General features: G+C 34.7%; 3 protein-coding genes across 6 annotated transcripts in view; 2 read left to right on the plus strand and 1 right to left on the minus strand.

Moving 5' to 3' along the window:
* nudcd2 (NudC domain containing 2) overlaps positions 1 to 1,382 on the minus strand; it is a 7,383-nt gene extending 6,001 nt beyond the window's left edge. The window contains exon 1 of the mRNA XM_073821237.1: positions 1,053 to 1,382. Coding sequence (XP_073677338.1) covers positions 1,053 to 1,241 — 189 coding nt within the window. The 5' untranslated portion in view covers positions 1,242 to 1,382. The remainder of the gene's footprint in view (positions 1 to 1,052) is intronic.
* Positions 1,383 to 3,736: 2,354 nt separating this feature from the next.
* On the plus strand, positions 3,737 to 26,924 carry gabra6a (gamma-aminobutyric acid type A receptor subunit alpha6a). Of its 2 annotated transcripts, XM_073821235.1 has the most exons (10): positions 3,737 to 3,880; positions 3,992 to 4,098; positions 5,436 to 5,503; positions 5,950 to 6,170; positions 7,769 to 7,851; positions 7,924 to 8,067; positions 10,232 to 10,384; positions 15,492 to 15,739; positions 20,728 to 20,963; positions 22,886 to 26,924. In XM_073821235.1, exons 1-10 carry the CDS (start codon positions 3,846 to 3,848, stop codon positions 22,896 to 22,898), a joined length of 1,308 nt encoding a protein of 435 aa, XP_073677336.1. In that variant the 5' UTR covers positions 3,737 to 3,845; the 3' UTR covers positions 22,899 to 26,924. The 2 variants fall into 2 exon arrangements, with proteins under 2 accessions (XP_073677336.1, XP_073677335.1); XM_073821234.1 differs by having other exon boundaries at positions 7,769 to 8,067.
* Positions 26,925 to 28,719: 1,795 nt separating this feature from the next.
* LOC141289043 (gamma-aminobutyric acid receptor subunit beta-2-like) lies at positions 28,720 to 115,961 on the plus strand. 3 transcript variants are annotated; one of them, XR_012339793.1, is made up of 11 exons: positions 28,725 to 28,962; positions 29,055 to 29,146; positions 29,673 to 29,740; positions 68,945 to 69,165; positions 92,391 to 92,473; positions 97,414 to 97,551; positions 100,658 to 100,810; positions 110,574 to 110,818; positions 111,205 to 111,345; positions 114,139 to 115,081; positions 115,171 to 115,961. XR_012339793.1 is itself a non-coding variant. In XM_073821230.1 (10 exons), exons 1-10 carry the CDS (start codon positions 28,889 to 28,891, stop codon positions 114,481 to 114,483), a joined length of 1,560 nt encoding a protein of 519 aa, XP_073677331.1. In that variant the 5' UTR covers positions 28,725 to 28,888; the 3' UTR covers positions 114,484 to 115,961. The 3 variants fall into 3 exon arrangements, 2 of the variants coding, with proteins under 2 accessions (XP_073677332.1, XP_073677331.1); XM_073821230.1 differs by having other exon boundaries at positions 114,139 to 115,961; XM_073821231.1 differs by lacking the exon at positions 111,205 to 111,345 and having other exon boundaries at positions 28,720 to 28,962; positions 114,139 to 115,961.
* Positions 115,962 to 122,739: the final 6,778 nt, after the last annotated feature.

The following is a 122,739-nucleotide window of genomic DNA, read 5'->3' on the forward strand; positions in this document are numbered from 1 at the left end:
AGAGCTTAAACAGTATTTATACAGTAAAAAGTATTTACAGGATATACAAGGGTAATTTTATTTAGAGGAGATACTGCTTATTTTCTACTTTTAATATGAAAAACATTGAAAATTATTTATTTTGTTTCCAATAGTGCAAGTTATTTATTTTCACTAATTTAAGAAAAATGTGACTTTTCGTTTTAAGCAATGCTTGCTTTAATTTCAGTTGTTCAACACTGATGTTCAATTAATAATCATAGATAGTAGATAGTGTGTGTTTCCTTCAATTATTTTAAAATCAAGTAATGCACCCTTCATCCAAAAATCTCTCGCTTGTAATATGTGAACATATTTACTGTACAAAACTTGTCAGTGAACTATGAGGGCAAAAAAAAAAAATATTATATAAATATAATTAAATATAATTTTATTAATAAATAAAATAATCGTTCATTAATCGTAATCGGGTTAAAATGTTCAATTAATCGAGATTTTGATTCTAAGCCAAATTGCCCAGCCCTACATAACACACATATATTTTATGTAAACAAACTTTTATTTTGCATGCAATTAATCGCGATTAATCGTTTGACAGTCCTACAGCCATTTAAAAGTGATTTGGTGAATGAAAAACTGCATTTCATAGAATGTCAAATTGTTTGTGTTTTTTTTATATTCTAAGAAACGCATATTTTCATCCAACAAATCATTTTTAGATGGACGTAGGACGGTCAAACGATTAATCATGATTAATCGCACACAAAATAAAAGTTTGTATAAATATAATATAAATTACACGCGTGTATGTGTGGGTGTGTGTGTGTGTTTATACATACATAACACACACATATATTTTATGTAAACAAACTTTAATTTTGCATGCGATTAATCGTTTGACAGTTTGATAGTTATAAGACCATAAGTATTATAGACATTATATGTAACCCAAAACATTACAAGAATCTCTCCACAAGTAGTTATAATAATCTAATCCCTCAGAATAATCCTGTGTGGATCTTATATAAACACTCATATTAACTGAGGTCCTCAGTCTCGATGCTCATCCATACCTTGAAGACCAGCTGGTCTTTTACCCGCAGCTCAATCTGTTTGCTCCCGATGTTGCACTTGATCTCTTTGGCCGAAGTACCAGGAGGAACATTGACTTCGATGAAAACCTCTTCCATAGTCTGGTACCATGAGCCCCATGCTGTTTTACACGGGATCACGCCGCTCCTCTCCTCAAAATTCACCGACATACTGCTCGCCTCAGCGGCCTCTCATGAAAACGGCTGCTCGACACCGTCCAAACGCACATCAGATTCAATAACAGCTATATCTACAGTCAGTCCAGTGCAGAAACTGGACATATGTCCCAAAACATTCTGGTAATATCGAAATGTCTTCTTCTGTGGCCGAATAATGTGGCTCCACAGATAAAGTGCGCCATCTAGTGTGTCGGAGCGCGGGTAAACAAAAGCTAATTTATAGCTTTTTGTCAAATATGTGAGGAATAACGTACATTCAGCGTCCCAGTGTTATATAATATTGTTTATTTTTAGGAAAAACACATTGACTGACTTTAGCTAATAGTTATTTCACTCCTAAAGCTTCTACTAAAAACACACGATCACCCCATAAACAACAACAAACAGGCTAGCAGCAAGAAAAATGCTCTAAAAACATTATAATGCAACACTTAACTAACATGTATATAAAATGAGTCAAATATATATATGTAGATGTTAGCACTGGTTAATTTTAGTTTATTTATCAGAGAGCGGGTAAACAAGAGCTAATTTGTAAAGTTTTGTCAAATATGTGAGGAATAACACACAGCTAGTGTCTCATTGTTGTATAATATTGTTTATTTTAAGATAAACACATCGACTGACTTTATCTAATAGTTATTTTACTCCTAAAGCTTCTACTAAAAATAAACGTGATTACACCATAAACAACAACAAACAGGCTAGCAACAAGAAAAAAGCTGTAAAAACATAATAAGATATAAATGTATTCCTATGCAATGCTATACTTAACTAACATATATATGAGTCAAAATATGTTACATATATGTAGATGTTAGCCCTGGTTTATTTTATTTTTACCCTAGTGTATCAGAGAGCGGGTAAACAAAAGCTAATTTGTAAAGTTTTGTCAAATATGTGAGAAATAACATACAGCCAGTGTCTCATTGTTGTATAATATTGTTTATTTTAAGTAAAAACACATCTACTGACTTTAGCTAATAGTTATTACACTCCTAAAGCTTCTACTAAAAATAAACAATTAGATCATAAACAACAACAAAGAGGCTAGCAGCAAGAAAATGCTGTAAAAACATTATAATAAGCTATAAATGTATTAATGTGTAATGCTATACTTATCTAACATGTATATTATGATATATGTGTGTTAAAATATAGATGTTAGCCCTGGTTTATTTTATTTTAACCCTAGTGTATCAGAGAGTGGGTAAACAAGAGCTAATTTGTAAAGTTTTGTCAAATAAGTGAGGAATAACATACAGCCAGTGTCTCATTGTTGTATAATATTGTCTATTTTTAGTAAAAACACATCTACTGACTTAAGCTAATAGTTATTTCACTCCTAGAGCTTCTACTAAAAATAAACGATTACAGGCTAGCAACAAGAAACATGCTGCAAAAACATTATAATAAGCAATAAATGTATTCATGTGTAATACTTAACTAACATATTATAATATATATGAGTCAAAAGATGTGTAGATGTTAGCCTTGGTTTATTTGAGTTTATTTTAGTTTATTTTAAGGCGAGACACTAGGGAAAAAAAAAAATAACTAGTTATTACCTTACTTACCCAGTTAATTGGTTACATTGATAATTGCAAACATTTTTTTTTCTTTTACAAGGTTTCTAAAATGTTAGGTTTGAATATGCAAATGAGACATTATTTAGTGAAATATGTGCTAATTTGCATACATTTCTTGAACAAACATCTAAAAACTGGATGAAGTCGGATTCATTTAAAAAATCTTGTTTATTTTTTTTTTGACATATTAGAGTCAAATGCTTTTACAGAGAGGATTTTGGGTATCTCGTCACTCCATAATTCAGAAAATACTTGGAACAGACAGAAAACAATGTGTTTTTACCATTTTGGGGGAAATAAAATGTTGTATAAAAGTCAAGCAAATTATATATGAACAAATCCCTGTGTAAAAACCTTCAGAATATAGACTTATAGAAATAAAAATGTAAAGTTTGGTGTGTGTAAGTGCTACTGGAGTGGAGATTTATGGCTCAGCGTAGGAGAAAAAACTCAGTTTGAGAAAACGGCCTTTAAAATATGCATTGTAGTTGAAATCTATTGCCACAAATAGATAAAGTGCTATACAAGAAAGACTTAACAGTGTCTTTTGGGTGTTTTCTTTTCACTAGTCTGAAGAAACACTTTATGAAACACCAAAAAGCCAAAAATCTCAAAGTTGACAGGAGCATGAAAAACCAGTGTTTTTGCCTGCAGTGTCTCCTCTTAACCCTAGCTATGGAAAATCAAACAAGACAACAACACTGGCTATGTTTATAAAAGCTGAGAAACTCTAGCAAGGTCTTGTTTGCTAGCTCAAGGCTAGTTCGCTAGATGAACTACTCTTTAACCTGTTGCTAAAGAAGCAAGTGGATTTTTCCAATCCTTTAATTTGATTATCCTGAAAGCATTTTATGTCACATCCAGCCCTCCATTTACTGTCAGCCGTACATTAGACAGAGCTTCAATGCATCTAGAGCGCATTATACATCACATTACGAGCGCTAACCATTGACAGCTTAATTAAATTGATCTTATTTTGTATATATTTACTTTTTTTGCCACATAAATGGCTCTTCTTTTGGCCTTGTTATGCCTCACAAGGTGAGTTAATAGACTAAGCAAGGTTGAAATGACTTTTTTTACGTCAATGCTTAATTTAACCTGACTTAGGTCTAAATTCACTGAAAGTGCTAATGATTTCTCTCCATGTAGTGTTGCAGATGTATTAGGAAAGCAAAGGATAAATTCTGAAAATATAACTCGGATTCTAGACCGACTTCTTGAGGGTTATGACAATCGACTACGCCCGGGATCCGGAGGTAAGCATAGGCCTCATATTATATATATTTGAATGAGAAATTATTTTATTATGTGTTTCAAAGGTGACTGTCTTGTTTTGTGTTCACATCAAATCAAATTGACCAAAAGCGATTTTATCATAAGCAGAAAGCTTTTGAATGCAAGTAACAGTGTTGGGAAAAGTTACTTTTAAAATTAATGCATTACAATATTGAGTTACTCCCTAAAAAAGTAACATTAGGTTACTTTTGCATAACTTTATAAATCTGGGCAGGGCTTGCTTGTTTGTTTTTAATATAAAAAGTTCTATTTTTGTCAAATGTAAAAGCATTTTCACACCAAAAGCCTCAGGCTTAGAGAAAAGTAAATTGGCGTCTGTACAGTAGACTGCAGAAGAAAAAATGTCAACTCTTCAGTAATAAAAAAGGAAAACAAATGTTAGATTATCTTAAGTAATTTTTGCTTATTAGTATGGATGAATTGGATCATCGAAGGTCAGCAGCAAAGACATCGGTTAATAAAATGGGATTAAATACATAAAGGATATTTGTATTATTTAACATATTTAATTATTGCAGGCTTGTGTTGAATTTCACTGTTTTTATTCATTTTGAGGAATACTGTATCTTTTTTTTAGTGAGTGAGATATTTTTTTTTGCATGTTCACATTTATTCTAGAACTATAGTAACATCTTACTCACAATTTCTCAATCAATGGAGGAAAAAGTAACTCAGATATATTTTTGTCAATTAAAAAGTAATGCGTTACTTCACTAGTTACTTGGAAAAAATAATATTATTGCATAACTTGTAATGTGTTACCCCAAACACTGGGAAGCAAAGGGTCTATTTTAATGATTTAAATAACTTTTGTGAAAATAAAATGTCAAAATATGGTCCATCATCATTCAGCATAACATATATTTATGTAAAAATGAAACAACATACTCTGATCTATACTGCAAAATATATAAAAGAATAAGTGACCATAGTACCTTTATATTATATTTTAAAGATTAAATACTTATTGCTGACAAATGGGTAAAATAGTGCTTTGAAGGATAGTGGGGAAGACTGGTAAAGAATTAAAATGACAAATTATTCGTGTTTTTAATGTCATCCAATGATTCTTGTTCAAAATATGCCTGACAGGAGTTTTATGTTAAAAACTATTCTTAAACTAAATTACATTTTTTTTGTAAATCATGGTAAAAATGTACAATAGTCATTTTTTTTTTTTTTTTTAGAATTTTTGATGCATTCTGATGCATATGGAAAACATGTAAAGCTGTATTAATTTTGCTGTAACAATATAATGGATAATGCATGTAAATGTAATCTGTGATTAACTTTGCAGTCTCTATAACTGAGGTGAAAACAGACATATTTGTCACAAGTTTTGGACCAGTATCTGATGTTAAGATGGTAAGAAAAGCATCCAAATGTTTTATTTTTGTATTATATTAAAGTACAAATTCAATTTAGCTACATCCTTAAAAATAAAGGCGCTTTAAAAGGTTCTTCCCAGCGATGCCATAGCATCAAAGAACCATTGTTGGTCCCACAAAGAAGTCAACCTTTTTATAATCTGAAGAACCATGTTTGCCACCAAGAACCTTTTGTGAAACAGAAAGGTTCTTCAGATGTTAAAGGTTCTTTATGGAACCATTTAGACAAAAAAAGGTTCTTCTGTGGCATCGTGATTCGTGATAATAAGTTTTATTTCCGTCTCACATGCTGTTCAAACTAATATCAGTAAGCAGGTCTCACCCACACAATGCCTAAAAAAGATCTCAGATTATAAATTCATATCAGTTGTAAGCATAAAAATAAGAAGGATTCACAAAAATAAATAGTTGTTTCTCTCTCAGGAGTTCACCATGGATATGTTTTTCCGCCAAATGTGGGTTGACGAGAGGTTAGCCTTCGAGGGGCCCATTGAAATCTTGCCTTTGAACAACCGCATGGTGGACAAGATCTGGACGCCCGACACGTTTTTCCGCAACGCGAGGACGTCGCTCTTACACAACATGACGTCTCCAAACAAGCTGTTTCGAATTATGCAAAACGGAACTGTTTTTTACACCATGAGGTAAAACAATCAGATAAGGTGAGTTTTTAAGTCAGAATTGTGAGATATAAAATCGCAATTCTGTGAACATTAGTCTTTTTCTCAGAACTGTGAGATATAAATGCACAATTGTGAGTTATAAAGTCAGAATTACTAGATATAAAGTCAGAATAGTGCATTTATATCTCACAGTTCTGAGGAAAAAGTCAAAGTCGCAATTGTGAGAAAAAAAAGTAAAAAAAAAGTAAAAAAAGACTGTTTCTCACAATTGTGAGTTTATATCCTGCAATTCTGACTTTTTCTCAGAATTGCGTGATATAAATGCACAATTATACGTTTTAAAGTCAGAATAGTGCATTTATATCTCGCAGTTCTGAGAAAAAAAGTCAGAACTGCGAGATACAAAGTCGCAATTGTGAGAAAAAAAGTAAAAAAAAGTAAAAAAGACTATTTCTCACAATTGTGAGCTTATATCCTGCAGTTCTGACTTTTTCTTGCAATTGCGACTTTGTATCTCGCAATTCTGACTTTTTTTCTCAGAACTGCGAGATATAAATGCACTATTCTGACTTTAAAACTTATAATTGTGCATTTATATCACGCAATTCTGAGAAAAAGTTAGAATTGCGAGATACAAAGTCAGAATTGCAGGATATAAACTCACAATTGTGAGAAATAGTCTTTTTTTTACTTTTTTCTCACAATTGCGACCTTATATTTTGCAATTCTGACTTTTTTTGTCAGAAACTGCGAGATATAAATGCACTATTCTGACTTTATATCTAGCAATTCTGACTTTTTTCGTGCAATTGCGACTTTGTGTCTCGCAATTCAGATTTTTTCTCAGAACTGTGAGATATAAATGCACAATTGTGAGTTATAAAGTCAGAAATGCTAGATATAAAGTCAGAATAGTGCATTTATATCTTTCAGTTTCTGACAAAAAAAGTCAGAATTGCAATTCAAAGTTGCAATTGCAAGAAAATAGTAAAAAAAGAAAAGACTATTTTTTGCAATTTTGAGTTTATATCCTGCAATTCTGACTTTATATCTAGCAAATCTGAGTTTTTTCTTGCACAATTGCAAGAAAAAAGTTCTGACTTTATATCTAGCAATTCTGACTTTTTTTCTCAGAACTGCGAGATATAAACTCGCAATTCTGACTTTTTTTTCTTGCAATTGCGACTTTGTATCTTGCAATTCTGACTTTTGATAAATGCTCAATTGTGAGTTAAGTCATGAATTGTTGTTGAGTTCTGAGAAAAAGTCAGAATTGAGGGATACAAAGTCGCAAAAAAAGTCAGAACTGTGAGACACAAAGTCGCAATTGCAAGAAAAAAGTTCTGACTTTATATCTAGCAATTCTGACTTTTTTCTCAGAACTACATGATATAAACTCGCAATTCTGACTTTTTTTCTCAAAACTTTGAGATATAAATGCACTTTTGTAAGTTTTAAAGTCAGAATGGCTAGATATAAAGTCAGAATTACACTCCCAATTTTTTTTTTTTTTTTTACTATTTTTCTCTTAGTTGCAACTTTGAAACCCTCGAAAGTCTGTTTTAAATCCTGTTGCAAATAATTTGGCTCACTGAATGTCTGTTTTCTCTATATTTTAGGCTGACTGTAAGTGCTGAATGTCCAATGGTGTTGATGGACTTCCCTATGGATGGACACACATGTCCTCTTCTGTTTGGAAGCTGTAAGATCTGTCTGTCTGTTTTTACATCCATCTGTCCCTCCACCATTTTTCAGCTGCATACTGTGTTTTCAGATGCTTACACCAATCGTGAAATTGTCTACACATGGAGGAAGGGTCTTCAGGCATCGGTAGATTTTCCTCCAGAATCGTCAAGCTTACTTCAGTACGACCTTCTGGGCCAGACTTTGTTCAGCAAAACATATAAATTTAGTACAGGTATTAATTATTTTTCTTAAATACTACAGATGTAGCATGACAGATGTCTTGTACTATTACTAATAGGGGTGTGCGATATTTGTGGTTTGTGGCAAATTATAAAAGCGAAAAATATTCCTGAATGGGTTTTTGTTTTTTTGATATGTGTAAGTCCACTACTGAATAAAAAAAAAGGTTATTACGACTTATCTCGCAATTCTGATTTCTCAGAATTGTGAGATATAAATTTGCAATTTTTAAAAATAAAATCTGAATTGCGTGATATACACTCGCAATTCTGATTTTTTTTGCAATTGCAACTTTGTATCTTGCAGTTCTGACTTTTTGTCTCAGAACTGGGAGATATAAATGCACAATTGTGAGTTATAAACAGTTCAAAAAGTCAAAAAAAATTTTGTATATTTTTCTCTCAATTGCGACTCGTAATTCTGGCTTTTTTATATATTGTGAGATACAAACTTGGTTATAAAGTCTAAAGAGAAAAAAAGACAGATTGCGAGTTTATATCTCACAATTCTGACTTAATAACTAGCTTTTGCGAGTTTATATCACGCAATCGTGATTTTATTTCTCAGAATTGCAACATTATCTGAGTTTCACTCAAAATTGTGCATTTATTTACCACAGTTTTGAGAAAAGAACTGTAAGAATTTTGAGATGTATAATGAAATTACCAGTTATAACGCCAAAATAGATATGAACTCGCAATTCTGTGAACATATACGTTTTTTTTTGTTTTTTTTACCTCAGAACTGGACTTTATAACTCTTTTATACAGAAAAAACTTCAGACTTCATTGCGAGATACAAAGTCGCAATTGCAAGAAAAAAAGTCAGAATTGAGAGTTTATATCACGCATTTCTGAGAAAAACAACAGAATTACGAGATACAAAGTTGCAATTGCGTGAAAAAAGTACACAAAAAAAGAAAAAAATACTTAATTGTGAATTTATTAAATATTTTTTGTGAGTTTATCTTCTGCAATTCTGACTTTATATCACGCAATTCTGATTTATTACTCACAATTGTGCATTTATATCTCAGTTTTGAGAAAAAAAAGTCAGAATTGCAAGATATAAACTTGCAATTGTGAACATATCAGTCTTTTTTGACTCAAAACTGGACTTTTTTTACAAGTGTTACAGTGGCTCGCAATTCTGAGAAAAAGTCAGAATTGCGAGATACAAAGTCGCAATTGTGAGAAATTTTTTTTTTTGTGAGTTAGTTTTTTAGTGAAAAAAAGAATTGCAAGATATAAACTTGCAATTGTGAGTTATTAAGTCAGACTTTTGAGAAATAAACTAGTAATTCTGTGAACATATCAGTCTTTTTTTTGCAATTGTGACTGTGTCTCACAATTCTGACATTTTCTACAAAGTCGCAATTGCAAGAGAAAAAGCAAAAAAAAAAAAAAAAAGGACTATTTTGTATCACGCAATTCTGACTTTATAACTCACAATTGTGCAATTACATCTCACAGTTCTGAGAAAAAAATTCTGAATTGTGAGATGTAAAATTGCAAGACAAAAAGTCAGCAGTTACCTTTTTTTATTTTTTATCCAGTGGTGGAAATGGGCTTCCATATAAACTAGCCAAGTAAAAGAACATTACACAAAATATTGTTTAATTACCACTATCACAAGAAATCACATATTGCACTCCCATATTACCATAGTAAATGACTTATCTAATTGTGTGTGTTAAGAACTACAAGTCAGGCTGATTCCAGCCAGCTTCCCCTCTGAGAGGCAATCTAAGATGCTTAACTGATCAGGCCTAATTCATGCTGCCTGTCTTTAAAAATAGCCGCGTTACAATAAGCCTGCTCAGCCTCTGATCGTGTCCCGAGGATGACCGGGGGCTCAGTAATGAGGCAGGCAAAAAAGCAGGGACCACTTGCTGGGCAGCCATCAGATCTGTGGGAAATGGATCAGGGTCACATCCAGAAGAAAGATCTGTGTTTACTTTTGCTTGTGTGACTTTGCCTTTTCTTGGAATCAAGGACAAAAGTTAAGAGTTGGGAGCCAAAATTCCGTCTAAATGTTTTGGAGCTGTGTTCGGCCAAATGGGCTTGATCGGAGCATCATATGCATGTGTGCGAGCTGCCGAATTTGCACGATTTGTCTTCATCAGTGTCCTCCACTAATGTCTTGGCACCCTTTAGGTCTGTATTCCGTCCAGGTTGTCCATTTCTATCTTCAGAGGAAGCTTGGCTACCATCTTATCCAAACGTACATCCCATTGATTATGGTGGTTGTGCTGTCACAAGTCGCATTCTGGATCAACAAGGAGTCTGTTCCGGCTCGAACAGTGGCTGGTATGAGTGGGTCTTATTTTTCTTTGAGTATAAAGATTACATTGAACATCCACACTATCATTCGCTTTGAGAAATTATTGCTATGTAAACTTAGCTGTTAAAAAAACTGAATTAAATGATTTGCGAAGTTCTAATCTGAAACTAATGATTTGTAAACCTGCTCAGAAGTCCTGATATGAATCAAATGATTCTCGATTTGTGCTCCAAAGTCCCAATCTGAATCAAATGGTTGGCTAACCTGCAGCAAAGTCCTGATATGAATTAAATAATTTGCAATTCACGCTCTGAAGTCCCAATCTGAATCAAATGATTCGCCATGCGTTTTCCGAATTCCGACCTGAATCAAAAGATTTGTGAACCCGCTACGAAGTCCATCTAAATCAAATTTGCGAACCTGCAGCAAAGTTCTGAAATGAATTAAATGATTTGCAAACCATGCTCCGAAGTCCCAAACTGAAATAAGTGATTCACAGTTCGAGCACCGAAGTTTCAATCTAAATTAAGATTTTTTTACCTGCTTCGAAGTCCTGATCCGAATCAAATGATTCACGATCCGCTCCCTGAAGTTCATATCTGAAGTAAAACATTTGCAAACTCGCTCCGAGGTTCCAATCTGTATCAAATGATTCACGCTCTGTAGTCCCGATTTTAATAATGGTTCGTGATCGGATTTTTGATTTTTATGATCGGAAATTTAGTCATCATTTGCTCACTGATGAGTTTCTTTCTTCTATTGAACACAAAAGAATATTTTGAAGAATGCTGGTAACCGGATGTTGCTTTTGGCCACTTCAAACCACGCTTCAAAGTCTTGATCTGAATCAAATAATTTGTGAACTATGCTCCAAAGTCCTGATCTTAATCAAATGATTCACGAACCACGCTCTGAAGTCCCGATCTGAATCAAATGATTCACGAACCACGCTCTGAAGTCCCGATCTGAATCAAATGATTCACGAACCACGCTCTGAAGTCCCGATCTGAATCAAATGATTCACGAACCACGCTCTGAAGTCCCGATCTGAATCAAATGATTCACGAACCACGCTCTGAAGTCCCGATCTGAATCAAATGATTCACGAACCACGCTCTGAAGTCCCGATCTGAATCAAATGATTCACGAACCACGCTCTGAAGTCCCGATCTGAATCAAATGATTCACGAACCACGCTCTGAAGTCCCGATCTGAATCAAATGATTCGCGAACCACGCTCTGAAGTCCCGATCTGAATCAAATGATTCGCGAACCACGCTCTGAAGTCCCGATCTGAATCAAATGATTCGCGAACCACGCTCTGAAGTCCCGATCTGAATCAAATGATTCGCGAACCACGCTCTGAAGTCCCGATCTGAATCAAATGATTCGCGAACCACGCTCTGAAGTCCCGATCTGAATCAAATGATTCGCGAACCACGCTCTGAAGTCCCGATCTGAATCAAATGATTCGCGAACCACGCTCTGAAGTCCCGATCTGAATCAAATGATTCGCGAACCACGCTCTGAAGTCCCGATCTGAATCAAATGATTCGCGAACCACGCTCTGAAGTCCCGATCTGAATCAAATGATTCGCGAACCACGCTCTGAAGTCCCGATCTGAATCAAATGATTCGCGAACCACGCTCTGAAGTCCCGATCTGAATCAAATGATTCGCGAACCACGCTCTGAAGTCCCGATCTGAATCAAATGATTCGCGAACCACGCTCTGAAGTCCCGATCTGAATCAAATGATTCGCGAACCACGCTCTGAAGTCCCGATCTGAATCAAATGATTCGCGAACCACGCTCTGAAGTCCCGATCTGAATCAAATGATTCGCGAACCACGCTCTGAAGTCCCGATCTGAATCAAATGATTCGCGAACCACGCTCTGAAGTCCCGATCTGAATCAAATGATTCGCGAACCACGCTCTGAAGTCCCGATCTGAATCAAATGATTCGCGAACCACGCTCTGAAGTCCCGATCTGAATCAAATGATTCGCGAACCACGCTCTGAAGTCCCGATCTGAATCAAATGATTCGCGAACCACGCTCTGAAGTCCCGATCTGAATCAAATGATTCGCGAACCACGCTCTGAAGTCCCGATCTGAATCAAATGATTCACGAACCACGCTCTGAAGTCCCGATCTTAATCAAATGATTCGCGAACCACGCTCTGAAGTCCCGATCTTAATCAAATGATTCACGAACCACGCTCTGAAGTCCCGATCTGAATCAAATGATTCACGAACCACGCTCTGAAGTCCCGATCTGAATCAAATGATTCGCGAACCACGCTCTGAAGTCCCGATCTGAATCAAATGATTCACGAACCACGCTCCGAAGTCCCGATCTTAATCAAATGATTCGCGAACCACGCTCCGAAGTCCCGATCTGAATCAAATGATTCGCGAACCACGCTCCGAAGTCCCGATCTGAATCAAATGATTCACGAACCACACTCTGAAGTCCCGATCTGAATCAAATGATTCACGAACCACACTCTGAAGTCCCGATCTGAATCAAATGATTCACGAACCACACTCTGAAGTCCCGATCTGAATCAAATGATTCACGAACCACACTCTGAAGTCCCGATCTGAATCAAATGATTCACGAACCACGCTCTGAAGTCCCGATCTGAATCAAATGATTCACGAACCACGCTCTGTAGTCCCGATCTGAATCAAATGATTCACGAACCACGCTCTGAAGTCCCGATCTGAATCAAATGGTTCACGAACCACACTCTGTAGTCCCGATCTGAATCAAATGATTTGCGAACCACGCTCCGAAGTCCCGATCTGAATCAAATGATTCACGAACCACACTCTGAAGTCTCGATCTGAATCAAATGATTCACGAACCACACTCTGAAGTCCCGATCTGAATCAAATGATTCACGAACCACACTCTGAAGTCCCGATCTGAATCAAATGATTCACAAACCACACTCTGAAGTCCCGATCTGAATCAAATGATTCACGAACCACACTCTGAAGTCCCGATCTGAATCAAATGATTCACGAACCACGCTCTGAAGTCCCGATCTGAATCAAATGATTCACGAACCACGCTCTAAAGTCCCGATCTGAATCAAATGATTCACGAACCACGCTCTAAAGTCCTGATCTGAATTAAATGGTTCACGATCCACTCCCTGAAGTTCATATCTCAATTAAAACTAGTGGTGGGCAAAGATAATTTTTTTTAATCTAGATTAATCTCACTGTAATCTTGGAATTAATCTAGATTAAAATGGCTAATTTGAATTCTGCTGAAGGCATTCAGAATTAGGGATGCACCGATCCGTATCGGCCGATCACTTGCGCGTTTTGTCAGTAAAGCCGGTTCTGTAATCAGCGGTAAATGCCATCAGGTGCGTGATTTCACGTTGAGCTGTATATACTACACACAGCCATTGTTTACCGACGAGCTGCGCACTTTCACACTGATAATGAACATTGATTTGCGCAGCTCGTCGGTAAACAACGGCTGTGTGTAGTATATACGGCTCAACGTGAAATCACGCACCTGATGGCATTTACCGCTGATTACAGAACCGGCTTTACTGACAAAACGCGCAAGCATGATCGGCCGATTCGGATCGGTGCATCCCTATTCAGAATATGTGTGCTACCCAAATAATGACTAAAAGTAAGTCTTTGAGAACGGGTTTCTCAAGCCAGGTGGTGCATTAGATCAGGCGGTCATCTCCTGTTTCCAAAATGCAACCCAAACTGCTCGACAATTGCATTTACAACACAATTAACTAAATACACAGACGCGCACGAGCATGGAAATCTGCGTGCATAGTCTTCGGTTAAACTGCGTTGCTTTTAGAAGCGTCAATTCAGTGGTTGCATATAGTTTAATGTCTTTATTTCGGGATTATCAAAGTAAATTATAACTCAAATTTGAGATTTTACTGGGGCACAGCTGATTTTCGCTGGGGTGCGTGCCCCAGTAAAAAGGGTCTAGCAACGCACCTGCCCTGAAGCAAACCTGGCGGCTTCATAACTGCATCCATGTCAGCACATCACATTTGATGTGGTAATTTCACAGTAGGCATACACACAGGTTGAAGACTCGTTCTCGCCCCCTACAGTGCAATTCGGCTAGGTATACATCTGCGCTAAAATATCAAGGTGAAAGTCATCATAGTTTGCGTTGTATAGACCCAGCTTCCAAGTCCCAACCCAACTTTGAGAATAGATTAACGGCTGTATTTTTTTTATTGCCCGATAAGAGTCTCATGTTAACGCAGCACGTTAACGCTGATAACGGCCCACCACTAATCAAAACATTTGCAAACTCGCTCCGAGGTTGCAATCTGTATCAAATGATTTGTGCTCTGTAGTCCCGATTTTAATAATGATTCACAATCCTATTGGAGCGCTTCAAAATGTAAATCATTTTATGATGCGATGGTTTAACTGATTCAGAGTTTGAAAAAAAAAAACTAAAAAATGAATGGCTCTTTTGATCTGGTTTTTGCTAGTGAATCGCTTGAGTTGCAAGTTTGAATCAATCAGAGCGATTCCAGCACAAATGGCTCACTCAATTGAATTGAAGGACAGCTCCCCTGCTGAAAAAAGAGCATATGCTGGTTAACTAGGTTTTGGTGCTGGGATGCTGGTTTTAGCTGGTTAATGCTGGTCCTCAAGGGCCAGCATAAACCAGCAAAGGACCAGCATAAACCAGCAAATGGCCAGCATAAACCAACAAAGGACCAGCATAAACCAGCTAAAACCAGCATCCCAGCACCAAAACCTACCTAACCAGCATATGCTGATTTTTTCAGCAGGGTCACCCAAAAATGTATTCCAAACTTACCTGAGTTTCTGTCTTCTGTTGAACACAAAAGAATATTTTGAAGAATCTTGGTAACTGGATATTGCTGGTAGCCATTGACTTCCATACTATGGAAAAAAGAATATTCAGCAGACATTTGGTTACCAACATTAATACAGGTTTGGTGCAACATGAGGGTGAATAAATGTGGCAAAACATTAATTTTAGCTAGTTCCTGTTCAGGGTTCGTTTTTCATGTTTTCAATGTTTCTGGGATAATGTCTTCATGTAAATCTGTACTTGCATCTTCACATAATCTCCTGTGACCTTCAGGAATCACCACTGTGCTCACCATGACCACTCTGAGCATCAGTGCCCGCTCCTCACTGCCTAAAGTCTCCTATGCCACTGCCATGGACTGGTTCATTGCCGTCTGCTTTGCCTTCGTGGCTTCGGCCCTCGTTGAGTTTGCTGCGGTCAACTACTTTGCCACGCTCGAGGCCAACAGGGAAAAACGCCGGCTCTCAAGGGCCTCCGTTCTTGAGTCCATAGCTCAGGGCAGCGACGACGAGCCAGAGACGGTAACTATCTCCTGTGAGCCTTGTTTAATTAACACCACACTCTGGTCAAAAAGCACAGCCGACGGAGCTCCCAGTTATAGGATATGCACAACACGAGCGCTGCTCTTCACAAACCAGTGAGCTGTGTCACCGTTATTGTGATGCTAAATGAGTGTCGCTGAAGCTGCATATATGTGCCTCCCACAGGGATGCTTAAATACCTCTAAAGACATATTTAGCACGCATAACTAATCATAGCACATGGCTTAACCTTTAATGTGTCCACTGTTGTGTTCAAAAGCGAATTGTTCAGGTGTTCAGTGAGGGGTCATTTATCTGCTCTCTTGCAGCCACGTGTGAATAGTGGTTCTTATCTGTTGTGCTGAGTTGGATATGGTAATTCTACAGGCGAGTGGCATCTCTCGGGACCGCTGTCACGCGGGGAGCTCATGGTTGGTGTTTTAAAAATAGCCGCCCGTATTAAAACTGCGAGCCATGACTCTTATAATCTCTCACCTGTGCTGCGGATCCACTTGCTCCAGTTCTCTCTGGCTTACAGATGGATGGGAAGGTAGTATATGGGCATGAGGGGTGTAGTTTAACCTCTTATTTTTATAAAGTGCAGTAAAGTGTTTTTGAATATATTGGAATATATTGGATAGGCCAATGGCTATTTTAAGAATATTTTGGCTTCTGTTCAGCAAATGATTCCTGGTGAAATCCAGTCATTTTATGAGTTCATGCAATGTAGAATTTCTAGTTAGGGCCAATGATTACCATACACAGAATAAACCAATTTTTGGTGCAAATATGAACACGCAGGAAGCCGTTGTGAATTTTGTGGAAATATTATATGGAATTGAGTGGAAATATATTGCTGTAACAAAATTCTTGGTTGTATGGATTCTTAATGGTGTGAACAAATGTGTTGGCTCCTTTAAGTAAATTTTGATCTTTAATAACTGTCCATTCTCTCCTTAAATATGAAGAGGTCAAACAACAGATTAGTAAGTTCATCCAAATTTCAGAGAAAGCTTTTGGACGTAATTAAAATATAAGTCAGACATGGAAGTGAGTTGCTGTTTTTGTCACTCTTCTGAGGAAGATGTCATTCACTTGTTTCGGCAATGAACCAAATAGACACATTTTGGCCAGATAAGAAAAAGTAACTTACACAATTGTGACTGTAGTTATGGCAACCATAAATTAACCATGGTTTTGCTACACTAACCATTGTTTCACAATAGTATTTGTAGTAAAACTGGGGTTTTTAAACAAAAAAACAAAACAAAACATGGTTACCACACGTTTACTATATTTAAGCTTAATTTAATTAAGATTTTTAATAGTTTAATGTTTCGTAGTGTATCATAAAAAAATAAAGCAGATAAAAAGAATCACGGACCCTCAATGAAGTCCCGAACTGAATCAAATGAGTCGCGAACCCGCACCGAAGTCATAATATGAATCAAATAATTTGTGAATCCCGAATCAGTTCCGATATCAATCAAATGATTCACAATTTGCCCTCCAAAGTACTGATCTGAATCAAATGATTCGCGATTTGCAAAGTCAAATCAAGTAAAGTGCCCTTGCGGTCCGCTCTACATCCAAAATTTCTATCTGAATCAAATTATGAATCAAATGATTCGCGAACCCGCATATGAATCAAATGATTTGCGAACCGCGCTCGGTTCCTATATAAATCAAACAATTCACAATTTGTGCTCCAAAGTTCTGTTCCGAATCAAATGATTCACGAACCACGCTTGGTTCCTATATAAATCAAGCGATTCAAAATTCGTGCTCCAAAGTTCCGATCTGAATCAAATGATTCGCCATTCGCACTCTGAAGTCTCGATCTGCATCAAATGATTCACAAACCCGCATATGAATAAATTCATTCATGAACCGCAATCAGTTCCTATATAAATCAAACGATTCGCAATTCGTGCTCCAAAGTTCAAATCTGAATCAAATGATTCGCGAACCACGCTCGGTTCCTAAATAAATCAAACGATTCGCACTCCAAAGTTCCGATCTGAATCAAACGATTCGCACGCCAAAGTTCCGATTTGAATCAAATGATTCACGAACCGCGCTCGGTTCCTATATAAATCAAATGATTCGCACTCCAAAGTTCCGATCTGAATCAAACGATTCGCAATTCGTGTTCCAAAGTTCCGATCTGAATCAAATGATTCACGAACCGCGCTCGGTTCCTATATAAATCAAATGATTCGCACTCAAGTTCCGATCTGAATCAAATGATTCGCGAACCACGCTCGGTTCCTAAATAAATCAAACAATCCGCACTCCAAAGTTCCGATCTGAATCAAATGATTCACGAACCGCGCTCGGTTCCTATATAAATCAAATGATGAAATTTTATTTTATATGAATAAAATCATTCGCGAACCGCGCTCGGTTTCTATATAAATCAAACGATTCGCAATTCGTGCTCCAAAATTCCGATCTGAATCAAATGATTCACGAACCACGCTCGGTTCCTAAATAAATCAAACAATCCGCACTCCAAAGTTCCAATCTGCATCAAAATGATTCACAAACCCGCATATGAATAAAATCATTCGCGAACCGCGCTCGGTTCCTATATAAATCAAACGATTCGCAATTCGTGCTCCAAAATTCCGATCTGAATCAAATGATTCACGAACCGCGCTCGGTTCCTATATAAATCAAATGATTCGCACTCCAAAGTTCCAATCTGCATCAAATGATTCACAAACCCGCATATGAATAAAATCATTCGCGAATCGCGCTCGGTTCCTATATAAATCAAACGATGGTTACCACACGTTTACTATATTTAAGCTTAATTTAATTAAGATTTTTAATAGTTTAATGTTTCGTACTGTATCATAAAAAAGAAAGCAGATAAAAAGAATCACGGACCCTCAATGATGTCCCGAACTGAATCAAATGAGTCTCGAACCCGCACCGAAGTCCTAATATGAATCAAATAATTTGTGAATCCCGAATCAGTTCCAATATCAATCAAATGATTCACAATTTGCACTCCAAAGTACTGATCTGAATCAAATGATTCGCGATTTGCAAAGTCAAATCAAGTAAAGTGCCCTTGCGGTCCGCTCTACGTCCAAAATTTCGATCTGAATCAAATTATGAATCAAATGATTCGTGAACCCGCATATGAATCAAATGATTCGCGAACCCGCATATGAATCAAATGATTTGCGAACCACGCTTGGTTCCTATATAAATTAAGCGATTCGCAATTTGTGCTCCAAAGTTCTGATCTGAATCAAATGATTCGCCATTCGCACTCTGAAGTCTCGATCTGCATCAAATGATTCACAAACCTGCATATGAATAAAATAATTTGCGAACCGCGCTCGGTTCCTATATAAATCAAACGATTCGCACTCCAAAGTTCCGATCTGAATCAAATGATTCGCGAACCGCGCTCGTTTCCTAAATAAATCAAACGATTCGCACTCCAAAGTTCCGATCTGAATCAAATGATTCACCATTCACGCTCCAAAGTTCCCATCTGCATCAAATGATTCACAAACCCGCATTTGAATAAAATCATTTGCGAACTGCGCTCGGTTCATATATAAATCAAACGATTCGCAATTCGTGTTCCAAAGTTCCGATCTGAATCAAATGATTCGCAATTCGTGCTCCAAAGTTCCAATCTGCATCAAATGATTCACAAATCCGCATATGAATAAAATAATTTGTGAACCACGCTCGGTTCCTATATAAATCAAACGATTCGCAATTCGTGCTCCAAAGTTCCGATCTGAATCAAATGATTCGCCATTCGCATTCTGAATGGTCGATCTGAATCAAATGATTCGCAATTCGCGCTCCAAAGTTCCAATCTGCATCAAATGATTCACAAACCCGCATATGAATAAAATCATTCGCGAACTGCGCTCGGTTCCTATATAAATCAAACGATTCGCAATTCGTGCTCCAAAGTTCCGATCTGAATCAAATGATTCGCCATTCGCATTCTGAATGGTCGATCTGAATCAAATGATTCGCAATTCGCGCTCCAAAGTTCCAATCTGCATCAAATGACTCACAAACCCGCTTATGAATAAAATCATTTGCGAATCAAATTCATGATCCAATCGGAGTGCTTCGAAACTTGAATAATTTTGTGATGCAAAGGTTTAACTGATTAAGAGTTTCAAAAAGCTCTGTTTCCATCATTATATGTGCTTAAAACCATTTAAAACCATTACAAGCGATGTCGAAATTCAAAAAGGAATGGCTCTTTTGATCTGTTTTTTGCGAATCGCTTGAACTGAATGATCAGAGTCACGAGTTTGAGTCATTCGGAGAAGTTCCAGTGCAAATGACTCACTCAGTTTATTCAGTTTGTTCTTCCGCTTTTCGCGTCTTCAGCCATGTTTGCACGACACTGCCAGTACTACTATTGGTTTAGCTCCCTAATTTTACGAGATTAGCTGAAATAAACGAAAAGATTATGATGTTTAGAGAGAAAATATCCATTTTTTCCTACCAAATTTAACTGCTTTCCATGTTGAAGACGTCACACAAATCTAACAGGATAAAACACACAAAATTCAAAGTATCTGTGCATTTTCACAATAACTTAAAAGACTGTACTTCTCTAAAATAACATTTTTCAAAATATCTAAATAAGCTACTTACACTGTAAAAAGTGAACAGTTGGATCAACTTAAAAAAAATACTTAAATTGGTTACACCTAAAAAATGTAAGTTGATTGAACTAAGATTATTTAAGTGTGATTGACCACACTTAGATAATCTTAGTTCAATCAACTTAATTTTTTAGGTGTTACCAATTGATATTATTTTTTTAAGTTGATCCAACTGTTCACTTTTTACAGTGTAGAAGGTTGATCACAGAACAGATGATGCCATTGACTTCCATAGTATGGATACCCAAAGTGTTGGATTCTGTCTTTGTTATATGTCTTATATATCAGGTGGAACTGATTCATTTACTGTTTGTTTTGCCACAGCCTCAGTCTGATACCAGTGGCTTTAGCCGCAGAAGACGGGCAAACTCTGTGTCCGAGGCACCCAGGACTCGCTTTCCCATCTTCCTTCAGGGCTCAGCTGTCCCACCCAACATGATGTTGGCAGGCACCAGTAACATAGACAAATACGCCCGCATCTTCTTCCCTTTGGCCTTTGGGCTCTTCAACCTCATCTACTGGTACATATACCTCAGCAAAGACACCTTGGAAAAGCCCAGGTTTGTGCACTTATAACTGCTCACTGACACAAAAAACGATCTACTAGACATTAACGAGGGAGTTTTTAGCATTTTTATTACGTTGTGTTCATTCTCTCAGTTCTTTTAGAATGTAATTAGTTATAAAGAGGGGAAATCACAGGCAGCAATGAAATGAAATGTGTGCTCACGTCCTAGTAGAGCTCAAATTACAACTTGTAAACTCTAAATTGTCTGACAGAAATTATCTTGTTTTCTTGAACACTACACGTCATGTGGAAACTAAACATAGTGCTGATTCAGCAGGAAAGTCTAGTTAAGGCCAGACACTGCAGGTGAATAGAGTAGAAAAATTAACTAATAGTTATCACCTTACTTACCCAGTTGATTGATTACACTGATAATTGCAAACATTTTTTGTATTACAAGTTTTCTAAAATGTTAGGTTTAAATATGCAAATGAAGCATTATTTATTGAAATATGCGCTTTAATATTTGCATACATTTCTAGTACAAAAATCTAAACACTGGATGAAGTCAGTTTCAAAATGTTTGTTTCATTTTTTTTTTTTACATATTAGAGTCAAACGTTTTAAAAGAGGAAATTTTGTGTATTTCATTTCGTCACGCCATAATTCCGAAAAAACGTAGAACAGCCAGGAAACACTATATTTTTTTTTTTACCATTTTTTGGAGAGTAAATTGTTGTATAAAATCAAGCAAATTATATATGAACAAATCCCTCTGTAAAAACCTTCGGGATATAGACAGGAATAAAAATGTAAAGTTTGTTGTGTGTAAGTGCTACTGAAGTGGAGATTTATGGCTCAGTGTAGAAGAAAAAGTGAGATCTCTTATTGAAGTCCTTAAAATTAAAAAAGTAGTGCTTAAAAGGCCTGGAATTTCATTTTACAGTATCTGTGCGAACCCTGTATCATTTATTTATTTATTTATTCTAAACATTTTTTATCTCATCAGACAAAGACTAACTCGTCTGACTCGTATCCATTTTTTATCTCTGAAAACTGTAGGATAAACACGAGTCCAAATTTATAACATAATTGAGACATTATGTTTCACAATCTTAAAAACGAGCAACAACATTTTGGATATAGGCCATAATGCATAATATATAGGCCTCTTAAAGGGACAAGGTCTTGTATTGTGATTTCTTTCCCATTTATTTTTCCTGAATTGGACATGGTGTGGTTTTCATATTTATTTCTGCTCTGTAGCTTATCCTCTCATCCCATCTCCACAGAATGCCGTAGATGTATTTTTGAGTAAACTATGATGGCACACAGGTTTCCACATGAGGATGTAAATACATAAATAATTTCTGAACTTAAACAGCCGCAGGACTCAAGCAGGTGAAAACAGGAGAGATGATGTTCCTTCTGGGTGACTCTGTTGCTGCGGCTGTTGAGGTCAGAGCCCCATCCAAGATTTATCAAGGCCAACTCTTTAAAAAAAAAAAAAAAAATCCTCTGCTATAGCCTATATATATATTTTCCTCTCCAGAATCCTTGATTCATCTGATTTGTTCAAAGGGATCATGAGGCAAACGTCACATTTAATCCCAAATTTCCCTCAGTGCCGAAGGCGTGAGATTTACCGAATCAAGAAAATCAACACATCCTCTGAAAATAGAGTCACTTATCAAACTCAAACGCTGAAGTTTCATTATTTGTTTTCCTGAGGGCAGCTAAAGGCAGTCATTTGAGGCCTTTCACAACGTAGCGCCAGAAATATACAATGCAATAACGTACGCTCTCTGCATTAGCACCCTGATTTCACACGGAAAAAATGATTTTCATCAAACATTAATCACTGACGTCAGGACACGAGCGATGAAAGTGTGTGCGAGGCTGTGAACGCTTGTATGCCACGTTTTCATCTCTGCTGATCTTGTATTTGTCTTTGGTTGTGTTTTATCTCCACAGGGAGATCGAGTGAGTTTCTCTTCGGCAGTAAGAGCGTGTGCTCTCCTTTGGACTGCTCTTTCTCTGTCTCTCACTTTCGTCATCTCGCAACTTCATCCCTGATAGAGCGCGAGGCTGTCTGACACTATTTGACGAGCATTTGATCCTGTTCCTTTCCTATTTTATCACCTATATAGACTTTCCACTCCATTTGCCTTTATATTCGCAGCCGAGGGCCACGTCGTTATCCTAACCCTGGTACGCTGCAAACTCTCTGGTTCTGCTCTAGTTCTGCTCTTCTGCATGTGTGTGTGTGCAGCACACTAAGGAGTTGATGACATAATCTGCAGCTCTAACTGGTGATGCAACATTGAACCAATGCTTTCAGTGGCCTGCCCTCTACAGAGACACGGCTCACACTGCACTAGATCAAAAGCGCTGGGTTTATAGTGAAGGCTTCAAAGAATTCGCCTTGAAAATAAAGGAGAAAAAGTGCATCCACAGAACTGAACTTTTACGGGCGCCATTTACACAGACGCGTACGGTGGCTCTCCTGACGCGGCGGCGCCGTAATATAGAGATAAAGTAAATCTCAGTGTGGGGGGTGGATATTTAATATGTATTCTCAGCTCACGGTCTATTTGATGTTCTCTGATGTTTCTCTGTGCATCTAGATCTCAGCTCTCTCTCTGTTGGGAGAACATGCACCTGCCCAGGAATTAATAAATGCAAACAATTCAAACAGTTGTGCAATGGCTTTTAAAATCCTATTTGGAGGAGACAATGTGGCACTGAAAAATAAACATGAAGGTGCTAATGTAAAAATCTCAGGGATTATGTACTTATACTTGCATTATGTACTTGCGTAATATGCTTTAGTGTTGTTGTTTCTTAATGCATTTGTCTGATGGTCAATTCATGCAATCCGCTAAATATTTCATGTTGTGTTACGGTCATTTTCTGAGAGGATCACTGAGTTTTTTTTTGTCATAATAGCCAACAATACATTATATGGATCAAAATTAAAAAAAATTATTTTATGCCAAAAAGCAAAGATCATGTTCCATTAAGATATTTTTTAAATATATATATATATATATATATATATATATATATATATATATATATATAGTCAAACTACAATTTATAGCAAAATGAAGTGACATATTATACCCAAAAATTGTGGACTACCAGTAAAATTTATAAATTTATAAAAATTTGGGACCAAAGATTATTCAGACACTATGACCTGACCTTGTTTTGCTGAAGTGTTTTTTTCTTTAACTTGCTAATGTGACCTTTTTACACCACAGACTGAACAAAATTAAGCATTGCTTGGTAATTGCTTGAACTAAATTGGTATTATCTAATTGTGTACTTAAATTTAACAGCTGACAGCTATTCAACTTGATTCATTACATACCTTTCTATTAAAGTTATCTGACATTATCAAGGTAAATTTGTTCTGACACAGATTAACTCTGAGATCTTGTCATATTTTATTACCATTTTCTAAACTATAGCGAATAAACTGATAATGTGAAAAATGTTGAAGGTGTCTGAATAAACATTTACTATATATATATATATATATATATATATATATATATATATATATATATATATTTACACACACACACACACACACACACACACACACACACACACACACACACACACACACACACACACACACACACACACACACACACACACACACACAGTGCACAAAGTACACCCCCTCTGAATAAATATAAAATAGGTATTTTCTTAATTTTCACTAATATAATTAATGGAAAGCTGGCAAAATTGAAATGTATTAAACATATACTTAATTAAAAACAAAAAAAAATATGCTAATATTTTCTGTAAAATAAGTAAGAAATAAGTAAGAAATTAGTACACCCTAGATTTAATTCATTTGGGCCTGTATTCGCAAAACATCCTAAGGAGTAAAAGTAGCTCATAACTTGCCGATTTAGGAGAAAATCTTAAAAATAATGGGCGCGTCAATCCTAAATTTAGGACTCCTCTAAGAGTATTTCACAAAGCATTTAAGGGCTAAAACTAGCTCCTAAATCTGTGAAACATTAGGAGTAGTGAAGAGGACTCCTACTGTAAGTCACTAAGACCAAATCCCAAACTAGGCCTATCCTCTCTGCTGAAAAAAAAAAAAAAACATTCATCAAAGAAATTCTAATTGTTTCCATTACAAATACTATTACAAATATTACAAACCATCAACTTTTAACAATGAAAATCATAAATAAATGGTTTCCTGTACTGTTTTATGGGACATATTCCATTTGGATTTAGTGTTTTTAACAAACAACCAATAGAAGGTGACCAATTGTTATCATTTTTTAACCAGTAAAAACATAAACATTTTGTAATTTCCCAGGGCAAAAATGACTGTTGCCAGCTATCTGCCTTGGAACATAAACATTTTAGGAACATGTTGCATTAATTGGCACACATGTTTTCCCGCGCATCTTTTTTGGTTTTGGAGGTTATCCATAAATATCCAAATTTTCATTTGATTATATCCTTGTTTTCATTAACAGGTTGGGTAAGAAGCTGTTCTTGAGTCCAGTTTGGTTTTATTTTACGTTTGCATGCCTTACTAGTAGCCATGATTATTCTAGTCTGTCAATTAAAATGTTTATATGCATATTTGCTAATTGTTTATGAGAAGCACATATGAGTGGCTGACAATTAGCTGAACATATGTGACCCTGGACCACAAAACCAGTCATAAGGTTAAATTTTACAAAACTGAGATGTATGCATCATATGAAAGTTCAATAAATAAGCTTTCTATTGATGTATGGTTTGTTAGGATAGGGCAATATTTGGCCGAGATACATCTATTTGAAAATCTGGAATCTGAGGGTGCAAAAAAAAAAAAAAAATCAAAATACTGAGAAAATCACCTTTAAAGTTGTCCAAATTAGGTTCTTAACAATGCATATTACTAATCAAAAATTACATTTTGATATATTTATAGTAGGAATTTTGCAAAAATTCTTCATGGAACATGAACTTTACTTAATTTCTTAATGATTTTTGGCATAAAAGAAAAATCAAAAATTTTGACCTATGCAATGTATTTTTGGCTATTGCTACAAATATACCCCAGCGACTTAAGACTTTTTTGTGGTTTTGTGGTCCAGGGTCACAAATGTTTTGTGAATACGGGCCCAGATGTATAATATTCTAGTCAAGTTCATGACAAATTGTCACATCTGTCCTGTTTAACTCCTGGTGGACGACCTCCTTGAATGCCCTGGTCTTTAATGGGGAGTGTTGCTCAGCGCGTCTCTACAGAATCTGACACAGGTGCTCAAGAGTGTTAAGATTGAGTGAAATACATGATCACTAAAGGAGTTTCAATGTCGGAATAATGCATATCTTCATTGTCATGTTGAAAAATGCCCAACAATGCTGTTTCAGGGTTTTGTTACATCACACAGTGGTGTGTGAATTGATGACAGCATTGATAAAGCATAACTTTCTCACACCTTCAGCACTCATACATCCCTATAGAAGAGCTTTACTAAGACTGAACGTCGCTGTGGGAACCAGGCACGTCTCACTGTACTCCTCCTCTAGCAACAACATAACATAAACATTTTGGATGCTTTTAGATCTGAAATGACTTAGACTTAGAGTATGGATTCCCAGAAGTCTATACTTTGTAAATATGGGCCTTGGAAGGATTAAATGAGTTTATTGTGCTTTGGCTACAGTAGATAGTTCTGGTGTGGATAAACAGCCATCCATGTCACTTCTGCAGGCTGCGTCTTACTCTGTCAGATAAACAGTCACAGCTTTTTCTGACTCTGAGACACTTACATTGTATTTCTCCTGCTCTTTTATAGCAAAAACACACTCATTACTGAATGAAAACTTAAAGTGAAAGCCTGATTATTTGGAGCCTTGTCACAAGTCCATTGTTTTTAAATGTCTGTGTTACTTCTTCTATGTTTTCACACTTAAAACAGTATTCCTCTTGTTTCATTGTCTTCTTTTATGCTAAGAAATAAATATCCTGACAGTTCTCTCTCTCAAGCGGTTTCATTGTTGTCAGCATTCAGCCTGAGAATGATTCTGTGGATGTTATAACACTTTTAATTGTCAAAAATTGCTTATCTTTGACAGTTTTGGTTCAACATACTTACCTGCTGATCAAAACTTGCCTTAACCTTACACCAGAAAATTTGATTTCATTTGATTTAGTACCTTTCATGAGGGTGTACTAAGTTTTGCAACACTACATTTTATCACTTTGATAAGATTTTTTTTTTTTTTTTTCCTGAATAACATTCTTCTTTGATTGCTGATCAAGCAGATTTGCTGAAATATTATATCTGTAAAGAACCCTTAAATGTCTTCTAAGTAAAGACTAATTGATGAATTTGTTACGTTTCATAGGGGGTGTACTCATTTATGCTGATCACTGTTTATATATTTACATTTATTCATTTAGCAGACACTTTTATATACTATCTATATCAATATCTCTCTCTCTCTCTCTGTATATATATATATATATATATATATATATATATATATATATATATATATATATATATATATATGCAGAGTTTATTTGCAAAAACAGATAACTTTCCATAAATCATGTTTTTTTTTTTGTTTTATTGTGATAGTTATCTTTATTTATTTTATTTTATTTTATTTTTCATTTCATTATTTAATAAAAACATCCCAAAACTGCTGTTTGATTGATATTACTTGGAATGCAGAATAAAAAACATGATTTATTAACATTTTTAACAACAGAGTTATTTGTTTTTGCAAATGAACTCTTCATATATGAGTGAACCCTTGTCAAAATCATCCACAGATTAGTTCTGTCAAATCACAAATAATCGCATCCAAGGTAAGTTTTTGTTTACATAATTTATGTGCGTGTACTATATAGATTTATTATGTATGTACTATATATTTATTATGTATGTACACACACAAACAGAATATATTTATAAAATATTTACATGCATATATTTATGTTCATATATATAAATATTTTAATATATAAACAACATATTTTTCCTAAATGTATGCATGCATGTGTGTGTGTATTTATGTATACATAACAAATATATTTGACAGCACTTCCACAAATACACCTGAGGAATTCAACCAATCAGTACCAAATAGAACTGCATAATATTCATTTTAACCAGGATCACCAAATTGGTAAAATGATTTTTAGCACAAAGGTTAAAAAGTGATAATTTTTTAAATGTGATGTCTCTTACAGCACAGAAATTGCACACTTGTTTATCTTCACATCTTTAATGATCTTTTTTTTGTGTATGTCTTAGCTTTGAGGTCATCTACTGAAAATTGACAAATCAGTCTTTTAACAGATTCTTGGGAAGAAAGACTAAATATATCGATGACTTTATCCTGCACTCAGGGGCGTATTCGACTTTTCGTCCAATCAAATGCTTCCTAGAATGAAAAAGCCCCTCCCCCTAATACCACCTGTTTCGCTTTGGGTTGTAACTTAAAGACCATTTCAATAGCAAATAGCGAATGCACCTATCATTTACTCTGTAACATGTTGAATATGCGTTCTCATTTTCTCTCACAATAAACACATTACGAAGAAACTCTCGGCGGCTCTTTATTCTGAGACCTTAAAGCAAACGTTATTGATTATGATAGGCTACCTGAAGTTCGCTAAGCCCGAAACCCCTTCGTGTCACCTTCAGCTCGCTGCACTAACCCGTCAAGCTCCACATTCACACAGGACTAAAAAATGCTGCATGAAGATCACCTGATGTCTTCTTCTCTTGACTTGGTTTATTCAGTCGTCCCTTTAATTTTTCCCCCGCAATGGAAACAGCTCATCCAGCATCATCAGGAGCTGCTCTTTGATCTGGAGCTGGCGTGTGCGCATGCGCAGCTCATTGCCTTCGCTGCACTGGCTTCAGTAAGTTGGATGTGCGCTGTCTTCATCATCACATCCGAAAGCCCATCAAAACTGTTGCGATGGAGAGTATCGGAAAAACCCCGCATATCTTCTTGTTATGTCCGCTCATCGTGGCGGTGGCGTGCGCGCAAAGGTAGGCTTGCATTTTGTGCCGTTTCTCAAAAGAAAATGTTGTGTTCTGCCGATGCGAGAAGATTTTAAGAACATCTCGTGATATTATTGCAGTAGCAGAGACCCGAGCAATATGCCGGTGGTCAAAGACACCGTGGACAGACTCATGAAAGGATACGACATTCGACTGAGGCCGGATTTCGGAGGTAACGCATGAGTAAAATTCCTATAATTGTTGCATTTGGCTTGTCACGCGCACTAACATGCCCAATTACTCATGCAAACCTTGTTCATTCATCTCAGTCTCTGATCTGAGGCGTGCATGTCAATGCATGAGAGACGGGGGTGAAAAACGAACGCACGCACGCTTCTTCCTTGCTATTTTGCCATTTTAGAGAGAGACGCCAACTTAGGGATCAATTCAATTTGCAGCGCAACTTTTGTTGCATCGTGACAGCAAATGAAATATAAAAAATTAAAATCTCCTTCGATGCGCGAAGCTGTTATCGATAGCCTGTGCGTTTGTCAGTCATGCAGTTGCATTTGTGCGTTGTAACAAATCAACAGTTTCATGCGCAATGCCACGTGAATTTAGGGTGTTGGTGTTTCGTGTACATATAAACCGTGATGTTTTGCCATACGAGAATGAGATTTGGCGTAATTGGGCACCAAGTGTGAATATGTGCATGCATGCAATTTCCCTTTCAATAATTTTTCTCTTCTCTCCATCAGGAGCTCCGGTGGCGGTAGGGATGAATATAGACATAGCCAGCATAGACATGGTATCCGAAGTAAACATGGTATGTTGCATGTAACAGTTTTCCATTGCTCTTCTGTGTCCTGCTGTTAAAATGCAACGCTAAACTTGAGGCGCACCAGCTGATGTGGCTCACACATGACGATTAGATGTGAAACTGCAGAAGTTCATTGGCATGCTGCGGTATCTGCTCTGCATTTCGCTGCTGACATTTGAATTCAAAACACACGCGCACTGGCGCACTCGCACGCGCACCCGCACGCGCTCAGCATGTCTCACACTGTGTTTTTGAGCCCATTGGTTTTGATATGCCACCGAGCGACGGCCAGGTCCGTGGATGCACCTTTACACTCTGTGTCTTGGGTTTGATCGCAAATCTAGTTCAAGGTGAGCGTTGCCCTCTCAAGGAGAAAGACGGCATGTGTCGCGTACGCGGACACAATCACGCGTTTCTCTGTCGCCACTCGCCAGAGACTGGATTTTAGGGAATGCACGTGTGTAAACAGCACCCATCGACGTTTTTACAGGTGTATGCTCTTTTTGAAATCCTCAGATATCATACTGTGATGTAAAAGCAACATACTGTTGATGGGGAGCGCTGAAAAGTTTATTCCGCGCAAGCGCACCCTCTGTCGGACGCGGCTGGCAGCGCAGCTGTAATTGCAGGGGAATATGTATGGCTGTGAAATTAAAGATTTATGGCTCGTACTCATTGCAGCTTTATCATTTCAGTGGGGGTGATAGAGTTTGTTTTCAATTCATTTCCCCGTCGCTCCTTTTCACTCGACGAAGGTGAAATGGCCTCTGCCAGGAGCTCTGCGTTTTCTTCACCAATCAGTCTTGTGTGGAAAAACAAAAGCATGCCTCGTTTGCAAATCGAGTTCACACGTGTATTTATAGCGCTGTGGGTGGTGCATGCACACGAATGGTCAAATGTAGAATGCAAGCAATGTTGTTTCTTTACAGTTCATTATTAATTGTTAGAAGGATCTTACCTGTTTATAGATTGGATGCTTGAAGCAGGGCTTCAGAAAAATCATTTGAGTATGACAGCCAAGGTCAGGATATCCCATAGACATAGCAAATAAAATAAATAAATATAATGGGAATTTCTGTGAGTGACTATAAATTCTTGTAGTTACTCTCAGCTGCAATACTCTCGTTATAGGACAAATATATTTTTTAAAGCACATGCATCATATTCCATGAACAAGGTAAACATTTTCCAATTGATTATTTTTTAAATAATAGCATTATGGGCAGAAATCCAAAGTTTTTGAGCCGGATAGATTACTTACAAATTGTAATCCGTTACTAAATCCAAATTACTCGATGAAAATTGTAGTTAGTAATGTACTCGGTTACATTAGACATTTTATGCAATATAATCAGACTACTACTTCTGACCTAAAATTGGATAACCTTGTACCATATTGACATAAAAATACAAAGCATAAGAAAATATATTCCATTTGTTGAAGCGCATTAAGAACGTGAAACTGGTGTTTGTCAAGGAACTGCAAGGGAGTTTATGAGTTTAATGAGAAATTAATAATTTAAATAAATTATATAAAAAATAAAAATAAAAATATTTTAAAGTTAATAAAAATTAATATTTTATTTGTTTACCTTCATGTCATGTGACCATAACCAATATCAGAGAACCAATGAACATGCAGATATGAGACTTCATTATTAAAATATTTATTTGAAAATCTCAAGTAAATATACTAGGTGAAAGAGGATCAGATGACAAAAAAGTTTGTGTATTTGTGCAATTTAATGTGTTTGAAAGACAACAGCTTTTAAAGACGTAGAAAATAGAAATAAAAATCAATGTGTTCATCAGTTGTTGATGCAATACTGAAACACTTATTAAACCTGAAATCATTTTTGTAAATCAGTGGTCAAATGCTGCTTGAATATTGACAGATCTTTCTGTTAATGTCAGCAGAAGGCTATTTTAGGAAAATTGAAAAGATGAAAAAAGAGGTAATAGGGAGAATCAATAAATAATGAATAATTTATTGCTATTCTGTTAATAATATATAATCATGTAATCCACAAAAAAAAAAAACTTTAGTAAAAATATGAGTATTTAAAAATGTAATTTAATCTAATTACAAGGAATTCAGATTACATGTAATCAGTTACTACCCAGCTACTGATTACCTGTTTAGTGAACTAACATCATTCATTAATGCATTTAACATATAATTCACCTATTAAACTGAACTAGTTTAAATGCATCACATGTCTGTTTCTCCAACGTAAAATGTGAAGTTGGCCTGTTCCACCATTTATCCAATGGAAAACTGTATCCAATGATCAAAATAACAACAACAATAACAACATCAAATGGACTGGTATTCGTATCTTGACCTTCAACCTTGTCACGTTATTTCATTGCAGAATGACAAAACAAATAATTTTCTTAAATTTCAAGTTGAGTAACTATTTAGTCTCAAACTACTAACTGATACGATTATTTAGGCTTCATTTTCAATCACATTACATCCAACCCATTTTTAAAACGTATTTAATTTCTAATTTTTATATGTGACCCTGGACCACAAACTTACATAGTATGGGTCAAAATGATCGATTTTTGTTTTATGCCAAAAATCATTAGGATATTAAGTAAAGATATTTAGATAAATTTTCTACCGTAAATATATCGAAACATAATTTTTCATTAGTAATATGCATTGCTAAGAACTTCGTTTGGACAACTTTAAAGGTGATTTTCTCAGTATTTTGATTTTTTTGCAACTTCAGATTACAGATTTTCAAATAGTTGTATCTCGGCCAAATATTGTTCTATCAAAACAAACCATACATCAATGGAAATATTTACTCAGTTTTCAGATGATGTGTCAATCTTAATAAAAAAATACCCTTATGACTGTTTTGTGGTTCAGGGTCACAAATGTCTATTTCTTCCTCTTAAAATGTGATTGAGGTCTTGATCTGTTTGACTTTACCCAATGATTAAAATAATACATACAACATAAATTGGACTGGTATTCGTATCTTGACCTTCAATATTGTCACAAATGTTATTTTAATACAGAATGACAAGTTTCAAGTTGGGCAAGAACTATTTAGTCCTGATAGATTATTTAGGCTTTATTTTCAATCCTACTACATCCAACCCATTAAAAAAAAAAAAAAAAAATTATACATTTACCTATTTATAATTATATTATTATTTATTGTACCATATGTGACCCTGGACCACAAAACCAGGCTTAAGTAGTAGGTATATTTGTAGCAATAGCCAAAAATACATTGTATGGGTCAAAATGATCTTTTTAGGCCAAAACTCATTAGGATAATAAGATCATGTTCCATGAAGATATTTAGTAAATGTCCTACTGTAAATATATCAAAACTTAATTTTTGATAAGTAATATGCATTGCTAAGAACTTCATTTGGACAACTTTTAAGGCGATTTTCTCATGCAGATGTGAGACTTAATTATTAAAATATTTGTTTTAAAATCTCAGGGGTACTTCAAGTAAATATATCAGGTGAAAGAGGATCAGATGACAAAAAAGTTGATGAATTTTTGCATTTTAATGGGTTCGAAAGACAAAAGCCTTCTAAAGGCATAGAAATACATGGTTAAATAACCTACAGAGAGATAATTGAAATAAAAAGCAATGTGTTACATTACATTATATTATTAAATAATGTTAATTATTTATTAATTTATTAAACATATATATTCTTTTACATCAAAACACATAATGTTTTGTGCGATATTAAATAAAGATCATGTTCCATGAAGATATTTTGTACATTTTCTACCATAAATATTTCATTAGTAGAATGCATTGCTAAGAACTTGATTTGTAAAGTTATTTATTCAGCTTTCAGATGATGTGTTAAATATATATTTTTTTAGTATTGTTTTATTACAGAATGACGAAACAAATTATTTTCTTAAATTTCAAGTTGATCAAGAACTATTTAGTACCAAACTACTGATACTAATTACTAATTACTGCTTAATTTCCAATCCTGTTACATCCAACCCACTTTAAAAATATATTTAATTCTTAATTTTTATATATTTATTTTTTATTATATTATTTATTTTATTATATATACCTCTGGACCACAAAACCAGATTTAATTCAAAATAAACAAGATATTTTGTAAATGTCCTACCATAAATATATCAAAACATAGTTTTTGATTTTTTAATATGCATTGCAAAGAACTTCATTTGGACAACTTTGAAGGTCAGTTTTGTGATTTTTTTTTTTGCCCCCTCAGATTCCAGATTCTCAAATAGTTGTATCTCAGCTAAATATTGTCCTATCCTAACAAACCATACATGAAAAGTTATTTATTTAGCTTTCAGATGATGTATGAATAAAAAAATGACCCTTTTGACTGGTTTTGTGGCTCACATATTATGTTTTAGTTTTATTATTTATTTATTTTTTTAATAAAACCTCCAACCTTTTTTTTTGACCTTGTAAGGTTGATCAGAATCACATTTTATAAATATTAAGCACTTATTTTGACTTTCCACTGACTAATCACGAACAAACCGAGAAAGTCTGCTGTTTCCAAGCGGACAGACCTCTGGACAGATGCTTCGTACTGTGTTTACAGCGATGTGCTTACAAATTACCTTTATAGATCTGTCAGGTTTGTTGCTTGTCACGCTTGAGCTCTGGAATCCCGAAGAGTTGCAAAAAAAAAGTTTGTTTTCTGCAGCTCCAGCAAAATTGGATTTTCACCAAGCCCACAGCCGACAGGATCCTCGACTGTCTTAAGGGTTGACAGGGCCGATCAGGGAGATTCGCAGCCATTAGTATCAGATATTTCCATTCAAAGCCAGCATGCATCACGCCTCATTCGCTCATACGCTCGCCTCTTTACTGTCTCATTAGTCCGGCTCGATGCCTATGGCATATGGCAAGCCCTTTTAGCCTAAAATATACTAAGCGTTACTCATCGTAATTGCATTTTTACTAGTAACTATTCAATTAGAGAGCGCTATGATACAATTTTTACTATTAACAATGCCAATTAAAGAGCTCTCTAATTAAATTCTTACTAGTAAAAAATCCAATTACAGAGCTAGTCATATGTCTCCATTGACTTCCATTCATTTTTAATTACAGAGCTCTACAACAGAATTTTTACTAGTAAAAACGGAATAAGAGAGCTCTGTAATTGAAAATTGATACTAGTATGAATTGAATTCGAGAGCTCTGTAATTGAAATTGTTACTAGTAAGAATTGAATTCGAGAGCTCTGTAATTGAAATTGTTACTAGTAAGAATTGAATTAGAGAGCTCTGTAATTGAAATTGTTACTAGTAAGATTGAATTCGAGAGCTCTGTAATTAAAAATTGTTACTAGTATGAATTGAATTCGAGAGTTCTGTAATTGAAATTGTTACTAGTAAGAATTGAATTCGAGAGCTCTGTAATTGAAATTGTTACTAGTATGAATTGAATTCGAGAGCTCTGTAATTGAAATTGTTACTAGTAAGATTGAATTAGAGAGCTCTGTAATTGAAATTGTTACTAGTAAGAATTGAATTCGAGAGCTCTGTAATTGAAATTGTTACTAGTAAGAATTGAATTCGAGAGCTCTGTAATTGAAATTGTTACTAGTAAGAATTGAATTAGTGAGCTCTGTAATTGAAATTGTTACTAGTAAGATTGAATTCGAGAGCTCTGTAATTAAAAATTGTTACTAGTAAGAATTGAATTAGTGAGCTCTGTAATTGAAATTGTTACTAGTATGAATTGAATTCGAGAGCTCTGTAATTGAAATTGTTACTAGTAAGAATTGAATTCGAGAGCTCTGTAATTGAAATTGTTACTAGTAAGAATTGAATTCGAGAGCTCTGTAATTGAAATTGTTACTAGTAAGAATTGAATTAGTGAGCTCTGTAATTGAAATTGTTACTAGTAAGATTGAATTCGAGAGCTCTGTAATTAAAAATTGTTACTAGTAAGAATTGAATTAGTGAGCTCTGTAATTGAAATTGTTACTAGTATGAATTGAATTCGAGAGTTCTGTAATTGAAATTGTTACTAGTAAGAATTGAATTCGAGAGCTCTGTAATTGAAATTGTTACTAGTATGAATTGAATTCGAGAGCTCTGTAATTGAAATTGTTACTAGTAAGATTGAATTAGAGAGCTCTGTAATTGAAATTGTTACTAGTAAGAATTGAATTCGAGAGCTCTGTAATTGAAATTGTTACTAGTAAGAATTGAATTCGAGAGCTCTGTAATTGAAATTGTTACTAGTAAGATTGAATTCGAGAGCTCTGTAATTAAAAATTGATACTAGTAAGAATTGAATTAGTGAGCTCTGTAATTGAAATTGTTACTAGTATGAATTGAATTAGAGAGTTCTGTAATTTAAATTGTTACTAGTAATAATTGAATTAGTGAGCGCTGTAATTGAAATTGTTACTAGTAAGAATTGAATTCGAGAGCTCTGTAATTGAAATTGTTACTAGTAAGAATTGAATTCGAGAAGTCTGTAATTGAAATTGTTACTAGTAAGAATTGAATTCGAGAGCTCTGTAATTGAAATTGTTACTAGTAAAAATTGATTTAGAGAGCTCTCTAATTGTAATTGTTACTAGTAAGAATTGAATTCGAGAGCTCTGTAATTGAAATTGTTACTAGTATGAATTGAATTAGTGAGCTCTGTAATTGAAATTGTTACTAGTATGAATTGAATTCGAGAGCTCTGTAATTGAAATTGTTACTAGTAAGAATTGAATTCGAGAGCTCTGTAATTGAAATTGTTACTAGTAAGAATTGAATTCGAGAGCTCTGTAATTGAAATTGTTACTAGTAAGATTGAATTCGAGAGCTCTGTAATTAAAAATTGTTACTAGTAAGAATTGAATTCGAGAGCTCTGTAATTGAAATTGTTACTAGTAAGAATTGAATTCGAGAGCTCTGTAATTGAAATTGTTACTAGTAAGAATTGAATTCGAGAGCTCTGTAATTGAAATTGTTACTAGTAAGAATTGAATTCGAGAGCTCTGTAATTGAAATTGTTACTAGTAAGATTGAATTCGAGAGCTCTGTAATTAAAAATTGTTACTAGTAAGAATTGAATTCGAGAGCTCTGTAATTGAAATTGTTACTAGTAAGAATTGAATTCGAGAGCTCTGTAATTGAAATTGTTACTAGTATGAATTGAATTAGTGAGCGCTGTAATTGAAATTGTTACTAGTAAGAATTGAATTCGAGAGCTCTGTAATTGAAATTGTTACTAGTATGAATTGAATTAGTGAGCGCTGTAATTGAAATTGTTACTAGTAAGAATTGAATTCGAGAGCTCTGTAATTGAAATTGTTACTAGTAAGATTGAATTCGAGAGCTCTGTAATAAAAAATTGTTACTAGTAAGAATTGAATTAGTGAGCTCTGTAATTGAAATTGTTACTAGTATGAATTGAATTCGAGAGCTCTGTAATTGAAATTGTTACTAGTAAGAATTGAATTCGAGAGCTCTGTAATTGAAATTGTTACTAGTAAGAATTGAATTCGAGAGCTCTGTAATTGAAATTGTTACTAGTAAGAATTGAATTCGAGAGCTCTGTAATTGAAATTGTTACTAGTAAGATTGAATTCGAGAGCTCTGTAATAAAAAATTGTTACTAGTAAGAATTGAATTAGTGAGCTCTGTAATTGAAATTGTTACTAGTATGAATTGAATTCGAGAGCTCTGTAATTGAAATTTTTACTAGTAAGAATTGAATTCGAAAAGTCTGTAATTGAAATTGTTACTAGTATGAATTGAATTCGAGAGCTCTGTAATTGAAAATTTTACTAGTAAGAATTGAATTCGAAAAGTCTGTAATTGAAATTGTTACTAGTAAGAATTGAATTCGAGAGCTCTGTAATTGAAATTGTTACTAGTAAGAATTGAATTCGAGAACTCTGTAATTGAAATTGTTACTAGTAAAAATTGATTTAGAGAGCTCTCTAATTGTAATTGTTGCTAGTATTAATTCAATTGTAGAGCTCTGTAATTAAAAATGAATGGAAGTCAGTGGAGACATATGACTAGTAAAAATTAATTTGTAGAGCTCTGTAATTGTAATTGTTATTAGTAATAATTGAATTAGCTCTGTAATTGTAATTGTTACTAGTAATAATTGAATTATCTCTGTAATTGGAATTGTAACTAGTAAGAATTTAATTCGAGAGCTCTCTAATTGAAATTGTTGCTAGTAATAATTGAATTAGTGAGCGCTGTAATTGAAATTGTTACTAGTAAGAATTGAATTCGAGAGCTCTCTAATTGAATTGTTTCTAGTAAAAATGCAATTACGACGAGTAACGCTTAGTATATTTTAGGCTAAAACGGCTTGCCATAGATGCCTGCGTCTTAGACAGATGTATGATCTCTTAATTAGGAGCAGCATGGTTGCCCCAGGTGTCTTTGCTAGGCGTAACTGCTTCCAGCGTTTTGTTTTAAAACCAAGAAGCACCCCCCCTTCTCCGCACCTCCTCCTGCCTGCCATTTCACACGCATGTAAACAAGAGCGTTCGCTGTGGTTTAAACGTGGCCAAAGAAGCCTCGACCAAAGGTCATCCGTGTTGTTTGGCAATGCAAATCTTTAGGCCAGTCCACGCCAGTTGCGTTCTCGTCGCTTGACATTAAAATGCGGGCTATTTTTGGAGAGAGGCCGTGCTCGTGGGCCATGCTCTCTGGCTGAGGCAGGTTCTGATGACTCATTTGAGTTTTTGGAGGAAGCCTAATATAAACGGGATAATGCGATATCCCGATCGATCCGTTTGTCACCCTGTGCATAAATTACGCTCAAGATGGCCTTTGTTTGCGTTGAGCGTTTTTCTCTGAAAACATAATAGTCACTTCAAAGGAAACGACGGGAGCAGACTTCTGTTAGCTCATGGGCTAAATAATTACCGGGGCGGAAACATTGCCCTTATATGTATCATTATCCTGACAAGCATTAATTGCCTACATGAATAAGAGGCAGGGCCGCGCAATGATAGCCTGCGAAATAACAAATGGATGAAAAGACAAATTTAGACTCAATTAGATCGCTCGACTTAATTAGTACTAGTGTGCGTAATTGTTGATTATTTCTGGCTAGTCAGTTAGTGTCTGTTTAGTCCTGTTTTATTGAATTCCGAGCTGATAAACAGTCTGTTGTTTAGTGTTATTTTTACTTTTTGTTGCTATGACAACACCACCCTTCTCAAAAACTGCGGGGGTTAATGTGGGCTCTTCTCTGTTTCCATAGATTACGTTTAAGGCAAGGCTGCGGATTGTTTTGATGAATTCTTCTGAGCTCGACGTCGTGCCGTGTGGTTGCATGTATGATTTAGCCACAGCCAGAAATAGAGGAGCAAGGGTGTCGTCACATGATGTTCTGCCAGACAGCAGCAACCTGTATTATAATTTCATACACTGATGAGATCTGCAGCACATCTCACTCTACTGAGAAGCTTATTATAGTTTGTGCAAGGCCTTTTTTTTCTTCTGTGATTAATTCAGCACGACCCGTTAGCGTCAGCGTCGCACGACTGCGTTTAGACTTCGTCTGACACATTTAAGGTTAAAGATGACATATTTAGAGACTGCAGCTGCTGTGATGATTGTTAGAGCTGCTTTTTTTTTTACATTCATTTGCATACTAAATTGTGATTGGTTTAGATGCATACATGAAGCCTTAAGTAGGGGTGGAAATCTTCAAGGAACTTCACGATCCGATTCCAAAACGATTCTTGATCTACATTTTTTCTCCCAATTAATTAATCTGCTGTGCAAATACATCTTTACAACTTTACATTTTAACAAAATGTAAAATTGCAGTTTCTATGCTTTTTGTTTATAGTTGGAATCTCTGTATGTCAGTACTGCCATCTTAAAAGTAGTGGTGTGAATTATTATATGATATGATTAATAACATGTTTTTAAATATGATGGTTTCATTCTAAACATGGCGATTATCTTTAAGATGACATAATAAAGGATATTTACCATCTGAATCTAACAATGTCATGTCAACAAATATAAAAGTCAGCCTTCAATTAATTATCATGTTAATTATTGTGCCTTTTAGCCCCAACAGCAACTTTTTACCCCAAATACCATACTTTTACATATTCTTTCGTTATTTAAAAACTGCTGCCTTAATTATCTTAAACAAAACTGAAAATCATTAAGAAGACCTTGGTCTCGAGATATGTTCAAGAATTAAATCGATTCTCATTTGCTACTTAAATCTATAAAATTTTTTAAAACATCAAATAGTAGATCAATTAAGCACAGAATCGACTTTGCGCTGCTGCCCGTGATCAAACAAAATTGCATGTGTATCTTGAAAAGCAGATGTTTTGGAAAGTGCTACGGCACGTTTTTTGCGATCTAGTGTTTCAAGGAAAATAATATAAAATACATCTTTTACCCTAGGGCGCCTTCAGCCCCATCGTACCCTATAAATGTTGGACCAGAGACTCAACACAGCAAAATATTAGCCTTAAGGCTAGGGGTGGGAGAAAATATAGTTTCTCTGCATCGCGATTCTCTCTTCAACGATTTTGAGCTTGAATTTTTCCGCATATGGCAGGTGTGTGCACTGGAGATGTGGCAGGCTTCATTGCACAATTTTCACTGTTTACTTTAGATATTATTTTATTTATGCAGTTTGGAATGCAGTACTATTTGGTGCACAAAACTCGCATATTGACAGACTTTTACGTGCACTTTGTGTTTGTTCGTCCTAAAGCTTGATTGCGGCTCTGGTTAAATGCACTTGCATTTTCGAATACTATTATACGAAATTGATGTAGACACATTCAGTTATGTTTTTAGAGCAGGACAAAACATCTGATATATGGAAATAGATCTGTGCATTAGTTTGAATGCAGCCTGTTAAATCAGCCACTGTCTATGACCTCATCAGTAATAATAAAACGGCAATAATGCTGAGGAAAAACAGAAAAATCAATAGCTATTGTCTGTAAACTTTTAGATACTTAAAGAACACTTGTTATATAAGCAATTGTTTAAAAAAAATAGCCTGCTTATATAATAAAAAAATAAGTACATTTTGCACAAAATAAATTTGATATAAAATGAATATGAAAATGTAGCCATATGCAGTAATATTGAAAACAGAGCATGTGACGCATTGTGATATTTAGTTGAAGATTCACACCCCTACAGAGATTCCAACATAAACAAAAAGCATAGAAACTGCAATTTTACATTTTGTTAAAATGTAAAGTTGTAAAAATGTATTTGCACATTAGAAGAATTGATTGGGGAAAAATGTAGATCAAGAATCACTTTTGAATCGAATCGTGACTCCCAGAATCAGAATCAGACCGGAAGTGCCTAAAGAGTCCCACCCCTAATTCCAACTACTTTCAGATTACTTTTAGATTACTTTTGACCTACTTAATTTATGCTATAGATTTGAATGGGATTGTTGTGTACAATATTCATATTGGTTACAACATTGTTGAACAGTGTGGTTTTGAAAGTATTCATTAAGATTGACAATTCCACCCTGTTACACAAGTTTTTGTTAGAAAAAATGATCATGAAAATATTTTTCTTTAATTGATGGTCTTTGTTTTTTTTTTTTTGGTTATTGGTAATTATTATTTACAATTTTTTTTTACCTGGACTCAAAATAATTGAATGTAGTGTTGAAAGAATTGATCAAACTCTCACAGTTCCACCCTGTTATGCAAGTTATTGTAAGAAAAAGGGATCATAAAATATTTTTCTTTAATTTATGGTAATTATTATTTACATTTTTTTTTACCTGGGCCCAAAATAATTGAATGCAGTGTTGAAAGCATTAATCAAGCTCTCACAGTTCCACCCTGTTATGCAAGTTATTGTAAGAAAAAAAAAATCATACAATTTTTTTCTTTAATTCATGGGAAAAATAAATGTTAAAATTAAAGCTGCAAGCAGCGTTGACCGGGCCCTCGCCGTCTGGCAGTCGCCATCCCGATAGCATCAGGAAAACGGTGCCCAGTTGGCACATGCATTCACAATAACCCTTTGGACTAACCCTAACTGTCTCTCCTCCTGTCTGACTCTTTCTCTTGCCACCCATCCCACCTCCTTACACTCAGCCACTTACCACACAAACACACACATAGAGTGCAGAGCAGAGTGAGATCAGATTTGTTTTTTAATTTTCTTTCATTCGTGGAGTTTTATATAATTATGAAATGAACTGTGTTTAATCAGAATGAATAGTTATTTGTATGAAAAAAGTTTCAAAGAGTTAGGATGCTGCACTTTAAATATATAATAAATCATTGAAAATTGAAAATGGGAAATGAAATTCTAGGCACGCTATCTGCCTCAAAAACACAGGAAACAAATATTTGAATGTATTTTGTATTTTTTTTTTATTTGCCATGGCAACAGCATTTGATGCATCAGGGACGCCTTTACAGACTCTCATCGGCCGTGTTTTTACATCATTCTGATGAAGTTTGAAGAAAATCGAGTACAAATATATTGTTCGTTGTTCGTTCGTGTGTTAGTTCATTAACCAATGTTAACAAAAGAGACCCTATTTTAAATAGTTACCATGTTTTATGATCTACATCCATTTTTTTTATATTATTTTAATGATCTATAAGCATCTGTGAAATAATTATAAACAAATATATTAAAAATACATACATATTTACTTAGTTGATGTATTTGTTTCTCATTCTAATTAAGTGAACTGAGCAGTATAGTGTCATACTTATAATATTTTTTATTATATCAGTGAGATTGTATATATGTATATAAATCATATAATTTTTCCTTAAAAGATTAAAAAAATATTTTAATGCTCTTTAAGCACCTATACAAAATAATTATGTAAAAGTACACTGACAGTACAGTCTATATCAACTGATTCTATGGATTATTTTCATTCTTATACACTGAGAATGAGCTAAATAGCATTAGAGGTCAAACGATTCCTTATCTTATGAGGACCTCTAGTGTTCATCCCTGGTATTAGAGCTTTAATCTGACAAATTTATGTGACACTTTTAATGTTTTTGGGGCCTCTGAGCATGATAACATTTTGAAACTACACGTATTTCCTAAGAATTTCTTGTTCTTTATATGTAAAAAGTTTTGATGAGTTAGAATAATGCAATTTAAAGATATATGAAAATAACTCTTCATCTTTTTTATTGTTACTTTCATAAATCACCACATCAACACCGTTCAAGATGTCCCAAAGCCGTTCACAATTTAACATCTTCAGTATCTTGGCATCATGTTGACAAAGTTTGGTGTGAACTGTCTGATTCTGCTATGAGTGATATGAATTTATTCACAGCTATATTTAAAAACACAGGAAACAAATGTTAAAGTTTGACATGTTGCCATGGCAACAGCATTTGATGTATCAAGGACCCCTTCACAGATTCTCATCGGCCGTGTTTTGATATTATTCTGATGAAGTTTGAAGCAAATTGAGTAAAATTAAGAGGTTGATTTAAAAGCGTTTTGCAAGCAACACACTTCCTGCTGCCAGTTGGTGGCGCTATAACTTTGACTCATAATAGTCACATCTCTGTGATTGGTATCATACGACGAACAAACTGCTTAAGTTTGGTCAAAATCAGATAAAGTGTGTCAAAATTATTAGACATTTCCTGTTTCTCATTTCTCGCCATAATGTCGTCGCCCTGCCACGGCCAAACCGTTCGAGATAGCAAAAATCCCCTGGCAATTTTGCATTCCCAATATCTTGAGATCATGTTGACTGAGTTTGGTGGCCATCAGTGGAAAGGTCTAGGAGTAGTATTTCAAATTCCACAGCTTGATTTTTCCAAAAATCCATATTTTAAATAAAAATAGCTGACTTCCTGTTGGTCGTAGCTAATGGGTGTAAATTAGAAAGTTGTCCGGCTTGATGAGTCCAATATATGTACCGAGTTTGGTGACTGTAGGACAAAGTAACCCCCCAACTTTTGTCAAAAGGTGGCGCTATGGAACGCCTGCTCCACGCCCATTTATGGGCTTTTATCAGTGTTTAACTGTCATTAATACAGATGTGTGTGTTGAGTTTCATGAAATTCTAAGCATTTTAAGTGGCTCAAAAACACAAAAAACTAAAGTTAAAGTTTGACACGTTGCCATGGCAACATGATAAAAGTTATGGATAACGCCCTTCACAGATTCTTATCGGTCGTGTTTTGACATTATTGGGATGAAGTTTGAAGCAAATTGAGTAAAATTAAGAGGCTGAGTTTAAAGCATTTCAAAAACGTCACGCTTTCTGCTGCCAGTTGGTGGCGCTATAACTTTGACTCATAATAGTCACATCTCTGTGATCGGCATCAGACGGTGAACAAACTGCTGAAGTTTGGTCAAAATCAGACAAAGTATGTCAAAGTTATTAGGCACTTCCTGTTTCTCATTTCTCGCCATAAATTTGTCGCCCCGTCACGGTCAAACCGTTCGAGATATCAAAAATCCCCTGGCAATTTTGCGTCCCCAATGTCTTGAGATCATGTTGACCGAGTTTGGTGGCCATCGGTGGAAAGGCCTAGTAGGAGTATTTCAAATTCCATTGCATGCACTTTTTAGACATCCCTGAATAGCCGACTTCCTGTTTGGCGAAGCATGGACTATGAGTGTGAAATTTGTTCGGCCCGATGAGGTCTATATGTGTATGAATTTTGGTGACTGTAGGTCAACCGTTGTGCGCTCCATAGCCCTTCAAAAGTCGCAATTTTTAACGCTGTGCCACGCCCCCCCCAGGTGACCCCCCCATGTCAAAGTCTGTCCGGCCCTGATGGCCGCAGGTTCCAATGTGTGTGCAAAGTTTCAAGAGTTTTCGTGTATGTTAAGGCCCCCGAAATCCCCCAAAACATTGAAAAAAAAAAAAAAAAAATAATAATAATAATAATAATCCTTAGAAAAACAATAGGGCCTTCGCCCTTTTGGGCTCGGGCCCTAATTAGGGGTGGGCATAGATTAATTTTTTTAATCTAGATTAATCTAGATTAAATCTTGAAATTAATCTAGATTAATCTAGATTAAAATGGCTAATTTAAATTCTGCTGAAGGCATTCAGAATATGTGTGCTACCCAAATAATGACTAAAAGTAAGTCTTTGAGAACGGGTTTCTCAAGCCAGGTGGCGCATTAGACCAGGCGCTCATCTCCTGTTTCCAAAATGCATTACAAACTGCTTGACAATTGCATTTACAACACAATTAACTATACAAACTTGTGTAACCAAGTACTTCTGCGCAAAAGGCTGTACGACGTGCGCGTTCCCGTAAAATACACAGGCGCGCGGGTATGGATAGCCTATCTGCGTGCATAGTCTTCCAATAAACTGCCTTGCTTTTAGAAGCGTCAATTCAGTTGTTGCATATAGTTTAATGTCTTTATTTCGGGATTATCAAAGTAAATTATAACTCAAACTTGAGATTTTACTGGGCCACAGCAGATTTTCACTGGGGCACGTGCCCCAGTAAAAAGGGTCTAGCAACGCACGCACCTGCCCTGAAGCGGCTTCATAGCTGCATCCATGTCTGCGCGTCTCATTTGATGTGGTAATTTCACAGAAGTTGAAGACTTGTTCTCGCCCCCTACAGTGCAATTCAACTAGATATACGTCATCCGCGCTAAAATATCAAGGTGAAAGTCATCATATCTTGCGTAGTTTAGACCCAGCTCCCAACCCTACTTTGAGAATAGATTAACGGCGATATTTTTTTTATCGCGCGATATGAGTCTCACGTTAACGCAGCACGTTAACGCCGATAACGGCCCACCACTAGTTAAAATACTATCTGGACTCTAAAAAGACTCTGGACTCTAAATGGATTGTAGTGTTGAAAGCAATGATCTCACAGTTCCACCCTGTTATGCAAGTTATTACAAGAAAAAAATATCTTAAAAATATATATTTTTTTAATTTATGGTTGAAAAATTGTTAAAATATTTTCTGGACCTAAAATAATCGGTAGTATTGTTGAAAGCATTCATCAAGTTCTCAATTCCACCCTTTTACACAAGTTTACTTTGCATGTCTATTTAATTTTTGTTGACAGAAAAGGTAAACATCATGATTTTAAACATGTTTTTAAATAGTTAGTTCACCCAAAATTTGAAATTCTGTCATTAATTACTCACCCTTGTGTCGTTCCAAAGCTGTAAGACCTTTGTTCATCTTTGCAACACAAATTAAGGTATTTTTGATGAAATCCAAGATTTTTCTGACCCTCCATAGAGAGCAATGTAAATACCATGTTCAAGGCCGATAAAATAATTAATGTAACATCAGTGGTTCAACCACAATGTTATAAAGCTACAAGAATACTGTTTGTGCGCAAAGAAAACTAAACTAACAACTATCCTTGGTTACAACAGTGTTGAACAGTGTGGTGTTGAAAGCATTCATTAAGATTGACAATTCCACCCTGTTACATAAGTTATTCTTAGAAAATATTATCATAAAAATATTTTTCTTTAATTTATGGTAATTATTATTTACATTTTGTTTTTTTACCTGGACTCAAAATAATTGAATGTAGTGTTGAAAGCATTGATCAAACCCTCTCAGTTCCACCCTGTTATGCAAGTTATTGTAAGAAAAAATATCTTTAAAATATATTTCTTTAACTTATGGGGGAAAAAATGTTAATATTATCTGAACCTAAAATAATGGATTGTAGTGCTGAAAGCAATGATCCATCTCACACAATTCCACCCTGTTACGCAAGTTATTATAAGAAACAAATATCTTAAAAATATGTTTCTTTAATTTATGGTTGAAAAACTGTTCAAATATTATCTGGACTCTAAATAATGGATTATAGTGTTGACAGCAGTGATCAAACTCACAAAGTTCCACCCTGTTATGCAAGTTATTATAAGAAACAAATATCGTAAAATATTTATGGTTGAAAAATTGTTAAAATATTATCTGGACTCTAAATAACGGATTGTAGTGTTGAAAGCAATAATCAAACTCACACAATTCCACCCTGTTACGCAAGTTATTATAAGAAAAAACATATCTTAAAAATTTATTTCTTTAATTTATGGTTCAAAAATTTGTAAAATATCATCTGGACCTAAAATAGTTGATAGTATTGTTGAAAGCATTCATCAAGCTCACAGTTCCACCCTCTTACACCAGTTTACTTTGCATGTCTATTTAATGTTTATCAATAGAAAATGTAAAAATCGTAATTTTAAACATGTTTTTAAAGGGACAGTTTACACAAAACTGACCCTCATGTTGTTCCAAATCTGTCAACATTTACTCACCCTTAAGTCATTCTAAACCTCTGTTAAACATAAAAGAAGACATTTTGAAGAATGTTGGTAACCAAAAAAGTTGATGGTGTACAATAAAATTCCCAGGCCCGGTTTCGCAGACAAGGCTTAAGCCTAGTCCTAGACTAAAATGTAAGTCTGAGTTGTTTCAACTGAAATAAAATTGCACTGATTGATTTTAAAATATATCAGTGCCTTTGTTTTGTCTCAAGATGCACACCAGTAATGTTTTTTTCTAAGCATGTTTATAAAAATTACTTAAATGTCCTAATTGAACTATGGTCTAATCCTGGCTTAGTCTAAGCCTTGTCTGGGAAACCGGGCCCCAGTGTTTATATAATTCTCACTCAGAGTATTAAAGTTCTTGTTCTGTACTTGTTTCTTAATCTTTCAGTGATTCAGTTTGTTAACAGCAGGTGTTCTTCATTAATGCTCAATCATTACTCAATCAATCAATCAATTAATTATCTCATTAACTTTTCACTGTTTTAGTATTACTTTTTAACACTCTGAGTGAGAATTATATAAACGCAGGGAGTCATTTTTTCTCATACTATGGAACTCAATGCCTACTGTCTACTGTTTGGTTACCAACATTCTTCAAAATATCTTCTTTTGTGTTCAACAGAAGAAAGAAACTCATAAAGGTTTGTAACAACTTGAGGGTGAGTAAATGATGATATTAATGTTAATTTAGAAAATGCTCTGCAATGGTGTTGACTGATGGATTTGCACATGGTTTGTCTTTAAACACCAGAGAAACACGAAAACAACCTGATTTTCACTAAAGGAGTTTTTAAGTTAATTCAATTATCATTTCATGTCCATTTATTGATTTGCCTGGTAGTAGGCATGTAATAAGCAGGCTAATGCTTTGATCAAGGTTCTGATAACCCACTGGGGGACTAGTTTGTTAGTGTCTATATGTGAAAATCGAGCATGGAATGTTTTGGTAAGAAAGTTTAATCAAATAACAACATTAAAGTCTAATTTCCAAGCTAATTCTGCGAAGAGGCGCTCGGTTGTAGATTAATTTGAAACACCTGGCGTTTGGAGTCTGTCTGACATTGCAGTAAACTTTGCCACTTAATCACGTCTTCGACATCAAACGTTTATCTCCAAACATGTCATCAACATCCTCATCACGGCACTTGCGGTTATGAGCTTAGATTAAGTGAAGTTAATGTGACAGATTTGCCTTGTGTAATCTGTTAATATATCATCCTTTGATGGGGCGTTAAATCAAACGTGTTTAAGTAGCTGTAAAAAACGCTCCGTTGGGAATAAAGGCTAATCGGGCCAGTCATGCTATCAGCACCCCGGGTGTGACCGCTGGATCTTAAGTCCATCTCTCTTACAACCTACAGTATTCAGAGGCTTGTGCATAACCAGCCTTTCGCATGGTTCCGTTGTCATGACCGATTAATGAAGTCTTCAAGTCTGCAGCAGCTGTGCTGGTGTTTCTCTTATTTGGAGAGACACCGAGACTATGGCAGCGGTGATGTTAAGTGCCCCGTTACCAGCGTTCTCCATCACAATCTCCACGCGTCCTCATTTGGCACTTTCCACAAATAGGGACGAATAGAAACGCTTTGATCCCTCATGATTTATTTAAAGCATTAGAGCCACAAATCCCATGTTTTCTTGTGAAAACTTGCCTGGAATAAGAAATAGCTCGATTTCATCATAAACATTTTCTACTCAACCCTGTTACCGCATGATTTACTTACACAAAAATGTATTTTTGCTTAAAATTGTGTTGCATGATGGAAGGGCAAAGGAATAATCTATTTACTGGTTGCAGTCTTGACATTCATTAAGCTTGACAGTTCCACCCTGTTATGCAAGTTATTATTAAAAGGAAATGAAAAGACTTGTACGTGCGATATTATAAAGATGTTATATAACAATTAACCAGCTTGCATTTATGTTATCGTTGTTTTAAACAGTGTTTGGGGCAATGCATTTCAAGTAATGTGAGTTACGTAATCAGAATACTTTTTTTCAAGTAACTGGTAATGCGTTACTTTATAGTTTACAAGAAAGTATCAGAGTTTCCTTTTTTTTAAGGCCAGTTACTTTGTTTTCAGTATATTAACTAATAGCTCCCCTAGTTCTAGACTAAATGTAAACATATGTGTGAACTCAACATAATTGGTTTTAGTGTTAAAAGCATTCATCAAGCTCACAATTCCAACCTGTTACACAAGCTAGGTTTGCATGTTTATTTATTGTTTAGTAATAAAAAATGAAAAAAATCATTATTTTAAGTTTTAAAAAGGATAGTTCGCCCAAAAGGGAAAATCCTGTCATTATTTACTCATACTCTTGTCTTTCCGAACCTGTAAGACCTTCGTTCATCTTTGCAACACAAGAAATTTTGTATGAAATCCATATCCATATTCAATATAGGCCCGATAAAATAGTCTATGTGACATCAGTGATTCAACCATAATGTTATTTATGGTGAACAAAAATTGTTACAATTTTACCTGGACTCAAAATAATTGAATGTAGTGTTGAAAGCATTGATCAAGCTCTCACAGTTCCACCCTGTTATGCAAGTTATTGTAAGAAAAACATGATCATAAAAATATTTCTGTCATTAATTACTCACCCTCATGTCGTTCCAAACCTGTAAGACCTTCCTTCAACTTTGCAACACAATTAAGATGTTTTATATGAAATCCAAGAGCTTTATGACCCTCCATAGAGGGCAATGTAATGACTATGTTCAAGGCCTGTTAACACAGTTCAGTTCAACCATTATGTTATGAAGCTACAAGAATACTTTTTGTGTGCAAAGAAAACAAAAATAACAACTTTATTTTTGGGTGTACCATCTTTTGTTACAGCAGTGTTGAACAGAGTGGTGATGAAAGCATTCATTAAGCTTGACAATTCCACCCTGTTACGCAAGTTATTGTTAGAAAAAGTGATCATAAAAATATTTTCTTTAATTTATGGTAAAAGTTTTGTATTTTTTATTTTACCTGGACTCAAAATAATTGAATGTAGTGTTGAAAGCATTGATCAAACTCTTACAGTTCCACCCTGTTATGCATGTTATTGTAATAAAAAATGATCATAAAAATATTTTTCTCTTATTTACGGGAAAAAAAATTGATAAAATACTATCTGGACTTTAAATAATAGATTGTAGTGTTGAAAGCAATGACCGAACTTGTACAATTCCACCCTGTTATGCAAATTATAATACAAAAAATGTATTATAAAAATATATTTCTTTAATTTATGGGAGAAAAATTGTTTCACTATTATCTTGATCTAAAATAATCGATAGTATTGTTAAAAGCATTCATCAAGCTCACAATTCCACCCTGTTACACATGTCTATTAAGTTTACTTTGCATGTCTATTCAATGTTCATTGATAGAAAATGTAAAAATCCTGATTTTGAACATGTGTCTAAAGAGACAGTTCATGCAAAACTAAAATTCTGTCATTAATTACTCACTCTCATGTTGTTCTAAACCGGTAATACCTTTGTTTATATTTGCAACACAAATTAAGATTTTTGATGAAATCCAAGAGCTTTTTGACCCTCCTGGAGGGCAATGTAATTACTATGTTCAAGGCCCGATAAAATAGTCAATGTGACATCAGTTCAACCATAATGTTATGAAGCTACAAGAATACATTTTGTGCACAAAGAAAAAAAAAACAACAACTATCCTTGGGTACAAAAGGGTTACCAAAATTACAAACCTCATATGAAATAAATAGAAAAATATAATTTGCAGTTTAACCCCCTGGGGACGAAAAACGCCCTGGGGCGTTTTGAGGCAGTTTCCCAAAAGGAACTTTAATTACTTTGTCATTTCTGATTGTACAGATAAAAGCAGTACATCAATCGAATCTGTAAAGGGTCTACTTTTATTTGTATATACTCACAAAATCAAAAAAACATTGTGATTTTGCAAAATAAAGAAAACAAAAAGGGTGTGCTGTCTGCCGCGTTGATCTCCGTGATCTTCATTCAGAAACGCGTCAGTAAAATAGACTATAACTCAGCCAATATACAACACAGAGACATGAGCAATATGTCTAGACAAAGCTTGATATGTATACTTTTAAACGAAGTAAGTTTTACCGAAAACAAATATCCTGTGATAAAATAATCAATATGAAACCAACACGATGTCCAGTCTCTCCGGTCTGCTTCATTATTTTATAATTAGATCACGCCCACGAGCTGTTCGCTATTCATATTCAAATCGTCCACGTGAGGGCGCCGCGCCAAAAGTAGACGCCCACATCACAGCAAACAAAGGAGAAACTTCGTTCAAGTTAGTCATTTCTGGAAGAAGACTCTGTCAGGAATAAAACGTACTTCAGAAGACGTGAGTAAGTTTTTTTTTCTCTTATTAGCCTACTTGTTAGTTAGGCTATTACTGTGACAGAATGTGCAAACATTTTACCAGTTAAGACTTTTTGCCAACTATAATTCCTGACTACAGCAAGTGAAACATTATAAAGAACGTTTCATTTCACTGCATCTAAATGACTAACGATGCCAGTATGTTTTTAATAGTCTGTTCAATAAAGAATGATGCAATATAAAGGTTATAGTGTTCACATTTAAGCTTAACAGTTATAATATAGCCTAGTTTCTTTGTATTCACACAAAGCATGCTTATGTTTGACTATAAGATCATAATTATTTATTTAGTTATTAATGTATCTTACAACAGTAGGATGTAATATGAGGGTTTACACTTAGTGTATGTTTTGACAATATGTATTAATACTGTGTTCTCGAATGGATGTTTAACACGATAAACAATTTTTTATTAGTTTCTCAGATATAAAATGTCCTTTTTACGTTTGTACAAAATGCGTGGGTCTATGACTACAAAATCATAATATATATATATAAATAAATAGTATGATGCTGTTGATATTAACATGCTCACAGATGTTTTGTTTTGTTGTTTTTAGTGATTGTAAACCTGCTCAACACATGAATCCTGCTGACATTTACTTGAGTCTCCTCAAACTGTTTTCCTGAGAGCACTGTACCATCTTCAGATGTTAAAGAAGTTCACAAGTGAATCTCAAGTTACTTTTCTTGATAAATAAATCTATTCAAAATAAGCTACAAACATATTTTGTCCTTATATTCCTCCTTCATTCATTCCTTTGTTCCTCTCAGTCATCTGACTGAATAACTAATTATGCGGCTCATTATGCAGGTCTTTGTCTTCTCAGGTGTGAATCACAGCATTATTCATGATCATTCACGCCTTCTTCGCATACAGCTATTCTAAACAAAAAGTGTCTTCAAAAATTTAAATCAATATACTGTTTTGTGTAAACAAGTGAACGAGATGATTTTCACATCATTTGATAGAAAAAACTCTAGCCTAACACATCCAGTTCTCAAAGTCTTGTGAACAAATATTCTGTATGTGTTTCATGACTTTATTTCAGTGACTTCAAAAATTTTGTTTTTCACTAAGCACGCATAAACGTTGTTTTCTCAAAAACACCAACATGTACATTCATGTTGCTTACATATTATTGTAGCCCAAATTGTGCTGATTACAATATAATCAGATTTGGGCCATTCATATGTTTTTAAGATACTTAAAAAAGCACAAATGTCAGGGCATGTCAAAACTTTTTCAGGGCCCAAAAACACCCTCAGTCCCCAGAGGGTTAATGTTCTGAGGTAGAAGAACATAATTTTCTAAAGGTTAACACCTTCTTTCATTGACTATTTGTTATAAAAAAGTACTACCCTATTCTTGGAAAGTGGCATTTATTTCACTGCCTCGAAGAAGAGAATCCTCTTTTGTTTTGCGTTCTGTTCATTTTGCATGACTTCCGTTGTGTGCCGTGGAGATGGATGTCTGCTGAACATGATGAGTGTTGGATTTGGATTGTGACAGGCTTAATGGAGAACTCCCAGCAGCCTCTGCGTCAGTGTCAGCTCAGTGGGAGAGACCCGACAAATGACGTTGTGTCATCCTGTCACAATCTCAATATGATCTATCGATCTGGATATCCATCTGAGGAGCTGGCATGCTTCACTTTGTCTTACGTAAGCTTGTTTCTCAGATCCGGCATGCTCCGCTGTAGGTCAGACTACTGCTGGGATCAACAATAAGGATCTGTTTTTTTTTCTGCTGGGCCAGTTCAGTTCAGTAGATTTGATTTTTACTTCTGCCATCATTTTTATTTACCCAATCACAGCAAATTCTACATTTAAGATTTCTTTCCAAAAGAAATTACTATATATATTTTGATGTATTTAATGTGCAATAATGCACAGCTATACTGTAAAAGATGTTTTCAAAGTTGTACATTATGAGAGTACTTCTATTATCACAAATAATTATTGCAATTTTGACAACAACAACAAAAAAGAAACAGCTAGACATTGTAAAATATTTATGCAGGCATAAAAACATACAAACATTCATTAAGCTTGATGAGTTTTGATTGAAATTCCACCCTGTTACATAAGTTATTGTTAGAAAAAATGATCATAAAAATATTTTTCTTTAATTTATGGGAAAAAAAGTTAAAATATATTATCTGGAATTATCGATTGTAGTGTTGTAAGCATTCATTAAGCTTGATAATTCCACCCTGTTATGCAAGTTATTGTAAAAAAAAATATTTTTATTTTTATTTATGGGATTGTTTTTATATTTTCTGGACTCAAAATAATTGATTGTGGTGTTGAAAGCATTGATCAAGCTCACACAGTTCCACCCTGTTATGCAAGTTATTGTAAGAAAAAATGATCATAAAAATATTTCTCTTTAATTTATGGAAAAAAAAGTTAAAATATATTATCTGGAATTATCGATTGTAGTGTTGTAAGCATTCATTAAGCTTGATAATTCCACCCTGTTATGCAAGTTATTGTAAAAAAAAAAAATTCTTTTTATTTATGGGATTGTTTTTATATTTTCTGGACTCAAAATAATTGATTGTGGTGTTGAAAGCATTGATCAAGCTCACACAGTTCCACCCTGTTATGCAAGTTATTGTAAGAAAAAATGATCATAAAAATATTTCTCTTTAATTTATGGGAAAAAAAGTTAAAATATATTATCTGGAATTATCGATTGTAGTGTTATAAGCATTCATTAAGCTTGATAATTCCACCCTGTTATGCACGTTATTGTAAAAAAAAATATTTTTCTTTTTATTTATGGGATTGTTTTTATATTTTCTGGACTCAAAATAATTGATTGTGGTGTTGAAAGCATTGATCAAGCTCACACAGTTCCACCCTGTTATGCAAGTTATTGTAAGAAAAAATGATCATGAAAATATATATTTTTTCATTTATGGGGAAAAAAAGTTCAAAATTATCTGGACTCAAAATAATGAATTGTAGTGTTGAAAGCATTGATCAAACTCACACAGTTCCACCCTGTTATGCAAGTTATTGTACGAAAAAATTATCCTAAAAATATTTCTCTTTAATTTATGGAAAAAAAAGTTAAAATATATTATCTGGAATTATCGATTGTAGTGTTGTAAGCATTCATTAAGCTTGATAATTCCACCCTGTTATGCAAGTTATTGTAAAAAAAATATTTTTCTTTTTATTTATGGGATTGTTTTTATATTTTCTGGACTCAAAATAATTGATTGTGGTGTTGAAAGCATTGATCAAGCTCACACAGTTCCACCCTGTTATGCAAGTTATTGTAAGATAAAATGATGATGAAAATATTTTTCTTTCATTTATGGGGAAAAAAAGTTCAAAATTATCTGGACTCAAAATAATGAATTGTAGTGTTGAAAGCATTGATCAAACTCACACAGTTCCACCCTGTTATGCAAGTTATTGTAAGAAAAAATGATCATAAAAATATTTCTCTTTAATTTATGGAAAAAAAAGTTAAAATATATTATCTGGAATTATCGATTGTAGTGTTGTAAGCATTCATTAAGCTTGATAATTCCACCCTGTTATGCAAGTTATTGTAAGAAAAAATGATCATAAAAATATTTCTCTTTAATTTATGGGAAAAAAAAATTGAAATATATTATATTATTTAATTCATTAGGAAAAACACTAAATATTATCTGGACTCATAATAATTGATTGTGGTGTTGAAATCATTAATAAAGCTCCACCCTGTTATACAAGTTATTGTAAGAAAAAATTATAATGAAAATATTTTTACAATAAGTTTGCCAATTAAAAAAAGTCCCAACTAGCTATCCATCAGTGAGTGATGGCTTAATGGATGCTAAATTTGTAGCTGTGTAGCATCATTTTCAAAATTTTACATTTAACTTAGTGTTACTTGCAATTTCTTTGTAATTATTTGTCAAATTTACTAGCAATTTTGGAGTGTAAAAATCCTACACTCTTTTGTTTGTTTATAATTTTCACTCTTGTCCATGTTAACCAGCTAGACCATGGTGACATTTTTATGCAGGCTTAAGAACATGTACAGCATATAGTAAGAACACAGTGACTGTTGCATCATGAGTTCATCCTTATTGTTGAGTCCTGGTTAGGTATTTTGAATGTTTGCTCAAGCCAATAGAAGGAAGTCGGTCAGTTGCAGCGAGAATTATGGATGCCGTTTCAGTGACTTTCACTACAAAGACAGCTTCTTCTCCTGTCTCAGACTTCTTTAGTTGACGATTTTTCATGTCACATAAAGAATTCATAACCGATGCGCCCTTAATTAGTACATTTATGCTGCAGATTTAGAGACGTCCTTGATTAAATTAATTTGCACTTGCAAATTTCAGCTCTGTTAACGATGATTAAACAGCACAACCTAACAGAGGCTTTTCTGCTCTTGCAGAACATCCCTGCTTCTCGAAATGCTTTAAAGGGATAGTTCAGACAAAACCCACTATTCTGTCATCCTTTACACACCTTCATGTTGATCCAAAGCGTGAGTTACTTTCTTCTGTGGAACACAAAAGAACACTACTTTCTAAATAATTGAATGGGCACGTTCTGTGCAGCTAAACACTTCTATGCTGCATTGCGTCCTTTTTAAAACTTAAAAGCTTCATATCTGGTTTCATTGCAATTGACTGGAAAAGAACAGCTAGTACGTGTTAAAAAGTGTTCATTTGTCAATAACCCATTATATATCAATGCACCTCTGTTTTCACGCATGATTCTATTAGTAGAGAGTAAAAAATGTGGATAAATCCACTCGGTCGCATGTGAGCTCACAGAAGCCGTGTGTTTGCGTCTCGGTTTGAGATCTATTGATGTCAAAGAAGAGTAAACAGAGCCCAAAGAGGCATCTGCTACCATCTGTGACCATAGTAATTATGCTCACATTTGGCACTGAAGCCAAGAGGAAAGTTCCAAGCCCAGGTGTTCCACATTCTGTACCCTGGCATCCACATTCCGCTCAGAAAAATGTATATTTAACCTCTTTTCCCAAAATGTTAATCTACAGACAGATTTTCCCCCTCCTATTTTTCTCCAGTTTTTGTCTTTGTGATTAATAACCGTAATACATCAGCATATGCTTTATGTACTGCTGTTTCACTGTCGTACGTCACGGGAACACTGTGTTTAAAAAGCTCAGAATGGAGGAATATCATTAGGCATAAATATCATTAAAACATTTTTTCATGCATAGCAAATTCTTAAAGGCTTAGCTCATCTAAAAATGAGAATTATCTGGATAGTTTGCTTAACCTTGTGTTGTTCCAAACAAGCTCTTACATGAAACATAAAAGCAGATATTTAATAGAATGTTCATGTTGCTCTTTTCCATACATGGATTAAAGTTAACAAGGTTTGTCAAGCTCTAAAACTTGTATTTAAGGGAAGACACTGCAGGCAAAAACACAGTTTTTTTCATGCCCCTATCAAGTTTATGGGCTTTTTGGTTTTTAATAAAGTGTTTTTTCAGACTAGTAGAAAGAAAACATCCAAAAACACTGTTAAGTGTGTCTATTTTGTGTCGATAGCAATACAATATTTTTAAAGGCCGTTTTCTAAAATTGAGTTTTTTCTCCTACGCTGAGCCATAAATCTCCACTTCAGTAGCACTTACACACACCAAACTTTACATTTTTATTCCTGTCTATATTCTAAAGATTTTAACAGAGGGATTTGTTCATAAATAATTTGCTTGATTTTATACATTTTATTCTCCCAAAAATGGTAAAAAAAAAAAAGTTTTTTTTTTCTGAATTATGTTGTGACGAAATGAGAATCTGTAAAAAAAGAGAGAAATTCCTTCTGTAAAAACATTTGTCTCTAATATGTCCAAAAAATTAAACAAGAATTTTCAAACTGACTTCATCCAGTGTTTCGATTTTTGTTCTAGAAATGTATGCAAATTAGCACATATTTCATTAAACAATGCATCATTTGCATTTTTAAACGTAACATTTTAGAAAACCTGTAATACAAAAAATGTTTGCAATTATCACTGTAATCAATAAACTGAGTAAGTAAGGTGATAACTATTAGTTATTTTTTTAACCCTATTCACCTGCAGTTTCTCGCCTTAAAGTCGTATAAAACAAAATGATACCTTTGTGTGAGGAACAGACTGAAATGTACCTCGTTTATCCATTTATCCATCAAATCTGGCTTGTTGTGTCCAATAAATGCAATCAATCCAAAGACATTTGCTTTTTTAAAATGCATTCCAATATTATGTTATTAATTTTTTTGGAAAGTAATGCTTTTGCGTTACTTTTTTTTGTCACCAGGACTGAGCTTGCTTATTTGTTTTTTAATGACTAAAAACTCAAAAGCTATATTTTTGAAAAATGCAAAGGCCATTTCACACCAAAAGTGAAATTAATAAGCCTCAAGCTGAGGGAAGTGCTTCTGCATCTCACTTTCAATTTCTCTCAACATGGGGACAGGAGAGTTGTAAGTGAATAAATGGGAAAACAAAGTAACTTGTGGTATTTATTTGAAATGGTGATCAGATATGTTGCGTAAATTTAAAAGTAATGCATTACGTTACTAGTTACTCGAAAAAAGTATTATTATTATTTTTTTTAGTGACTTTCATTTTTTTAAGTCACACACTTATATTTTTCGTTAAATATAAGACACAAGTTGCATGTATTACTTTTATGGTGCTTTTTTGTTGATTCTTATTCACTTTCATTTTATGCTTGTGAGCTGAATGGTTCTTTGTGGAACCAAAAATGGTTCTTCTATGGCATCGCTTGAAGAACCTTTTAAAGCACCTTTATTTTTTAGAGTGCATGACAGTCTGTTGTGTTGTTTAATAATAGAATGAACTTGCTGTAAAGTGCTGTATCGATGTACCCTTATACCCTATGCCCTTTGAACTTAACATGTTTGCTCCCTTCGGACTAGAATCTCATTTAAGATGACAGAATAACATGTTGAGTCCACTTTGCAGTTCACTTTCAGTCGAATGGAAAGCACCTTAAGTGATGCAGGTTTAGAATGACTAATTAAGGTGACTAATGTTTTTTTGGTAAGCTGATAAAAACAAGATGTAGTTTAAAAGATATAGAGACTGTATTTCACTAAATGGATATTTCATTCCATTTAGTGAAATACAGTCTCTATATCTTTTCAAATCAGCTTTTTCAACACAAATGCACAAGGTATGGAATTCATGTCTCAGTAGGCAGACATGACGGATAGGGTTTTATTGAACAGATAGTTTACTCTAAAATTAAGATATTTGCATTCTTTACCCATCCTCATGTCAGTCCAAACCTCTATGACTTACTTCTGTGTTTTGACAAAAGAAGTTAGAAGTCAAAAAAAGTCAAGACAATTGTTCATGCAATCAATTCATGCATGTGCATATCAGCGACTTATCGGTCTTTGGTTCGAGTCGAAGCGTTTCCTCAGTTCAGCAAATGTTGGAGGAACTAGGCCCGGTTCTACAGGGTGCTAAAGGGTGCTAAGCCCTCAAATGAAATCAATAGCACCCTCAGTTGTAATAATAGCTTTTAATTGCATATTTGGCAAACTATCCAGTAGGGGTGCAATGGTTCAACTTACTTACGGTTTGGTTTGTATCACGGTTTTAGAGTCACGGTTTTGGTACGGTTCAGTATGTGCTATGTTTAGGGTAAAAAATTTAAAAGTAAAGAAATAAGAATAATTTATCAAACTACAAGCAACAGCACAAATAAATACAATAGAGTAAAGATACAAATAAAATAGATTTTTTTTTTTAGGTCTAACATTAGTTTTTAGGTACAGATACAGAAACTGATCAAAATGAATAAATGTAAAAAAGCATTGCAGTATTAATTGAAGTTTATTAAAGCTATTCAATCAAGAGCAGTGAGTGATTTCCTTCTTGTTGCTGTTAAATGTTAACAAATTGCTGTCAGTTTAAGAGAATGCTCTGATACTTAACGTTTAGCTGGCTATGTCTGCTAGGATACTTGCCAAGACGGGAATTTTGACAATTTTTGCGTGAATTTGTCCATTCAAACACAATAAAAGAGCGTAATATTTGTCCTAAGGCGCAGGTTTGCGCGCTTCGGATGAGCGCACACAGAGATCTCCTCAGTTCTCACTGCACACGCGAGTTTGCGTCTTATGGCTCTTAAATGTTGAAACTGGCAAAGCTTAAATGAGTTTAGTTTAAGTCCAGATAGCAATGTTTGCTGTTCAGGTCTCACCTGCACACGAGCGCTATCAGCACCCAGGAGATGACGGAATAAATGACTGCTCATATTCCATCATACGGCACTCGCATTGGACAAGAATGGTTTGTCCACGTTTTTTATTTAATGGCTGTTGTTGTAACGTATTAAAAAGCCAGAATGTGCATCCATCAACAGAAACATGCATTAGCCGAACCCTGTTAGTTTTACGTGTTGTTATTTAAAACATATTACTAGGGCTGTCCCCGAATAGTCGAAGATTCGATGCATCGATATGCGGAGCCTGATTCGACCACCGATCTCACAGTCGAATCTTCGCGGGTGAAACCATCACACCATTTTGGCAATATAGGGGTGCTCAATGTCTAACTGCACACAGAACTACTAGATTTTGTACGGACATATTAAGTTATAAACAGCCTTAGATTATGATAATGCAGTAAAAACAAAAGTGAAAAGAAAGAAGCGTTCAATAAATATTTTTAACGTGTTTGTGAACAAATCCAACCACCCCTGTGACAGATTTAATTTTCACTTGCCCTGATCCATGATGAGATGAGGACGGCAGGGATTAGGCGGCGATCACACCGAACGCGTTTTTGCCGTTGGAGGCGCCTCTTTTGAATGGTTTTCTGTTGGCAGTGAGCGTTCTGCGCTCCGTTAATGCGTCCCCGGCGCCTCGCGTTTTTGCAGGAGCGCTCTGAGCGCCTGAAGTTGAAAAAAAATATCAACTCTGAGCGGAAAAACGCCCAACGTTATTCGCGTTCTTTCCCATTGTCCAATCTTTCGGGTCTTCGAAAGTTTACCGTCGCTTAAAAAGTCCGGAGACTGCAAGAAATAGAGGAGAAACCTTTGGTGTCTATCATGGGAAACCAGGGGCTGTATTATTTAGGGTTTCTGCTAATATGACAGTTTAATTAACAGCAAAAAACTAGATTTTAGAGCGTTCGCGCTATAATCCTTTGATTTGACTGACAGGACAGCTGTTTTGGTCGTTGCTTAGCAAAAAAGGCAGTGCTGTGTGCCTTGCGTTTTTAGAACTAAAAGACGCGTTCTGTCTTTTTATTTAAACCTAAATAAGTTTGTCTGTCAGTTTTGCAGTCAGGCAGGCAGTTTTGGTCGCTTTATTTAAAGTTGTTGCTGTGTGCAGTGTGTAAAATAAAATAAAAATTGTTTTACCCTCCTGCTGACTATAGTGTCGTGTCCCTCCTATCCCATTCACACACACACATAAGCCTAGATGATTCGACTATCGGTCGACTATAGAAAGATTCGAAAATTCTGATTCGACTATGAAAATTCTTAGTCGGGGACAGCCCTACATATTACAGATGCGTTGTCAGTTTCAAGTTGAACCGCGGTCCTGGTGTGCACCGAACCGTAGGAGAAGAACAGGACGGTTCGTTTTTTTACTGAGAACCGTTGCACCCCTACTATCCAGTGTGTTATGGTTTGCGTCCTGGATATTGGTTCAGCGTGTTTTTGTAGCTATGAGTAATGTGGCCAATAGGGGTGGGCGATATGACCTAAAATTAATATCACGGTATTTTTCATCTTTTGAACGGTGACGGTATAATATCACGGTATTACTTTTTTTGGTACATTTTGGGAGGAGTAGCCTGTCCTGTCCCTTTAGTATGTGAATAAAGTGAATATTTTTATAATATAATCAGTAAATGGTAGGAATCCTTATCAAAAAGAGACATGGGAGAGTATTATGCATTCTCAACTTATTTATTTTGCAAAAAACCTAAAGTTCTTACTTAGTGTACAACAAAACAAAAATTATTTTTTATTGAAATTTAATTTCTGCAATATTTAAACCCTTTAAACAACTGGGGGAAATCAACCCATAGCAACAGTTTAAAAGTAGACCAATTCTGTGGGGAAAAACGCGGACTTGGCAACCCTGCATCCAACACTGCTGGAGTTAATGTCATTGCACACATGAGTGTGAAATTTTCGTCTGACATTTTTGCACGTTAAAAAAAAAATACAGGTTTAGTTAATCGAGTTTACACACTGCCTCTGAAACTTTCGTCCGTCATAAAAAAATTTGGATCGTGTTTGATTTTCTGCATTTTCGCATCCATAATAAGCATTTTGATAAGGATGGCGAATATGAGAAAACTAAAAAAAAAACGCATACGAAAATCGGACTCAGTGTACAATGGCCTTTAGATTTGAATGATCACTGGTCGAAAGTAAAGAGAGATGACAAAAATAGACTGGAGGATTTGCAGCAATCTTGTACTGACTGACAAATGTCTGTTATAAGATGTGCTGCTCTCTTTACACAGAGTGTGCATTATCGCAAAATCGAAAGTAAAAGTAAACAGCGCAAGCACTCAGTTAAAAGCGATTTCTATACCCTGCATATTGAAAGTGCAAAAATTATATACAATATTAGTTCGCCTCACGCCGCTCAATTTGTGATCCACTGTGTAAATCCTTCGGCTTTACATTGTCACTCCGCCCCTGGTTTAGGCTACAGGCCCGACCTTTCTTCACAATGTTTCACCAGTCGTTTAATGGCCACTCCCCTTTTACCTATCACCTGCAAAGCTGATACGAATATGTTTTACTTTTTTATTTACAACAAGATATATAGTATAAGGACAGGTATTCAGACCTCAACTGAACGTTTGAAGAAAATGTAATGCCTTATTATTTAGAATGAGCTATTATTGATGTAAATGCAGCCGTGAGGCACATAATTTATTTATTACGGTATTAGAAAATCCATGTCGTGGCGCAATGTCACACCGGTGCTGACTATGACACCGTTGTACCGCCCAGCCCTAGTAGCCAATCACAGATATTTTTTGATTTCTTGAATGCAACAGCGAAACAGGTGTGTTCAGCAGGAATCATTTTATCATAACAAAGTATAGACATGATGTAAAAAAGAGATTTGTTGTGCAACTTCATTGATTATAATTTGCGAGTATAGGGAGAGGTACGGAGCATTCGCACATTTACATTGGTGCTTGAGTGATTTCCAGCTTGCATCAGTTGTTTTATAGTGTGCACATGTCCTCAAAAAATAAATGACAAAACATGGTAATTTTATTGTAACCCAAACACAGCTTTTTTGTGTAACCCAGCTTCTGGGACAGTACTGCTAAATACACCTACTGTACTTAAGCAATAAGGTACTTGAGGCCGTGCTGTATCATGAATAAATCACGGCTGAAGGGCGTTGTTAGGCACGACGCAAAGCGGAGTGCCTGCAACCCCCTTCAGCCGTGATTTATTCACGATACAGCATGGCCTCAAGTACCTTATTGCTTTTATAAAACACAATAGAAATATTAAAATAAAAAATATATATTAATTTATATATATTAAGTTGTACATTTTCATAAAGTAAAATCATTAACTGCCTTCCGCTGTAAAAAGTAGTCCCTAACTGCTGCAGCTGTGCTTACGTTGCTAAGGGTGGTTGCTAAGGGGGTTCAATGATACACAAAACCGTTGAGTGAAGCGGTCATAGCAGTGCCCTATCATGAATACGACACAGCTGCTGACCAATCAGAATTGAGGAATGAAACTAACCGTTTTATAAAGAAAATTAAAGCACTGTTTTATTTGTATATTATGTGTGTTTGTCACATATTCTTTAAAGGGGTCATCAGATGCAAAACTAACTTTTCCATGTTGTTTGAACATTAATGTGTGTTGGCAGTTTGTGTACACAACCACCCTACAATGATACAAATCCAGCCAGTGGTATTTTTTTTAATCTTTTAAAGTAATATCCCCTTTTTAAAATCGGGTCATTCTCAGCTTCTTGTTGTTGTGACAAACACAGTTGATTGACATGAGCGCCTTACCTTAGACCCGCCCTCACCGAGCTGAAACAGACCGAATACAATTGCCATTGTGTCGACTCAGGTATGTTCTTTTATTGGATGTAATAATAAACGTAGCAGTCATTTACTCCCGACATCTGAGCCACTTAAGAGGCAGAGGGCAACGTTACTTTCGTTTTTAAAATGAAAGCGCAGATCCTGATCTACATATGCGTTTATGTTCGTGTGAATCATTCGTGATGCAGCTTCACCCACAGCAGAAGTGAGTAGAAGGCTTTTTTATGCATCTTTGCAAATGGCCTTTCTTAATGTGCTTGTTGGCAAGTTTTGCCGATAAACGCGGCTAAAGTAAACATTACAGCTCGTAATCCCTCAGCAGAGAGGGGCGGGGCGAGCAGAGCTCATTTGCATTTAAAGGGCCCATGCAGAGCTGATTTTGACAAGGTAAAAGGGTGTTTTTTACACTACTATTGAGAATTTTTAAGACCCTAAAGAATCAAATGAACTTGTGGAAAATGGGCATCCGATGACCCCTTTAATAACAAGGATAAAATAATGACAAAGATTTTTTTTATCTTTGCCCACTTCGGCCTAAACATCTGCCATTCTGACAAAGAATCGTGATATTTCGGAAAAAAATCTTGATATGATCTTTTTGCCCTTATCGCCCACCCCTAACCGTAATATATCATTAGGATGCATGGTTATTAATTTTGTGTTCCTTGATATGCTTTTTTTGACTCTCAAAGTGACAGTAGCCATTTAATGAACCACCAACAGCCATGATGTCAACTAGAAATCCTCTTTACTGTTCTATTAAAGAGAAAGAAAGAATATTGGATGGTCTGAGAGTGAATAAACTGACACCTATTTTTCATTTTTGGATGAACTGCCCCTTTAAGAGTGCTGAAGTGACTCTGTCGCCCAAGGCGTCAGATGCGTCTCCTGAGAAAAACCTTCAGCGGCGATGCTCAGCAACATCCTTAACCTACTCCACTACCATCCTAAACCTGCATAATGACAAATGCAAAAGATCGGAGGATGTTATGAGAGTCGACAGTTGATGACAAACCATCTACATGCTCATTAGGAGCCTTGTGTACTATTTTGGTTATCAGTAATTTTGATTAGGGATGCACCGAATGTTCGGCAACCGAAATTATTTAGCTTAAATTGCATAGTAGAAGTAAAAAGGCAGAATAAATTATAGCGAACAATGAGATGACATTATCAAATAGAGGCGCGCACTAATGCAGCAAACATTGTCAACAAAAATGCAAAAATCCTTCCAAGCAGTGACAGCGAGAGACTGTTTAGTATCGCATCGCATATCTTCCATGAGAAGAGAAAAGGCTGGTTGTTGCTGTTTACTGTATGATGACTGAAATCACGAAATGGTCTCAAACCATTAGTAAATAAACTACAGAATGTTATGTTGTCTAATACATGCACTAATTATATTTATTCTGCCAGCGCTGCATGAGCTTCTTAGCCAGGGTTTAAAGTCCAAAGTGCGAGGAAAATTTGTGTGATGAGAATCATTCATAAATCTGCTGCTGTCAGCAAAAAGTAGCACTGAGTGCATTTACATGCACGTTCTTATGCCGATTGTGCTTAATAAACCGAAAACGCACGTGGTCATGTAAAAGCGGTAACCCGTTTTTCTTTTACCGGAGTAAGGTCATAATCGGCGTAAGCATAAACCGGTCGGCACAGGTAGTTTTTTGCCTCTTACCCTGATTTCAGGCGGCATGCAAACACAATAACCTGCTTTCTATCGGCTTATTGAAGTGCGCATGTGTGATACGTGACAGGAATGCATAGTTAGTGCAGATTTAAGTGCATCTTTTACAGTAAAGAAAGGCTCTTTCATAACTCGGAAAATGATAAAAAGTGTTCTCGTCTCGTGCAGCAAAAGTAGATGTGGTTCAGTCAAAATGCTGCATTTATAACCGCATGAGAGGATAATATGTGACCCTGGACCACAAAACCAGTCTTAAGTCGCTGGGGTATATTTGTAGCAATAGCCAAAAATACATTGCATGGGTCAATTTTTGATTTTTCTTTTATGCCAAAAATCATTCAGAAATTAAGTAAAGTTCATGTTCCATGAAGATTTTTTGTAAAATTCCTACTGTAAACATATCAAAATGTAATTTTTGATTTGTAATATGCATTGTTAAGAACCTAATTTGGACAACTTTAAAGGTGATTTTCTCAGTCTTTTTGATTTTTTTGCATCCTCAGATTTCTGATTTCAAATAGATGTATCTCAGTCAAATATTGTCCTGTCCTAACAAACCATACATCAGTAGAAAGCTCATTTATTGAGCTTTCATATGATGTATAAATCTCAGTTTTGTCAAATTTAACCTTATGACTGGTTTTGTGGTCCAGGGTCACATATGAGCTGTAAGTTTCACGCTGACATTGCAAACTTTATTTAACATCACAACTGACAAACATATGGAATACTCAAAGTCAGACACTCAAATTATTACATTTGGATGTCACTAAAAGGAAATAACCGGATTTATTAATAAACTTGTTTTATCAAGTTACTGGTGTGCATGTAAACATGCTCAGGGCTTCTTGCGGGTTTCCGCCAAAATAAAAGTCAACATAAATGTTAGTATTGTAATTTTGCTGTTGTTTTGCAAAATAAAATAAAAAAGTAAGACAAAAATAACAATCATTCCAACAGCTCTATTAATACATTTATTCTAACATTCTCCTTTGCTCAGCAAGGCTGCATTTATTTGTGCATTAAAAACACATGCCTGATTCAAGGAGATCTAAAAATGGCCAAAGAATATTATTTTACTAACGTATTCATTTTAATTAAGTTAAATTGTGCTTTGTTGGAAGGCTATAATGTCTACTAGAATGTTAAAAGTGTTCAGTGTTAAATAAATATTTTTAAATAGTTTTATAATTGATTTTTTTTCTTTGAAAAGCAAGACAAAACTGTAAAAAGCAAATATTGGCTATTTAATTTATCCAATGGTGAAGAAATTGGCAAAATGCATGAGGGGAAAAAGACAAAAAACCATGTTCGGATTCAGCTTCAGCCAACAATTTTCCAATTGTGGTGCAAAAACTAGTCGCGGGATAATATTTGTGTTTAGGATGTGTCTTTGAGAATTGGGGCGTGCATGTGAGTGTTCAGGTGTGTTTAGCGTGTGTTTGCTCATGCTGAAGTGGCTGTTTATATGTGCACATGCAGGACAGTGTGAGTCACAGCTGGTTCTTCCATCAGCTTTTGAATCAGAGGGAGGTTTGCTTCTTTAATGCCTGAGAGTAACTTTATCAAGTGTGCTGGTTATTTTTGGCAGAGGGTGATTGGCCGTTTTAAGAGTTCCCTCACAGGTCACCGCTGGAGAAGCACGGAGAGATAAATATGGGGCTAGAAACCGCCAGCCCACTGTCCCCTCATCCTCTGGCCACGCTGATAAACACATCCGCTGCACTCCCAAAACAAACCTCAGATACAATCAGGGGCATTTTATCCCAGGAGGCAATGCTTAGAAAACAGTTGGGTACAGAATTAAAATGAGAAACTGACCAAATATGAGCATGAACTAACAGCAGTGACATTGGCGGATGCTTCACTGTGATTGGCTGGTTAGCCTGTCAGTTAGACAATGGCAGCCTATCAGAAGCGCAGCTCCTCAACGTATCGGCCTGAATGTGTCAAACGGCTGGAAATGGATGAGCTAATTACAGAGTAAACATCTCACACTCGGACATCATCACTTTCGGTCACATCCGAATGGAAATGAACTTGTAATGACTTGAAGCGCAGAGTGATTTGTGAGCGAGGCGGTTTTTAGTGAGCACTCAGCTGGGTTAAATTAAAAGGTGCATCTGCGAGCCTGCCACCACCTGCGGTGTTTACTGAGGATTTGTTAACTAATGATCTGAAAGATGGCGGATGGTAATAAAAAATAAAAACAGCTCAGCAATCAGTAGTAACTAATCAAAGAGGCAATGTATGTGTCACAAGTGTCAATTTTTCAAAATTGAGATTTATGCATCAACTGAAAACTTCCCATTGATGTATGCTTTGTTAGGATAAGACAATATTTGGTCAAGATACAACTAAAATCTGGAATCTGAGGGTGCAAAAAAATCTAAACATTGAGAAAATCGCCTCTAAAGTTGTCTTAATGAAGTTCTTAGCAATGCATATTACTAATCAAAAATTAAGTTTTGATTCATTTATGATATATAATTAACAAAATATCTTCATGGAACATGATCTTTTAACTGCATACAGACATTTTTTCAAGACGGTTCCAGCTACACTAAAAGAAAGGTTTAGGTCATGTGGAAAGAGCTCCTTAAAGTGACATTCACAGGTTACCACTTTTACAGTGTGGTTTTAAATTTTAATATTAAATACTTAAATATTAATCACAGTGTACTCTTAAATATTAACGTCAGTCTTATTAATATTAAATATTGATAAACATCTAAAAATATTACAGTGTCAGTTGCATGTTCATAGTGTAAAGTACATGTCCATATTTCTTTAGATACCAGGAATCATCAAATTGAACATGAAAATAAAAAGGTAGTCGACACAACATACACTCTTAAAAATAAAGTTGCTCTTAAAAATTCACGAGGCCATAGAACCTTTTTTGTCTAAATGGTTCCATACAGAACCCTTAACATCTGAAGAATTATTATATAATCTTCAGATTATAAAAAAAGGTAAGAAAGAGATGGTTTCGCTGTGAGGAAATTTTTAAAGCATCTTTATTTTTCAGAGTGTAAGATGATTGTTTTAAATTCTCACTAGTTTTCTAATTTTGCTCTTATTTTTATTCCTGTCTGCATCCTGAAGGTTTTTTACAGAGGAGTTTGTTCATATGTAATTTGCTTGATTTTATACATTTTATACCCCCAAAAAATAGTGAAACTTTTGTGACGAAATGAAAGACCGAAAATTCCCTCTGTAAAAAGAATTTTGAAACTGACTTCATCCAGTGTTTAGATTTTTGTACTAATAATGTATGCACATAGTTCATTAAATAATGGCTCGTTTGCATATTTAAACCTAACATTTGAGAAAACTTAATACAAAAAATGTTTGCATCCCTATTCACCTTCAGTGTCTCACCTTAGCACAATTATAAGTGGGTCTGGAATGTTATATGATTGATTAATTTAAAGATAGCAATGCAATAGAAAAAAGATACAAATAAAACTTTTTTGGGGTGGAAATTTAATGTAATTAATAAAGGTGCTTCACGATGCCATAGAAGAACCTTTTTTGTCTAAATGGTTCCATAAAGAACCTTTAACATCTGAAGAACCTTTCTGTTTCACAAAAGGTTCTTTGTGGCAAAAGAAGGTACTTTAGATTAAAAAAAGGTAAGAAAGAGATGACTGAATGGTTCTTTGTGAATCCAAAATTGGTTCTTCCATGGCACGTTATTTTTAAGAGTGTGAGAAAAATGTTTTATTTTCTCACTAGTCTTCTAATTTTGCTCTTACTTTCAGGACTACACCCTGACCATGTATTTCCAGCAGGCTTGGCGAGACAAGCGCTTGTCTTACACCGAGATCCCTCTGAATCTAACCTTGGATAACCGTGTGGCTGACCAACTCTGGGTGCCCGACACCTACTTCCTCAACGATAAGAAATCCTTCGTTCACGGAGTGACGGTCAAGAACCGAATGATACGCCTGCACCCCGACGGCACCGTGCTCTACGGATTAAGGTACGTCCTTCGAGGTCATCGCTGTCGCCCTGTCCTCGCAAACCATTTGCAAACCACCCACACGATGCGTTGAGGCCATGTTCCGGGTCTGTTTTTATTTTCCCAGGCTGCTGATGCATTATGCTGGTGTAAATGACTCAACATCGCTGTCTATGTTTAGAAAGGATGAAATTGTTGTTGCTAATTCCAAAGCTGCACATTGTGCTCGCAGTTTTTCAGCCTGACAGCAGTATCCTTATCACAAGAGTGCTTAAAAATTAAAAAGCTGCATTGCGGCAGATAATTCACTGTTATTAAGGCGACCGAAATCAATAAATATAATTTATAACGCTTCATTATGTAAGTGCCCAATTACATAAGTTATTTTTTACATAAGCCAAAAGGGAATCTGTGTGCAGGAACACTAAATGCACATGATGAAACATTGATGGGAATGTGTGAGTGTGCCGTGACCTGGCCCACAGAACATCGCTGCCGGGACTGCCAGCGCGCTACTTTGTCAATGGAGACCTTCGCATGTGAGACAGCGCCGGCTGCGGCCGTGTGTGTGTGTGTGTGTGTGAGAGAGAGAGAGTATGGCAAGTAGTTTTAGCCTAAAATATACTGTCACTTGTCATCATTGCATTTTTACTAGTAACAATTCCAATTACAGAGCTCTTTAATTAAATTTTTACTAGTTACAGTTGTAATTACAGAGCTCTCTATTTCAATTCTTACTGGTAACAATTCCAATTACAGAGCTCTTTAATTAAATTCTTACTAGTTACAGTTCCAATTAGAGAGCTTTTTAAATCAATTTTTTACTAGTAACAATTCCAATTACAGAGCTCTCGAATTCAATTCTTACTAGTAACAATTCCAATTACAGAGCTCTTTAATTAAATTTTTACTAGTAACAGTTGTAATTACAGAGCTCTCTATTTCAATTCTTACTAGTAACAATTCCAATTACAGAGCTCTTTAATTAAATTCTTACTAGTTACAGTTCCAATTAGAGAGCTTTTTAAATCAATTTTTTACTAGTAACAATTCCAATTACAGAGCTCTCGAATTCAATTCTTACTAGTAACGATTCCAATTAGAGAGCTCTACAGATGAATTTTTACTAGTCATATGTCTCCATTGATATGGCAAGCTATTTATCCTAAAATATACTGTTACTCATCGTAATTGCATTTTTACTAGTAATAATTAAATGAGAGCTCTCTAATTAGAATTGTTACTAGTAAAAACTGAATTAGAGAGCTCTGTAATTGGATTTATAACTAGTAAAAATTGATTTAGAGTGCTCTCTAATTGTAATTGTTACTAGTAAGAATTCAATTGTAAAACTCTGTAATTAAAAATGAATGGAAGTCAATGGAGGCATTTGACTAGTAAAAATGTATTTGTAGAGCTCTCTAATTGGTATTGTTACTAGTAAGAGTTGAATTAGAGAGCTCTGTAATTGAAATTGTTACCAGTAAGAATTGAATTAGAGAGCTCTGTAGTTGAAATTGTTACCAGTAAGAATTGAATTCGAGAGCTCTGTAATTGGAATTGTTACCAGTAAGAATTGAATTCGAGAGCTCTGTAATTGAAATTGTTACCAGAAAGAATTGAATTCGAGAGCTCTGTAATTGGAATTGTTACCAGTAAGAATTGAATTCGAGAGCTCTGTAATTGGAATTGTTACCAGAAAGAATTGAATTCGAGAGCTCTGTAATTGAAATTGTTACCAGAAAGAATTGAATTCGAGAGCTCTGTAACTGGAATTGTTACCAGAAAGAATTGAATTCGAGAGCTCTGTAATTGGAATTGTTACCAGTAAGAATTGAATTCGAGAGCTCTGTAATTGGAATTGTTACCAGTAAGAATTGAATTCGAGAGCTCTGTAATTGGTATTGTTACTAGTAAGAGTTGAATTAGAGAGTTCTGTAATTAGAATTGTTACCAGTAAGAATTTAATTAGAGAGTTTTGTAATTGGAATTGTTACCAGTAAGAATTGAATTCGAGAGCTCTGTAATTGGAATTGTTACGAGAAAGAATTGAATTAGAGAGCTCTGTAATTGGAATTGTTATGAGAAAGAATTGAATTAGGGAGCTCTGTAATTGGAATTGTTACCAGTAAGAATTGAATTAGAGAGCTCTGTAATTGGAATTGTTACTAGTAAGAACTGAATTAGAGAGCTCTGTAATTGGAATTGTTACCAGTAAGAATTGAATAAGTGAGCTCTGTAATTGGAATTGTTATGAGAAAGAATTGAATTAGAGAGTTTTGTAATTGGAATTGTTACCAGTAAGAACTGAATTAGAGAGCTCTGTAATTGGAATTGTTACGAGAAAGAATTGAATAAGTGAGCTCTGTAATTGGAATTGTTATGAGAAAGAATTGAATTAGAGAGTTTTGTAATTGGAATTGTTACCAGTAAGAATTGAATTCGAGAGCTCTGTAATTGGAATTGTTACCAGTAAGAATTGAATTCGAGAGCTCTGTAATTGGTATTGTTACTAGTAAGAGTTGAATTAGAGAGTTCTGTAATTAGAATTGTTACCAGTAAGAATTTAATTAGAGAGTTTTGTAATTGGAATTGTTACCAGTAAGAATTGAATTCGAGAGCTCTGTAATTGGAATTGTTACGAGAAAGAATTGAATTAGAGAGCTCTGTAATTGGAATTGTTATGAGAAAGAATTGAATTAGGGAGCTCTGTAATTGGAATTGTTACCAGTAAGAATTGAATTAGAGAGCTCTGTAATTGGAATTGTTACTAGTAAGAACTGAATTAGAGAGCTCTGTAATTGGAATTGTTACCAGTAAGAATTGAATAAGTGAGCTCTGTAATTGGAATTGTTATGAGAAAGAATTGAATTAGAGAGTTTTGTAATTGGAATTGTTACCAGTAAGAACTGAATTAGAGAGCTCTGTAATTGGAATTGTTACGAGAAAGAATTGAATAAGTGAGCTCTGTAATTGGAATTGTTATGAGAAAGAATTGAATTAGAGAGTTTTGTAATTGGAATTGTTACCAGTAAGAACTGAATTAGAGAGCTCTGTAATTGGAATTGTTATGAGAAAGAATTGAACTAGAGAGCCCTGTTATAGCATTGTTACTTGTAAAAATGCAATGATGACAAGTGACAGACTAAAACGGCTTGCCATATGTGAGCGCATGTGTGGAGGAGGCAGTAATAGAGCGTTCTCTTTTGTGACATCTGAAATTTAGTGCGAATCTGTGCTCTGTTGCAGCTTGACATGAAAGAGTGTTGGAAGATGGGCTTTCTGGATTTAGTGTGTATGCGTTTGCGATGAGTGGGGGTGTGTTGTCCGTGTTCCTTGGGTGCCCTGCTTCTCTAAGCTTGCCAAAGCATGTTCCTCAATTACCAGGATAAGAATATAACAGCGCTCTTCTATTGCTGTCTGTGAGAGCCCGGTCTGACAATTTAGCACAGGCAGGTAGATGTGATTATCTTGCTCCTAAAAGACTTCGACCAATAACACAGGCGCCGGCCAGGGGATGAAAATTCACAGGCTTAAATATAATTTCTGAGTCATAACACAACAAGTGAATCACGTTACAGCTTAGCAGTCTGTGTCGTCCTTGTTTAATGGACTAATCTCAAAACATTTTCTGTGAAGTTGTAAATTAGGGCTGCTCGATTTTGGCAAAAGTCATGATCACGATTATTTTGGTCAATATTGTAATCACGAGTATTTAACATGATTATAATAAATCAATAAATAAATCTAATAAATCAAGCACATCCCGTTTTATGAAAGTCACATTATGTGATTTTACTGATTTGCATGTGAAATTTGGTTTTCATGGAGAAGCTAAAGCGCACCACTGGAAAAGGGGCGGAATGGGGTGAAATTATGGTTTTTCATGAATATTTTTTTCAGGCTAGTGGAAAGAAAACATCCAAAAGACTAAGTTAAGTGTTTCTTTTATAGCACTTTATCTATTTGTGTCAATAGATTTCAGTTACAATACATATTTGAAATGAGTTTTTTCTTCTACACTGAGCCTTAAATCTCCACTTTAGTAGCACTTACACACACCAAACTTTACATTTTTATTCCTGTCTATATCCTGAAGGTTTTTACAGAGGGGTCTGCAAGATGTATGTTAAAGGAGTTCACTTTCTAAACAAACATTTACAGATAATTACCACCTTGTCATCCAAGATGTTCATGTCTTTCTTTCTTCAGTCATACAGAAATTGTTTTTGAGGAAAACATTTCAGGATTTCTCTCCATATTGTGGACTTATATGGTGCCCGCAAGTTTGATCCCTCAAAATGCAGTTTAAATGCAACTTTAAATGGCTCTGAACGATTCCAGCCAAGGAAGAAAGGTCTTATCTAGTGAAATGATCGGTTTTTTGTTTTTGTTTTTTTTTTTGTTTTTTTTTGTCAATTTTATATTTTTTAACTTTAAATGCTTGTCTGGTCTCACTTTGTGTGAACTCCTACATCGCTGTTTTACCTTTATTTTTTTGTAAAGGGCGTTTGATCTTCTTTGCACATTCACTTTTCTAAACATTCGTCTGCATCAATGTAGGATGATATTGAAGTTGGAGGAGAAAATTAGATGGGAATTTTTCGACATACCCTACCCTATCTGACTTGAACCAGAAACCTAGTGTGTTTTGTTTTAATGAAGGCAATTCAAACTGCACAGATAAACACCAACAAACTAGTCTGTTGGAGTTTGTTGGATGAGTGTGTTACCCCTGTCGGCCACTGTAGGCATTGGTTGTAGTTTGTTTTCATCCGACTGAACATGCTTAATCGGCCTTTGTTGGGTCGTGGTTTTCCAACAACCTTTGACGTAATCTGACGTGGTCAGGAACCTTTGCTATGACAATGCGCATGGTGTGCTTCACCCATGGCCTCTTTTGTTTTATTTGCCGTCTTTTCAGGCATAGAATGATCCGCAAAGACATTAATAGAAGTAAAATTTTGATTGTGGTTACAAGATCAAGTAAGCACACAAAATGAGGTGTTCAGCAAGGCTCTGTACTAGGCCCAGTTAAGAAGCGTTACAGCGCAGTTAGGGCCCCTTCTGTCTAAATGCAGTTAACTAATTTACGACATAATAGACTTAAAATACGCGATAAATAGACACGATAAAATACAATTGAAGTTCTGTTGATTATAATCAGAGACGCTGTCTAAACTGGATGCGGTGCGATGCAACAACTGTCGCACCCGTGTAGACACATGCTGCATTCCAATTCGCATACTATCCGTCCTAAATAGTATTCAAAGATAGTGTGGATCAGTGCAAACTCTAACATCCAAAATTGCCCACAACACATTGCGTGGTGAACAAGGATTCAATTAGAACTACAAACACGCAAAAAAAGTGTTTAAAAACTACAAACATGGCAGATATGCGCGACCGACGGACAGGTAGAGAAAGGGGTTTGAGTGAATAAATAATGTCTAACCTGACGAAAAAATATTTATTCAATGTTGTCCACATTATATTTCATCTACAGCAACATTGTGAACTTTTATAATGATACGTTTGGTCATTACCTTTAAAATGCATCATTATGCAAACACATGAGCATGAGTTCTCACCATGAAAGATCAACGTGCCTCTTCATTTCTCTCCAATACGGTAGGACATTAAATGAAATGAAATGTGGATGATGTTAACAGTTTGACAAGATGATTGACAGGGAAGTTTAAACAGTGACAAGATACACATAACTAAGCAACAGAGCGTCTGTTAGAAGAGGCAGCTATGATGAAGTATGTCCCAAAGCTTGTCTAGTATTCTGCTACATACTCAAAGGTATGTCGTTTTTCTTCACAAAAAGAATACATACTTTTAGGGCATAGTATACAGTAAGTACAGTAGGTGAATTGGGATGCAGCAACTGTGTTACTTGACTCTCTGTGACTCAGTTTGTTGGTGTTTGTTGGAGCAATGTAAACATGAAACATTCAAAAAAATTCTAAATACATCAGCCAAATTGAGTCAGCTTATTTTTTGGCGTTTGACTGTGTGGTGTGAATTGGCCTTAAAATGCATAACTTTTGCTACGGTTATGCCTGTCGTTTACACTATTCTGGTGTTTTCGACCATCGAAAATGGAGGCTTTCGAAAACGCTGCAGACCCCATTTTAGTTGGAAAACTCTGGGCTTGTATTTTAATGTAAGTGGACCAAAACAGAGACTTTTGAAAGAGCTGCAGACCCTGTTTTAGTTTACAGACTACGTATTGCATTTTAGTGTTAACAGACCAAAACAGAGACTTTCGAAAGCGCTAAAGACCCCATTTTAGTTGGAAAACTCTGGGCTTGCATATCAGTTTAAACGGAACAAAACAGAGACTTTTGAAAGAGCTGCAGACCCTGTTTTAGTTTACAGACTACGTATTGCATTTTAGTGTTAACAGACCAAAACAGAGACTTTCGAAAGCGCTAAAGACCCCATTTTAGTTGGAAAACTCTGGACTTGCATATCAGTTTAAACGGACCAAAACAGAGACTTTTGAAAGAGCTGCAGACCCTGTTTTAGTTTACAGACTACGGTTTTGCATTTTAGTGTAACTGGACCAAAACAGAGACTTTTAAAAACGCTGCAGACCCCATTTTAGTTGGAAAACTCTGGGCTTGCATATCAGTTTAAACGGACCAAAACAGAGACTTTTGAAAATGCTGCAGACCCTGTTTTAGTTTACAGACTACGGTTTTGCATTTTAGTGTAACTGGACCAAAACAGAGACTTTTAAAAACGCTGCAGACCCCATTTTAGTTGGAAAACTCTGGGCTTGCATATCAGTTTAAACGGACCAAAACAGAGACTTTTGAAAATGCTGCAGACCCTGTTTTAGTTTATAGACTACGGTTTTGCATTTTAGTGTAACTGGACCAAAACAGAGACTTTTAAAAACGCTGCAGACCCCATTTTAGTTGGAAAACTCTGGGCTTGCATTTCAGTGTAAACAGACCAAAACAGACACTTTAGAAATGCTGCAGACCCTGTTTTACTTTACAAACTCCGGTGTTGCGTTTTAATGTTAGGGCTGCCCACATTCGCTCCGTGTATTCTTGACGACCATGTAAACAATAACATCTTACTTATTTGTTGCGTCTCATTTCGGAGGCTTATTTTAGAAGAGTAACTTAAATATCACTGTTGAAAAAGGAATTTCTCTTAAATAAGACATCCTTGATGACGTAAGCAGCCTGAATGGTCATGTGACTCACTTTAAGCAAAAACGCACAAGTGTAAACGGGGTCTTAAGGCTTTTCCACACCGAGCGTGATGCGAAAACGCTGGTGAATAGTGTTTTCACACAGAGCTCAAACCGATCGTTCACCTTTTGCTAATTCACGCCTGCACGCTAGATACTGTCAACCAACAATGCATTTTTTTTCAGATATATATCTTGTATATGGATTTAACATCATCCGATGCTTAATATACAGCATTAACTTATGATAAATAGTTATATTTTTACACCAGAAACACAAACTATCTTTGTATGTTTAATAACGCCTCACTGCTTGTTATCATAAACCTCCTTAAATGTTATAAAAAATACCATGAGTTGTGCATGTGATGTAATGTTCATATCTTATTGGAAGGCCATGTTTTTGCTTTGCGAAACTGAAAAGATTGGTCAGACTGATTATTAAAAAAAAAAATTTGCTGTCTATGTGAACGCATCCATAGGAATCTGTTGTTTAATTTCAGGACATGCGATATTTCTTTCGCTTTTTCGCACTAATGTGTTTTTGTTGTAAAACGCATAACTTTTGCTATGGTTAAGGCTGTTGTTTACACTACTCCGGTGTTTTCAACCATCAAAAACAGAGACTATCGAAAACACTGAAGAGTTTGAAAACTCTGGGGTTGCATATCAGTGTAAACAGACAAAAACAGAGACTTTTGAAAAAAAAAAAAAACTTTTTCTGAGAAGCAGTGAAATTGCCAGTGTAGACAAGGATCATTTTCATTTTAAAACGTTGAAAAACGAAAACGCACTAGTGTAAACAGGGCCATAGGCTGAGACTACACTGCAAAAAATGCTTTTCTTACTTAGATTTTTTGTCTTGTTTCCAGCCAAAATATCTAAAAATTCTTGAACCAGGAAGGATTTTCTAGACAAGTAAAAATTTGTGTCTTGTTTTTAGTAAAAACAAGTCAAAATTAGGTGAGTTTTTGCTTAAAACAAGCAAAATAATCTGCCAATGGGGTAAGAAAAAAAATCTAGTTGTCTGCTTGAAATAAGATTTTTTTTCTTACCCCATTGGCAGATTATTTTGCTTGTTTTAAGCAAAAACTCACTTAATTTTGACTTGTTTTTACTAAAAACAAGATAATAATTTTTACTTGTCTAGAAAATCCTTCCTGGTTCAAGAATTTTTAGATATTTTGGCTGGAAACAAGACAAAAAATCTAAGTAAGAAAAGCATTTTTTGCAGTGTAGTGTCTGATTTAAATGTAAACAATTTCCTGTCTGAATTAAACCAACATTTCAAGTATAGTTTTAGCAGCGATCAGCTTATTCTGTTTTGGCATCTCACATTCTCAGCATTTAAGCACAGAGCATAAATTGGTAAGCACACACCATGAGGTGTTCAGCAAGGCTCTGTACTAGGCCTATTAAGAAACGTTAAAGCGCGGTTAGGGCCCCTTCTGTCTAAACGCAATCAACTAATTTAGGACATAATAGACTTGAGCAAATCTAAATTACTACACATAGTGACTGAGAGAAGAAGAGGTCTTCTGTTTACCTTCTCGTGTACAGTGGATGAGCCACACAATAAAATGGAGACGTGATCATTAATTCTCATTTGCAGAAAAGGTTGCCTACTATATGGCTGGTGTTATTTTTTTTTTACAGCAGCTTGAAGATGTCCAAGGGCAGAATAGGACAGCTTCTATTTAAGGGAGGTGTTATTTTATTTTGTATATTCACACATTCCTGTGCTTTCTTTCTGCGTAGAGGAAGGTGAATATACCAGCGGCAATAAGAAACTCAGGAGAGGCATCACTGCAAGGAAAATTGCTGAATTGGTAGCGGAATTCAATACCGTGTCCTTCTCTCACAATAGTCAATAGTGGCTTAGCAGGATCACACAAGAAATCTATATTAGAGTAATATAAAAGTAAATGCTCTCATCTTTATGTCACATTCTTTCCTGATGTGATTCCGATTTCTTTTTTTTTTTTTTTCAAACATTCTGCAGGTTTATGTTTAATTCAATAGGAACTCTAAATCATTTACATTATTTGGATTTAGCACATGCTTTTATTCAAAGCAACTGGATTCAAAGTATACATTATATCAGTTCATGCATTTCGTGGGAATTAAACAAATGACCTTGGTGCTTTTAATGCTATGCTTTACACTTTTTAATGAACATTTCTAATTCGTATGTGCACTTTAATTTATGTTTTTGATTTAATTAGCATTTTTTTGCATTTGCCACATTTTTTGCATTTGACACATAAAGCTATGCTTCATTTTTTTATGTTTTTGATTTACTTTGCATTTGCCACATGCTTTTTTTTCAGTTCATGCATTCCCGGGGAATCAAACCCATTACCTTGTTCATATAACAACCATTTTTCACCATTGAAGCAATTGCTATACTTTTTAACACTCTAGTGTTGTTTGCATGGTGGTCAAAAATTACGAATTCTTTTTTTTTTTCATTGAAATGAATGTATTATATTTAAGTTTGATAGTGTTTTTCTTTATACCGTTGATGAGATTGCAGGTTTTTTTTTTTTTTTTTTTTCAAACAGTCTGCAGATTTATGTTCAAAAACACTTTTTTGGTGGTTTAATTCAATATGAACTTTAAATTAGATTGATTTCAGTTACATTTTTTGGATTTAGCGCATGATTTATCCAAAGCAACTGGATTCAAAGTATACATTATATCAGTTCATGCATTTCGTGGGAATTAAACAAATGACCTTGGTGCTTTTAATGCTATGCTTTACATATTTTAATGAACATTTCTAATTTGTATGTGCACTTTTATTTAATTTATGTTTTTGATTTAATTAGCATTTTTTTTTTTTTTTTTTTGCATTTGCCACATGCTTTTTTTTCAGTTCATGCATTCCCTGGGACTCAAACCCATTACCTTGTTCATATAACAACCATTTTTCACCATTGAAGCAATTGCTATACTTTTTAACACTCTAGTGTTGTTTGCATGGTGGTCAAATATGACAAAAATGTTTTTTTTTTCATTGAAATGAATGTACTATATTTAAGTTTGATAGTGTTTTTATTTATACCGTTGATGAGATTGCAGGTTTTTTTTTTTTCAAACAATCTGCAGATTTATGTTCAAAAACACTTTTTTGGTGGTTTAATTCAATATGAACTTTAAATTAGATTGATTTCATTTACATTTTTTGGATTTAGCGCATGATTTTATCCAAAGCAACTGGATTGAAAGTATACATTATATCAGTTCATGCATTTCGTGGGAATTAAACAAATGACCTTGGTGCTTTTAATGCTATGCTTTACATATTTTATTGAACATTTCTAATTTGTATGTGCACTTTTATTTAATTTATGTTTTTGATTTAATTAGCATTTTTTTTTTGCATTTGCCACATGCTTTTTTCAGTTCATGCATTCCCTGGGACTCAAACCCATTACCTTGTTCATATAACAATCATTTTTCACCATTGAAGTAATTGCTATACTTTTTAACACTCTGGTGTTGTTTGCATGGTGGTCAAATATGACAATGTTTTTTTTGCTTTTTTTTTTCATTGAAATGAATGTACTATATTTAAGTTTGATAGTGTTTTTATTTATACCATTGATGAGATTGGAGGTTTTTTTTTTTTTCAAACAATCTGCAGATTTATGTTCAAAAACACTTTTTTGGTGGTTTAATTCAATATGAACTTTAAATTAGATTGATTTCAGTTACATTTTTTGGATTTAGCGCATGATTTTATCCAAAGCAACTGGATTGAAAGTATACATTATATCAGTTCATGCATTTCGTGGGAATTAAACAAATGACCTTGGTGCTTTTAATGCTATGCTTTACAGAAACACTATCTTAATGCACATTCCTAGTCCATATGTGCACATTATATGTGTATATGCACTCAAATGACTGTTCACATCTTTTAAGCCCCTTCCCTTAAACTAGTTTTCATATAGCAACTGTTTTTCACTGTCGAGAGAATTGCTATACTTGCTTAACATTCCAGTGTTGTTTGCACAGTGGTTAAAATTGATGAAAAAAGTGTTTTTTTCATTGAAATGAATATACTATACTTCAATTTGATAATGTCTTTTTTTATTTAATACAGTTAAAGTCAAAAGTTTACATACACCTTGCAAAATCTGCAAAATGTTAATTATTTTACCAAAATAAGAGGGATCATACAAAATGTGTGTTATTGTTTATTTAGTACTGACCTGAACAAGATGTTTCACATAAAAGATGTTTGCTTATAGTCCACAAGAGAAAATAATAGTAAAAATGATAAAAAATAACATGCATTTTGTGTGATCCCTCTTATTTTGATAAAATAATGAGCATTTTGCAGATTCTGCTGTCTTTTGACTTTTATTTTAGAGGATTTTTTGGTACTAAATTAAATTCATGGGTTACTTACAATCCATTTCTTACCTGATGTTGAATGTCCAACTTTTGTAACTCTTGCTGACTTACGAGCCGATATTTAAGTTAATGTAAGGTCTCTTTTTAAAGAAGAGATTCGGCAGATTTTTGCTGAAGTGAAAAAAAAGTAAAAGTGAAAGCTATATAAGTTTATTTATTATGAAGAATGCACAAAAATAAAAACATAAATCTAACCAAGTTGTGTGTCTTTCATGTGAAACATCCAATTCAGGTCAGTAATAAATAAAAAATAACATGCATTTTGTATGATCCCTCTTATTTTGATAAAACAATAAAAAAAATTTGCACACCTTTGACTTTAACTGTATGTTGTATTTTTAGCAGATTTTATGATACTAAATTAAATTTATAGAGAAGTTTTGATTCATCTATTAGCAGTTACCCACTTTTTGAGCTCAAAAATGACATTTCCAACTTTTTAAAATGATTTACAACAAAACAAAAATGCTTTGGAGCAGATATTTAAGGTAACTTAAGGTTTCTTTTCAAAGAAGCTTTTTTTAAATTATTATTATTACTTCATTATGAAAAATGCACACAAATAGCGTACAAGAAATGTATATTTTCCAAAACATGTTTTAGCTTAAAGATGAACAAAAAAATCAAACCATGGATTGATATCTTTCAGAAAGATTTTCCACTAGATGAAATTGCTTCCCATTCATTTCCAATGCTGTCACTTTTGACTGTGAACAATACAAGTAATTTATTTTCAGGACCATTTAACCTTTTACAATCATCTCCATTATTTTTTTTGTTCACATAGCAAGTAGCAATTCAAAACCATTAGCAAGGTTAATACCAAGAAGAACAGGGTTATTTTTATAATCATAACTAGTCTTTTCTCTTATGGACTACATGTAAATATCTTTTATGTGAAATAACTTATTCAGGTCAGTGCTTAATAAAAAATAACATGCTTTGTGTATGATTCTGCAAGGTGTAACTTTTGACTTCAACTGTAAAGTATGTTGTATTTTTATGGGAATTTTATGGTACTAAATTATATTTATGGAGTAGTTACGATCCATTTATTACCTGATGTTGACCACTTTTGGAGCAAAAACCTGAAAATACAAATATCCAACCTTTTAATATTTCGCTGATTTACGACAAAGCTAAAATGCTTTGGAGCAGATATTTAAGTTACGTTTGCTGAAGTGAAAAAAGGGAAAAAAAATATTATGACAAAAAATGCACAAAATACTGCACATGAAATTTATATTTTCCAAAACATGTTATACCCTAGAAATGAAAAAAAAAAAAAAAATCAAACCATAGATCTAAACAAGCTTAAAGGAAAATTTTTGGAAATAGGAAATAAAATTTTGGAAATAGGCTCATTCTCCAACTCCCCCCGAGTTAATAAGTTGAGTTTTACCGTTTTGAAATCTATTCAAGTGATATCGCCAGAACAGGAGAACGGCTGAATGCATTTCAAAACCGTAAAACTCAACTTATTAAATTGGGGAAATTTGCTTTCCAATCGTTTCCAATGCTGTAATTTTTTGACTGTGAACAATATGTGTGACATTTTAGGACCATTTAACCTTCTTCGAATCATGTCCATGATTTTTTTTTTTTATAGCAAACCTTTACCAAGGTTAATACCAAGAAAAACAATGTAAAAAACTAAATGTAAAAATTTTGATTTGTAAATCAAAATGTAAAAAAAAAAAAGTATGACCCCTCTTCTTTTGGTAAAATAATGAATATTTTGCAGATTCTGCAGGGTGTATGCAATTTTTTATTTATTTTTTACTTCAACTGTATGATGTATTTTTAGGGGATTTTTATGGTAGTAATTTATATATATTGAATAGTTATGATCCATTTATAACCTGATGTTGACCACTTTTTGAGCAAAAACCTGAAAATAAAATTTCCAACTTTTTACAATTTGACTGATTTATGACAAAGCAAAAATGCTTTGGAGCAGATATTTAGGTTAACTTAAGGTCTCTTTTTAAAGAAGAGATTTAGCAGATTTAGCTGAAGTGAAAAAAAAATGCAAAAATTGAAACTTTGTTATTTTGATTTTTATTACTTTATTATTATGAAAAATGCACAAAATTACTGCGCATTAAATGTATATTTTCAAAAACATGTTTTACATGTTTTAAAATCAAACCATAGATCTAAACAAGTTTAAGGTTGATATCTTTCAGAAAGATTTACCACTAGATGAAATTTGCTTTTCAATTATTTCCAATGCTGTCATTTTTAAATGTGAACAATATGTGTGACTTTTTAGGACCATTTAACCTTTTCAAATCATGTCCTTGAATTTTTTGTTTGTGTTCATATATCAAAAATGTCAAAAACTTTACCAAGGTTAAGGATCAAGAAAAACATAATGTAAAAAACAAAATGTAATATTCTGCAAGGTGTATGTAAACTTTTGACTTCAACTGTATGTTGTATTTTTAGGGGATTTTATGGTACTGAATTATATTTATGGAGAAGTTATGATCCATCTATTACCTGTTACCCACTTTTTGAGCTCAGACCTGAAAATGAAATTTGCAACTTTTTAAAATGATTTACGACAGAGCAAAAAAGGTTTCTTTTTAAAGAAGAGATTTAGCTGATTGTTGCTGAAGTGAATAAAAAAATGCAAAAAGTGAAACTTTATTATTTTGAATCTTTTAATTATTTGTTATTATAAAAAAATCACAAAAAATACTGTACAAGAAACGTATATTTTCCAAAACATGTTTTAGCTTAAAGATGAACAAAAAATCAAACCATAGATCTAAACAAGCTTAAGGTTGATATCTTTCAGAAAGATTTTCCACTAGATGAAATTTGCTTCCCATTCATTTCCAGTGCTGTCATTTTCTGACTGTGACTTTTTTAGGAAGACTATTCAACTAGTATTTTATAGTGGACAATATGTAAATGTCTTTTATGTGAAATATCTTATTCAAAAAATAACATGCATTTTGTATGATGCCTATTTTGAAAAAAAAAATTTGAAAAAAAAAATTCCACATTTTTTACATTTTGAAAAAAGCAGAAGTGCTTTGGTGCAGATATTTAAGTTAACTTAAGGTTTCATTTTAAAGAAGTGATTTAGCTCCAATGCTGTCATTTTTGACTGTGAACAATATGTGTGACATTTTTAGGACTATTTAACCTTTTCGAATCATGTCCATCATTTTTTTTTTTTTTGTGTGTTCACATAGCAAATGTCGAAACCTTTAATACCAAGAAAAACATGATGTAAAAAACTAAATGTAAGAATTTTCTGTCAAAAATGTCCGAACAAGACCAGAAGGTTAAAAAAAAATCACTTTCTAGTGCGAAATCCTTGATCCGATTCAGGACTACCATTTTGGCTGCAGTGTTTCCAGCTCTCCTCATCCTCTCGCCACCCTCATAATGTAATTTAGTCAGACCCCTGCGTGGTGTGTTGCAGCACAAGCCTTAGTAAACAAGGTCGTTTGGAATAAAGGTACACATGCTGCCTTGGGGTCTGTACCCAACCCTTACATGAACCTGTGCGGGGAAACCGGATAGATGAAGTCTAGTGTGCTGCTAAAGAGAGTGCTCTTGAATGCATGCACATGAGAAGACCTCGGCGTTGGTGGGTTTCAATGCGGGGAAGCAGCGGTCTAACGGTACTGGAGAGTAAACAGCTCCGACTTTTATTCCTCAGACCCTTTTCAAGCTGATACAAGCTGCCAGAGGCGTTAAGCGGCACTAAACCGGCGAGGGTCAGGCCTAGCTTCCTTCTGCTCTTAATATATTGAGCCAAGCCCTCTTCAAGCGGATACAAATCAAGCAGTAAGCAGCGGGTCACAGTGAGACGGAGAGCAGAGAAATGGAGAGATGAGTAAGAGAGACTGGGGGCAAAATCTTTTTACGTTTTTCTTCCTAACTCACAGTCTGCTACAAATATACCTCCCGTCTTTGTGGGTTTGGCAATAAATACACATATAATGAGAAAGACTAGACCATAGTCAGAGTGGTTGGAGTGGTTAGGGGCAATTATAACACCTGACAAATAAATCATATTAGCCCACTCTGATGAAAAAGCACATCCAGGTTATAATGTCATTGCTTTAATAAATAAATAATACATTTTCTGCACCGCAAAAAAATGCTTTTCTAGCTTAGATTTTTTTTTGTCTTGTTTCCAGCCAAAATATCTAAAAATTCTTATCTAAAAAAATCTAAAAATCATTTTCTTGTTTTCAGAAAAAACAAGTCAAAATTAAGTGAGTTTTTGCTTAGAACAAGCAAAATAATCTGCCAATGGGGTAAGAAAAAAAAAATCTTATTTCAAACAGACAAAACAAGATTATTTTGCTTACCAAATTGGCAGATTATTTAGCTTGTTTTAAGCAAAAATGCACTTAATTTTGACTTATTTTTTCTGAAAACAAGAAAATGATTTTTAGATATTTGTAGATAAGAATTTTTAGATATTTTGGCTGGAAACAAGACAAAAAAATGACTTTGTTTTTTTTTTCTGAAAACAAGAAAATGATTTTTACTCGTCTAGAAAATCCTTCTTGATTTAAGAATTTTTAGATATTTTGGCTGGAAACAAGACAAAAAAATCTAAGCTAGAAAAGCATTTTTTGCAGTGTGATTGCATTTTTTTTTAGTTAAAAATTGGTTTAACTGTCACATCTACTTTTAAAACAGAGACGTGAAAATGAAGAATTCAAACCTAATTTTTTTATAATTCATGAACGAAAATATTTTTTAATATGATTTTGATGTACATTTTCCGTGTAAATTCATTGTCTGATTTTTAAATGGCTTTCAAAGGGTGAATTTTGATATTTTAAGTTTTCAACTGATATATAATTTCTTATGATTTCTAAAGTGTAATAGGGAAAAAGGAATCAAAAAGGTCAGAACTCCTGTTATGAAGTAGATTTTTGGTGGACGAGTGACAGTTAAGGGGTTAAATGCACAAAAAAGATATATGTCTTTATATAAGATATATATCTTTATATGTATATATATATATATATATATATATATATATATATATATATATATATATATATATATATATATATATCTCAAGTACCTCTCCCATGTACAGTATGTACTCACTTTTTCAAATAACATTTAGTTATTATCAAAGTGTCAAAATATCATGTGGTGCGACCGTCCAGCCATAGCTACTTTTTAGAAACATCTTTGACATTACCCTAAATTTATTTAATCTTAAAAAAAGTTAATTTTCTGCACTATTTGGCATCATTTTTAATTCTGTATAAAATTGCTAAGCATTTATATTTATATTTCCATCATAATATTCAAACAAATGTTGTCCAATGATGTCCATTTTCTGAATTGTCATGTGGTGCGACCATCTAGAAAGTACTATTTTGGGACTTTTTTGTTGAAATCCATTCAAAGCATTTTGTGGGAAGCTAGCTTGTTTTGTTTTGGTGGCCAATTCTGTGCTTGTAAATTTTGATTAAATTTGAAAATGTCATGTGGTGCGACCACTGCGGAGTGTTTTCCATTATAGATATTTGCCCCAGATTGGCGGGTTATAATATCATTGCTTTAATATGGATTTGTGAGTTTGTTTTCTCCTTTTAATTCTACAAATTCTTCAGCTGTCAGGAATAATGCGTGCCTAAATTTTCTGTCTGATTGCATTTTCTGTGGTTAAAAATTGGTTTAAATGCACTAAAAATATGCCATATATATGAAGTACCTCTCTCATGTACAGTATGTACTCACTTTTTCAAATAACATTAGTTGTTTGTAATTTTTCTGTTATTCAAAGTGTCAAAATGTCATGTGGTGCAATCTTTGACATTACCCTAAATTTATTCAGATTAATTTTCTGCACTATTTGGCATCATTTTTAATTCTGTATAAAATTGCAAAGCATTTGTATTTATATTTCCATCATAATGTTCAAACAAATTTTGTCCGATGATGTCCATTGTCTGAAATATCATGTGGTGCGACCATCTGAAAAACTACTATTTTGGGACTTTTATGTTGAAATCTATTCAAAGCATTTTGTGGGAAGATAGCTTGTTTTGTTTTGGTGGCCAATTCTGTGCTTGTAAGTTTTGATTCGATTTGAAAATGTCATGTGGTGCGACCACTGTGGAGTGCTTTCCATTATAGATATATGTCCTTGACTGACAGATTATAATATCATTGCTTTGATATGGATTTGTGAGTTTGTTTTCTGCTTTAAATTCTACAATTTCTTTGGCTGTCAGGAATAATGCATGCCTAAATTTTCTGTCTGATTGCATTTTCTTTATTTAAAAATTGGTTTAAATGCACAAAAAAGATGCCATATATATGAAGCACCTCTCTCATGTACAGTATGTACTCACTTTTTCAAATAACATTAGTTGTTTGTAATATTTCTGTTATTCAAAGTGTCAAAATATCATGTGGTGCGACAGTCCGACCATAACTACTTTTTGGAAAGATCTTTGAAAAGACCCTAAATTTATTCAGATTAATTTTCTGCACTATTTGGCATCATTTTTAATCCTGTATAAAATTGCAAAGCATTTGTATTTATATTTCCATCATAATATTCAAACAAACTTTGTCCGATGATGTCCATTGTCTGAAATATCATGTGGTGCGACTAACCAGAAATTACTATTTTGGGACTTTTATGTTGAAATCCATTAAATTGTTCATTGTTTTGTTTAGGTGGCCAATTCTGTGCTTGTAAATTTTGACTAAATTTGGAAATGTCATGTGGTGCGACCACTGCAGAGTGTTTTCCATTATAGATATATGCCCCAGATTGGCAGTTTTTGTGCTTTTAGATTCAATTGATGGTTTATATACATAAAATACTTTTATTTTGGGAATATATTTTTATGCAATTTGGGCATAATCTTTGTACAATATGGGGAATTAATAGTGGTGCAACCAATAATAGCAATAACTGTATTACATTAAAAATAAAATATGTGATTTCTGTGGTTGAAATATGGATTACTACTACAGTATGCTTAAGTGAATGGTATTTTTAAAACATTTTATCAGTTGTTTGCAGTTTACAGGAAAAAGAAGTCTAAAAACATTTAAGGCGACTCTGAAATTATAGAACAAAATATGAGATCATTATTAATAAAAAATTCAAAAGAAATGCAATTACTTTAATTACTGAGAACATCTGAAAAAAGTTAAACATGTTAAGGAAAAGAATCAATTTTAATATAAATCATGTTTGCACCACATGACATTTTTTTAAGGCTACAGCCAATTCATCTAGAGGAAAAAACTTAAATCACTTCATTTAACATTTTAATATGAATTTATGTGTACACAACATTCTAAATGCTTGAACAGTTGCAATAGATATGAATATTTTTTGTATTTTAAAATTGGCCTGTCGATAATCCTTATCATGTGGTATGACTTAATAAAAAACAATGAATATATATAATAAGTTATATATATATTAAAATTCATGTGGCGCAAACACTGCAGAGGGTTTTCCATTTTAGAAATATGTCACAGATTGAGCTTTTAAATTCAATAAAAATATTTAAATAATAAAATACTTTACTTTATTTTAGTAAAATTTGGAATCGCATTTTTACGGGCCATTTCATATGGTTTATAATCAATCTTTGTACAATATAGAGGAAAAAAATGCAAACTAAATAAATAAATTAGATCATGTAATTTCAGTTTGGTAATTATGCATTTATTAGTATTTTTATGTATTAGTTAGGTTTTTTAATATATTTTACCAGATTTGACTGTCAAGCAAAATAAAATGTTATTGTTGAAATCGTCAAAAATGCATCATGTTAATTCTGTATGAATAAGAAGACAACTTTGAAATTATAGAACAAAATATATAAATCATTATTTACAAAAATTTAAAAAGAAAAAAAAGTTAAAAGAAATAAATTAATGTTAATATAACTCATGGTTGCACCACATGACATTTTTTTACGCTAAAGCCAATTAAAACACTAAAATCTCTTAATTTAACATTTTAATATGAATTTATGTGTACACAACATTCTAAATGTTTGAACAACTGCAAAAGATATGTTTTTTTTTTTTTTTTTTTTTTTTTAACGGGTCTGTCAAAAATCCTTATGCGCCAATGACCCTTAAAGAAAAATTCTAAAATGTAATTAACGGCTGTGATCAAATCTGAATTTTCATCATCATTACTGCAGTCTTCAGTGTCACATGATCCTTCAGAAATCATTCTAATTTGCTGATTTGCTGCTTAACAGTTGTGCCGCCCAATATTTTTGTGGAAACAGTGATGCATTTATTTTTTTGCAGCGTTCACAGATGAATAGAAAGTTCAAAAGAACAGCATTTATTTGAAATAGAAATCTTTTGTAACATTATAAACATCTTTACCATCACTTTTGAAGGATTAAATGTATCCTAGCTGAATAAAAACATGAATTTCTTTAAAAAATAATCTTACAGTCATCATTCAAGCCGATTTGTGATTAATGTAATTTAGTCTCTCTCCATGTCAGAGAGAGAGAAATATGCATGTAGTGAAAGAAAGATGGAAGATGGAAAGAGAAGGAGAAGATAAAAGGGGTTTCAGAGATGAAAGAGATTGAGAAAGGGTCAGTAATGTTAAGAGAGCGAGAAGAGGAACTAGAGATCTGATCTAGAGACTGATCAACTCTTCAACGCTTCTAGAAGCACCAAAGCTCATCAGCTGTAGGGACCAATGACTCTCTCATCCATCCATCTCTTAGACACCGAAATGCACAGAGACTTTTGCTGATGATGTAGCGACCTATAAATAGCCTGTTATTTTTACCTCTGCCATCTTGGCCTAATTTCCTGATTTCCCAGAGCTCCCAGTACTTCCAGCGCTTCCTGTGGAATTGTGATTGCGGGACGGTGCAGTAGCAACCTCGGGAGTATTGATGTTTTAAGCATGTTGATTTATGACCGGGAACAAAGAGAGAAATCGCTGTGCTGACAAACCAGAACTGTATAGGGTAAAAAATGCAACCCTTGAAAAACCTAAGTTTAATTGCTGCTTTTCATCAAAATCAAAAAGAGACTCATTTATTTGAAACAGATATTTTACTGATTTATAACTATACTTATCTTATTATACTGATGTTACTGACCCCGAATGTTGTCTTGGGTGAGCAAAGAAAGAGATGAGGCTTGTTTTTCGCTATGCTGACAAACCATAACTCATAACATATACGGTGAAAACTGCAAAAATGAAAAGTATAAGTTTAGGTGGTGCTTTAAATCAAATCAAAATGGTACTAAAGTCACAACCTGTAGTGACAAGTTCATTAGTTATGATGGAAAATAACAACAGTGCTTTAGTGCCATGTTAAAAAAAATAATAATAATCTGACATTATGAGATTAAAGACGTAATATTTCAAGAATAAAGTGAAATTATGATAATAAAGTCCAAATGTTTCAAGAATAGAGTCAAAGGAATAAAGTCAATATTTCATGTTTCAACTCTATTCGACTGACTTTTTTCTCATAATTTCGACTTTATTCTCAAAATATTTCAGTTTTATTCTCGCAATTTCGAATTTATTTTCAAAATATTTCAACTTTATTTTCATAATTTTGACTTCATTCTCTCAATTTCAGCTTCTCGAATTTCATATTCTCGAATATTTCAGTTTTATTCTTGAAATTTCGACTATTCTCAAAATATTTAAACTTTATTCTTAAAATATTTTTACTTTATTCTAAAAATATTATGACTATTCTCAAAATATAACAACTTTATTCTCAAAATATTATGACTTTATTCTTGAAATTTCAACTTTATTCTCGCAATTTCAGCTTTATTCTTGAATATTTTGACTTTATTCTCATAATTTTGACTTTATTCTCAAAATATTTGGACTTTATTCTTGTAATTTCGAATTTATTTTCAAAATATTTCAACTTTATTCTTATAATTTTGACTTCATTCTCAAAATATTTTTACTTTATTCTCGTAATTTTGACGAGAAGCTCAATTTCAGCTTCTTGAATTTCATATTCTCGAATATTTCAGTTTTATTCTTGAAATTTCGACTATTCTCAAATATTTAAACTTTATTCTTAAAATATTTTTACTTTATTCTCAAAATATTATGACCATTCTCGAAATAAATCAACTTTATTCTCAAAATATTATGACTTTATTCTTATATTTCAACTTTATTCTTGAAATTTCAACTTTATTCTTGAAATTTCAGCTTTATTCTCGAATATTTTGACTATATTCTCATAATTCAATTTTATTCTTGAAATTTCCACTTTATTCTCAAAATGTTAGGACTTTGTTACGACTTTATTTTTGTTATTCTAGCTTTTTAAATTTATTAACGTGGAACTAAAACGCTGTCGTAGAAGCTGACTGATGGTAATTTGCTAAAAATAGTAAAATTTAAAATTGTTTATATTGTTTTATTATATTTAAGTAATTTATATCTATATTATATTTATATATAATTAAAATTAAATGTATCACAGTTTCTACAAAAGTATTGGGCAGCACAACTGTATTCAACATTAAATATTGCTAATAATAATAATAATGTTTTTAAGCATCAAATCAGCATATTAAAATGATTTCTGAAGAATCATGTGACACTGAAGACTACAGCAATGATGCTGAAAATCCAGCTTTGATCACAGAAATAAATTTTAAACTGTAATAATATTTCACAATTTTAGAGCTTTTACTGTATTTCTGATCATTTGACTGAAATTAAAATAAACGCAGGCTTGATGAGACAATAGGGGTTATGCCCAACAGGCTTCCGTTTTCTGCTAAACAGGTCTCGTTGCTTCCGGTTCACGCGTTTTGCATATCCCTCTTTAAATATGAACATGATTTACTCAAGATTCATTCAAAGTAGACACTAAAAATGATCATAACCAATGTCCATCACATATGTGGATTGATATATAAAAGTTTTAAATTTTTATTCTTTTCACTAACATTTATATATAACTATCGAATGAAACGTCCACAATAAACAGCTGGCTTGTTTAACTGATTACCTTAAAAGTCCGTCGATATCGCCATTATTTATTATGGCTATTAACACGTTCTCCGACAAGCGGAAGCAATGAGACCTGTTTTCCGGGGTTGGTCAGGTGACGTTCGACATATAGCCTATTTAGTCCAGCCATGGTGAAAACTTTCACTTTTTTCTGCCAAAAAAAGAAAAAGGAGTGAAGTTGCTCTCACGAACATTGGAGAATTCAAGTAAAGGGTTTTGGAATTGAGTTGTGCACTACATTATTAAAGGTAAGCAGTTCTTCAGATGAAGTTTTAACAACCCGCAATGAAGTTCAGAGACATCTATTTAATTTTAGATTTTGTATTTGCTGTGAGAATGGCATTGCTGCTGCAGTTGGGTCAGATCGATCATATTATATATATATATATATATTTCATATTATATAGAATTCCTATATTTTATAGAAGAGCAAAAAGGATGTAAAGAATAGTAAAAAAGCAGAAAAAGGCTGTTTGTAGGTGGAGAGCAGCAGTGTGGTTGAGGGAGGAGGGCTGCTCCTCGTCTCTGTTGTCCTTGAGAAGCGTCAGTAATCCCCACAGTCCCCTGTCTCTGCTTTGCATTCAGGATCACCACCACCGCTGCCTGTATGATGGACCTGAGGCGATACCCGCTGGATGAGCAGAACTGCACGCTGGAGATCGAGAGCTGTGAGTGCCGCACCTTCTGTCCTTCTTGACCCCGCTCACATTCTGTGCATCTGTTTATCATCATCACCCTCACCAGAGGTCAAACCATATTGTTTTTAGGACAGAGAATCCTAGCAGTTATTTTTATGTTGAACTGATAACTGATATGAAGGAAAGACTGATTCAATTTCATTTTATAAAAAAAAAAAACAATGGAAAAGAATTACATTTTATTACATTCTTCTTCTTCTTCTTATTATTAAAATCAATAAAATATATAATAATGATGATAATAATACACATTTATAAATAGTATATTATTATGAAATATGAAACAACAGCAGTGATGTTTTGCTGATGACCAATATTTATATATTTTTTTTTTAAATAATACTGAAATATATTGTTTAAAACAAAAATATTTTTAGTTGACATTTAATGACATTTTTGTTTATTTTGTTGTATATTTTTGTTTATTTTTGTTGTATATTTTTTTTTATTCATTCCGTAAATATAATAGCACTAACAACAACAATAATAATATACTGATAACCAATATGCAAATTGATTTTTACTTTTATTTTGTTTTATAAAAAAAGCATATATTGAAAAATGTATTATCAAAATATGTAATACTTGTATAAATTGTTATATTATATCATAATGAAAAATAATAATAATATGCTGATTCCCAATATGCAGAATGATTTTTGTTACTTTATTTTGTTCTAATAAAACATAACATAATACTGAAATATATTATTAAAAACAAGAAAATATGTAACAATATATATTTTATTAATATTATTTGTAATAATTAAAATATGTAATTATTGTAAATATTTAAAATATATTTTTTGTTGTTTTTATATTTTTTGTTCATTCCGTAAATAAAATTGCACTAACAACAACAATAATAATATACTGATAAACAGTATGCAGAATGATTTTTACTTTTTACTTTAATTTTGTTTTATTAAAACATAAAACAATAATTTTATATATATAAAAAATATATATATATATATATATTGAAAATAATGATATTGAAAATAATTATTAAAAGAAAATAATTTTCAAAAGCAATTAAATATGCAACAATAACATAACTATTATTATTATTATTATTACTATTGTTTATAGTTTATATGTGACCCTGGACCACAAAACCAGTCTTAAGTAGCAATAGCCAAAAATACATTGTATGGGTCAAAATTATAGATTTTTCTTTTATGCCAAAAATCATTAGGATATTAAGTAAAGATCATGTACCATGAAGATATTTCATAAATTTCCTACTCTAAATATATCAAAACTTAATTTTTGATTAGTAATATGCATTGCTAAGAACTTAATTTAAATATCTTTACAGGTGATTTTTCTCAATATTTGGATTTTTTTTTTTTTTTTTTTTTTTTTTTTTGCACCCTCAGATTCCAGATTTTCAAATAGTCCTATCTCGGCCAAATATTGTCCTATCCTACATCAATGGAAAGCTTATTTATTCAGCTTTCAGATGATGTATAAATCTGAATTTCAAAAAACTGGTTTTGAGATCCAGGGTGACATTATTATTTTTTTTTATGCCATACATACTGCTAATATGGTTACATGCAGTTTCATGTTTCTTTTAGACGGCAACTATGTAACATTAAGCTTGAAATCTGCACATTTTACATTTGAGAGTACAGTTTACAGGTGAATAATTGATGTAAGCGATGCATTAAGAAAGTCACTCGTTTCTTGTTGAACACCCAGTGTTTTAATGCTGCTTTTGAGATCTGTTCTGTAGAAGCACACCAAGCGCTGCCATTGATCTGTGAACCCGATATTACAGAACCCATTAAACAGAGAAATATGTTAAAAACATAGGCCGAAGCGATTCCGGGTTATCCGTTCCCCCGACCCGTCTGATGATCTGTTTTTCAGCTGTGCCGTGACAGCGGTGGTAAATTATGCATTTACAGCCATAACAAAAGCTAATCATCTCCCTCTTTATCAAGATGAATGGGCTTTCTATTTTGTCATTATTGCCTGTAATTGTGTGTAACGCAATTTTTCTTGTAATAAAAAATGAAAGACACAGGAGAAGAATGCGAGGTCTTCTCAGTGTTTTATCTTTGTCCCTGGAGTGCTGGATTACAGCGCTGTGATGTGATGCTCCGGCACAGGCTGCTCCGTTTGATCATTAAGTTGCCAGAAGCGTTAAGCAGCACAGAAACACTGAGGGTCAGGCCTGACTTCCTTCAGCTACCAATGCACTTTTCTACCCATTCCCTCTCGGGGTTATTGTAGTCCACTAAAACCATAAAAAAAAACATGTTTCGCTACTACTTTTATTTGATTTAAATGCTAAAGCAGCATTTCCAATTGTAGCTAAACTTGATATACTAAAATGAAGTTAAAGAAACAGACATTTAAAATAACTAATAAAAATGACATTTTATTTATTTCATTTAAGTTATTTTGGGCAACTTTTATACAGTTATCGCAGATTTTTTTTTTTTTAGTTCTGGGGTTGAAGTGAATCAACCTGCCCCATTAGAACACAAATTTGGAACATTTTTTAAAAGCCAATTTTCCCTGGAATGCAATTGGACTGGTTTTGGCTGTGATTGATCAATACCTGGCAACCCTGGTGTGGCTGTTTCAATTTAAATGTACACTTTTGAAATTAAAAAGAGCTCATTCTAAATTTTGTGACACCTTTAGAAGCACAGTTTTATTTTAATATCACTGGGATATTATTATAGTTTTAATTAAGATGTATATAAAAATTTATATATATATATATATATATATATATATATATATATATATATAAATTGATGTTGAAATGAGGCATTTCATTAAAGCATAAATTATTACAATTATCTACAATATTCTCTCTCTCTCTCTCTCTCTCTCTCTCTCTCTCTCTCTCTCTCTCTCTCTCTCTCTCTCTCTATAATCTGATTTCATGTCTACTTTTAAGGTTTTAAATACGTTTTTGGAGAATAAAATGTTAAAATTTGATTGAAATAATGTTACATTGTCATTCAGTCAATATTTATGTAAAAATTCAAACAACATGCTTATTCGGACTTGTACATATTAAAATATATATAAGAATAAGGAGCATATTAAATTTGATTGTGTTTTAAATGAGTAAAGTCTTACTATTTTACAAATGGGCAAAACCTAGTTTAGTGGCAAATTTTAACAATGTAGAATTATTCATATTTGAGGTGAAAGTAATTAATCTTTGAATGCCATTAATTGAGTTTTGTTGTTAATAATCCTTACATTCTAATAAGCGTCTTCTGTAAATTAGGGGAAAATGTATGATATTTATTATTTGCTCAGAACAACAAAAACAAGAAATTGAATTAAATTAAACAAAACAAAAAAAAACGTTTTAATATTTTTTTGGAAAAACATTGATTTAAAGCATTTTTTTGTTTTTATGCTTAAACCCTTTTTCGTCTTTGACCCACATATTAAATATACAAAGTACACACACATATAGTTAGTAAACATAAACTAAAATATATAAAAAGATTAATACAGATCTTAGAATCTCAACGGATGTTTGAAAAAAAAAAAATCAATTTAACTTGTGAACATTTGGCAACCCTGCTTTCATTTCTCACAATTATTTTTCCATGTCTGTGCACAATTGCGTGTTTTTCCCCACAATTTTCATCTGCATGTCTGTGCTCCGTGTAAAAGTGAACAGCTGTGTTTTGTGTGGGCTAATGAGACTCGAGCTTAAGCCTCCTCTTCCCTGATAAACTTGATTCTTGATACATTTTTAATGGCCACGATTCAGAAGCAGATTTTAAAGCAGAAGCTCAGCGCTCGAGTCGCTCACTTCAGATGTGGATTGCAGCTCGACTGATTCTCACCCTTTTTCTGTAGTTTCTTTTAAGGCCCCGAGGGAATAATGGAGCCGTAGCAGTAAAGTGATGTGATCTGTTGACAGTAATCAGCCAGTCAATTGACAGAATCAGACGCGGTGGCACAGAGATAATAGATTTAATGGAAAGTGAAACACCAGTCCTTCCCAGTCCAACAGCAGTTCTCTCTAGAGTCCTCTTGCTTTCGTCTGCTCACCATTTAAAAGCCTTTTCAGACAGCGGGTGAACACGACGCAACCTTATGATGGTCTCCAAACGCTCCCACACTAGGAAGACACATCTTATGATTGTCACATGGCTCAAGATCTTGTCGTATTTACATCACATTGCTCTCTGCCCCATTAAACCCAATGAAAAAGCTGTGTTTGTTATCTCTGTTGCTGCATTAATGCTTTATAAGGCCTTTTTAAGTCTGTACCTGGTTGCTAAGTCATGCAGAGATAACTCCCTTGAATATGAAGAAATCAGAAGCTTGTCGTTAATTATTCAATACGCTAAATAGGTCACTGGTTCTCATTATAAGTTGCACGCAGACAAACTGCTGCAGACGGAGAAGGAACCTCAGCGAGGACGGAGAACAAGCAAACACACAGATTCCTTCACGGATGTGGATGTGTGTCTGTTTCATAACCAGCTGTCCCCTTACATAATTTAATGATCACTTGTTTTCAAATCTAAATGCCACCGTCAATATTTATACTGCACTTTCCATGAATATGGTGCACTTTGGTATTCCGTCGGTTTATGTAAAGTATTAAAAACACAAATCCAATGCTATTGAGTTTGTTAGATAAAGTGGTAACTAAAATATAACCTAGAATGAAACATAGCTAGTTTTAGAGTTAACATAATATGACCAAATAATGACCAAAATGAGTGATGCATTTTTAGGCCCTGTTTTACACTCTTTTTGTTTAGGCTTGGTTGCAGAAAGAATCAAAACTCAAAGTCAACCTCTATGCATAGCTCATCTTCTGCTGCTGTTCCTCTGTTGTCCTCATGTGTACTTAGATGCACTCAGATGTGAGTTTGTTATAACGCACGTGTGTTTGGGTCCTCCAGATGGCTACACCACAGATGATATCGAGTTTTACTGGCGAGGGGGAGATGGAGCCGTTACTGGGGTGGAGAGGATTGAGCTGCCTCAGTTCTCCATCGTGGACTACAAACTCATCTCGAAGAACGTGGTTTTCTCCACAGGTTGACTTTATTCTCATTTGCTTGTGTTGTACAGTTGGGACCGTGAGTCAGATCTGTTCAAAAGTAATGTTTGATCTAAGGGTGGGCGGTAGGACCAGAATATTATATCACGGTATGAGCCGTTTTATCATGATGACTGTACATATGATTTAATGAAATAATCATTTTACAAGTATTTAGTAGAGTTAAGGGAACTCGGACTTGAGTCCGGTCTCGAGTACAATTTTTAGCAGACTCGGATGCATTTTTACTCGGACTCAAGCTTTTCAGACTCGTCAATTATTGCCGAGTCCAGGGACAGTTGACAGAAATTTTACTGACTTGATGCATTATTACGAAAGTGACATTCAGTGTTGGCATGTGTTTAAAAGTCTTGCCAGTACTTGAAAGCCTGCTGGTTCCTTTGCATACACACCCAAAGCGTGCTCACCTAAAGCGCCTCTCAGTCAGCGTGCGAATGCTGAATTAAGTTATCTTTTGCATGTTATTGCTAGACAATAACACGAAAAGTAATGTCAAAATGCTCTGTCTTGGAGAGTATTCATGTAAATGCAGTCAGTTTTGTCTTGAGTGAATTTGAACAGTTGAGAGAAATCCAGATGTGTCAAAATATGATCTGTGCGTCCGGTCTTAAAGCGACAGCAGCGTAAACCTGCGTCATAATCAAAAAAAAAAAAAGATAAGAATCTTCTATATTTAATTTATACAGTGAAGATCGTAGAGTGTTTTATTTTTACATTTATTACTTCATTAAATGTTTGAAGTAAGCTATTTTGTGGTAGCCTGTACTATATAGACCAATCTAAAAAACTTAAACTATTTAATTTATATTTTGATTAATATATTCATTTATTCTTTTGCTTGTAATTAATCATTAGACTGTTTATTTTACTTCAGTACATTTTACATTCTCGCCCCATTTTGGACTCTGACTTGGACTTGATTGGTAAAAAGACTTGGACTCAACACTGACTCGACCCGTTTGGACTCGGACTTAAGTCCAACTCGCCCCATTTTGGACTTGGACTCGATTGGTTAAAGACTTGGACTTGACTCAGACTCAACCCATTTGGACTCGGACTTAAGTCCAACTCGCCCCATTTTGGACTTGGACTCGATTGGTTAAAGACTTGGACTCGACTCAGACTCAACCCATTTTGGACTCGGACTTAAGTCCAACTCACCCCATTTTGGACTCGGACTTGGACTCGACTCAGACTCGACCTGTTTGGACTCAGACTTGAGTTTGACTCGCCCCATTTTGGACTCGGACTCGATTGGTTAAAGACTTGGACTTGACTCAGACTCGACCTGTTTGGACTCGGACTTGAGTCCGACCCGCCCCGTTTTGGACTTGGACTCGATTGGTTAAAGACTTGGACTCGACTCAGACTCGACACATTTGGACTCAGACTTGAGTTTGACTCGCCCCATTTTGGACTCGGACTCGATTGGTTAAAGACTTGGACTCGACTCAGACTCAACCCATTTTGGACTCGGACTTAAGTCCAACTCACCCCATTTTGGACTCGGACTTGGACTCGACTCAGACTTGACCTGTTTGGACTCGGACTTGAGTCCGACCCGCCCCATTTTGGACTTGGACTCGATTGGTTAAAGACTTGGACTCGACTCAGACTCAACCCATTTGGACTCGGATTTGAGTCCGACTCGCCCCGTTTTGGACTCAGACTTGGACTCGATTGGTTAAAGACTTGGACTCGACCTGTTTGGACTCGCATTTGAGTCTGACTCGCCCCATTTTGGACTCAGACTTGGACTCGATTGGTTAAAGACTTGGACTCGACCTGTTTGGACTCGCATTTGAGTCTGACTCGCCCCATTTTGGACTCAGACTTGGACTCGACTTAGGTGGACTCGAACCCAACACTAGTATTTAGGTATTTGAAACTTGACGTACATAAACCAAAAGATATGATTATTCAAAACTAGTATAAAATGGATGGGTCTCACCTTGAATTTATTGATGAACAACATTCAAAGGCTTCTGGCCCGGTATGATCCCACAGTTTATGCGTGAAATCATCACAAGCTGAAATGCTGTGGTGCAGACATTACTGCACGAATATATAGTTACAGTGTCCTTTTGCTAAACCTTGAAGCGATGTATGCGATGAGTAAGCATGTGAGTAAGTGCACATAATTTGTGTTTTTCTCCAGTCTTATTATCATCACTGGTCTGCCTTTCAGGAACAGATAAAGTCACGCAGTCTGGCTGTCTGACTCTACCCACACTCTCAGACACGCCGCTTATTATTATTGTGACCTGTTCCGCCACCAAATATACAAAAAAAAGATAAGAATCTTCTATATTTAATGTATACAGTGAAGATCGTAGAGTGTTCCGCCACCAAATATACATTTGAGGTGGCCTGTGTGTTTACTAGAGATGGACCAATGCATTGCATGTTCAAATTAAAACGATAAATGCTGTTCTTTTACATTTTCTACGTATCAAAGAAACATGAAAAATAATGTCTCACAAAAATATTAAGCAGCACAACTGTTTTTAATAATGCAAAATGTTTCTTAAGCAGCAAATTAGCAACTTAAAATGATTTCTGAAGGATCATGTGACACTAAAGACTGGAGTAATGATACTGAAAATTCAGCCTTACTACAAAAAAAATATCTTCTTTGTATTTTTTTCTTGGTTTCTAGTATAAATATCTGAAAACTCGAAACAAGTTGCATTTAATCGATTTACTTGAAATGCTAACAACATGCTAGAAACATGCTTATCATCTATCAAACTTTAAGCTTTTAAAACTACTTTACACTTCACTTCAACTACTTCAGACTGAAAACCATCTAACTTAAAACTTTAAAACTTTTCAAACTTATTAAACTTTCTGGTCCCGCTTTCTCAAGCCAACTTAAAGTTTGTCTTGACAAACTTTTTTTTAGCTAGTCTTGAATTACAATAATATTTGACTGTTTTCACTGTATTTTGAATCAAACAAATGCAGCCTTGGTGAGCAGAAGATGCTTTTTTGGGAGCATTTAAACATTTTACCAAACCATTCTCATTAGAGCATGAATGAAACTGTTGTTGTTTTTTTCTTTCTTTCTTTTTTTGCGCCAGGTTCTTATCCACGTCTGTCTCTGAGTTTCAAACTCAAGAGGAACATTGGTTACTTCATCCTGCAGACCTACATGCCCTCGATCCTCATCACCATCCTGTCCTGGGTCTCCTTCTGGATCAACTACGACGCTTCTGCTGCCCGTGTGGCTTTAGGTGGGACATCTGATCATGTGATTATTGTTGGTTTGTTGGGCTTGTGATGACCATTTTACACTGTGTCTTTATACTGTATGCTCAGGGATCTGCTACGATGGTTCTTTGGATTTCCAGTACTTGTTTTACAGACTCTTTTCTGTTTGCCTCTCAGTAATACATCAGCGACTGTGATTTTGCCAAGATGAGTTTCTGTATCAACATCCTTGTTGGTCCTGGAAAAACATTGCTATATTGTGCTGCTGTGATGGCATAATTTTGTCAACCTCAACCTGGTTTTCTCAACAAAAACCCAATAGAATTTTCATGTTGGCATTTGGATTATTGCAGAAAATAACCTCTGGGACCAACAAAAGTTTATGTTTCTTACACAAACTTTTATGCATTTTGAAGCCTGTGTGTGAACTCTGTAAAAAATGCTTTTCTTAGAATTTTTTTTGTCTTGTTTCCAGCCAAAATATTTAAAAATTCTTAAAACAAGAAGTATGTTCTAGACAAGTAAAATTATTCTTGTTTTCAGAAAAAAACATGTCGGAATTAAGAACAAGCAAAATAATCTGCCAATGGGGTAAGCAAAAAAAAAAATCTTATTTCAAACAGAAAACTTGCTTAATTTTGACCTCTTTTTCTGAAAACAAGAATAATTTTAACTTTTAAATTTTAGATATTTGAGCTGGAAACAAGACAAAAAATTTAAGTAAGAAAAGCATTTTTTGCAGTGAAACAAGGCTGTGTGAGTGAACTAGTAGTTTTTCTGTTTGGTCTGATAACCTTTAATGTCCCCCACAACCTCTGTAGACCCATTTAGACACTTGTTATGAACCATCAAGTAAAAGCTTAAAAAAATCACAAGGGGGTGTTACTGGGGTATTTTATGGTGTAGAATAACACCTGATAGTATCTCGAGCTTGCGTTTACCTCAGACATTTTTCAGGCATTTAACAAACAACCAGTGCTGGATAGATTACAAATTGTAGTCCGCTACGGACTGCAAATTACATTATGGAACTGTAGTTAGTATCATAATCTGGATTACACATATGTGACCCTGGACCACAAAACTAGTCATAATGGTTATAATAATGGCTGAATGAATAAGCTTTCCATTGATGTACGGTTTGTTAGGATAGGACAATATTTGGCCGAGATACAACTAATTGAAAATCTGGAATGTGAGGGTGCAATAAAATCTAAATATTGAGAAAATCGCCTTTAAAGTTGTCCAAATGAAGTACTTAGCAATGCATATTACTAATCATGAATTCAGTTTTGATATATTTATGGAAGGAAATCAACAAAATATTTTCATGGAACATGGAGTATACAAATATATCCATGCTACTTAAGACATGGTTTTGGGGTCCAGGGTCGCATACTAGGCAATGTAGTCTTAACTAATTTTGGTTAAAAAAAAACAAAAAAAAACTGGGGTTCATGAGAAGCCTAAAATCACACTGAAATCACAAAATGTCAAAAGCTTGGGAATTACAGGAACATGCATTAATAAACATCAAAACATTACATAGTCAATGTCTTTTATAGTATTTCAGCTATGCATTGGCAGTGTTTAGTAACTTATTATAATTATTGGTCTCATTTATATAGAAAGGAAAAATAAGTGAGTGAATCAATAACTTAAGTATAGTTTTCTGCCATTTTGTGAATAATATGCAGTGGTGTCAAAAGTATTCACATTCATTACTCAAGTAGAAGTATAGATACTAAGATTTAAAAAGACTTTTGTAGAAGTTGAAGTATCAACTCAAGCTTTTTACTGAAGTAAAAGTATAAAAGTACTGGTTTCAAAACTACTTAAAGTAAAAAAGTAAAAGTAATGTAAGGAAAAAAATGCCATTAAGGACAAAAGCTTAGGCCGCGCCACAGGGGCCTATTGTGCACTACCCCACCTCCCCAAAAAACATTTCTAAAGGCCATAGTGACTATGTTATATTAAAATGTTAATGTTGAAAAATTTGGAATGCACTAGGCTACCTGTTTTAGCTGCATATACATTTTATTACAATGCAAATACATTAAAGAACCATAAATGTGTACTACTGAGCATTAACATGTTTCATGGAGCGGAAGATATGATGATTAGTTGCTGCCTATAAGTATTGTTATCGCAACATTGTCAGTCGCGTTGTCAATCGCAAACGTTTATTTATTCAAATGTCTTTCTATCAAACTACCTACTATAGCTTCATTTGCAGAAGATGAAGAGAAAGCACCCGTTTGATAAATAAGCAAGTAGTAGAGAAATAATAACTTGTAAGAAATAATCTTTTTTGAGTAATGACCCAAACACTCGCTATATCCTTGCTGGAGTGCAGGGCTGGACTGGGGTTAAAATTTGGCCATGGACAAATCCAGCCCATCCAGCCCACAAGTTCCCCCGTGAGTTTTGTTGGATTATAGGGCCTTTAATTGAAGTAAATAAATGAATAAAACAGGACAGAATCAAATAATGGTAGATACTGAATTCAAATGCAACTTTTATTAATAATTTATAAAATTAATAATGCATTTTTGTCACATAGAAATGCATGCAGTAAAGCATTGATTTTGAGCTAGAATGCGGGACTTTTATTGCTAATAAATTCTGTAAAAATTACTTACTTTTGTAGAACACAAAAGATATTTTGTAGAATGTAAACAAACATATTCGTTTACCCTTGATTTCTACTCTATAGACACAATTTTTGAATTTTTTCAAAGTATCTTCTTTTATGTTCCACAGAAGAAAGAAGTTCATACAGGATTGAAATTACATGATGTTGAGTAAATAATGACAATTTTTATTTTTGGGTGAACTGTCCCTTTAAGAACTTTAATATGTGTAGTAAACACCTCATTTATATAAGGCACTGATATTTATCTTTAATCAGGCTCTTACTGAATTAACATTTTACTCCAATTAAAATGAATTACAACTTAATATTTAAAAAGAAAGAAATTATTGCTTAAAATCCAGATATTAACTGACTAGTATTAGTAAGATGTCGTCACAAGAATAAATGGTTATGTTTTTTAAATAATTCATAATAATAAACTATGAAATTTTTAATAAAAAAATGACAGTAATTATGTATTGACGTTTATCACTTTACCTCCTCATGCAGCTGTTTTCAGCAGCCCAGCAGATACAGAACCTTTAATGTTCTTATACCACACAACTGCCTAACACAATTCTGTGTTAAATCTGAATGCGTCAAGCAACTTCAACTTGCGCTATTTATCACTTTGCATCGCGCTGTGCGGGTGACTGATTCCGTAACTTCACACTTTTGGGCTATTTGCAGTTTCGAATGTCATTTAAAATAGCGCATAATATGCGGAAGGTCTGCCTCTCTTCGGCGATCGGCCCACTACTCCACCGGCACCGGCCCACCGGGAATGTCCCGGTTCTCACCGATGGCCAGGAGTGTGACGTGATTTGTGTCATGTCACGTGCAGGTGTGATGGATCGTGTACAAACCAATAGGGTGTCGGAATAGTATATGTTTATACTTCTCATCCAACCACAACCAAATTCACTCTATGTGGATGGCGCGATATATCTGGATAGTTTTTTTTTTTGAACGATGACATGAATGAAAACTAGCCGAAAAGAATAGGAGAGTAACGAGTCTATTTTTAAAATGTAAGGAGTAGAAAGTACAGATAATTGCGTGAAAATGTAAGGAGTAGAAGTAAAAAGTCGTCTGAAAAATAATTACTCCAGTAAAGTACAGATACCCCAAATTTCTACTTAAGTAAGGTAACGAAGTATTTGTACTTCGTTACTTGACACCTCTGATAATATGTAATTACGTAATCCATTAAAAAGTAACTATAATCTGATTAGTATTTTAAAATGTAATATAATCTAATTACAAGTACTTAATATTTGCCCCTGGACCACAAAAAGCAATAGCCAAAATGCATTGTATGGGTCAAAATTATCGATTTTTCTTTTATGCCGAAAAAGGATGTTAAGTAAAGATTATGTTCAATGAAGATATTTTGTAAATTTCCTAACGTAAATATATCAAACTTTTTGATTAGTAATATGCATTGCTAAGAACTTCATTTGGACGATTTTCTCAATATTTTCAGTTTTTTGCACCCTCAGATTCCAGACGTTCAAATTGTTGTATCTCAGTCAAATATGGTCGTATCCTAACAAACCACACGTCAATGGAAAGCTCATTTATTCAACTGTCAGACTGTGTTTTGTGGTCCAGGGTCACATATCTGATTTGACCGTCCATTTACAGTCATATATAGGATATTCCTACTCAACATCTCGAATTTCCAACCATAGATGTGTTCCTTTGCTCAACATTCGAGAGATGACGTATAAGGAAAGAAGACATCAGCACTACGTTTAGCTTTGCAGGTGTTCAGAGTCTTCTACCAAATTGCAGAGAATAAGTGGTGATATGCATTAATTTTGCAGGTGTATTTTCCTCAACAAATGCTTGATAATCAGGTTATATCTTATAATGCTGGCGCTTCAACTCATTAATTCATTGAATTTGCTGAAACGTGATTACATCCCCCAGGTGTCCTCATGTTCATAAGACATCGCAAGTTTCCAAGTTGGAAGTCCAATAGTCTCGCTCAGCCAGACTTTTAATTGAGGCCATAGGGTTTGGGCTCTATAGACACTTCCAATTGTCCAAGGACAGAGACAGTCTGACTGACATGTAAAGTGAGCAATAACAGTTCATTTGTTTAATGTGATGTTTCCCTTTTTGTGTCTGAAAGGGAAACTCCTACAAATGCATATGCTGTAAGATCAGCCAAAAATGACTTTTAAGCACTGAGTTTTGACTGCATGCCTTTAGTTGTTCACTGCCAAAAGAGGGTTTGTGGTGGTGCTAGCTGTTGTTAATTCGTCACACTTTAATTTTATTCCACTGGCTTCCATTCATACGCATGCGCATTTTGTTGTATTACATAGTTCAAGCTGCAAATTCATATCATGTGAAACCGTGTGATCAATAGAAGACTGATATATCATGGAATGACTTCGTGGCTGAATTAAAAGAACAAATTTGAAACTTAGTGCTGCAGAAAAGTGAAGTATTTATTAGGGATGCACCGAATGTTCGGCAACCGAAATTATTCGGCCGAACACCGAAAGAGCTTTTTTTGCTATTTTCATTACAAGCACCGACAGTGAGAGACTTTTTATCGCATCGCAATAAACTACAGAAGGTTATCTGGTCTAATACACGCACCAATTGTATTTATTCTGACAGCGCTGCACCAGCTCCTTAGCCAAGGTTCAAAGTCCAAAACGCGAGGAAAACTTGCGCGATGAGAATCATTCATAAATCTCCTGCTGTCAGCAAAAAGTAGTTCTGAGGTTAAAATAAAAATCAACATTCTTAAATGTTAGTATAGTAATTTTACTGTTGTTCTGTAAAATAAAATAAAAGAACAAAAAAAACAATAACAATCATAACAACCGCTTTATTAATACATTTATTATAAAATTCTCCTTTGCTCAGCAAAGCTGCATTTATTTGTACATTAAAATCACATGCCTGATTCAAGAAGGGGATCTTAAAAAAGGCCGAATAATATTATTTGACTAATTTAGTCATTTTAAGTCAAATTGTGCATTGTTGGTAGTCTGTAATGTCTACTAGAATGTAAAAAATGTTCAGTGTTAAATAAACATTTTTAAATTGTTGCCTTTGAAAAGCAAGACAAAAGTGTTAAAAGCAAATATTGGCTATTTAATTAATGCAGTGGTGAATAAAAAGGCAAAATACAAGGGGGAAAACACGAAAAACCGTGTTCGGTAATTGGCCTTTTCTGCCCAGCGTGTAATTTTGTTCGGCTTTGGCCAAGCATTTTCATTTCGGTGCATCCCTAGTTTTTATTACTGTATATATGTGTTGAATTAAAGTTTTTAAAGAGACAGAAATTTTGCATGCTCAAGTTCTGACTTTTCTAAATGTGCAATATGCATCATACAGTCTACTGCAGTTTTCCAATGTACTGTATGATCAACAAAAGATGTTGATTCAGGAACATGCCTTGGCAAAATCAATCTGTTCCCCAAGAAGAGAATTGCTCAGAGGGTGCTTTTTTAACTGCTGGTCCTTTGATCAGATGTTTGTTGAGAAGACAACGTAATTGAACGCAATCTCTTCTGAAACTCTAGAGGAGACAATCACGAGATGAATCTCCATTTGCTCTTCAGTTTTTCCTCATTGCTGCGTGGGAGGAACTAGATATTGTGGTTGTGCTTTCCTTTGGGCAGTACCTGCCCGTGCTTCAAAAGAGAAGGCTCAAATTGCAAATGAAACTGTATGATGCTTGGACTCAAGTGGGTCTTAGATCTGCCTCACTCCAGTGAAGATGTGCTGCTGCCAGTGCTCCCCTCCCTCTCTCCCGCTCCGAACTCTATTAGGAGTGCTCTGTAGCCTCTGCTGATCTGCGCTGATGTATTACTGCTGATTAAGCTGACAAACTTTCCTCCGGTCGCTCTTTACTGACGTGTTTTATGTCCAGGGCCATGTTCCTGCCATTATGACAAAATGGCTTCTTCTGACGCTGATACTTGGGGGGGAGACGGCGGAGAATAGATCACTGATGATAGGGAGCCGGGCCTTTTGTGTTTGGGTGAACTTGTCAGAATGAATCTGTCTGCGGTGAGGGGCATGTGACAAGAAAACACATGTCTCAACCTTGCTGTATTGTTTAAACAGAAATACGGCAGCTCTGTTACAGACTCGACATCCCGTTTTCTCCACGAAGGTTCAGAATGAATTGCTTGTGCTTTCTGCACTGAACATGTTTGCTATATATGTGTGAGTCAGATGATGAACAAATTAAACATTTGGGAATAAGGGACGAATGCTGATGAATTGTTCTTTGACTGATTTGGCAGATGGTTTGAGGTGAGCTTAGAGGCAAAAAATCCATCAAAAAAACTGTATTTGACATTTTATAATATACATGCTCCATTCAAAATACATTTGAGGCATAAAATTGATCAGTGAAGACATTTATTATTCAAATTCTGTTTTAAAATAAATTATTCTCTTTAGAACTTTTAAAAGAACCCTGAAAAATCTATCACTGTTTCTGCAAAAAATATTAAACAGCATAATAAATTTCCAGTTAAGGAAGCATATTAGAATTATTTTTGAATGATCATGTGACACTGAAGACTGGAGTAATGATGCTGAAAATTCAGCTTTGCGTCGCGGGAATAAATAGTATTTTAAAATATATTCAAGTAGAAAGCAGTTATTTTAGATTGTAAAAATATTTTTACCAGTGTTGGGGGTAACGCATTACAAGTAACACAAGTTAAGTTTAACTAATGCTTTAACTAATTGGTTGAAAGCTCTCCTGTGTCCATGCTGAGAGAAATCGTAAGATGTTACTCTAGTTCTAGAATAAATGTGAACATGCATTAATTCACTCACTCACTCACACACAAAAACACAGTTTCGGTATTCCTCAAAATGAATAAAAACTGTGAAATGCAACTCAGAATGACACAAACCTTCAATTAAATAAAAATAAAAATAATACAAATATTCTTGTTTGTATTTAATCCTGTTTTATTAAGTGTTTTTGCTGCTGACAATCTAATTCTACCATACTAATAAGCAAACATTTCTCAAGATAAACTAACATTTGTTTTTGTTTTTTTATCTATTATTTTTTTTTATTTTGATGTGTGTTGAACTTTCTTCTTTTGCATTCTGCTGCACAGACGTGAATTTACTTTTCCATCAGCTTGAGGCTTTTGGTGTAAAAAAGCTTTTACATTTGCCCAAAATTTATATTAAAAACAAACAAGGAAGCCCTGTCCAGATTTAAAAAGTAACGCAAAAGTAACGAAACACATTACTTTCCATAAAAAGTAACCAAGTAGCATAATAAGTTACTTTTTGGGGGAAGTAATGCAATATTGTAATCGTTGTTGGGGAAAGTTACTTTTAAAAGTAATGCATTACAATATTGCGTTATTCCCTAAAAAAAGTAACACATTTTAGGGAAAGTAATGTGTTACATTACTTTAACATTACTTTTTAAATCTGGGCAAGGCTTGTTTGATTTTTAATAAAAAACAATTCGATTTTTTTGCAAATGTAAAAGCCCTTTCACACCGAAAAGTGAAATAAAGGTCAGCAGCAAAGACATTGGTTAATAAAATGGGATTTAATACATAAAGGAAACAAAAAAAAACTTCTTGATTTAAGAGTTTAGATATTTTGGCTAGAAACAAGACAAAAAATAAATAAGAAAAGCATTTTTTTTTTTTTTTTTTTGCTGTGAAGTAACTGCCGTTACTTTTTTGTAAAACTAACTTGCAGATTTTCTTGTAAATGAGAAAGTAATGTGTTACTTTACTAGTTACTTGAAAAAGGTAATCTGTACATAAATCGTGTTACTTATAATGCGTTACCCCCAACAATGACTGTAATGCATTACTTCTAAAAGTAACTTTTCCCAACACTGGATTTTACTGTATTTTTGATTAAATAAATACAGCTTTGGTAAGCATAAAATGCCTCTCCTTCACTGCAAGTCTTTAAGTTTTGCAAATATTTTCAGGTATAAATTTTCGTAATGCAACTCGTCCCACACTCTTAAAAATAAAGGTGCTTCACGATGCCATAGAAGAACTTTTTTTGTTTAAATGGTTCCGTAAAGAACTTTTAACATCTGAAGAACCTTTCTGTTTCATAAAAGGTTCTTTGTGGCAAAGGAAGGTTCTTCAGATCATAAAAAGGTAAGAAAGAGGTGGTTCTTTGAAAAGTAACTAAGTAACATATGTGACCCTGGACCACAAAACCAGTCATAAGGTTAAATTTTACAAAACTGAGATGTATATATCATATGAAAGCTCAATAAATAAGCTTTCTATTGATGTATATTTGGCCGAGATACATCTATTTGAAAACCAGAAATCTGAGGGTGCAAAAAAATCAAAATACTGAGAAAATCACCTTTAAAGTTGTCCAAATTAAGCTCTTAACAATGCATATTACTAATCAAAAATTACATTTTGATAGGTTTACAGTAGGAATTTTACAAAAAATCTTCATGGAACATGATCTTTACTTAATTTCCTAATGATTTTTGGCATAAAAGAAAAATTGATAATTTTGACCCATACAATGTATTTTTGGCTGTTGCTACAAATATACCCCAGCGACTTAAGACTGGTTTTGTGGTCCAGGGTCACATATTAAGTTACTTCTTTTAGGAAGTAGCGCAATATTGTAATCAGTGTTGGGAAAAGTTACTTTTTAAAAGTAATGCATTACAATATTGCGTTACTCCCTAATAAAGTAACTAATTAATTATTTAGTTACTTTTTATGGAAAGTAATGTGTTTAAATCTTTAACCTTTAACTGAATGGCTCGTTGTGGAACCAAAAATGGTTCTTCTATGGCATCGCTGTGAACGACCTTTTAAAGCAAGGTTCTTTATTTTTAAGAGTGTACCCCAAGTAGGATATGAAACGCACATCTCTAGGTGTACCTTAATGCTCCTCTCTGGAAGCGCTGCAGCTTCGCATTTGCATCAGCACATTGTGTTGGAGTTGACTGTTGTCAAAGTTTTCATAATGGTTTCAAGTTGGAAGATGACACATGAATAACCTCTGTAATTGCTTAGTTGGCAGCTTGTACTCGGCGCTCGGCGGATAATTACGTCTCTTGTTATATAAAGCTGCAAGTGACTTGAGCTCCACTGTACTGTACTTAATTATGCCTGAACGCTTTCTTTGAACTCCAGGTATCACCACGGTGCTGACCATGACCACCATTAATACTCACTTGCGAGAGACCCTTCCCAAGATTCCCTATGTGAAAGCCATAGACATGTACCTGATGGGCTGCTTTGTCTTTGTGTTCCTGGCGCTGCTGGAGTACGCCTTCGTCAATTACATCTTCTTCGGGAGAGGCCCTCAGCGGCAGAAGAAGGCGGCGGAAAAAGCCGCCACGGCCAACAACGAGAAACTCAGGCCCGACCCAAACAAGGTACTGCCGAGCTGCTCGCACACACACTGGCGCGTCATTAGGGTTTGCCGACAAAGGCCTCTGGTCAGTAGGTGGCCGGTTCTCTGAGGTAACATGTTGTGTCCTTTCAGGGTCAGATTGTTAAAACACCGGATGTATAGCTGTATTTTTTCCACTGGCATAAGCTTGTTCACCAACCGCAACCTAATGGGCTTTTACCCTCAGAAACATGTGATGAGATATCCGGGAGATGGGCGCAGACTTTTGTTAGCCGTAAACAACAAGCGTCCGAGCGCGCGGCCTGGCGGAGCCTCTAGGGCTTTCCTTCTAATCTCATTGAAAGAGTTGTGTCTCTCTCTCCGAGTGCGGCAGACCTCTGTAACAGTGCTGATTTTGTATGCTTGCAGTGGTTGGTGGGAAGTGTAGTTCAGAGAGACGATGCTCTCTATGCCAGAATGAAACAGAGGGAAATTGACGGGTATGACTCGATGTGGGATCCGATCTTTGCGGAGGATGCGGCATTAGGACTAGGCGATCAAAGACTTAAGGTACTGAATATTTGACCTGAAGTCAAAGAAACAATGCAATGGCTCTGCATCGATTTACTACCAGAAGTAAACACACCCCAGCTCTTTCTGTTTGATTATTCTCATTTCTTTGGATGACTTTCTGTTCTTCTTCCTTTAGAGTAATGATGGTAGCCATCATCATTTCCACCATTACGTTGTCCTGCCCTTTTTCAGTTACAGTTTGCACCCGAGCCTTTTTCCCAGACGCCCATTCCTCTTCGATCGCCCAACGTAGCATTTTGTGCAGTGGATGCTTAGCAGCTCTTAGTAGCTTAAAGGCTCGTTCACACCACGGACGATAACTATAACAAGTTTTAATGATCATTCTGCAAAAAAAATGCTTTTTTACTTGCCAAAATATCTAAAAATGGATTTTCTAGATGTGTAAAAATGATTGTCTTTTTTTCAGAAAGAAAAATAATCTTGTTTTCTGTTTGAAATAAGATATTTTTCTTATCGCATTGTCAGATTATTTTTCTTATTCTAAGTAAAAATGTATTCCATTTACTAGGCTTATAACTTTGACTTTTGGTGTGAAAGGGCCTTTACAGTTGCCAAAAAATATAACTTTTTTTTTTTGTTATTAAAAATAACAAAGCTAAAGTATACATAACTCATTAGTTTCCATATAAGCAACTAATTAACGCAATTAGTTAATAGCAGTGAAGTATTTTTACTTTGTTTTAAATACAGTTTTTTTTTTTTTTTTTTTTTGGAAAACTTTACTTCACAGCATTACCAAAGCATAATATTGTACTTTCTACTGCACTTATGTTTCATATTAAACATCATTCAATACTTAATTACATTAGAAATTTAGTATTTTCTTACTTTTATTCAAGTAAAAGCAATTCAGTAATTTACTTGAGTACAAGAAAGTACTACATTTGTAATGTTTTTAAGTATTAAAGGTAAATAAAGCGACTTTTTTTGAATAAGTGTAGTGCAGTAAAAAATATGACATTTTGATTTGGAATGTAATGAAGTAAAAGTTTTCCAAGGAAAGTAAACGTGCTTGAGTAAAGTAAAAGTACTTTACTACAGTCCACCTCTGGAAGTAACTCAATATTGTAATGCATTACTTTTAAAAGCAACCTTCCCCAACTCTGAAGAAGATTGATTTTGTCAAAACAATTAAAACATTGGCATTGGCCATCCTGCTTTAAATATATACTTCTTTACATTAATCATTCTTGGTGTGAACGGGCCTTTATTTTTCGGGACATTTAGAGTGCTGTATTTGATTTTGGGGTAATTACATAGAAACTTAAAATGAGTCCTGAAAAATTTTTAATAGCCAAGGTTCTTCTCTACATAAAATCAAAGTGGCTGATTGTCAATAAATTGCAGATAAATGTATTTGATGTGTCCCTGGACCACAAAACCATAAGTATCATGGGTATATTTGTAGCAATAGCCAACAATACACAGTTTGGGTCAAAATGATCGATTTTTCTTATATAAATATTAAGTAAAGATCATGTTCCATGGAGATATTTTGTAAATTTCCTACCATAATATATCAAAACTTAATTTTTGATTAGTAATATGCATTTAGATTTTTTTCACCATCAGATTCCAGATTTTCAGATAGTCGTATCTCGGCCAAATAATGTCCTATCCAAACAAAAAGTTGTTTTGTGGTCCAGGGTCACATATAATAAAATTTAAGAGAGTTAAAAATGTTAAAATTAACTGAATAAACTTGTGTTAAACAATATTTAGCCTACTGAATGTTCAAAACTGAAAATCTATTGACAAGGTCAACAACACAATGGGGAACTAACACTTACCCCCAGATTCACAGACAAGGTTTAAGCCTAGTCCCAGACTAAAATGTAAGTCTAAACTGTTTCAGCTAAAAGATACTTGCATGGACTGATCTTAAAATATATCACTGCCATTGTTTTTGTCTCAAGATGGACACAAACAATGTTTATGAAAATCACTTAATTGAACTATGGCCTAATTCTGGTTTAGTCTAAGCCCTGTCTGTGAAACCAGGCTTCAATCTGGTTAGTTATTAGTTAGTCTTGATGAAATCAAAATGATTTGACTATATAAATTGCTGTATCACTAGCCAAACACTTGCATTGGCAGTTACCAAACCAATTTGCAAAGTGGTTTTGATCAGTGAGCAGCTTAAGCTAAAATAAAGCTTAAAATGTAAACACAAAACGTTTTAGTAGGTTTATCGTGGAAAGTGAAAGCGAGCGAATGCTTTCCTTCCCGCCCCGGCCTTTCCTTACCTCCATCTCCGCAACCTTGTTGATCTAGACTTTTGCCTTCATGTTTTTGCCTTTTTTAATTTGCATTTATTTGGCTGATTTTATACGCAGACAGAATTTTAACCATGCCATGGTTGAAATTCGGAAATAATCCTGGGTATTATTGCCTGAAAAGCTTTACTCCACAGCTGACTATGAGTGCAGTGCATTCATTGAACTCTTTTTCACCAACTATGGCTGTACTGCATTCATCGTGGTTTTTCAAGGGACAGTCCACTTCTTTTCAACATCTAGTTCATGAAATCCATCATTGTGCATCATTTCAACTCAAGGAAAAACAGCATTAGCCTGCGGTCTGTGGTTCAAAAAAGACGATAAAGGCAGCATCAAGAGTTTTTTGAAAATACCTTACCAACAGATCTCAGAAAAATGCTGTTTTGCAAATCTAATGTTGACTTACTATATTAAAGAGCTCAGTAATGTACACCATTTGACGAAAGTGATTCATAATTACACCTGATTCTAGTGTTTCCTCTCTCTCCAGATGACTCCCGATGATATCCGGCTGACCACGGTTGAGATGAAGAACGAAATGGGCCCGTCCGATTTGTCCCGAGGTCTGGGTGACCCACGCAACACCATGCTAGCCTATGACAGCTCCACCCTGCAGTATCGTCGGGCGGCCATGGCTCGGCAAAACTACGGCCACAGCGCCCTGGAACGCCACGCCACCCAGAAGAAAAGCAGGCTCAGGAGACGGGCTTCCCAGCTCAAGGTTAACATCCCGGACCTGTCCGACGTCAACTCCATCGACAAGTGGTCGAGGATGATCTTCCCCACCGTCTTTTCCTTCTTCAACATAGTTTACTGGCTTTACTACGTGCATTAAAAGCATCCGGAGAGCGGAACGGACCCGAAAAAGAAAACAAAGAAGAGTAAAAAAGAGAATAAAACAATACACCTTTTGCTGATTTATTTCAAATATATAGCAGAAAGACTAAGGAAGTTAAAAAATAATCAGGACGACTCTTTTTGTTTTTTCATTCTAAAGACTTTGAGGAAACGCGTCGGCGGTGGAACTGGAGAAAGATAAAAAAAAAAAACCGCAGTACAGGGCTTGTTCCAGAGTTTCAATATACCACTTATATTTGTCATATGTAGATTACTCTGTGGATCAACTATTTATGCTTGTCTTTGCATATATTTTAAGGATTTGTTTTTTGGGTTAGTATATGTTTACTTCGTAGCCAACTGCATCCAAGAAAGCTTTACAAGAGGAGTCGATCTCGAAAGTCTATTTTCCTATAGTTAAGCTGTATATCAGATATCTTTTAAAAGCATGCTTTGGTTTGTTTTCTTTATCTCTTGCAGAGAGCACAATGCATTTTCGTTTGACATTTTAAAGGTTCTTCTGTTCTTTCAAATGAGTTTGCAGGATGCAATGCAAAGACACTGTCAGGAAGCCATACAGGGTATTTTCACAACAGGTCCTTTTACTATTGTTTTTTTAGTTTTTTTGATGTTGGGCCAACAAGGAAACTCAGCCCTATTAAAACAAAGGTTTTATCTGATACAGGCTGGGCCACGGCGAAGGACACGTGCGATCCCATGGAAAAAGGACGGACTGACATGGACCATTACCCTGGTGGTTGGACTCACTGTCCGCTCCGGCTGTTTCAACAGCACCTTGGCCGTGTAAATGCTAAACAGTCCTCATCTCTACACTGTATAAACTTTGTGTGGTGAGCCGCTGAGAGGGGAAACGGCTGTTTAACATCTCTCAAGTGTCTCTGCTGGACGAGGCGACTTAACCGCAACGAAGAAAGACGCAATATATCTGTAAACCATTAACACTATCGATAGATATAAGTTGAAAACTAGTAGCTGATATTACATCATGGTAAAAAAAAAAAAAAGAAACTTTCTGATTCAATAGTTATAATATCAGATGTTAATGTTATGGTTCTTTATTTAAACGTATTTTTTGGTGTATTAGATTTCTTAATGTCAAAGACTTTGGTTGATGAAAAAAAAAAAAACTTCTTGCTTCTTAAACATTGGGCGAAGGATCTGAATCTTTTTCAAAGGCCTCAAAGCGCACCAGTTGAATTTAAGCAAGAAAACCGATCATTGCTACTCTTGAAATTTATGGTAACTATCACTTCAGTTCACTAACAATATGTGAAGGATCTGGATCATACAATCAAGGCATCTGTCAGGCAATTTTGTACAAAATCCTGTAAATTATAATGATATTTCATAATGACCTGTAAATATATATATTGTGTAATGATTGTCAACAATAATGAAAATGTATCTAAATTAAATTATTAAAGCTTAATGAAGCTTATATCTCTTAAACCATTACCTTACGGAATTTTCCTTACAGTTTTACGGTGGCTAACGTCATAAAGGAATAGTGTTTATACGACACGTCATCGATCGTCCATATTGGCGGCACTGAATGTAAACACACTGAATGTGAATGCTTATTATTTCTCACTTTTTGTCATGTTTTGGCCTGTACTAATCACTCAAACCAGGAAAAACATTTGGAGTACTATAGACTGCCAGAAGTTATAACAAATCAAGAAGAAGAGAGCAAAAAAACTGTCTGAGGAATTAAAAGCCATTTGTGGTCGGCCAAACCAAACCAGGATTTCCGAAGCAAGAATCTTAAGAACATTTGCGTTTGTTCTTATCATTTCCAGTCAGGTAGGTAAAATATTTGGCTGATATCTTAATTAATACTGCTTGTTCGTATCTTCACCACCTATTAACTTTACTTTGTCAAAATATTACGCCCTTTCCTGTTTACTAAGTCCTTCTCGATATGATTTAGCAGCTTCCAAACGTTTTTCAATGGTTTAGACAGCATACATTTGCAGAACAACATATTAGGTAGTGCATTTACCTTACAATCCAGGCTGTTGTTTACATTCGAGTATCGCCAGTTTGGCCGCTTATCCGGGTAAATCGTGACGTAAGAGCAAACCCTCGATAAGATATAATAATACTGCAATTCTTGGATGCTAGTATGCTACACTTTGTTTGTTATTATGATGAGCAAAAAGTTTAAAAGTTATTTAACCTGGTTTAACAGCTGGCGCTCCTCACTGTCAAAATGATAGAAATGGCAAATCAAATCGAAGTAGGCGGGAATTGCTGTCTACAGAAGAAAGAGCGCAAATTCTAGAGCAGGGTTGCCAAGTCTGCTGTTTTACCGCGCATTTAGGATGCTTTTATATTGTCGCGTATTTAAACGAACAATCACTCCCACTTAAAACGCGATTATGACTGAGAAGAACCGTCTGGAACGCGATTATGGAGCAGTTTTAATAACCAGTTACCTTCGAAACGCGATTGGATTGGGATCCTTTTGGCAAGGTCTGAAGGATGGTTTAATTACGCAGACCTGGCAACCCTCTTCCAGAGCGTCCGTTTTCACATTGAAAGAGACGGAGGTAAGATGGAAGTAGCAAAACATGCGTTATTTGACAACTTTTACCTCAGAAATGTTAAACAATCGACATATTCAAGGATACAAACCATTCAACGTTTTTTTTCTCAAACTCGGCTGTTTTTAATAGAAAATATTGTCATTTACCTGACTCCTGATTGATACCTAATACCTAATTCCTGAATTTGAAGATGTATGCAACGTTCCGCATTTTCGTCATATTGTTTAGAAATAGTTCAAAATTAATACTTCCCAACTGGAATTAGACATGGACTTTCCTTAACTGTTTTATTTCGTTATTTTTCCATCTTAAAAGGTCTCCCTAATGTTTAATATAGGGTTATGGCAATGTGTTTACAAGTAGGCTAGTGTACACTGCCTACTATTTTTAAAAACTAAAACAACGCGATGATAACATTTCAGTGCTTCATTGTTATCACATAACCTCTTCACATTCGTTGTGCCATCAGTATTTAACATTTTTAATTTAATTATAATTAAATAAGTGACCCTGGACCACAAAACCAGTCACGAGGGTCAATATTTTGCTCAATAAATAAGCTTTCCAGTGATGTATGGTTTGTTAGGATAGGACAATATTTGGCCGAGAAATAGCTATTTGAAAATCTGCAATCTGAGGGTGCCAAAAATCGGATTTAAGGTTGAAGAATGAAGTTCTTTGCTATGCATATAACTAATTAAAAATTAAGTTTTGTTATATTCACAATAGGAAATTTACAAAATTTCTTTTTTTGGCATCATAAAAGAAAAATCAGTCATTTTGACCCATACAATGTATTTTTTGCCTATTGCTACAAATATTCCCATGCTTCTTAAGACTGGTTTTGTGGTCCATGGTCACATATTCCAGAATAGCTTTGCTTTCCTTGGCGAGATGTTAGAATCACAGTTGTAATTATTTCTGGCTCATTTTTCGCACTAATAGTGGAAAATCAAGTTGAGTGCTTTGCATTGTGGGATATGTGATTCTGTGCATCATTGCACATTTTAGCAGATGTAGGAGGTCATGGTCATTCTATAACATATTGCACACTTTATGCATGCTATATATTTCAGAAATAGTGCTAGTGTACTATTCTGAACATATCCACCGGCTCATTAGATTAACCCGAAGAACAATATTGAATTTGTTCTCAGTCATGTTGTGCGTTTAATCCCATTGTAGGCCAGTTGGGACCTGTACATGATTATGTTGCTCACAGTTCATTATCTCTTGTTTGTTTGAAATATGGATTGTGCGAACACAGCACTGGACTAATATCTTTATGGTTCCCTGGAAAATGATGAGCGCTTTAATAAGTTTGGAAGATTTTCAATAGCCCTTCAACGTGCGTTGACGTATTACACTTAAATTACCATAAATCCACGTGAGCTCCATGCAAAGGAGTGAAGATTAAGACGCGTTATTGTCGCAGGTGATTGAGGCGGCTGTGTGTGCTTGAGGAGCGATTGGAGCGGGGTGTTTTGCCCGCTTTATGACTGACTGGGTGCCAGAATGCATAATGCACGAAAAGGCAACACTTCCACTCCTCTGACAGACAGAGAGGGGGGAAAAACGCAGTTCTCATGGGCGATGGAGGCTGCCACAGGGGACATTAAGCCAGAAAGGCATGAACGTTCCAGTACACTTTGGACTCGGTGTAAAAGAATGGCCCTGTAGGCCAGAGGAGATGAAAAATGAAAGCTAGGCCGAAAGAGAGATCAAATAAAATAACGATTTTTCACCTTAACAGAACTCTTACTGAATCACAAACATGTATTCATTTTTAAAATTGTGATTTTCGGCAAAGGAATGCAAATTTTGTTATGCGTACATAGCTAGAAATACATTTTTGTACATATTTAATAATTAATTGATTGGAAACATTCAAAATCATGGCAATTTATTGGTTACGAGATGTATGAACCGTGAATGCTTGTTTGTAAAGGGCATCACTGTTTATGTGTTTTATTATTCATTTATTCTCACAGTGGGTTGTAAAGTGGAAAATGTAGTTATTTTGTGACTATGAAAATGCGCTGTAAACAAAAAAAAAAAAGCTGTAGAAACAGTTATCACTCAGAAATTGTAAATAATTACAATAGAAATGGCAAGTAACACATTAAATATTAAAGTAGAAAGACAGAAAAGTAGTTTTAATAATCTTTTTACAACTTTAAAAATCTTTTTTTCTTACTCATTTTTTTAATGTTTAGACATCCAGATTATACAATGTTAGTAACCCTTGCAAAATATTAATAATTATAATAATATTTAACAAGCTTTAATAAAATGTGAATAACCCTTGCAAAGTACTATTATTTGTATCATTATTATTATTATTAATAATAATAATAATATCAGAAAAATAATAGTGTGCAAGTTTTAATAAATGTAAATAACCCTTGCAAATTAATAATAACAGTAGTATTTTGCAAGCTTTTAAAATGTTTTGAATAACTTGTGAATTGTTGTTGTTATTATTATTATAATATTTAGCAAGCTTAAAATATGAATAACCCTTGCTAAATATTATTATTATTATTATTAATTTAATACAAATAATTTGCAAGCTTTAATAAAATGTAACTAACCCTTGCAAGTTAATAATAATAAATTAATAATATTTTGCAAGCTTTTAAAAAATGTGAATAGCCCTGGCAAAATATTAATAATTATATTAATATTTAACAAGCTTTAATAAAATATGAATAACCCTTGCTAAATAATAATAATATTATTATTATTAATAAAATACAAATAATTTGCAAGCTTTAATAAAATGTAAATAACCCTGGAAAATGAATAATAATAAATTAATAGTATTTTGCAAGCTTTTAAAAAATCTGAATAACCCTTATAAATTGATATTATTATTACTAATTATTATTTTGCAAACTTTAATAAAATGTAAATAACCCTGGCAAATTAATATTAATAATAAATAGTATTTTGCAAGCTTTTAAGAAATGTGAATAACCCTTGTAAATTGTTATCAGTATAACTATTATTATTATGATTTCGCAAGCTTTAATAAAATGTGAATAGCCCTTGCAAATTATTATTATTATTATTATTAATGATAATTTGCCAGGGCTATTCACATTATATTAAGCTTGCAAAATAATAATAATAATAATAATTATCCACTGAAAAAAATTATTATTTGAATTTACTACCATTTTTTTTAAGGTAAGTGGTTGCAATCGATTTATTTTAGCTAGATTTAAATAATACGTTTATTTTATAGTTAAATTTAGTTAACTTTCAGCATTTTTTAAATGTAGCTAAAATAAATACCACGTACCTTAAAAAATGAGTAAATAATTGTTTTCAAGTTAGAATTTACACAAAAAAATTACACACTAATAAAATCAGACACTGTATTGTAAAAGTACTTTAATTAATGAAGTAATTAATTTAACAAGTAATTACAAGCAAAGCATAAAGTTCTGAATGAGAAAGATTGGAATAGTACTTGTCAAATGTACTCCAGTAATCTTTGTTTACCTTTTTTACAGTGTATTTCCATATGCAGAAGTCATGGCTTCACTCCTGAGGACGAAATTCCTGTCTTTCTTAATGGCCCTGACGCTAACGATGTTAAAGAACTCCACCTGCACAAAGAAAGCCGCACAGCTCTAGTCAATTTCAGGTGTAGTTGCCATGGAGATCTCTCTGCCAGGAAGTGAGAGAACAAGTTGGCCGTCTTAAAGACAGGGTTGCACGTTCACCGCTGGAGTTGGCAGTCAGTGTGACGGGAGCTGCGGTAATTAAATAGTAAAAGTCTGCACACCGGCCAGCGAGAGGCAAGACTGTCATGTCTGGGGCTGCACTGATCCGCTGCCATAGAGGGACCATTACAGTCTGCCCAAAACACAGCGTCTGTGCAGTCGCTCCACTCGCTCCTGTGACTGGCTCTTTAATGTCTCAATCGTGTCTCAGAAAGTATCCAGTCTCCCGCTTCTCATATTTTTCACCTGAGAAAGATCCCATTAATCTCCCACTGGTCTAGTCATTTATTTCATAAAGTGTGCAAAGAGACGCAGGTTCAAACCCTGATCTAATATATATATATACTACAGAGCCATTGAATGCTTGAATCTGATTGGCTGGCGAACGTTCTAGAGGTGTGCATTATTTTCAGGGAAACGCACAGCGAACGTAGTTCCAGGCAGCTTTTGACCGCAGTACATGTCTATATCACTTCGCCAACACGATTTCAGTTATTTCAAAGGTCCTTACAGCCCAAAACAGCAAAACAACCAAAACCCACAATGACACTGGCCAAACTAATAAATACAGTAAACATCAGGATAAAAACTACAGATTATGTCCATGTTTTTTCCACAATATTACGTTTTGTTATGTACAGAAAGCACATACTCTATTTCTCTCGCTCTCTCTCACTCACAGACACACACACATACAGTTAGCACTCGCGTTAGCATTCGTGCTAATGTTGTTAGCGCTGCTCTGACGATTAACAACTTGAAAACGACATGACAGTTCTCACAAGCGAGGTAACAACGGCGTGGTCTTGAAGAAAATGAACATAAAGTTTTACTGTTAGTAGAGACGATGCTGCCAGTCACCTTTGAGAGACACACAGACTTGAGAGAGGTAATATATGCACTTAATATCTCTCTCCCTCTCTGTCCGTCTCACGGTGCATTCACACTGGCACGTAGCGAGCGGGGCGAAGCGAGCGTTTTCAATTCATTCATGTGGAAGTTGAGCGTAAACGGTCGCGTGGTGCATTTTGGGATTGGAAGCGTTGCGGAGAAAGCGTTGAGAGTGGCTGAGAGCGTCAAAAGGTTGGGCATTCCTCAACTTTATGCAAATCTCGAGCGCAAAACGCCGGCGACAACCAATCGGTGTGAGAAGTTGGCAAGGAAAGACTATGACGCGTGTTTCCGAAACTGGTGGATTACTGAGCTGAAATCACATATTATTGAAAAAGTCACGCAAAAGTAAATGTGCTTTGCATGTTGTTATTATACACTACAGTTTCGTTTGCGAACCGCCGTTAAAAGAAGACAATGGAACGTAGATAGAGTGTGAACATTGTTTTTCAGAGGCGTGCTCTGCCCTAAATTTGACACACCCCAAAGCAGTGGCGTTGTAGCGTTGCCAGCGGCACTGAGCACAAATTTGACGCTGTAGTGTGAATGCACCGTCACACCGAACGCGTTTTTGCAGTTGGCAGTGAGCGCTGTGCGCGCTGCTTATGCGCCCCGGGCGCCTCGCGTTTTTGCAGGAGCGCTCTGAGCGCCTGAAGTTGAAAAAAAATCAACTCTGAGCGGAAAAAGCCCAACGTCATTCGCATTTTTTTCCATTGTCCAATCGAATGAATGGAGAGGCGGGCCTTCTGTTGTGGTGACGAAAGTTTACCGTTGCTTAAAAAGTCCGGAGACTGCAAGACCCGGGGTAACCCGGAGCTGTATTTTTTTAGGGTTTCTGCTAATATGACAGTTTACTTAACAGCAAAAACCAAAGATTTTAGAGCGCTCGCGCTATAATCCTTTGATTTGACTGACAGGACAGCTGTTTTGGTCATTGCCTAGCAACATAAAAAATCCACAGCATACTGCTCTTTTTTAAAAGTCACCAAAAAAACGGCAGTGCTGTGCGCCTCGCGTTTTTAGAACTAAAAGACGCATTCGGTGTGACCGGTCCCTTGG

Source organism: Garra rufa, chromosome 16 (assembly GCF_049309525.1).
Source record: "Garra rufa chromosome 16, GarRuf1.0, whole genome shotgun sequence".
Lineage (NCBI taxonomy): Eukaryota > Metazoa > Chordata > Actinopteri > Cypriniformes > Cyprinidae > Garra > Garra rufa.

Bases quoted from the DNA above. Each gene is read 5' to 3' on its own strand.
- gabra6a (XM_073821234.1), top strand. From the start codon at position 3,846: ATGGCTCTTCTTTTGGCCTTGTTATGCCTCACAAG. The intron at 8,068-10,231 runs GTATTAATTATT...GGCACCCTTTAG, and splicing joins AACATATAAATTTAGTACAG to GTCTGTATTCCGTCCAGGTT. The intron at 10,385-15,491 runs GTATGAGTGGGT...TGTGACCTTCAG, and splicing joins TCCGGCTCGAACAGTGGCTG to GAATCACCACTGTGCTCACC.
- LOC141289043 (XM_073821230.1), top strand. From the start codon at position 28,889: ATGGAGAGTATCGGAAAAACCCCGCATATCTTCTTGTTATGTCCGCTC. The intron at 69,166-92,390 runs GTACGTCCTTCG...CTTTGCATTCAG, and splicing joins ACCGTGCTCTACGGATTAAG to GATCACCACCACCGCTGCCT. The intron at 97,552-100,657 runs GTTGACTTTATT...TTTTTGCGCCAG, and splicing joins GAACGTGGTTTTCTCCACAG to GTTCTTATCCACGTCTGTCT.